Source organism: Anas platyrhynchos, chromosome 1 (genome assembly GCF_047663525.1).
Source record: "Anas platyrhynchos isolate ZD024472 breed Pekin duck chromosome 1, IASCAAS_PekinDuck_T2T, whole genome shotgun sequence".
In the NCBI taxonomy this organism is placed as follows: Eukaryota; Metazoa; Chordata; class Aves; order Anseriformes; family Anatidae; genus Anas; species Anas platyrhynchos.
The window spans coordinates 204,613,578-204,756,743 of record NC_092587.1 but is presented as its reverse complement, the minus strand read 5'-3'; the positions used below and the strand labels follow the sequence as shown (position 1 = coordinate 204,756,743).

General features: G+C 43.7%; 2 protein-coding genes and 2 long non-coding RNA genes across 23 annotated transcripts; 1 reads left to right on the top strand and 3 right to left on the bottom strand.

Annotated features, from left to right (window-relative positions):
• Nucleotides 1-30,932: 30,932 nt before the first annotated feature.
• Nucleotides 30,933-33,776, bottom strand: LOC119716750 (uncharacterized). Its single transcript, XR_005265308.2, has 2 exons — nucleotides 33,399-33,776; nucleotides 30,933-33,139 (listed from the first exon to the last, which is right to left on the bottom strand). It is a non-coding gene; the product is annotated as an uncharacterized lncRNA (long non-coding RNA).
• Nucleotides 33,777-64,659: 30,883 nt separating this feature from the next.
• LOC113844860 (uncharacterized) lies at nucleotides 64,660-74,636 on the bottom strand. 2 transcript variants are annotated; one of them, XR_011806589.1, is made up of 4 exons: nucleotides 72,878-74,636; nucleotides 69,687-72,626; nucleotides 65,921-68,902; nucleotides 64,660-65,749 (listed from the first exon to the last, which is right to left on the bottom strand). It is a non-coding gene; the product is annotated as an uncharacterized lncRNA (long non-coding RNA). The 2 variants fall into 2 exon arrangements; XR_011806588.1 differs by having other exon boundaries at nucleotides 65,921-72,626.
• A 3,814-nt stretch (nucleotides 74,637-78,450) lies between these two features.
• On the bottom strand, nucleotides 78,451-91,728 carry THAP12 (THAP domain containing 12). Of its 3 annotated transcripts, none has more exons than XM_027466335.3 (5): nucleotides 91,372-91,728; nucleotides 84,325-84,445; nucleotides 82,613-82,720; nucleotides 81,592-81,628; nucleotides 78,451-81,322 (listed from the first exon to the last, which is right to left on the bottom strand). In XM_027466335.3, exons 1-5 carry the CDS (start codon nucleotides 91,458-91,460, stop codon nucleotides 79,374-79,376), a joined length of 2,304 nt encoding a protein of 767 aa, XP_027322136.2. In that variant the 5' UTR covers nucleotides 91,461-91,728; the 3' UTR covers nucleotides 78,451-79,373. The 3 variants fall into 3 exon arrangements, with proteins under 3 accessions (XP_027322136.2, XP_038034058.1, XP_038034064.1); XM_038178130.2 differs by lacking the exon at nucleotides 91,372-91,728 and adding an exon at nucleotides 91,045-91,103; XM_038178136.2 differs by lacking the exon at nucleotides 91,372-91,728 and adding an exon at nucleotides 88,828-89,061.
• An 11,353-nt stretch (nucleotides 91,729-103,081) lies between these two features.
• EMSY (EMSY transcriptional repressor, BRCA2 interacting) lies at nucleotides 103,082-142,666 on the top strand. Of its 17 annotated transcripts, none has more exons than XM_072032912.1 (21): nucleotides 103,082-103,218; nucleotides 104,180-104,288; nucleotides 107,752-107,851; nucleotides 108,466-108,540; nucleotides 110,798-110,973; nucleotides 112,091-112,243; nucleotides 115,536-115,795; nucleotides 120,277-120,553; nucleotides 122,469-122,777; nucleotides 124,905-125,054; nucleotides 126,590-126,763; nucleotides 128,816-128,952; nucleotides 130,448-130,621; nucleotides 131,549-131,747; nucleotides 132,658-132,822; nucleotides 133,033-133,188; nucleotides 135,027-135,086; nucleotides 136,136-136,290; nucleotides 137,685-138,248; nucleotides 139,230-139,592; nucleotides 141,124-141,494. In XM_072032912.1, exons 2-21 carry the CDS (start codon nucleotides 104,219-104,221, stop codon nucleotides 141,316-141,318), a joined length of 3,912 nt encoding a protein of 1,303 aa, XP_071889013.1. In that variant the 5' UTR covers nucleotides 103,082-103,218; nucleotides 104,180-104,218; the 3' UTR covers nucleotides 141,319-141,494. The 17 variants fall into 17 exon arrangements, with proteins under 17 accessions (XP_071889013.1, XP_038033999.2, XP_038034021.2 ...); XM_038178071.2 differs by having other exon boundaries at nucleotides 139,086-139,592; nucleotides 141,124-141,462; XM_038178093.2 differs by having other exon boundaries at nucleotides 133,030-133,188; nucleotides 141,124-141,462.
• The last annotated feature ends 500 nt before the right edge of the window (nucleotides 142,667-143,166 follow it).

Sequence of the window (143,166 nt, the reverse complement as noted above, 5' to 3'; positions counted from 1 at the left end):
AGTGAGATTACAAAGTTGGAGAACTTTTCTCATGTTCAGAAGTGGGAGGATCCAGAACAACTTTCCAAAGAAATAATGACTGTGTGGGAAAAGAATACATTTTCAGATGGTAATGATCATTTTCTGAATGGATTTAAATAAATTGGTTGATTATAGCAGGGAATTGATAATTGATTGATAGCAGGGAACTGGGCTCTTTAATCCAAGAGGTCCTATCTCATCCTATGCCTCATAGACCATTCTCAGTGATTCATTTGTGATTGCCAATATTCCATAAACTCTTTTGGGCAGGAAATAAAAAATCTCATATCCTGCTGAAACCTGAAAAAAATATATATTTATATATATACTTATTTTCAAAGCAAGTCTGCATTCATGCTGTGTTTTCTGCTTTTTCCTCCTACTCTTCTTGAAACTGTGTCTGTTATGGCACAAGAAAATCAAATGGTTCCTTTGAGGGTTTTTCTACCATTATTAATTCTCCCTCTGATGTCATGATCCTCTGTGCCATTACAGGTGGTTGCTGTGGAAATAATGATGGTGTCGGAAAGAACAGCGTTAGGGATGTAGCATCAGGAGCACAGGAGTTTTGCAGAGTCTGAGATCTTGTTTTCAGTCATCTTTACTTAATAAAGATTGAAGAGAGAGACTAAACAACAGACATATCCTTTTACTCCAGAAACATTTATGCATGCAGTGAAGAATTTTCAGTGCGAGATTTTGGCTCCTCTGTAAGTTAAGTTCAAGCCAAAGGTGCTGTGAATCTGCCCAGTTCTCTCCTTTTTCGCACAGTAACAAGTTATTTTACATCTGATCCTGAGCACAACCCATGCATAATGAACCACATCATGAAAGAAACATCAGTGATGGAGTTGGCAGCACCACTGTCAGCCAGTGCAGATTTGTACCCATTATTTTCTGTCCAAAGAAGCCCAAAATCAGACAAACCCTCAACTGAACCCACACAAACTCTGTTCCCTCATGCAGCTCCAGAAAGAGTTGCACTGGCAGCAGGACCTACTAGAGTAGGGAGCTGCCCCAGCTGCTGGGAGGAACATCCATGAAACCATTGCCTAACTGTATGTTGAAGCCATGCAAAACTTATTGTCTGGCTTATTGTCTTAAACTACAACAAACTCGTTTGGCATGGTTTCCACCTCATCCATCAGCTTGGATTCCCTCAGATCCAGCCCTGAGTTTTTGCAGGTCTTCAGCTAAGACTCAGCTGAACTCAAAGCTTGGTTCATTGCTGCCTGTCACTGTTATTCCTCCACAATCATTTCTAAATCAGTGCTCCATTTCTAATTCTGTTTGCCTGAAATGTTTCTGCCCCTCTTAGGACTCACATCTGACTCGCAGAGCAAACTGAGTGCTTGGCTTATTTAATGTTTGCTTCCTATTTTCATCCTGATTACAAAGATTTAATCTCTTGCACCTCAATAATGGGTTCCAGATTCTTCAGAATGCTCCTCAGTTTGCTCCTCCAAGAGAACAGCCCCAGATAACATCCTATAGTGGAGTAAATGTCCTGGAGAGGAAGACACAAGAGACCCTTTTTTTTTTTTTCATTTTTAAAGTATTTTTTTTCCTTGTAGCAGTTCTAGTTTTTATGAGGGTCAAGAGAATGCCTCTTCTGGTGAACAAATGGTCTCTGTAACAGCCTGGTGATGAGCAGAGGAGACACTGGGGTGGAAATTTTGGTTTTCCAATGGGACTACTGAATTTCCATTTATCAGCATCAGTTTTATTGTTCATTGAGGGTGATGCAACGTTTCAGGGGTAAGCCTAAGCATGATTTTCTGATAGCTTTCCCTCTTGGTGGGCCAGGTGGGCTTCTGGCTTGTTCACACCTCCAGCCCCTCACAGCCCAGCCCAGAGGCAGCTGAGGAACCAGAAATGCTTCGAACCTGGCCTCCAGACCCCCTTGCTTTTGGGATTGCCCATCAGTTCCCAAAATGCCAGCTATGGGAAAGCCTTGAAGACAGGCTGGCACAAAGCTGCTGGCTCTGCAGTAGAGCTGGGCAGGTGTGGTTCCCAAACTGGTCTTTGGAGTCAAGTTCCAAAACTTCATTTTCCATTCAAAATGAGGAGTAATACCAAATTCTGGAATAATTAAATTACTTCTAGTGAAATAATCATCTTCTGCCCAGCTCTAACGACCTGCAGGTTCTGCACAGCTCAGGAAATCCCATGGAGAAAGGGGGATGACAGCATCTGAGGGAGAAAGGAAGCAAGCGAGCAAGCCAAACCATCAAAACTAACTTGATTTTCTCCAGTCTGTGCTGTTTTCTACCAAAACATTTCCTCAGAGATTTTTGGCCAGATCCTGATCATCCGACTCGACCTAACAGCACGAGGCAGGGCCCAGCTTGACAGGGAGCAGACACTGCTGTCTTCCACCAGAGCGTGGGGAGAAGCCAGGTGGCTTCGTGTCCCCTCGAAGAACCTATTGCTGTACCCCTAAAATTGCATTCCCACTGCACTGCAGGCACCAGCTGTGTTGAAAACAAGCAGTGAGACATAAACTCATCCTGATCCTGCAAAGCCTGTTTCCTCCGAATCGCTCCTGCCTTCCTCTTCTCCCATCCTGGGACTCTTTGTGTTCCCTTTGCACACCCCTCCTCCTCCTCTCTGCAGCGATTGCCAGCGTCCAGACCCCAGTGCCTATTGCAGGCTGCCAAGAGGTAATATTTCAGCTCGATCTTCAGACACGTCACAGCCTGACAAGAGCAGAGAAATCGCTTCTGAGTGCCTGCTCCGACATCGAGTAGCAAGAAGGGAGAGAAGCAGGGCTATCCTGAGAATTCCCCTTCTGTAGGATAATGTTTCCTGTTTCCATCCAAGCAGGATCCGGGCTGTGCTGTGTTATCTTCAGGCTTCTCCGTGCCAGCACAATTAGTTAATGAGCATGTAGAGTTTTCGAGTAAAGCACGCAGTTGATCCCAAAGCTTTAGCACGCATCACTTCAGGGGAAACAAAAACAAAGCAGTGAAAAATCTGTGCAAACAACTCCACTGGCAGATGTGAGAGGCAGAAAAAAAGGAAAAAAGGAAAAAAAAAAAATAAGCATTTTCCATGGACTGGACTGCACAGCTTCAGAGCAAAAAGAAAATACATAGGGGCATGTATTGGCACTCGATTGATTTCAGGTGAAAGCATCAGTCTGTATTCTGTGCAGACACAGTTTCCTTTCTCAACACCCAGACCAAGGATTGAGCTGGCAACAACAATTTCCCCTGAGGAAGAGATGAAGACCTGCCCTCGTTGAGATGCACAGTGGTGTAGATTTGGTCTTCGGTTGCTTAAAAGGCCAGAAAAAGGGCTGGGATAGAGGGACAGAGCTCTCTCATCTTCAGATTAGTTTACTATTAAAGGAGAAAAAAAAAGGGGGGGAAAAAAGGGAAAAACTGGTTTTAAAACCACTAAAAATGTCCTTCTACTGCTACACGTGCTGACAAATTTGGGGAACTGGAAGATGTGTTGGCCATGCGATGGTCACAGCTGGAACTCACTTGACCTCACTGGCATAGTCCCCCCAGGACACCCAGGCCCAGATAACCCAGCATCTGCCTGCAAAATATCTTTCATTTTCCTCAATCTGCCTGAAAAGATCCCAAACCGGTCTCCACGCATGGACCCATCTCGCAGATGGATTGCTGCAGATCGAATCACCGTCTTTGGAGGTCTTCAAGACTTCATTGGTCAAGTCCCTGAGAAACCTAATTAGCCCTTCTCCAAGGAGGATGCTGAGCTGGATGACCTCCAGAGGTCCTTTCCAACATAAACTCTTCTCTGATTCTAGGATTTTTTTTTTTTGTGGAAAGACGAGGCTGAAACTGGAAGCTACAGCAGCAGACCATTTCCCAGGGCTGTCTGCAGGCTGCTGACTCTGGAACAACGCACAGGGCAGATGCGTTTCTGCTGCAAGAAGGTCTGGATGAGAGCTGTTCCCCTTCGTGTCGGGGAGCCATCTCTGCTCTCCTGGTTCCTGACTCCCTGGAATCCAAATTGGAAGTTTACTGTGCTGCCACTTAAGAGGAGTACTGATGAAAAAAACATAGCCCTCTGTTTGTTTATGTGGTTAAGCCCTGCTGTTTACATGATTTCTGTAAGCAGGAACTGAAAAATTCTTTGAGGGGTCTTTAACAGGAACAGAATCTATTTCGGGAAGCCTCCCTGACACGGCCCAGGAGTTATGGCACACAGGAATGTCTGTTCCTGGAGCACTGCAGACTTGCACACTGGCCCCTAGCCCACCTGGTGCTCCAAGCAGCCAAGATGGCAATGTCTCCATCCCCCAAGGCTTGGGTGTCAACCAAATGCTTCCAGATTTGAGGACCAGCACCATCAGTGCCTTGCATCAGCTTTGTGCCATGCAGGGATGAACGTAGCCCTTTGTCAGAGCTGGTGTAAGACAGCATTGGTGTTACTCCTGGGATGTCCACTCCAGTGGAGGGGCTGGCATCTCTGGGCACAGGCAAACCCCTAAAGTGTGTAAGCAGAGATCTTTCTGACCAGGTAACCTCCGTAATTCATCAGCTCCTTCCCCACACAGTGCTGCGTGACAGTACCTTACACCCGACTTCACTTGAGGGATCCACTGGGACCTTTAATGTTGAAGGAGGGCTTAGAGGCCAACACGAGGCAAATGAACTCATTCTGATAGACCCTTTTTAGCACTGGTGGAGATGGTAAATATCTCACCTATTATCTCTTACATATAGACATTCGAGGCTAGCTCATGAGCTGTGCCTGCACTTTCCCAGGCAGTTGATCCCTTTTAGGAAAGAATATAATTTACAGGCATTTCCTGCAGCAGCAGGATTAATACTCAATAAGGAATAATTCTGCCCCATGTGAAAATCTTGGAAAGCATTTCTCGATGAAGATAGGGGTGTTCATCAAGGGGTCAGGGCAGGAAGGAGTTGGCCAGGTGTCTGGCAGAACGCGAGATGTTGCTTCATTGCTGGGGTGGTGATGGAGAGCGTATCTGGTTACAGAGGGAACCCTTTTGCCATGTTACCAGAGGGACGGAGGTGCCTCGGAGGATTGGATGATGTTCTGGATCTCCTCCATGCACGTAAAACCGTGATTTATTTTTCAGTTGCCTGCTGGATTCATTATTCTATTTTTCCTTTTAAGATTCGAGGATGCTCTCCGTTGAACCAAATGGCAGAAGGCCGAATGTGCTCAGGGGGCATGGATGTAAATCCTGCCACCTGATCATGTACTCTGTAATGCTTTAGCTGCTTGAGCTGCATCAGCTGAGAGCCATTACTGCCTGGAGTTGTTTTCCCTTTGTTTTCTGCTGTGCATAAATGGATAAGAATTGTAATTTTGATGCTGCTAAAATAAATCACATTCTTAGTGCTCTGTCTCAGTTCCCTTAGAGGCAGCCTTCATGATTACAGTCAGAAAAACACACTGTCAGGATTCACTGGCATTCTCCCTCCTATTTTCCCTTCACTTCTCTAAGCTGCAGTGCCATCTCATGAAAGATCAAGGAGGTTTTAAGTTATCAGGGTTTTCCACCCTTGTCATCATGAGGTTTTATTTCACAGCATCTCACCAGCCCCACGCTGCCAAAATTCTTGGAATGGATGAAAATGTGAAATATGCCAATTCCACAGATCCCAAACACCGGTTTTCTGGAGGTCCCTGGTAGGCACATCTCCAGATTTGATATGTCATTTTTATATTAGCCTCACAAAAGTAAGGGAAAGCTGCCGGAATGCAAACACCTTCAGCCAGACAAGATAAAATCCACTCGAGGACAGCGCTGAGCTAGCAAGAGGATGGATTGCTGGCCTGATCCAACTCCCACGCAGCGAATGGAAAGGTTCCCACTGATGTAATCAAAGCTGGATCAGGCCCAAGATGACCGGCGATTAATCATCATTATTTATTTGTTAGCACCAGCAATGGGTTTGAAAATTTATAAGACTTAAATACAAGGCAGAGCCTGCCCTAAAGAGTTCAGCCGCCAAGTTCTCTGGTTTTGCACGACGAGGCACTCTGGGAAGCCCACATGAGGTATTCATTTAGCCTGATTTTAATCTATCCTTCCACACTTACGTGTTGCTGGGACAGAGAGGGCATTTAGCTGATGAGGGGCTAGCGCGGAGGAAGCTCAGTATGCAGAAGGGAGTTGAATTAGGTGGGAGGACCTGGAACGTGGGGAGGGGGAGAGCATCGTGTGAACAGCAGAGGATGGGGGGAAAAATCACTGTCCCAGAGCTCTGAGCCAACAAGACTGAGGCAGGGAGGATGGTGGGGGCAGCCTTGGACTCAGGGCTGGTGGAGAGGTCTTGGGGAGCAAAATTATGACTTCAGTCCTGGCCCCGAGGAGAGGGAAAGGGAAGTACACAGGGCTTGGAGCAGTGATTGTATGAGGAAAGAGAGGGTTGGAGCTGGGAGAAGGAGGAGGTCATCTGAGGACGGTGGCTGTAGAGGAATGGTTGGAGCTGGTTCTCTGAGCATGATCAGGAAAGCACATCCATGTGCATCCCTTAGGCTTTTTCTGGAGTGCTTTGCTCCTGCTCTTCTCTCTGCCTGACATCCTCTCTGCCCAGGACACCAGCAATCCCCTCCAGCAATATCATAATAATGATGTCCTAACCATTATTATCCTAATGTCATATAATGATGTCCTAAATTGTTATTGAAAGTGCAGATGGAGATGACACCAGCCACATCCATTGGTGCTGGGAATCTCTGTGACTCCGCTGACCTACTGGTTGGGATGGGACCACCATCCACTGCCACCAGCTGGAGGTCCCTAGGGGTGTCCGTAATGGTTTTACTGCTGCAAAACATGGGCAGATGGATCGTGTGTCCCTCGGTGCCCAAAAGGCCGTCGTACCCCAAGGGTATCCTTCCCTAAAGCAGCAATAGGAAAACATCCTGCACGTCCCTTGTTAAGAGGAGCTGGTGATTTAAGGCCTGACTTTCACTGCAGTCTATTATAAAGCTCATGCTGACCACAGTGAGAGCTTAATTAGGGCTTTAAACCCACACCTGGCAAATATCATCCGAATCGCTGTATCTTTCCAAAAAAAAAAAAAAAAAGATCCCCTTTTGCTCGTTTCGCAGCTCTGCAGTCCCAGGCACTCCAGAGGAACAGCAGCTCTCGAGACTGACTCCTCTTTCATACACTCACTAAACTATGTAACATTTATACAATCCAGCAGGCTCCATCTCATAACTCCAGGCGATTCTGAAAGAAAAGGAGATAGCATCAGTATCATAAACCCAACCTCACATCGTCTGCTTTCATGCTTCAGCTACCCTAATGTTTATAGATCACATATCCCAACCACTTCAGTTCAGCTTGTGACTGGTTTTCAAGTCTGCGGGCTCCAGGAAAAGACATAATGGGCTGTTCAACTGGAATTAAGGAAAATAAAACCCTTTTATATTCACTCACATGTATTCGTTTTACTGCCCTGGTCATTCTATATTTGTCAAATGTCTTTTGAGGTTTATCTGAACTATTTTTAAATCCAGATTTTCTTTGGAGTTTAACTGTAATTCTTAAAAACTCTCCCGAAAGCCACAGCAAAAATGTCAAGGTGACATCTAATGTTGTCTGAGGACTTGTAGGGGATGTGTGTTAAGGCAGCTTTATGTGATGTACTGGTAAAAAAAAAAAAAAAAAAAAAAAAAAAAAAAAAAAAAAGTTTATGTGAAGAGCCCTGTAGTAATTAAAAACAAACCTAAAAACATTTTCCAGTGTGCCTGGCACTTTTTAAACCTCACGTTTCAGGAGGCAGCCACATATACACACACTGTGCATCTCTCCCAGGTCAAGGTTACATCTCCCTTGGGTCTGGCAGCAGTGGCTGGGGTTGCTGTGTTCCTCCAGGGAGCAGCAACTCAAAATCACCCAAAGGTGATTTTGACATCTGTGGGCTGCTCCTCAATTTCCTTCTCTTCTCTGGTACCCCCAAGCCAGGACATTTGCCACTGCTGCAGATTCACACACCGATTGCATTTAGGGATCAAAGCTAATGCTCTCTCCCCACATCTCCCTTGGGATGGGCAACTGTTGAGACCTCTTTCTTCCCTGCATACATGGGTGGCATGGATCTACCCAAAGAGAAAGCATGTTTCACACAGGAGACATCAATCCAGCAGTCCTACCTGGCTTTGTCCTTGCATTTCTTTACCCTGGCAGTGCCCAAGGCCAGGCTGGATGGAGTTTGGGGCAACCTGGGCTGGGTGGAAGTGTCCCTGTCCATGGCAGGGATTGGAATTAGGTGGGCTTTAAGGTCCCTTCCAACCCAAACCTTTCAGTGGTTCTGTAATTTTATAATTAGAACTGTGTTTAGACCCTTTGACCCCTTTCTGCCTCCAATCTGGGGCAAGCACAAAAAGGACATTTAAACCAGTGAGCAAAAAACTTATTTGCTCCCATTTTCACCTCTGCTTTGGAGCTGTAGCCCCTCCAATCTGGACCAGGCAGGACTCCATGCCCCTGGGCTGGTTCCTCTTCAGGAATCTTTGTTTGCCAGGACTTGGATCCAGTGCCAAGCACTGTACTCCAAAATTGATCAAAACTCAATTTATCTTGAGTTACTTGTTGGGACACAGGTTTTATTTTTTAGGAAAACCTTTTTCAGAAAGGTTGAAAAGGTCATTTTACACTAAATACAGTTCTCAGGCAGAGGGTTAAGTTTTCAGGAGCAGCCCTTTATTTTTAAAGGTCTCCAGCTTTGTCCTGTACCTTCTGTCTGGTGACGCTGGGCAGGATTTTGTGCAGCTACACGGAGAGCAATGTGGAGCTTGTAAACTCTTGCTATGATTTTAAATCCACAAAGAAAATAAGCACACAAATTTGAGGAATAATTAACTCTCTGGGGTCTCAGCGTCTGCTCACCTTATTTCCTGAAGGAAATCCTTACTCAGGGACATCTTGTGTTCTACTGTAAATTATCTAGTGTGGTCAGTCTGAGCAAAGGCTGTGCAGTTAGAATGTGTATTGTTTTTCTATTTCATAGAAATTTCAGCGTGAAGCTAGTTCTTCTCAGGGACCAGTTTTTCTCACACATTTTACTGCAATTTACTGATATTAATAGCTACCTGCTGGCTAAAATGCAGTCTCCAAAATACTGTAGTTCCTCCTCTTCTCTTCTCTTCTCTTCTCTTCTCTTCTCTTCTCTTCTCTTCTCTTCTCTTCTCTTCTCTTCTCTTCTCTTCTCTTCTCTTCTCTTCTCTTCTCTTCTCTTCTCTTCTCTTCTCTTCTCTTCTCTTCTCTTCTCTTCTCTTCTCTTCTCTTCTCTTCTCTTCTCTTCTCTTCTCTTCTCTTCTCTTCTCTTCTCTTCTCTTCTCTTCTCTTCTCTTCTCTTCTCTTCTCTTCTCTTCTCTTCTCTTCTCTTCTCCTCCTTCTCCTTCTCCTTCTCCTTCTCCTTCTCCTTCTCCTTCTCCTTCTCCTTCTCCTTCTCCTTCTCCTTCTCCTTCTCCTTCTCCTTCTCCTTCTCCTTCTCCTTCTCCTTCTCCTTCTCCTTCTCTTCTCTCTTTCTCTTTCTCTTTTGCTTCTCAAAAAACTGCAGAAACTCCCTAAATAGCCAAATTTGTATATGGGGAAACTGAGGCTTAGAAGTTGAGCAGCAAGATCCATCCAAGCATCCCAATTACTGGTGAACTCTTCTCCTCTCAGGGGGTTGGGAGAGGGGTTAGTTCTCAAACCTGCAGGAAGTTTCCCTGTGTGCTGTATTCTCACCTCGGGCAGGAGAATTTCCAGCATGCTGGTTGGGGTGCAATCCCCGGGCCTGCAGTGAACAGCCTCTCTGCTCACACATGGGCAGCCGCTGCCTCTTAGCACACAAGGGTCTGGAAAAGGTGCTGAAAAAAGAAACTACCTAGTCATTTCTGGCTCTGTTTACTGCATAATTTGGGAAGAAAAATATTTCATTCCCGCTATTCAGCTCTTTCATTCATCATCTTTATTTCCTCTGCATTTTCTTTTTCTTTGCTTTGTGGTCTTTTTTAGACAGGGAACTTCCAGAAACAAACATGAATCTTTCATGTTCAATGCAAAGATTTTCCTTTTTTTCATTTGTTTGTTTTTTGTTGTTGTTGTTATTGTTTTTGTTTGTTTGTTTGGGTGGGGGAGGGAGGGAAGAGGGGGAGACACCCACCAATCTATAGCAAGGCAAGCTCTTCAGTGCAGGAGCTCTTTTTAATTTCTTGTCTTATATCGGAACAGCAGCCCAGACAGTATTAAAGTAGTATTTTTTTTAAAAGCCAGCTGTGTTGCACTAGGAATCTAGGGATATATCTGACCAGTGGCTCCCGAGTAACCCCCACTTATGGTTGAATAAGAGCTGAAATGAAGCCACAGTCAATAGTCAGTGTTCAAATTCCTATCTATGTGTGTTGGAGAAGGAATGACGAAATGCCAGGAAAGGTGTTGTGCTGCTGATTCATCCAAAGCATGGATCTCCAAATCGGTACTGATATCTCACCTCCCTCATGAAGGTAAGTGTGGGTTTATGTGCTCTGACTGCTGCAGAAGAAGTGGAAAATAACAAGTACAGAATGTAAAAAGTAAGGTACTACAGGCATTGTAAATGTGGTAGTTAAAGTATATGAGATATGAAAGGGAGCCTCCAGCCTTGCCAAGGAATTTTGTCCTTTCATCACTGTGCAGATAAATGGCTTTTAAACCACTCACGTTGGTTTTGAATGTCTAGAATTCAGAGTTAATCTGAACAGAACCAAATTTTATAGTAGGCACCAGAGCAAGTTTGCTTTCCAATGGCTTTTCCAGGGACCTGCTGCTCCAGACTGCACAGGATAAATGGGGGGAGGAGGGAATTCTGGAAGCAGTCCTGTAGCTCTCTCGGTCAGACACCAGCGAGAGAAGCACCCTGAGATTGAATTACATCAAAGACACACAGAGACAAGGCAACCAAGTCACTAAAAACCAGAATTCTTCACAGCTCTCCCATGTATGATGTCTGGATAAACCACTGCTCTGCTCAAAAGCTCTGTGGGGACTCAGACCCATCCAGCCTGGGGACTGGGGTGGGTGAGGAGAGGGGTGTCCAGCTCGGATATCTCACCCATGTCCTGCATCCTGGTGGGGAAGGACCTAAGAAATGACCATCAAAGGAAGCGTGGCTTAAACGGGGACTGTGGAGATGGGACAGAGATACCTTGGGTTGACATCTGGTGTTGCAACAGCATCTCTGCTTCTTTCAAACTCCTCTTCCACCCCCTACACTCCGTGGGATGATTTATGACACTGATTTACCCCTTGCAGACAGCAACCAGGACCAATATTTACTGAGGAATTTGGATGAGTTGGCTGCAATGTGGAAGAGAAGATTCATCAACAGTCTTTGCAGGAAAATGAACGGCACTATCCTCGAGAGTTGTGGGGCTAGAGCCCATCAGCATGGGTTATACAAGCACCTGAACCACATAGTTTCTTCTCCAAAATTCATCTTGATATTACTAAAGAAAGGTGAATGGATCATTCTTGTGTTTATGCTGGTGCTAGACTATATTATAGTTTTTGCCCAGAGTGATATTTTTTCTGCTGATAGAAATGTGTCATTTGGGGTCTTTTTTTGTTTTGTGTTGTTTTGTTTTTTTCTTCTTGGAAAGGAGGAGGGGGGACCTGAACACAGCACATGTTTTCATGAAGTCTTAAGCTTCACCATGTTGGCTGAAGACCCCTGAGATGGAGAGGGCCAAGCTGGGCAGCAGAGCACTTCCCCTTCTCGTGTCCCAGCCCCTCTCTCCAGCTGCACATCATCCATGCACAGAGGCTCCCAGGTTGGCAACAGGCATCTTGGTGCCAAAGACACTTCTCAAGATGCATTTAAGGCTCCTGGTTCCATTTTCTTGGCTTCTGGGATTTTGTCCTGTGGGCAATCACATCCAACTGGTTTAAAGTGGGCAGAGAGGCATCTGCAGGAGATGGACTTGAAGCAAAATCTTGGATTTGCAAAGCCCTCAGCAAACTGTGGGGCAGCCCAAGTCCAAGTCCACAGCTTGTGTGCCTCTTATCTTGGTAATGCTGGATGGAGCAGATAATCCGATTATCACAGCTGCAATTTAACAGACCAGGCAGTGATTTTCCCAGTCTTCATCTCTTTCCCAGAAAAGTGTGTGATTGTATCTCACCTGGTTGGCAGCTCAGCAGGGAAGAAATGACAGAGAGTGCAGGTGGGTTACAACCATCCAAATCAGGCAAAAAAATCACTTTTTTAGAAATTTGGTAGAGCTTGCAAGCTTACAAGGAAGATGGACCAGGCAGCTCCCCATGGTGGGGTATTTCTTCACCTGTGCATTGACCACTGCTGCCTTGCAGCTCTGCCTTGTTGTTATCCCTTTTTATATCTTTATATCTCCCTAGAAACATGGGTGCACAGGGTTTGGGCCTGCAGCTCACCACGCTGAGCTCCTGTTTCTCAGAGCCGCCACACACAAACCTATTTGTCATCTGAGCAAGCCCTGTTTTCACAGTCCCTGGAAGTCTGTTCCAGGACTTTGCTGATCTGATGCTTAGGAAACTTCATCTAATTTCCAGACTAAATTTACTCCAGGCCAATTAAAACCTACTTGTTCTCGTGCCAACATTTTTTTTCTTTCGCTCCAGTGTTTCTTTTTGCTCCCAGCTATTTTTACCTTTGGTGTGCGGCGGCACTCGTTTCCCCTCTCACCGCTGTTGTGCTGAGCTAAAAAAGGCCCAGCTCTGCAGCCTGCCCTGGGATGACAAGTTCTCCATCCTCCTGCCCATGTCCTGGCACTTCCCAGCACCTGCCTGCTCTGAATGCCTCATTCATGGACACGACTGATCCGGCCTGCAGGAGATATTCCAGATGCGCCCTCGCCAATGCCTCACACTTTCCCATACAAAGACCCACAAAATATTGCTCCTGAAGGTAAATTAGGCACGTGTGTCACTCTCATCTTTCATCTTCCACTTCTCTTGACCCAGGGGGAGATTTCTTTTGTCCGTGCTGGGATCGTCCTTGTGCTAGCGAATACAATGCATCGCTTGAGCAGTGCTAGCTGCAGACTTGGTGATGTGTGCCTTGGGATCCAGGCGGTAAATAGTAGTTATCCATCCCCTGTCACAGCACCTTTGTGCCTTCCCTTTGTAAACATCTCTTGGGTTCAGGGCAGGAGGCAAAGGCACGCTGGAAAAAAAATGCTTTGAGGTTGAGTCTGCACTTTGAAGAGCCCAAAAGAGAAGAGACAAACCCCACAGGAAATCAGTTCTAGCATGAGGGGACAACAGTTAGACCCCAAGTTATTTCACATTAGAAAGGTTTCTTCTTTCACCCTTCCCTTCCCTTCCCTTCCCTTCCCTTCCCTTCCCTTCCCTTCCCTTCCCTTCCCTTCCCTTCCCTTCCCTTCCCTTCTTTTCCCCTCCCTTTTCCTTTTCCTTTTTTTCATTTTCTCTTCTCCCTACAAAGCTCATAAAACTTTCAGTATTTCATAAGCAACATGATGGATTTGGAAAGTAAAAGTTGTATCTGGAGTGGAGACACTAGAAGGGCAAGTGGATTACTGTAATTTTGCACATAATTAATAGCTTGACCATGACATAGCACAGAGATATTGCCTTCAGCATCACAACTACACCTTGTTAAACTCCTACTCAAACCCCATGTTTCTTGATGGGAAGCATAAAGCCCATCAGCCTCTGCACATATCTCATCCACGGGATGAATTTCACCCACTAATGAACTAAACCACATATTCTGCCTGGATGATGGTGCCACAGATGGTGAGTCAGTGGCCAAGGAAAATGTAAAAGCGGTGTCTTTAATTTGGCCTGAACGTAAGCTGCTTGGTTTTCACAGGTGATGAGCGTCAGCACCAGCTCCTAGAGACATCACTGCAAGCTTGGAAATCATCTTCCCTGTTCCTGTAAATGCTCAAATAACAGACACATGCTTTCTCCGGATTTCACATTTCAAAATTGTGGTGAAATCATTATTTTCATCTATTAAAAAAATTATGATAATGTGTTATTAGGTACCGGCCAGGGAATGCAGTCAGACAAATGCAATACTGAAGTGTTGCCAATTCTTGTGATTTTATCTGGACCTTTATTACATGTTTTAAAAACCCCAGACTTTGGAGTCATGGGATTAGATACAAATCTCAGGTTTCTCTTCTTTGTTTTTCCTTTTAATAAAAGGAAGGAAAGAAGTTTTGAAAACTTCTTGTAGGTACACTCTATTGATTCAAAAAACAGATGAAAAACTGGCTGGCACAGAGAATTTAAAAATGTAAATGAAAATTGGAAACTGTTAAAAATATTTTACTGTATATCCAAAAAAACATAAACCCACAGCTGAAAGAGAAGACTAAATTAGATTTTAAAAAGCTGCTTTACAAGGGAAGTGAATGTAGCTATGAAAAGAATAATAAAACTCCAGTATGTAAGAACTGGGGAAGCTTAAAAGTAAAAATTAGAAACTAGAAATTGTAGATTGCTAGGGAAGAGAAAGGCGCCAAGGGGAACAGGAAGATGGCAAGGCTGGGACAATAAATAGAATTTTTTAATGCATTAAAATCAGAAAAAAATATTATGTGTTATCGGTCTGTGGATGTTGTTGATGAATGTGACAGGACAAGACGAACCTGCAAATAATAATTCAGAAGCAATGAGTATCTTCAGGAAACGTTTGTATTCCAGCTTGGGGGGAAATATAGATAACAGATAGAGCACATGAAGATGGTTAAATACTTTCCATTACAGACAAAAATATATATATATAAAAGAAATAATAGTCAGTAAAATCAGATGTTTAGATGTCTGTTTAACTGGCATACCAGAGCTGCACAAGAGCTAACCAAGGATCAACGAGTGCTGTTGAGTTTGAGACACATAACTTGCAGCCTGGGAATCGAAACAATCCTTCTGGAACAAATAAAACAGTGTGGGTGATTTGGTGCTATCAGCCTGACAGCAGTCACAAACAAAATAATGCAGTCATCCACATGGGACTTTGCTGAAAAACACCAACACCTATCAGTACAGAAAATAGATCTCATCAGGACAATGTCATGTGAGTTTCAATAGGAAAAAAAAAAAAATGACACCAATAATGTAGGATATTTCCATGAGAATACTGTGAATTACGCTCTAAAATTTCTCATGGAATCATAACCACTGGGTAATCAACATGATAAATAGTGAAATTGATAAAAGTGCCAGATAGGACTAAAATGGGTAGACCAGATGATCTCGGAGGGCTTTTCTAAGTGTAATGATCCTATGATTCTATGTCTTTTTAACAGAAAAGGTTCAGACAGAACAATGGCCTTGAAGCAGGAATCAATTAAGAAAAACCTGACAGCCCATGACTTGCAGAAAGTAAAAAAAAGGTGATTGTACCAATCTCTTTTGGGCTTGAAATGCATTCTCCACATAAAGGGATGTTCACAACATTTTTATTCTGAACATAGACATGTGTTAGAGTCAATCTTGGGATTCTGGCCCAGGAGAAAGGCTGATCATCTTATTGATGGATGCTGGAAACCAGAAACGGAGGTACTTCAATCTCACCTGGGAGCCAGCTCCAAATATCAGAAATGTCTGAAAATACCAAACTGAAAACCTGGGGTGGTCCTGGGGGAGGATTAGGTCCCTCATCGCATGGTCCTGTCCCAGCATGCTGGTGAGATGGAGCAGTGGTGGCTTCCAGTTCTCTGTGTGGGTGGAAAAAGCATTTCTCACCCCCCCAGCACATGCTCACAGGCTCATGCCTACCTACTTATGGCAGTACATGGACCTCTTCTTTCCCTCAGCATTTTCCTGGAAGGAATACGATTTTCAGGTGCTGCAACAGCACATTTCAAAGGGAAGCTGTCTTGTAGAGAGGGCACATGCTTGTATTCCCCAGGTGACTCCAGAGGAAGGATCACAGTTGAAATGGACACCCTCATATCAGAGTGCCACCAGAAATATGGCAATAGGGGATGGAGCACTGAAAGAAGCCAGACACAAACTGGTGCCCTAGAAAACATCAGTAAGAGCTACAAAGGGAGAACAAAGCATGCAAGAGGCCAGCTCAGTGGCTTTTAAATCTCTCTTTCTCCTACCTGTCTGTGTAAGTCCTGCTGGGAAGGGTTTCTCTTTGGTCCAATGATTCTGCTCTTCACACTCATTTGTGCCCTAGCTGGGAGCGCAATAAGCCTCCTTAGTAAAAAATATTAGGTAGGGGGATTTGTGAAATACACGGCACCGGGGATTTGAAGCTGCAGAATACCTGCCTCTCGGCTTGGCAGCCCTTCTGCAGCTCTGTTCTCCATCTGCATGGAGGATAAAGGCTCCAGGGAAAATAAAAGCCCTGCGTGTGCACGAAAGCAGCAGGGCTTGCTGGAGCGAAAGAGGGAAATCACAGCTCCACAGGAAGCCGTGGCGAAATTCTTGTTGCCTTCGCTGGGGCTAGGACTCTGCCCAACACTTTTCATGAAGGTTTTGCATACATATCCCTCGGGACCCAGGTCTTTTGGGGGTGAAAGAGCTTGTCAGTGGTCCTGGAGCAAAAGGAAGGAGAGGAACGGAATTCAGTACAGGGAGTTTGGTGGAGTTTGCTTGAATTCCTCCGAGGGAAGGAAAGGGTTTTTCCTGTTCTCAGGCATATGGTAGCATAGCAGAGCCCTTTCTGCTTGCTATATCACACGGCTAATAAAACTCCTGTGCTCCATGCTCAGCAGATGGTTTTGTGGCTGATGCACGAACCAGAATGAGATCCTGTTCCCTTTCCCTGCAGCTTTCCTGTCTCTGCAGTGTTAGAAAGAGCAAAGGTCACCCGCGAGTTACTGCACATGTTGATAATGCAGCAGCACAGGGCAGTCAAGCCGTGACAGTTCAAGTGAGGGATCATCGAGGGAGAAAACAATAGAGAGAGATGAGTGAGATTTCAAACGCTGCGTTAAGAGGCACCGCAGAATCCTTCACCAGCAAGGGGGAGGTATTTTAAAAGCTGCCTCTGCTGAGTGAGGCTTTGCAGGGCTGCTGTGACATAGCAGAATCCTAGGTCGACCTTCCCAAACTTGCTTTCACCCTGCACCAAAAAATAATAATAATAATAAAAAAAATCCCAGCCTGTGCATGGACCCCCACGCAGAAAATTGCATCTAGATGATGGTGGAGTCGTGCAGGTCCTGGAACAGGTTGCCCATTGAATCTGTGGATGCCCCATCCCTGTTCAAGGTCAGGATGAGGTTTTGAGCAACCTGACCAAGTAGGAGATGTCTCAGCCCATGGCAGGGGGCTGGAACTGGGTGATCTTTAATGCCCCTTGCAATACAAACCATTCTTTGATTCTATAATACTATGAAATGACTGATTGTAGTTGGCACAAATCTGTCATAGATTTGTGCCAACTTTCCAACAGAGTAGACAGCCCAGATTTAGGCAGCATCACAGGGACAGAGACTGGCATGGGAAATCACCAAGGCCATCCCTTCCGAGGCCAGTGGATGAAGTTTGCCAGAGCATCCCATCAGGGGAGAGCCACCAGGCATATCTGACACTGTGATGTACCCAAAAATTAAAGAAATACAAGGAAGGTGTTGCTTTTTGCAGCTTTATTTACCTTCAGATCAGGTGGCAGTGAGTTCTTCTGTCCACCCAAACCTCAGCAGAAACTTTCATTGTGGGACACGAGAGAAGAGAGAAGAAGGGTGTCTGCAGAAGGCTCACGGGCTGAAAATAATGTTTCTGGCTTAAAAATTCAGGAGATTTAAAATAAAGTCTGCCTTTGGGGTTTTAAGAGTTTTAGGATATGGTCAATTTATATTTTCAGGAGAGCTAGAAACTTACTTTAAGGTAAGTAAATAAAAGAATGAAAGCTAGGATTTTCTCATAATTATTGCCTCTAGCAGCCTGGACACTAGAAATGAAACTCTGGCTCCGGGACTGGCTGGGATAAAAGGATTACAGCCTGCCAAGGCAGAGAACTCACATTTGTGAGTCTCTCACCCCACTTGAATGTTCCTTCAGAGCTTCTGGGGGATGCAGATCCCCAAAGAGAGACTGAGGGCTGCCTGGAAGAGCTGCTCCTGCAACAGGAGAAGGACCACATGAGATGCTCGAGGTCCTCCAAGGTATACCAGGCATCTGGAGCTTCCCAGGCATTTCCTTTTCCTCTCCTCTAGAAGGGTTGTCCATTTGACCAGGAGGACTCAAAATCTCCTAAATCTTCTAAAATGAAAGGACTCTAAATCTTTGTCCAGGGTTTTCAGACCCTTAGTACCCCCAGACCCATTGGTCAGACTTCCTACCTGGATGCACAGCACCACGCTGATTTCCTTCTGCTCAGAAATCTCCAGGAAAAAACAACACTTTCCTAAGGCACCTCCACTCCTCCAGCTGGAGCCAAGTGATGGCAGCGCTGTACCCCCCATCTGCACGCCTTACCCACTCGAAGCCTGAGGGCTGCAGGTCAGGAGCTGTTTCCTGCTGGGTATTCGAGCCTCTGAGCAGCAATGCCTTCCTCCTCGGCGCTGGCAGCAGCAACGCATTGGCCAGGCTGCAAGTATGTGCAGCAGATGTGAGAAATCAGAATTCACTCACTGGCTACCTCCGCTGGGTCGTTTTCCCCCGTAGCAAGGTGTGAGTCCTCATTTCTTCCCTTTATGAATGGGGAACTGAGGCGCAGATGATGAGTTTGACACTGGTGTTGGTTCAAGCTCCTTTCCCTCAAGATTTCCTTCCCCTCCTGGGGCAGGAGGAAAGCTCTGGTTTCTGGTCAGCAGAGGACAATGCCTGGGTTGTTATCTTCACCCTTAAATGCTCCCAGATAATCCAAGCAAGGGAGGTGGCGTCACCTCCATGACACAAAAACAAATCCGATGTTGTGGATGGAAATGCTGAAAACCTAAAAAGCAAAGAATTCAAGGTTTTCTTCATGAGGAAAGATGAGCATGAGATTATGATGACATCCCCCTAAATTCGCAGGTAGCCTGAGGAGATGGGTTTCAGATGTTTCAAGCTCACAAGTTGGTCTTGACACCATGGGTGCTCTTCAGGACTTTGTTCTTCACCTGTAATGCCTGTGTGGGCAGAAGTGATGGGGATTCAACAGGACCCTGCAGAATACCTGGGGAAAAGGAGAAGGCAGATTGCAGGGTGTCTGTTACTCCAACCTGCTGAACCCCTCCTGATGCCTCCTCCTCCTCATTACTCCACCATGGACTCCAGTAAATAACAATAAGCTGCTGGGGCTCATCCCTTGCTGGTAGAAAATGGTAAAAAGTACCCAAATGGAGCTTAAAAAAGCATCCTGTAATAATAGCATACCTTCTGTAAGCTGTTCCCCTCAACTGCTTCCAGCATAACCATACAAACCATCCTACAAACACTTCTGAAGCTGCCAGTAAGGCATGCACAGCCTCCACTGATGCCATGTGCTGGAGGGAAATTCATCCTTCCCTGGGCTTCAGCAGGCATCGCTGCACCAGGCAGGAGCAGTTGAGGGGGAAAGAGGAGACCCAACAGACTCAAAATCCTGCTGGGATGGGTGTTTGAACATCAAACCAAAATCCAAGTGTCTCCAAAAGGGAAGAGAAACCAAGCTCTCAAACCCCCAGCTGCCTTCATACCCATTGAGACGGCTGAGCCCAGAGGACATGGAGGTGGTTTGGGGTTCTCCCACTTCTAGATGAGGATGTGTTGGCTATGGGATGGGACATCCCGGATCTGGCCCAGATCTACCCCAAAGTAGCTGCAGATGGGCATGATGGAAATCTCATCCTCTGGAGCTGCTGCCCCGATGAAAGGAGCCATTCCACGAGCTGCAGAACACATGGAAGCTGGTGTTATTTCATGTCTCATAAACCCCAAGCTCTGCTGAAAGTTTTCCCATCACAGGCATCTCCAAAATAGCTTTTTTAATGTGGATTCTCCGCTGTCTTGAAATACAACTGTGCTCAAGTCTTTGGTCTGTTACAGAAACTCTCTTCTACCAGTCTTTTGCAGAATTTGCACAAACTTCACATCTCTGAGCCCTCTTTTGTTCTGCTGGACAAAATGACAAGGGTTTTCAAAGCTCTGCAGGGGGACACAAGTATACCCACACATTGTATGATCAGATAAACATTGTTTCTTTTGAAAAGCAGGCTGAAAATTAAATCCAGAGCTCAGGACCGCTGCATTTCACTTTCCTTCTTCTGCTGCAGATTTCTGAAAATGATAGTTTCTAATAAAGTCCATCCTTAATTAAGCTGTTTAAAATTGTCCATGTGGAAGCTGAGCCTCTGGCTGAAATATTGTTTTCTCATCTTAAGCTTCATCAAGAGAAATGAAATTACAAAATTATCTGGTTTTACATCAGCACTTCCTAGATCTTGACTTTACAACTGTGAAGCTCCCTGGATGTGGTGTTAGTCGTAATGAACACCAAAGAGAATATGAATTCAGGAATGACCTTACTGGGACAGATCAAAGGGGCCGTCTGTCCCTGCAACTCACTTCTGACACTGGCCCATGCTGAGGAAAAGGGTGTTGGAAATCAGGGGTCCTTCCCCTGGCCATGCTTACAGACTTTCTCAGCTTGAGGTTGCATCCAGAATATAGTCTTTAATATCTAACGATGGACCTGCTCTCCATGGGGTCTTATTCTCACAAAGGCACAGTGAAAACCCATGATTTTTTAATTTTTTTTTTCTGGAAACAAATACATCCCCAATCCCAAAAGCAGTTGGTGCAAGACATAATAAATCGGCGAGGTTAGACAGCTGGGGCTGGGATTACAAATTATCCGAGGCAAACTTACAAGGTTTTACTTCTCACTCGGCTTTCAGGTTGCAAATATGTTTTCCTTCAACCTACAACCTACAGGCACACTCAGAGTTTTATTGGGAAAGGCTTGAAGTAAATCTCTTTATTATTAAGGAGAGAGTGGGACTCGGGGCTTTGGATGGGGGAGATTTATTTCGGTTCCTGCTCTGCTCCCATCCATCTCTGGAATGCCCCCGCAGTTGCGATGCGAGGAAGAGCAGCTTCATCTCCTATTTCTTCCTGACAAATGGCAAATTGCTCCAAGGGCCGAGGAGGTGAAAGAGATGATAAAAGTCCCTGTTTAAAATAAGAGGGGAACCAGGTGATAAATTATTGTTGTTAATAACGCCAGCTCGCAGATCCAAGGCCTCTTCAATCCTACGAAGCTTTAGCAACTTAAATTGACATAGAGAAATCACCCCGTCCAGCAGTGAAGTGCACCTCTAGCGATGCTTATTAGATGAGAACTTATGGAGAGAGGTTGGTGATCCAGGCTGGGGAAGTTTCTCCCCTGGCTTCCTCCTGCCCCAGGGGCTGTATTTGGGTCCAGCTTCTCAAACATGTCCTGAAACTTCTCCTGTGTCCGCTGCAGTCCTGGCTCTTTCTGGAATTTCTCAGAAGTGGTTTTATCTCACCAGGAAGGGCCCGTGGGCAGCAGAGTAGAGACCACCAGGGAGAGGGCTGCTCTTCCACACTGTGTAGGACGTACAAGCCATGATCATGACCTGGAGCCTGCCTCCAGATAGGTCCAGGACAAGCATTTCCAGGGGAAAAAAAAAGGCAAGAAATATTGCAATAGTTTGCCCATAACATCTTTCTAAACCACAGTTTATTTCTAGTGTTCTTATATCTGAATATTAATAAGACTAAATTATTTCAGCCACACATCTGGGAATCGGCTATGACTCCTAACTGATTCCAGAAAAAAGATAGGCTAGGCTGCAAAGCCAGCCCTCAAAAATTAAAAAAAAAAAAAAACCAACGTCTCTGCCCCTTTTCTCTCTCCAGGAACATCAACAGCAGGAGGCTCCAGGCACCAAGGGAGCACTGGCCCACCACACCACCATGGATCCTTCTTGAAAACCTTTTGACAGCTCTCTGCTTATCCCTCACACATCACAGGCACCCACCACCCATCTGATCTGGTGTTGGTTTTCCTGGCCGGAGCAATTCTGCCTGCAGCTCCAGCTTTGCTGTAGACTTTGCACACGAGCTTCAGCAAGAGATTTAGCTGATGTGTTTTCAGGAAGGAATAACAACACCTACTTGGGCTATTCAGTCCAACACAAGCTATATTTGCTTGCACAGAAGTCAATATAAACGGAGTTTTGTCTGTTCTTCCTGGGGCTTTACAGAATACAAATAATATGATTAGTTTCCTCTTTTTTTTTTCTTCTTTTTTTTTTTTTTTTGCAATGTTTCAAAACATGAAGAGTAGTGCAGTAGTGCATTTCTGGAAAAAAAAAAAAAAAAAAAAAAAAAAAAAAAAACGGGCAAGGGTTTTTTCTTGTTTTGCTTTTTCAAAAGCCTAACAGGCCCTGTTAGACATGAAATCCCAGCACATAAATGAACACCCTTGTCTGAACTCTGCTGTTGGGTCTGCTTTACATTCATCATAAACAGACAGTCTGAGCAAATGCAGTAAGAAGATATGCTCTCAGTACATTAAACTCACTCACTTTTATCACCCACATATGACTGTTTCCCCTGGGAAAATCTCTTTGAATATCTGTAGATTCAGATCTACAAACCGAGCCCTCAGTCTGCATGAATCCACCCTCCATGGCTGTGAATTTTCACCACTCCGAGGTGAGACGTAGGGTCACTTGCGAACAACTCAATTTTCAAAAAGTCTAAATAAAAGTCAGAGACTTCATTTGCAGAGTTCTCAATCAGCCTGAAAGGTTTACACAAATAGAGTAAAAGTTTGGACAAAGTCTCAATCCCAGCCATAAATCAGCGCGATATTAAAGCACCACATGGGTCTTTAGATCTTGCCCCAGGTTGGATGACGTCTTGAAACTGCGTGGAGTCTTCGGTGCCATTAAGGTTGTGTAGCCCAGCTGATCGAGTAGGAGGTGGTGAACATTTCCAAAGGATGTCACCGCTGCCCTTTCAGCAGTCCTTTCAAGGTTGTGGCTGATGCACCAGAGGATAGGTCGAAGAAATAAGGTAGAGAGTTGGATTAGCAGGAATCTCATGAAGTTCAACATAGGGAAATTTAATTCTCTACGTTCAGTATCTGGGGTGGAATAACCCCATGTGGCAGCATAGGCTGGGACCATCTGGGTAGACCTGGGGGTCCTGGTGGACTACAAGGTCCCCACAAGCCAGCAGTGTGTCCTCGCAACACAGGGCGACCACATCCAGGGCTGGATTAGCAAGGCTGTAGGTTATGGTTCTTCTCTTCTGCTCAGGACCTGAAACCACCTCTGGGTTTAGTCTGAGTCAGGTGAATTGTGACAGGCAGGAATGAACCCATCAGGGCCACCAAGATGTTGGGAGTAGAACTCTGCATGAAGACCTAGGGAGATTTTACTGCTGGCTGCAGTAAAATCCTTTCTTAAGGAGGGTGCACAGGGACAGATGAGAGACAACTCTCACAGTTACAGCAAGAGAACTTCTAATTCAACAGAAGTGAACAAAAGCTTCCCCAAGAGGGTAGTCAAATCCCCTACACATGAGGTTGCAGAGGTCTCGGGACACACAGGCATCTCAGAAAGCTGTATCTTGAAAAAGCATGTCAAAGGAAGCTTGAATCTGATGAAAGATGGAGATATCAGACCAACCAGTATACAGCCAGTATCTTGCCTAAATAGCACTAAAATAAAGTGCCCATCAGCAGCAAGGGTGCATCAGAAGCATTAGCTGTCTACCAACCATGACTGGCCTTTTGGAGTAAAAAATATCCTTGTAGGTGCAAACAGACAAGCACAACATTGTCCAATTCTGCATGATGACTCAACGAGGTTTATAAATATCTGAAGCAGCTGCACTAGGGACACAGTGGGCAGTTACCTGTTTGGCTTTATCCTGTGCTTCTCTTAATGAGCATGAAAAAATGAAACATTATCTTGGGTGAGAACCATGTGATATATTCCTGCAGTAAGGAAAAGAACGGAAGCACGCAGAGATAATAACTCTTCCAACATGAAGGAAAGGAAAAACTCCAGCAATGATATACAGCCTTTAACCCCATCGTCCTCTCCCTTGCATAAATGTAGGTTTTGGAATGGTTTCTCCCGCTGAAAGTTGTTTTTCCTCCAGTCCTCTAATCCCCACTCTCTCCTCCACCTCTGCTATCACTTCCTTTGTCTTGGCTCATCCGTGGCTGCTGCTATTTAGATGAGCAACAGCGTCCCACCACGTGCAGCGGCAAGGCTCCAGGCAGCACGCAGCTCCGAGATGCTGCAATTAGCTCCCAATCTGCTCCAATTTACCCAAGCTCCGGCATGTCTGACAGGCACGCTTTTATTCACTGTTGTCCATTCTGTTGCCAATGTCAAGCCTGATCCAAAGCCCCAAGTCAACAGGAGTCTCTTGCTGTCAAAATCCGCTTTGATCGCCCAGCGCTGCTTACAGGATTTTCAGTCTCTCGAAAAACTTCCTGACATTTATTATTTTAATTTAATGCATTGTAAAAATGAATTATGAATTCCGATATATTTTGGAGAAACTCTGCAAAACATATGAAGTCACCAGCTGAGATGTAAATCACGGGTCCTTTGTTGTTGCTTTCAAAATAAGATTTTATCTATGCGCTTATTAGCTTCTTCCAGGCCAAACTGTGCTTTCACAGTGCTTACTCATGTGAGCGATTGGAGAGATGTCAGTCCAGCTCTTTCTGGGAGCAGCAGCTTGCCAGTGCACACCGATCATTTCCAGTTGGGCCTTAATTAGTAAAGCATTAGTCTTTTTGTTGGTGGTGGTGTTATTTTTAGTTTTATTTTTAAACACATATACAGATTGTGCAAACCTGAATTTCGAGGGTAAAATCCGCTCTTCCAAGACCTGCTTTTGTCTTCAAGACCTGCTCTGAAATGTGAGATGTAGAGCCATGAGGGTCATTTACATGTATAGCTTTGGACAATGTCATGATTGGAGGTTGGATGTTCTCTCCCTTTTTCCAGTTTTTCTTATTCTCCTCTCTCCCCCCTCCTTCATCAGTTTCCAATTCTTACCTATCTCAGTTTGGACATTTCTCCATCTCCAGACCACGACTTCCTCACCAGCACTGCTCCCCTACATCTCTTAGGGTTTCAGTCCCTTGATGCTTTCCACCTTGGGGAAGCTGTGACCTTTCTAAAACACAGCATTTACAGTGAGTTGGTGGAATAACGATCCAAATGGGGAGAAAACAGACTGTGGGAGCTTAGAAAACACCAAAGAGCTTTTGTTGGTATTTATTCTTATCCAATGATTGGGTGTCCATGCTCCTGAATATGGATTGCGTTTCCTCTTTAGATGCAAGATGGATCCAGGTGGGGTTGTCTTCAAAAACCAAAACCTTGCTGTGCTCACCACTTCTTCAGTCTGTCTCTGCCTCACTATCACCACCAGACTTCATTTTCCATTTTTTTTCCCCAAAAGTGTGTAAAAATTGCTCCCCTCTCTGTGCCCATTGGAGGGAAGGCTCTGCTGCATGAGTTCTCCAGACTGAAACATCTCTGGCTCTCCATCAGAGGACTTTAGTGTCCTGCTAATCCAAGTAATTCAAAGTGCCAGCAGTCAGGCACTGCTAGGCTGTGTCTCCCAAGCACTACTGACTTCATCTGTTTCTCCTTGTCCCCAGCCATAACTGATAGGAGAAGACTGTGAGCAGCATCTGGCCCACAAGCAATGGGTTAGGACCACTCAACAGAAAGGTTTGATGTTCATGGTGCTACTAGTAAAGAGGTCCCAACAATTGTTACAGGCAGAACGGCTCCAAGTCATTCTTGGTTGTTTTTGAGAGAATTGCACATGAAACTAATTTGACTCCGGGACTCCAAATCATATGCACTTAATTTTCTCAAGTCAGGTTCTCTTCTGTGTCTCCTCTGCAGTCATGGCTCTGACACTGCAGCCAAGTTTCTGAGGCAGGGGAAGGTCCATGTTTTCTCCTGAACTTAACAGACCTGCTTACAGAGTGAAATTTCAGGCATCCGTAGTGGGATGTGGGAAATAACAAGGTTTATCTCCAACTCCTTAACAACTGCATGTGTGCATGAACACGTACGTACATCTGGAGATTACCCATTTGTTGAAACCTCTGTTATTTCTTCATTTCAGACCCATAGCTGCACATCACAGTTCATTCACCCCATTAGTACCTTGCTTCCATTAAATATAGGAGCACGTGTCCACCTAAACATGCTGAGCCCAGGACTGTGTGGTGGTATCTCTTGGTATCAGCATCGAGCCCCTGAGTTCCAGCCCCTTTGCTAACAATAGTCAGTACCTCTGTGGAGATTATCAAAGCTATAAAGGTAATTCTCTTTATTTGCCATTCAATTAAGACTTCTTGGAGTGCTGGTTAATGCTTAGATGTGTCTTCTATAGGTGCTAAAACTCTGGTTTATAAATGCATGCCTACTTTATGTAGCTCTTAAATATTAAGCTTTAACAGAAACATTGGCTGTGGGTAACGTAAGATAATTGTTATTATTTCCTCTGGGGGTGATGTTTTACTGCCTTGGAGACAGTCAGCATTTGCATTAGATATAGATCATAAAGATACACGCACAGCAATTTCTATTGTTTACGGTTACAGCTCAGGCATTTCCTTCAGCGTCGTTTCGCAAAGGACCCCGCCACTTTCCCAGCGAGGTGCCTGACGAATTGCAGCCCCACGGAGCCGACGTTAATGGGAATGATGTCACTGCCTACCCGGCTCACCAGACCAGAAAGTGTTCCCTGGACCAACGCTGAGAGCATCCCACTCCTATCCATTCCTGGTGCATGCCGAGCCAGGCTGAGGGGAACAAGGAGCAATGAAAAAAAAAAAAAAAAAGGAAAAAAAAAAGGAAAACCTTCAACCAAAACACTCCTGCATTCCCACCCACTTGACAGCTCCCCGTTTTACACTGATAAGGTAGACAGCCGGCTGTACCCCTGTAGCCATAAAACAACATTTGACAACTGTTTCGAATTTAAGCGTTAGCAGCAGGCGGATGAGAAGGGTAGGGAAGCCTTGTAGGGGCTGCGGGGTAGGGTTCAGCCCACCTATAAATACTCCAAAATGATGCACTGCTCTGCTTGTTGCTCCAGCCCCATGGGACAGGACCCATGTTGCAAAACCAGCCCACCGTTTGGCACTGCCGAGCGGTGTTAATCTCCCCTCCTCTGCAGGGGTCCGGGACTGAGCTAGTGTCTGTCTCTTGGAAAGGAACAAGATACGTGCTCTGCTTCTGATCCAAACCTAGCTGGGGGTGAGAGAACGAGTGGGGCACGTGGAGGGGGTGCAAGAGAGAGGCACATCTTGTCTTTCCATTTAAGAGATCGTTTTTCCCCTTGTGTTGCTGTCCCCTCGTGCTCCCGTGGCTCAGTGCTGAGAGAGTGAGTTTATGATGTTGGGTGCATTCATAAGATTTTATGAGAAATGAGCTGTTGCAATTCCAGGCTAGCAAGCGGAGAGGAGCTGCTTTAGGGATGAATGCAGCCCACTTGTTAGAAAGAAGAAGGCTCATGCTACGACCAAAGCCTTTCAGCATAAGCAAAAGCAAGGCTTATAACCACCACTTGTACCTAGAGAGTAAGCCTGGGGCTTATAAAACCTGCTCATTACTGACCTGTGAGGGTAGAGATGGGCAGAGCAGGCCTTTAGTTGCTTTTCCAGGTGTTGCTAAACCAAGAGGTGTTGCTAACCCAGGGGAAAACAAAAAATAAAAGCAGGTCATTATTACTGAGGTTGGTAAAACAAGCAGGAAAACAGCAGAAGCTGCTGCAGCCTGGACAAAGACATCAGCAAAGAGCAGAAACCCTTCCTGCATGGGGAGATGAGGTTTTGGGGCACAAAGGGTGAGGGAACAGGATTCAGCCTGTGGTTTAGGATGTCCCATCCACCGCTGGAAGGTGAAGTCGGTCAGGTGTTGTCTTTGACAACAGCAGCCACTCTCAATGTAGATGTGCTTCCACCTGGTTGCCTTTACCCCAGAAGCATCCCATCAGTATGGTCATTACACCAGGTGATCCCAACCATGGGACAGCTTCTCCAGTTCACTGTGCTGCCAGGCGTAGATGTTCCTCCAACCCACCCATCGACGTCTGCCCATGGAGAAGCTCATCTAGGTGCTCACTAAGCCTTTACCAACTCAAGTTCTGAAGCTCTCTACATCTCCAAGCATGATAACTCTGACATCTAAAGGTCATAGCATAGACACAGCTTCTGAGAGTGCAGGTAAACCTCCAGCCTTGCATGTTTAGGTACGCAGGTCCAACACCAAAGGTCTGTGACATAGAAAAGCAATTAATGGTTCTTTCTGTAGTACATAAAAACCCTTACTATCCTCCTCACAAACAAGTCACATGCTGAAGACCACATCCAAAGCATTAAGAAGTTCAATAATATCTGGAGAAGTCCTACCTAGTGGGTGAGAAATGGAGTTGATTCTCCACCCCAAGACCACCAGGGGAAGAAGAGGCAACCAGCTCCCAATAACCACAAGCTGACCCCGTGTACTGGCAGCCCCAAAAGCCAAGCGTGCCCTGGGCTGCAGCAGCAGCAGCGTGGCAGCAGGGCGAGGGAGGGGATTGTCCCCTGGGTCCCCCCTGCAGCGCTGCGTTCAGCTCTGGGCCCAGCACAAGGACACGGAGCTGCTGGAGCAGGCCCGGAGGAGGCCGCGAGGATGCTCAGGGGCTGGAGCAGCTCTGCTGTGGGGCCAGGACGAGGGGCAGCAGCTGGAGCCTGGCAGGGGGAAGGCTTTGGGGAGGCCTTGGGAAGAAATTCTGCCCTCTGAGGGCGCTGAGGGCCTGGCCCAGGCTGCCCAGAGGAGCTGGGCGTGCCCCAGCCCTGGCAGTGTCCAAGGCCAGGATGGGTGGACATGTCCCTGCCCATTGGGAACTGGGTGGTCTTTAAGGTCCCTTCCAGCCCAAACCATTCAATAATTCTATGATTAGCCAATATGTGGTATATGCATTTTAAAGTGTTACAAGCTTTATACAGAGTCATGCCTTGGAGGGACAATTTACACCCTTGCAGGTGGCATATTTTTCAGCTGTGCAGGCAGCCTTTCCCCTCTAGGTAACTTTTTCAACAAATTTCCATTTACAGGCCCTGCAAATAACCAGTTATGAAATCTGCTGCTTCAGGACTTCTGTAAGACAAAAAAATTAAAAAAAAAAAAAAAAAAGTCATCAGCACAGACTTTAAAATGCAGATTTCATCTCTACCACATGAGGTTATTCCTTCCAGCAGAGAGTAAAGGGGAGCTAAACATGGTGCTATTAGGATCCCTGATTTATGTAATACCTTTCACACACTCTTTCCAGCTGAAAAGCTAATGAGACACTGAAAGCAAAGCACAAAGTCCAGCCCATCTCAGGCCCAGGTTTTAAATGGCTTGCCAGCACCAAGGTTAAAGAGGAGAAATGTGAGCCTCAGCTGTCCCTCTACCTGTAAATAGCATGGGACACGACTTCACAGAATCACAGAATTTCTAGGCCCCAGAGGTCTGTGGAGTAGGAGATATAGGAAATATATTTGACGGGAGGCAGAGAGACAGCTTTGGTCATGTCAAAGGGACACGTACAAGCAGAGCTAACCCTCACTGTCACACTTGTGACTTTAAAAACTCCAGTTAAAAAGCTCAAGAACTGCAAATACTTTGTTCTGTTCAGATTTCATGGAGCCTTTTGTGCAAACTAGCTGGCAACGTGTGAATGGGATAGCTTGGGAGAGCTGGAGTCATCAAATATTTGGGCTGAGGGGTGGTTGATGGTCTGCGGTGCTCCTTGCAAACTAATCTGAGGGATGCCTTAGATCTTCAGACTATCCAGTGCAGGGAAGGCCGTGACCCACTGCCGCTTTCATTTCTGTCCTAATGCACTTTGCATATTTGTCTTTGTCTCGCTTGGGTGTGATCCAGACACACATCCTTCAAATGAAACAAACCCACTCTGTCTGAGGGTCCCTCCGCTCTTGGACGGGAGCTGGAAGCCCACTCCACTAAGTGTGTCCTTCCAGAAAGATCGCCCAAGGATTTTTAACTTCTTTACAGCTCAAAGCGGGCATTAAAAAGGAGGCTGGAGCGAGTGGAATCCGTTTGAAGGAGATGCCAGCGTTGTCCCCCTCGGCAAACAGGCTGCCCACGAAGACAGCCCGTCCTCCAGCTCCCGCTGAGCGGGGTGGGCCAGGCTCCATCTGCGTGCTCAAGGGGATCTTTCATACAGGCTCCGGGAGAAAAGCAAAGTGTCACCTCCTCTGCGGGGAATTAGTATTCAAATTATACAGGGCTCCTCGCACTGAAGGGGCTGCAACGCCGGCTGGCAGCCGTTCCTCCCTCCGTGGTGACCTCTCCGCTGCAAGTATGTGCCCGCCGTGCCAAGTGTTGTCACTTGTGGCTTCCCACTGCTGGAGTCATTCAGACTGCAGGCATCCATCCCTGTTGCACAAACACTGCAGCTGGCATGAGTGCTAATACATGCATTGAGATATAACGGGTCATGGGTGCAGAGCACCCTCCTCAGCCCCTGGGGGGGTTAAGCAGGGCTCCTTCCCATTGCATTTGTGCACAGCAAAGTCTCTCTTCTCTCCCTGCTGCCAGCACACCTCAGTTCAGGTCCCATCCCTTCTGAATGCACATGGAAAAACTTGATATTTTGTCTTCCTACTGCAACATCTAAGTATTTGCTGAGGTTTCTCCCAGCAGAAGGCACCAAAAGCTCCTGCAAAGGAGCTAAACTCTTCTTCTTAGTTTGGATCTGCCAGCATTCCTGCCTGACCTCCAGAGGTGGCTCTCAGGAGCTGGCAGCAGCTCTCCCACCTTAACCAAATCTGTGCCAATAGAACATGGGAAGCCCCAAATCCCCAACTGGCTTGTGGTATCAGGCAGCTGCTGGTCCCTGTGGTGCCAGCCCTGCTCCAGCAGGGCCACCCCGAGCAGGGGGCCCAGCCCCACGTCCAGGCGGCTGCTGGAGATCCCCAAGGAGGAGCCCCCAGCCCCTCTCTGGGCAGCCAGTGCCAGTGCAAGGACCCTTTTCACATCCTAATTAAATCCATAGTGATTGGCTTCCCATCCCATACCCTACCCATAGGGTATTCCTCTGACTCCCTTCCCACTACTCTTGTTGGGACAGGCACAGGGGAGCAGGGGGTGAAGAGGAGTTTCGGTATGGATGAGCAGATGGCCAAGCAGAGTCCCCAAGGACTGATTTCCTTGGACCATGGACCACAAATGCAGCTTTGGGGCACATCTGGCAGAATATCCCAAAATGTTTTCTGCTAAAAAAAGCAGATTGCTGCTGTGAGGCCATGCTCTGTGCTGCTGGAGGAGCCTGATGACTGCAGAAGGAGCTTGAGGAGACAACATTAGGTCTTCACACACTGGATGAGACCACAGTACATCTTTGAATGATGGACGCTGAGGGAGCTGTTTACAGTAGCCAACACGGGCTAGTTCCCTCTCCTTTTTTCTCCCTCTTCTCCTTGGGGTTTTGATTAGGCAATTACCCACGAAGCCTGGAGGAGGCATTTCTCAGCCCTCCTGGTGAAAGCCGAGTTGCAAACAGTGGGGGAGAAGCAAAACAGTGTAACACCTTCTTCAAAAAAGAATAATATAAAATAAAAAGGAAACCAAGCCAACACCACCCATTACCCGAGGTGATTAAGAGAAATTGTGGACTAACTGCTTATCCTTGTATATTGCTGGTTTATCCATCAGGTCACAACACGGAGGGGAAGGCAGCAGGAGGGGAGAGAGATTACTCGTCTCGGCTCTTCTGGCAGCCACCGGCTGCCGTTTACAAAGCCCTAGAAATGTACAATGAGCTTTACAAGGCACACATGCTGAAGGCTCTGGGTTTCGGGGGGTCTATGGATGAGGATCCTACTGCTCTTACACTGCTTTATCTACGGGACACCTGGAAATCAGTCACAATAGCTGCAGATCACAGGCCCATCCCTGCAGCAGAGAGGGAGAGAGTAAAAATGTCAGGAGCTCATTAAAAATATAGAAGCCGAGGGAGTGTGAATGCAAAGAGTCTGTAGGAATCGCTTTAGTTTGAGTTACTGAATCCAAGAGCTGCTCTGTAAGCAAACAATTGCTTCATAACCCATGTTTCAGTGGAGAGAGGTGGAAATCTTCACATCATCAGCTCTGATGATGTGGACTGCTGACCCAGACTGAGCATCTGAAGCAGGAGCAAGCTTGTAGGAGATGGTTAATCACCAAAAACTCAGGCAAGTTCATGAGCAGGCCGATTTTCTCCTTCAGGCTGGAGAAAGCCTACAGGGTGCGCACAGCACCCCAGCTAGGACAAAACCTGGAGAGACACCAAGACCAAAAAAAAAAAATAAAAAATGAAAATAAAACATTCCCAGAGAAAATATTCCCAATCCCATTCCCATTCTTCCCAGAGGGGCTGGGGGCTCCTCCTTGGGGATCTCCAGCAGCCACCTGGACATGGGGCCAGGCCCCCTGCTCGGGGTGGCCCTACTGGAGCAGGGCTGGCTCCACAGGGACCTGCAGCTGCCTTTAAATCTAAACCATTCTTCGATTCTGAGTATGCCTCAGGGCCAAGCATAAGACTCAAATCCTTCTCTTTTGAGGCCATTTGGGCATGAAGCTTCCATTCAGGACCCTCGTCTTAGGGTAGGATTTGTCCTTTCCGGCCCTTCCCTCTGCAGAAAACATTTTGGGTTCTGGCTGGCACTACATCAAACGTTTCCAGTACCTGATCTGAAGTAAAACATTAAGAATCGGATACAACCGGACTTGAAACAACACCAGCATTATTACAAGAAAAAAAAAAATCCCCCTGGTGGCATTAATGAGCTCTTTGAAGGGGGCTACCAGCAAGATAATCCCTCCATTCCCTGCAGACAGCGAGCCGGCCAGAGAAGGGAGATGCAAAACGTTGCAGTTTCTCCAAAACTTGCAGCAATTTTCAGCTGAAGAAATGTGACCACAGGCAAGGATGGGGGCTGAACCCACCGCCGCGTTTTCCACCCGTCCCTCCTCGTGTGATAATTCACGTTTCCTCAGGCGACGATTTCGACACAGCATATTTTTGTTGTCGCTGGCGTTCAAGGGCCTCCAGAAGAGGGGATTATAGGATGGGATAAGGCCTGCCTGCCCGTCTGATAAAGCCTAGCTGGAGATAAGGGCTCCTTACAGGTCTAATTTTAAAACTGGCCCCCATGCCCTTTGCTTCTCTTAATTCAGAGCCGATCGGTGCAGCCTGCATAAAAGCAAAGAAATGGGTGAAGGGGCTGGGGAAGGCTGGGAGTCTGCATCCTCCTGTCCTCTCCCTTCCACCCCAGGCACACCCTGTGGCTCAAAACATTTAGGATATCATCCTTTTCCATTTGAAGAGCCACAGGAGCCAGAAAACCCTCCTCCCAGCACACTGCCCACTCACAGCACCAATTTCTGGCAAGCTGAAGGAGCTGTGGGCACACACACAAAGCACATGGATGGATGAATGGAGCTGGACTCACCTCCTCTCCTGCCCCAGCATCAGGCTACCAATCCTCCAGGTTTCCCCGTGACTTAATTTAGCTTGTGGTGGAGCTCCAGGCTCTGCTTTCCCATCCTAGCACAAGTGAGCAGAGCTTGGCCTTGACCTGGGGTGGGCTGGGGCTGCCTTCACCCAAGCTTCTCTGTGCAAGGCTCCAGGTTTGCCATTTATTTATCCACTCCTCATTTTAAGTGTCCTTAACAGAGGGCCAGCTTGTCATCCTCAGGCAAAGACACGTCCCCAGTGACCAGCTTCAGAGACAGAAAGGTTCATCCCACCATCTCTGTCCTCACATTTTCACTACCCAGAGGCATTGCATCACTCCTGAGAGTTATTGTACTGAAACGAGAGAGATCGTCACCTGGTACAAGCCCCACTGATGGCAATGGAAGTCCTGAATTACCCACAGGTGATGACAGTCATCTGATTTAAAGTTTTTGAGGTCCTCCTGCCTGCTCCATGGTTCTCTTTTGCTTTACAATTTTTGTGACAAGGGAAGGGAAGGGAAGGGAAGGGAAGGGAAGGGAAGGGAAGGGAAGGGAAGGGAAGGGAAGGGAAGGGAAGGGAAGGGAAGGGAAGGGAAGGGAAGGGAAGGGAAAAAAATAAAAAGAAAATTAAAAAGAAAAGTACATGCAAGCTTAGTTGAGGCATAATAAAGCCTGGAGTGCGTATATGGTGCAGTGTGGAGAACCCAGCAATGAACCCACTGTATATAAATCCCACCGTGCCTGGCTCCTCGTGCTTTGATCATTGAACAAGATCACTAAAACATGCAAGCCTCAGACACTGACCCCCGGCTACTTCACGCCCCACAATAAAACTGTGTTCTGAAACCAAGTTAATCTCTTGTCTGGAAACAAAGGGAACAGAGGAAAACGTTTACCCTCAGAAGGTGCCAGGGCTGCCCCAGGGACATGTCATGGGCTCTCCTGGGTCGTGATGCCTCCTTGGGCTCATGATGGGTGATTGATCTGGAGATGGAACATGGAGGAGATCAAGGCAACGGAGAGGAGCTGAGATGGAAACCATGAAGGGGCATGGAATAAATCCTGTTTCCAAAATTTTGCACAAATCAGGAACAGGGCAAGAGACTTTAACAGGCTGCTGTGCTGTTATAATCACATCCAGCCTTTGTGCCCTGCAGTGGGACACCGAGCCCGCACCCGGCAGCCTGGCACACGTGCATTCAATCACCAGCACAGCCACTTTCTGTCCCTGCCAGGAGGGTTTTTATCCCAAGATATTCCAGCCCCAAAAGATCTTTTCAGTCATATTCACACAATTTCAGCGTAAACTGTCTCCAGAGAAACAGAGAAAATATATCCACATTAGCAGAGGACACGCAAAGTAATGTATTCACATCAGCAGCAGAAACTCATTGATCTGAAATTATGCCTTCCACTATAACTTTCCCCTGCAAGCTTTTGAAAGGCAGCTGGGCTGCAGAGAACCATAACAAACCTTTCAAGAGCTGACAGGTATCCAAAAATGCGTCTGCCTCTCCAAACGATTCAACCAACTCGGTCTTGAAAAAAAAAATAAATTAAAAGAAAGGGTATTTCAGCAGCAGTTGTGCCACAATATCCCATCTCTGGGCACAAACACAAGACTCACCCTCCAACAATTTCGGATCCTTCTCTTGTACTGTTTGAAAAGCAAGCCCAAAAATGACTGTCATCTCACGTGGCCCTTTGCAAAGTCGGTCTCAGACTTGTCCTTCAGGGAATAGAGTTTTGCCTCCTCTGGTTCCTGCTGTCAAGTTTTCTTTGTTTCATATTTCAATCAGCCCTCCAAATGCGCTGTGCGGCATTCAACGGGGTCAATAGAAAGTTGCCTTTGACTGGTGAACAAAGTGGCGTTTGTGCACGAGAAAGAAACGCCGTGGGTTGCTGCAGGGTCGAGGAGATTAGAGGAGGCCAACATTAATTATCAATTAATATGATGGAGCCAAACCCAGGGTCCTTCCATATCCCTCTGGTTTTCCCGTGGCATACCCTTAGGATGGTCATTTTGTCCTCCATCATACTTGCAGAACCTCCTAGAACGACTTCATTTGGCTTTCTTTTTTTGGTTGTCATGCCCATACGTCTTCTACCCCAGTGCTCTTTCTACCAGCGTTCACCACCACAAATTCCCCCTCCTCTGCCCAAATAAGAGCTGGATCCAATTGTCTGGGGGCTAACAGCAAGGAGTGAGGGCTGACACCCCCATAACTTCAAACCCAACAGAGCTTGGTACAGCTTTTTATGAGAATGCCATAGATCTGTGACACAGATTTTTATGCAGAGAAGGCTTCTTTCCCCAAGCAAAGGCTTTTCATGGTCACCACTGCATCCAGGGTTAGCAGTGGTGGGTGGAACCACATCAATGGGCACACATTTGTCTTGTTAACACTAAAAAACAATAAAGTCTGTCTTTGCTTCAGCAGCCTTGACCCTGGGGCATTCAATGCCAAGCCATAACAGGCAGGGGACCTGGGACAGCTGGACCATGCCCAAAAAACTAGGGAAAATCACCCGTTTCAAACCCAGGAGTGGGCAGAGAATGGGATTTGCCCAACGCCTATCCTAACGTACCCAAAAGAAGCAGGCTCGGTATTTCAGATCGGGCATCTGACTTTGAGTTTCTTTCCACACCTAAGGGGCTCAATTGGTTTCCCAGCCATTGACACCACCGTGTTCGTCTGTTTCAAAAGCCACGCATGAAAAGGCAAGCTGAAAAGAATTCCCCCAAAAGCACCTCGGGGAACGTCCCTTTGTTTTTAAAAGAAGTCATGGCAGAGAAAGAGAAAATATACCGTAAGGAGCAATCCTGCCTCAGCAAGATAAATGAAACGAAATTCTCATAAGTTCTTTTCAGCTCTCACTGCAGAGAAACTCGAGCCTAGACCCCAGATGCTTTATAGCTCTTGGTGTATTCCATGCCATGGAGACACATAGATTTATTCTGGTTGAAGATTCGAGCCTCATGTTGGAGCCAGAGAGGAGCAAGTGCAGCTCCTTGTAGACAGCTGATTGCATTTATTTACACAGAGGCTGGTGTGAGCTCATCGATCCTGAGTTTCACTGATGTGAGCCAGGAGGAGGGGAGAAACACATGAGATATAGAGCTAAATGCCAGCAAAACTGTACTTTGACCTTTATGGGTCCTGTTCTGAATGACTTCCACTGCCCTTATCTCCAATTCAGCTTGGCATCAAGGAGCATTTTAAGGATTTTAAGGATATAAGGAAGAAATTATTCATTATGAGGGTGGTGAGGCACTGGAACAGGTTGCCCAGAGAAGCTGTGGATGCCCCATCCCTAGAAGTGTTCAAGGCCAGGTTGGTTGAGATTTGAGCAACCTGACTTCGTGGGTTGACTTGGAAATAGGTGATATTTAAGGTCCCTTCCAACCCAAACCATCCTGTGATTCTGTGATTTTGATGCAAACATGGAACTTCAGACCTGTGTCTCCCTTCATCTGGTTGCCTTCTGTACCAACGTGAGTCTGTGAGGCTGAACTAATCCTGACGTGCCCCACCAGAGGGAAGAATTGCTTCAGGCTCATTGAGGTTATGTGTTCCCCTCTAAAGCAACACACAACTCACTGGTGTCATGGGTTTGGGACAGCTCTTGTCTTTGGGATGCTGAGCTCCATACCTACCAGACACTTACTGTCCTCAGTAAAATCTTTCCTAATCTCATTTCCTTCCTGCAATTTGTTGATTATGCATTTCCAGCTCCACCACACTGGAAGGAGGAGGAAGGATATTGAACCTTGTGTAGTCACCTGAAGTGCGGATTTCATTGGCAATCCCCAAAGTTGAAGAGATGGGCAAGCTGAATGTGGTCTGATTCAAATGGCACAAAGCTATCCTGAAAGCAGCCAGAGGAGGAAGAGCTCGTTGTGTTTTATTTGAGATACCACAATGCAATATGAGGCCCTGTCTCAAGGAGCTGACTTCTGCACTACATTTACCTGACCCTACCCATGCCAGATTGAGCAGTCATTTCTTATCAAGGTCCTCAAATCCAACGTCTTCTCTGGGTCACCAGGTTAAACTGTGTATTTCTTTACCACCGAGCACAGGGATGCTAAAAGTTACAGGTGTTCAACTGTAGGACCCTAATTAATACCCCACAACTCAATGTGGTGGACGCATTGCCTTGCATATATGGGCTCAAACCTTGGCCTACATTCATCTCCCCATACCAAGGCTGTATTCCACCTCCCACAGCTGCTATTTACCAATTTTCTTCATGGTTTGGGGAGCAGGGGCTTTTTTTCATGTCCAGTCCAGGGACACAAAGAGCTCCGTGGATATGTTTCAGTATGGGTCCATCTATATTTGCTGTGTGCAAGCACAGGAACAAGCTGCAGCCCACAGCTAAGCTCCAACCAGCACTCAAACAAGGGAAACAAATCACTCATATGTGTGGGACATGCAATTTCCTCACAGAGAAATTAGCGTTGACCTTCTGCAAAACCGTCAGAGGGTCTTTTGTTTAGCTTTCTCCAGATGAAGAGCATTAAGTAAGGGGCATAGGCAGCGGATATTTTTCTCAGAAGAATTTCAAGGTGGGTGTCTCATGCTCATCCTCTGCAGTGAGCTTTCAGGATGTCCAGTCCACTTCTTTTTCCAACTCAACTTTGTGATTGCACATGTGTTTCTGCTCTGGAGCACCAACAGGATGGAAGAGGATGGTGCTGAAAGATGTGGCAGAAATAGCCCATGAAGCTGGGTGTTAGAAATGATGGATTCCTTTCTGGCAACTGTTTATAAATGCTTGCCTCGAGCTTCTGCTCTGTAGACTTGAGAGCATGCAGATGGGATGAGGTGGTGCCCAGTCCAGCCACTGGGACCAGCCAGGTGGTCTGGCATGAAGCAAATGGGGACAAGATCTCACAATCCACCCACAAGTTCTGTGGATTGAGCACAGCCTGAGCTCTCCTTCACATTTCTACCCACTTTACCCTAGCAGAACCCTGTTTTGGCCTCCTCTCCATGCCGTGCAAAGTGTGTTTAAGCAGGGGGGGCTGCCAGCTTGGACCAGACCCCTGAGCAATCCCGTGTCCTGTCTCAGACTCTGGCAAGGAATAAATATGTCAGAAGAAGTGCAAGAAAATCCAGAATAAGCAAACGTGGATCAATAGCAGGAATCTCTTTCTAACTTCCAGCAAATATTGATTTAAACCCCCAGAGCAGACATGGACAAATATTGTCTCATCCAACCTTTTCGGGAGGTTAAAAGTGTCTTTTCAATGGAAAAAGAAAATTTGCACTGTTTTTGTTTGGTTTTATTTCAATGTTCTGCTTTTTTTTTTTTTTTTTTCTTCTGAAAAGAAAGCTCAAGTATTTTAATTTTTTGGACTCTGTGTTCAGAAATACTCCCACCATTCTCTAAGAAAAACCACCCTGAAACATTAAAAGGAAATCAACATTCCCTGTAGAAAGCAATTGGAGTATTACATCAGAGTTGTACTGGAGAAAGAAGATTAACCTCCCTTAAGAAATTCTAATTTTCTTTGTAACACAAAAACTAATTATTTTATTTTTTTGATGCTTTAGCCACTATCATGGGAAGAATGTGCCAAAGTCATGGACATTATTAAAGCGTTTTTAATTTCTTCCTGAGGCTGATAATCTCCCAAATAGCCAGTCTTGACGTTTAAGCAGGGAGGTATTCGTGGCAAGAAGCTGAAACACATCCAACACCAAAGCTAGCTGAATAAACAGAGGAAAGCAAAAGCTTCTTGAAGTGCAAGAAGGAAAAGGCTGAAACAGAGAGAGGGGCTGGGAGGAGGTTTCAACCAATAACTTTTACATCTGTGACAACTACCTGTAATACCAGATTGTCCAACTGCAAAAGTGCTATAACAATGCAAAGCCGAGGCTGGCAAAGCCATCATCTCACGGCTATTCGGTTCTCCTATCCCTGGGCTACTGCTAGGAAATGAGTATAGCCTGGTCTTTAACTTGCCTGCATCCACTGTGGGCTCTCAGCACCATGTGGGTATGCCGTTTTCTTCCCCATTCGCTGCTCCATAATGTGCATTTTCACTCTTTTAAGCAGATTTCCCTCTGCAGGATGTTGTGATGTGAGTGTCAGTCTGGTGGCATAAACCAAAGATTATTCCTATGTATGTCGTGTTGAATTTGATAGCCAAAATCCTGAAGACTTTGATGAGAGAAGTCAGGCCCTGTACACAGGAATGCAAGTGCAGAACCATAGGATCATTTAGGTTGTAAAAGGCCTCTATGATCATCTAGTCCAACCCTTAACTCCCTTCCCCTGCAGCTCCATCAGGCAGGAGGTCTCTGGGTCACAGGGTACATGAAGTTAATGTCTTACTGGGTGCTGCTGGTCCTGGCTGGAGAAGGGCTCCAGGGTTACTGGTGAGAACTGGTACCATGGTTGCCTAGGTCCACCCCTATCTTTCTAGAGAACACCAGGGACAGATCCCAGATAATCCCTGTGGGAAAGCAGCTCCTGACCCCAGCCTCCACAGAGTTCACGCTCTCCTAATAAGTATCCACTGGTCACAACTAATGACGTGGTCCTGGGGTTTCTCAGGTGCCTCCCTATCAGGACTTGGGACCATTTAACTGACTTGCATTGGCACTTTGTGAAACCCCAGGATGTCAACCTGTTCCAGTTCAGAACATCTACTCCTTCTCCTTTCCTACTCTCCTCTTACCAGTCCTCCTCGCCCCTTGCTCATGGTCTGCTGCCTCATTCTCTTCTTCATCAGTACACGCCACTTCTGTGGGACCCTCTGCCCCAGTCCTTCTCTAAGCACTAAAAGCCTCAGAGGATTTAACCTACGGAATCAAACTTCAGTCACAATATCCTAAATAATCCAAGTAAGAATCTAATCAACAAGTAGCCACAGAGACATCTCTCTGAGCACCAGCCTGGGGGAAGGAATTTCCAAAGATATTTCAAACATTTAAATTCTGCCTCTTTTTTTTCCCTTCCCCTCTAATTCCAAGATCTCAACAAAGTTCAGAGGTGAGTGGCTGTCTCCTCGAAGAGATCATCAAGGTTTTGAAACAGATAGAGCTCTTCATGCCTGGGAGCTACAAACCATCTCAGACTTGCTGGGTCTTCATGGAGTGGGTTAGTCCCATACCTATAGGGTTTCTTACATGTTCCTTGGGATTATTTAGTGGTGACCACTGTCAAAGACAATATGTTGAGTGTGGGTCAGCGTAGCACAACAATTTCTCCAGTCCTAGATAAGTTTGGCACTGGTTTTGGTCATCTTTTCTAGATCCTCACTTTCTCAAAGATGTAAGTTCTCCTCTCCACTCTGTGATGATCAAAGATCCCAGTCCCAGAAAACCTAATTCAAGATCTTTTGGGATGATATCACCCAAGCCTCAACTCCCTTCACATAACAGACACCATAAAGGTTTGCTGCCAGTTCCCAAATAAATCCTGCTTCCAGCTGTGCTCATGGGCTGCTGAATTGCACCTGCAGAGCTGGCGGGGTGACAGGACAGACAGGGTGATGTGCCAGAGAGCATAAGTGTGACACCCACACATGGGCAGTCATACAACCCTGCAGATGACATTTTTGTATAAAGATGTCATCTTTATAGATATTTTTATATGTATAAAGAGATCATCTTTACAGATATTTTATACATATAAAGATGTCATCTTTATATATATATTTATATTTTATTTTATACATATTTTGTACTTTTTTTGTACATATACACATTTTATATACATTTTTTGTACAAAGCAAGATAAAAGCCTTCATACCCAGCTTTGCTGTAAGGTTGTCTCCTGCTGGGGGCTGAGATTTGAGTTTATCTCCCATCACAACAATCTGGTACTGTTTAGTAGACAAGGTTTCCATCACACCAGGCTTTCTGCAGGTCTGAAATAGAAGCAACAAAATGAAGTGGTGGTTACACTCTGCAAGCAAGTTGAAGTAGGGGAAAAATAAAATAGTGTTTGCTGTTTAGTAAGGAAAGGAAGAGGTGGTAATGTCTTCAAAGGAGGGCAACAAAGCTGGTGAAGGCCCTGGAGAGCAAGTCTTGTGAGGAGAAGCTGAGGGAGGAGGTTGTAATGAGGTGGGGATTGGGCTCTTCTCCCAAGCACCAAGTGATGAGACAAAGGGAAATGGCCTCAAGTTGCACCAGGGGAGGTTTAGTTTGGATTTTAGGAGAAATTTCTTTACTGGAAGTGTTATGCAGAATTGGAATAGGCTGCCCAGGGAAATGGTTGAGTCACCATCCCTGGACGACTTCAAGAAATGTGTAGATATAGAACTTAGTGACATGGTTTTGTGGCGGACTTTAGGGCTAGATACAGGTTGGACCAGATGATATTAGAGGTCTTTTCCAACCTGAATGATTCCATGATTCTCAACTGTGTGCTTTCTGATACTCTTCCAGATAATTACCCTGTTAAAATTAACGTAGTCAGAAGGGATTTCTTTTAACAGCATCTGTAGGACTTATCACATGAATCCCAGGTAGCTGCCAAGGGTCTGGGGGAGGGATACCATCCACCTGCTGCTTCCCCACCCCACTCTGTCTTTATTTATGGTAAACTTCCAGGAGCTGGGCTGAAACCGAGCACCAGGCAGATACCTGACACCAGGACTGAGCCAGACTGTGGCCTGATTTACGTGGGGGAACAAGGCCAAAGTGAAATACAACTGCACGAAGGGAAGGAGTTGGCACTGCGGAGTATGGATGTGTGCGCTCAGCCAACACCTGAGGTAGTCAGAGCAATAATTTTGCTCCTCCTGTACTTTTTTTTGTTTTCCTTATTTTCACATAAAAACCTCCTATGGACACTTAGCCATTGCTTCGCATTTCTTAAGGTCATTTACACCCAAAATGTGAAAGATTAGATCACTGTTTTCAGGCTTGGATCTTGGTTATGCAACTGTAAACCTTTAGCCACGCCAGCCATCTCTACGGGGTTGTCCCCACAGCAGATTCTGGTCCGTGCAGGCATTAAATAGGCCTGTGTGTGGCCAAACAAGATGTAGAGCCCAAATATGTGTAATGGTTTTCAGATTTCATCGCACTCCCACGGAACTCTGTGCCCTGCATCTGTGCCATTAACCCCTGAACTCTCCATGAACGTAACACCCACGGCTGGTACAAATACAGCCACGGCCAACCTGGATACCTTGGCATCACCACCACAGTACTGAGGTCTAGGAAAATCTTCAACTATGATTTAAATGGCATAAACTATGATTTAAATGGCATGATTTGTATAGTTAGCTGCCTGATATTTGGCTTTCGCAATAGCTATAGGCTGTGAAAGGTTTTGCCTTTTGCATGTGGGGAAGTGTTTAAAAAGCTTGCAGCTCCCATCACTGCTTTTAAAGGATGATAACACAGCTCTGTATAGTTCTGAGTGCTATTTTAATACACTTTTTTATCAGGAACTTCCATTGTTTTGCGTTGCTGGTCGTTGGGGGTGGGAGGTTGGTTGAGGGGAGCTAACACTGCTGGCACAGAAGGCTGCAGCTGTTTGGTCTGGGACTGGAAAGGCTGAATCACTCTTTGGGGTGAAGTCCAAAACTTCCCACGAATTGGTCCCACCCCAGCAGGGGACGGAGCTTCATGTATGAAAAATCCCAAAGACGAGCGGGAGGAGAAACAAATTTGGTTTATCAAAGCTTTTTTCCTTCCACAAGAAGAAATAATAAGACAGTGATTATCATGGTCACCAGATGGGTCAGCCTCATCAGCCCATCCACTCCTCAGAAGGACCAAGCAAAAAGAAAGGAAGGATTTGATCTGTTGGTATTAACCTGAGGTAATACGGATGCACAGTGGGAATAGGAAATATCTTCTACAATACAGGGACAGGCTGCTGGATGCTCTGCCCAAGCTGCAGGTAAGGCCAACCAGGCAGCAGCAGATATGAAGCCTGGCAGGAAATGCAGATCTCAGCTATGAAGGTATTTTGAGGTTCCTTGAAGCCTTGACAGTCATGACAGACTTCACCAGAATCTATATAATCTACATTTTCAGAACCATCAGGAGTGCAGGATTTCATTAATGTCAAACTGCATTGGACCTGCTCATCAGTTGGGAAATCAGTGTGGCTCTGTGCTTTGCTTGTGCTGTTCTACAGCCTAAATATGTTCTACAGCCTAAAATACTTTTCCCATGACCCAGGTGTTTTATATGAAGAAGTCACCTGAGGTATCAAACTGTTGCACTTGCGAAGCACAAGCACTTGCTGGAAAGCCTGAAATGATGCAGGGAGCTAAAGCATCATGGAGTTTATTCTGGCAAGTTAATGTTCAGATGGCCAGAGCACGGTACTGCAGCACCGTCAGGATGGCAAGGTGTATTGATTGGACCTCCAGATTAATCAATGCGCTGTGAAATGCACGGTGGCAGTGCTGAACACTGATCCTCAGCAGACACAGCGTGATATTCTGTTGGTGAAGCCACTCTAATTTCAGCCTGGCTGAGATGGATGGTCCCTAGTGTCTGCTTCATAGAGTGAAAGCAAAAAGCCATGGGAAAAGAAAAAAAAGGAAAGAAAAAAAAAAAAAAAAGAAGAAAAAATGATCAGACCTCTTGCCCACCACTCCTGCAGCCCACCCCACAATCATCTTTTCTATCTCCAGGGGTGACTTTCAAATTCTGCTGAACCTCTTCCTTTCATTTTAAAAATGATTTATCTCCATTCTTTCCCAACAAAAGGACCTACAGCCAGCCTCGCATTCAGCGAGGAGAACCAAGGAAAAGAGTGAGCAACCTTTCATTTTAGGCACCATCAGTCATGGGCTACTGGGTTTCAGTAGAGGAGCTGACAGGCAATTGTGCCAGGCTCAGAAGGGAACTAGATGTAGGCACAGCTTGTTAGAAATGACCCGGGAGCTGTGAAAACTTGCCTCCTTTGAAACACGCCACGGGTACGAAACAGTTTGATTTTGTGCTCCATTTAATGCAGGCTCAGCATGAGCTGGAGATGGGTGCCAAAGCGAAGCCAAGCAAAAATCACTCAGCCGAGCCTTCCCAATGCCTCTGCTGCCTGCCAGGGCATTTGGTTACAGAAGCGTGAGTTTCTCGTGCTCGTGCCAAATATATTGCTACTGGATGAGTAATTTTACCTTTATAAATTGAGCCGTCACTGGGGGCAGACAGATGGTAACGCAGAATTGAGCACACTTCTCACAGTCCTTCCCACCCCGCTATCTCTGGAGCGATCTGAGTTTAGTATTGCTCCAAGCACTTTCATTTTAAAGATGGATCTGGATTCAACAATAGTCCCTAAATTGTGTTTTTCAAGAGCTGGAAATTATTTTGTTTTTAAGCCCAGCTCTTTGCTCTGGGGTGGAGAAATGTGATTTTACGGATTCCAAAACTGGTACTTGACAAAGTCAATTGAGTTGCTCAAGTTTCCCACGGAGATGAATTGGTTGAATAATGGCACTTATGGTTAACTTTTTCTATTCACATTTTAGAACGTGAAAAATGAGTATAAAAAGTGGGAGTCTTTTTTTTTTTTTTTTTTCCCATAGCATTAAAGACGTTTGCAAAGTAACCAGCATGACTGAAGACTGGTTCCAAAAGCATTTCTATTGTATCATATCAGATCTTTTTTACATCTACTTTGTCAGTTCTATCTTCCATCAAATCTGAGGCAGAAGAAAACAGACAGCTCCTAATTTCTCCTCTGTTCTGCTTAAAACTCAAGTTAGGCGTGTTTATTACAACTCAGTAATTCACTTCGATTTTCTGTATGGGAAAACGTAAATCTCTCCCTGATTGCTGTTCTAAAAACAGTGCAAATTATTTCCTGAGCAAAATCAGTTCAGGAATACACAGCTGGGATGGAGAAAATCTTTTTTTTTCCTCTTCATCTTAAGAGGTATGAAGAAAAGAAATATTAATACTTTAAATCATTTCAGTGGTCAAAGCAGGTAGGAAAGGAGAAAATACGCTAAAGATTTGGGTCATAACTTCAGGGGAATATCAACTGCTGATCTTTCGCTGTGCTGGGATTTTAGTTGGATGATTATCTGTAACTGGACTTTTTCCTCCATCTCCCATTATGCTGTTATGATTATCATTTCAGATTATGATTATCATTTCAGAGGCCAACAATATTTTAGCAAACATCAGTTTGGCAGTGGGGAGAGGCTAAATACTAACTGTTGTCTTTTTAATGAAGAGTGAATTCGTATGCAATAGGAAGCCAAGACTTAGTGATGGAAGGGAGCATCCTTGTATTGTACTTCAAGGAAGTTCAAGACACTTTCTTCCTCAGAAATGTATCAGATTTTCAGACAAAGCATTTGAACTCTTCCATGAAAACTGTGTGCCTCTGTGACTTTTTCATTGCTAATACTAGATATATAAGGAGGATGACGGTGTGCCATTGGGAGGGAAAACCTTTGAGGCTGAGATGGCTCTTCAGGCTGTTCCTGAAGACAAACTGTGCCTCACACAGCTAATATTCCCACTGAAACCCAATAAGATGAGTAAAATGGGATTCAAAAATCCACAGCTTGAATAATACTCCCCTCCTATCAAGCTCTCTGTTTTTACAGCGCTGTTACTGTTATATTTGGACGCAGCAACCCACATTTCCTGCTAAAACTCGTTGCCATGATAATTTATAGCCCTGTTTCTGCGACGGGTTGAAGGTTCCTTGGACTGCAATAGCAAACATGCTTATCTTGCTGGTGGAGGTCCAGTGGTCATCTGCCTGAGGTGCTGGAGGCTCATCTATCGGGGAGAGCGCGTTTTTTGGCAGAGGACCTGCAATGCTCCTTGCTGATGGATGATTATTTTCATGCAGGAGGCATCCCAGCCTTCTCCCCTCTGGAGGCTGCTCCACAAGTCAGGGAAGAGGTGCTAAAAGCAGCTTTCACGGGGATGAGCTGGGAGATGTCTGCAGTCTTCGCGTGCCCTGTTCTGTCTGTTACAAGGTTTGATTTATTTTCTAGCCCGGACCTGTGAAAACTCCAGGAAACAACTGAATTAGTTATGAGGCTGACTGCGATACACGTTTGAACTTGCATGGAAAAGTCTAAACTGTAATTTGATTTATGCCTGTAACAACACTCGTGTTTATAGTAATAAAGGGAAAACATATATGATAACTGCCCATAAAGAGTGGTTATCTGGCTCTGCTCTGAAAATGGACCGGAGAACCCCAGATAAGACCACGTTCAAAGTGACAGCACCATCTCCCCTTATTTGTCTGTGTCTAAAACACTAACAAATGTGTCCAAGGAATGGAAAATGGACCTCTCATGCAAGTCCTTTCAGAGAGCATTGGATGGGGCAACAAATGGAGTTCAGAGCTGGGATCCCCTTCCAATGAACCCTGAGATCTGCGTGTGCACCACTGCTCACACATCTCGGCTACCTTGGATTAGCAAAACTCCTGTCTTACTCTTATAACAAATGTGCTATGGTTTTGTTTTGTTTTCTGTGCAATTTATCTTATTAGCCCAGGAAATAGTCTCCTATTAATGTAATCTTGTTAACAGATGAAATAGAGACCTGAATGCCAACAGAACCCACTTCTAATCCAAGTGCCCTGTCCCCAGTGCTGGTCTCACTGGTGCTCCAGCACCTCCAGGACACTGGGACTGGGGAAAATCTGGGTGGAAGTGAGCTGCTGGAAAGCACAGGGAGGCAAAGAGGGGCTCCAGAAATCGAGATCTATTCTGTTGGTCCCTTTTCCATTTTATCAACAGCTCATAGCTAGCAGGCAGGAAACTTTTTTCCATTCCCAATTCTGTCAAAAGCTCCCAGTACGGCTGTGAGCAAACCTCTGTGACCCAGCAATGCCTGGCCCATTAGGTGTCTACTGGGCTGGACACGGGGCTGGATGCTGCATGAATGACCTGGTTCTTCTAGGCAGAGTCTGCAAATATTTTTTATTTCAATGTGGCTCATATTTTGCAAAACGTTTTGGCACATCGAGCCCACAGGATGGCTTTACCACATTATGCAGGTTCCTCAAAACACAGAGAGGCCTCACAGGATTTTCAAAAGTGTCTAGGCTTTGGCTCAACAGGTTGAAGCATTCTCTGGGAGATTTAGAAAATCCCAGCAGCATCACTCTGTATCTTTAGGCTTGTTTTACTTTCTCCAGGACAAAGCCTGGTTTCTGCTACATTTTCTGATGGCTCAAACCTATTTGTCATTACCGGAAGGTTACCCTGGTAGTTAGAATTTCTTTTTCTAGGCTACGGAGGAGATTGCTTTACACGATGCCTTTCATCTTCCCTAATATGCTCCATACTATCCCCTTGATTTCTTCCATCTGGGCAAATCTTTTGTTGACCTCACCTGAAATCTAAAACCTTTCAAAATAAGCCCTTGCACTTCTCTCCTCTGATCCAGTAATGGTGGATGTGACTGGGAGGTCAGGAGGCTGAGATTAGCCGTGACCTCACTCTTGGGCTCCACGCTGGCAGCAGGTTAGAGGCTTTGAACTTGGCATCCTGACAAATTGTTATTACTCCATAGCAAAAATCAGCTAACCCTCGTGCCGGTGGGAGGGTGGGGGGTGAGAAGACAAGGAGATGGATTCCTTCAGAGAGCAAAGCTGTTCCACCCAGCATGACACCGAGACAGGAAGGTTTAACCCAAGAACCCCAAGGTAAAATCTTGACAGACACTAACGCCTAAAATACAGCCTAGAAATGCTCTTAATTGAATCCTAACCAGTTCAGATGATGTGGGCAGTGAACACGTCTTGAGCTTTTATTTTTAGAAGGTGAGCTGCCAACCCGTCATGAAAACTGAGCAGGGACCAGATTTCTGCACTGAATGACTCTCACATTCTAGAAATGCAAGAATAAATAGAGTCAGACTGACACGAATATTTAGTCTGTAACTCCAAAAGACACGACAAGATCTTTGGAGCCATCTAACTCAATGCCCCACTATCAGAGGCAACCGCTTTGACTAAGGACGTTCTTCAGCGTATCCACCTCCATCTTAAGAAACACATTTTAATTTCATTTAATGCTAACCTTTACTACCCTCTATTTTTAGCCTGAAGAAAATGAAGCTATTGCAACATCCTCTCTGCCAGAATGTGGGTGTGTGCGCACTCATCTGTCCATTCCCTCCATTGGAGCATCTGACTTTGTTGGCCAAACTCAACCACACTTTTTGGAAAGTAGAGGCCAATGAGACTTTGCTTGGCATCCCCACGAGAGCAAGACTTTCTAGCCAGTCAAGAAAAGAGAGGCAGACCCATAACCACACCAAAGCCAGACAAATTCGGCTTGGAAATAAAGTCTGTGTTTTTAACAGCACGCCTGTTAAATGAGAAAAACTTCAATCATATTTCGTGTCTTCTTAGGCAGCAAAGTCAGTTAGCCTCAAGACACAAATCCAGAGGAAACCTGGCTCCTTTCGATCCAGAACTACCTGTTACATAGATTTTAAAGTCACAGTGGGCCATAAGATCATCTATTCTGAGCTCCATATAATATGGACCGTAAAATTGCATACTCCAATAAGGAACCCAATAACTTGTGCTTGGCTAAAACCTCTGTTCCAGCAGGCATCTGCTCACAATTTGAAAATATCTGAAGAGGAAGAATCTACTGCTTTCATTGGTATTTTGTCTCAACACTTAATCATTCCCACTGTTAAAGCACTGGGCCTCATTTTGAAATGAAATATGTCTGCTTTTAGGTTCCAGCCTTGGACCTCTAGTAGACTACAAGGCTCTGTTGCCTCTGGGTATTTTCTCCTGAGAAAGAACTTCTAACCCTCTTGAGCTTTCTTCTGTCCTTCTCCTGGTGAGGGAAGCAGGTGGAGATCTACAACGAGCCATGTTTTTCCTTGACTTTTGAACTTTTTTGTAACTTTTCACATTTCTTGGGGGGAGTTTTTCAAAAAATGATGACATAACAATAGTTTGGACAACGTACAAACCATGTTTTTATTGGTACAGTCAATGCACAGGAGGGGACCTAAGCAGGGAGAAGGGTGAAGAGGCAAGAATTCAAAGAACCCAAGAGTCTCGTTTCTCAGTCTGATGTGGGCCCTTGACAGTGTTAAAATGTTCATGTTGTTTGATAACATCATCTCATCTCCTGAAACTGTTAAGGCAGAAACTAGCTTTCCAGAGGAAGTCAGAGAAAGAAGCAGGGACATATTCAGGACTCATAAGAGGTTTCCACTGATGATGGGGAAGGGCTGGTGAAAACACAGAAATGAGAATGTGATATCCTCACGGCTTGCTGCACGTGTCTCAGAGACAGCTCTTGGGTGATGCCACACAGACCAAGCGGGCAACAAGACTTCAGGTCAAGGCATGATCAGGCATGGACCTGCTTTGCAGTTTCAGATGATTGTTTGGGGAGTGTGAACATTTCTCTTACAAGGTCCTGGGTGGGGTCAGGGAGAGGGGGATCATCATAATGAACAAGAACACATCCTGTTTCCCTTTTCTTCAGCTGGACAAGAGAACACAATGCATAATTCACTCTTCTCCAAGCTTCAAGAGCAACTTGTCCATTGCCATTGCTGCAATATCCAATATCTATAAGGAAAGGATGTGTGGATGTGTGTTTCCACATGTGCACGGGCACCTATGTAAATGGTGGCTCATGCAGTTTCCCTTCTGGGGTTCTTCTGGCACAGCCAGGTCTCATCTCCTGTTCTAAATAATGTCCAAATATAACTGCAGTAGACGGGCGAGTATGGAGGATGTTCAGTCAACCTGTGAGTTCACAGAGGGTGAAAAGCAGAACTTGCATATCTGTGCAGACTTATTTCAGCTCTGAAGCCTCTCAGTGCTGAGCCCAATGGTAACTCAGCCCATAAATCTCTGCTTGCATAGTTCTCATTCTTAAGTTTTCCTTTAAAACAGAAAACTTGCATCTGGTGGAAGAATAAGCCAAATACAACAATGGCTCATGGGGCGTGGTGGTAAAGCAAAGTGTCTCAGTGTGGGTGAAGAACCGCACCTTCCCCTGGATTCAGGACACTGACCACCCACAGCTGCCTCCTTGTCGTGGGTCATCAGTGGATGGGTCCTGGACTGCACAAGCCAGTACTGGTGCCTTCAGCTCAGGACCAGCCTGTGGTATCCAGTGATCTTCAGCCCAGCCCTGTGGGAATGCAGCAGCTGATGCACATGCAGTTACCCATTGTAGTCATCAGCAGAAAGCAAGCTGAACCTTAAAATGGAAAAATGTGAGTCAGAAAAGGGAAATTAGCTAAAATTGCTTTTAGTTGCAGTCTACAAGGATGCAGCATGCCCTTCACTTAACACAATGGTTTTATTTTCCTGTTTTGATTTTTTTTTTCCAGAAGAGTTGAAGTGTTGCTGACCTGCCAAGTGTCTATCTTCACAAGTTTGTTGTTGAGAGAGCAATGTACCTTTTCGTGTGCAGAGAAAAGAGGGATCTGGCCAGCACTTTGTGGCAGCCAGATATTATTGCCTCACTAGCATATGCCAAAGGAGGTAGGAGTACTTGTGCTGTAGATACTTTTTTTTTTTTGGATCCTTCTCCACTTCATCGAACCAGAGATTTTGTGGTCATGGGTCTGCTGAGATGAGATACCCACACATCTCCCAGATTTAAAGCATGGGAGATCCAAAACGAAGAGAAAATTGGATTTTATGGGACTTTGGCCAAGGAACACTTCTGCGTGCAATGGCCCTGAGCTGTGTGAAGTGTGTGAAACAGCACTAACAAGGAGAGGAAGAGGGTTTAACCTTTGTTCCAGAAGCCATAAATCACCATCCAGAGGGTGAAAAATGAGTAGCAACTCTATGGCCGTAAAATCCACGTGCTATGCTGGGCTGAGGAAACAGCAACATTGGAAGTAGCAAATTTCCAGAGCCCGAGAGGAGCTCAACTGCTTTCCAAAGGCATTAAAGTGTCCCCAAAGCCTCTTTGGCAACTTTGGTGAGCTGCCTGAATTTTGTCCCATAGGTTTTCCCCATCGTGTCCCTATTGCTGCGAGCACAGGGGAAGGCAGAGGCTTCAGCCCAGATCCTCTCCATGTGGACAAACTGAGGGACTGGGAGGGCCATGGATTTGCTCCTACCCTGAGGATATGATGCCCATTGTGACCAGCACAATGACACTTTATTCAGAGCTCAGCTAGAGGTCTCTCTCTTGATTCTTGGTCACGAGACCATGCTGTCATCTTGGGTGTCTCTGCTAAATTTATTAAAGAATAATATAACGGTTTGGGTTGGAAGGGACCTTAGAAGTCATCTAATTCCAGCCCCATGCCAGGTGCCCTGCTGCTGCAGCCCAGGGCACGCTTGGCTTTTGGGGCTGCCAGCATCCAGCCAGTCCTTTACCCACTGAGTGATCCATCTGTCAAATCCACGTCTCTCCGATTTATAGACAAGGGTATGTGGCACTGTGTAAAATGCTTTGCATAAGTCCAGGTAGACGGCATCAGTTGCTTTTTCTCTACCCACCAATGCTGTAACCCTCTCATAGAAGGCCACCAGATTTGCCAGGCATGATCTACCCTTAGTGATGCCATGCTGCCTGTCACCAATTACTTCCTTAATTTAATAGCAGTCCATGATTTAATACCGTTACTGGAAACCACAGTACTTTACCAACCTTGATGCAGTTTTTTTAACAAGGGCCAATGTGGTTCACATTGCAATTCCCCGTCTGTTGTGTGAAGCTTGTGTGAAAACAGAAGACCAACCTCTCCTACAGCAGCAGAGTGCTCTGATAGATCCCCAGGTTTTGCTTTACAAGGGTGCTTTTGTTAGAGCTGCACTTCGGACTGGAGCTCAGGAAAGAAGAGAAGAATGGTTAAAAGGTGCAGAAACACTTCAGGAGTGGTTTCACTGGGGTGACAAGAACTTCTTCTCTTCAAGAACACTTGGATGCTGGCCCAAAGTATGAAGGAGAAGAAGAAACCCTGCTTTACTGCATTTGTTCCCTGAGGTATGAATGAGATATTGCAAAGGTTTGTAAATTGTTCACTTCTGGGACATCCTAGATGGAGTTCACTAAAGAAACAAAGGCCTTAAACTATTCTCAAAGAGCGTGCTGTAGAGACATCCAAACTGGGTGCAAGACGTTTCTTCAGCACCTTCTTCATATGCTACTGTGACACAAAGGCATTGAAACTCTTCAGGCTTCTGCCAAATGTCTCTGGGACTATCCCATACAGTGTCTCTGAGTCTATCCCAGTTTAACCAGTTGCAGTTAGCAAGCCAGTTCCCAGACAGTGGGACACAGATCTCTCCCGTGCCAGCTGTTTTGTGAGCATCACCACTGTGAGATGGAAGTTTTATCCACTCCAAGTGATGGCACAGCCATCTCACCAAAAAAAACACCACCCAACCCAGCTTTTGCTCCACCAAAGGAGGCCAGAAGTTGCCACTCCTGGAAGCAGGAGTATCTCAGCACAACCCTTCCCATCTGCCTGGGGACAGCATTTTCCCCAGTTCTGGAGACTTTCATAGGATAAGGAAAGCCTCCAAGCAGTGATAGCACAAGAACCAAGATCTCCAGCAGCTGCCTGGATGTGGGGCTGGGACCCCTGATCGGGGTGGTCCTGCTGGAGCAGGGCTGGCACCACAGGGACCCGCAGCTGCCTGACACCACCAGCCACTACATGATCCTGGGATCCTATGAACCAGTCCCCAGGTGCTTGTCAAGGACTCAGGAAAAGGATCTCAGCATCAGCCAGGCTCCTCATCTCTCATCTGCACTGATTTAATGACGATTTTGTTCTCCTAGGAAGACACTTGTGCCAGCACCTCCCCGCACATTTCATGCTATGTTTTTATTAGTCAAGGCACGTGCATACATTCTTCTTTTTTTTTTTTAAAAAAAAAAAAAAAAGATCCCTGTCCTACATGTTTTTGAACCTGAAAGGGAAAGACTTCTTGGCTTTACAGGTTTGGATTTGTTCCTCTGGATTTAGGACCGTATCTCGTAACAAAAACAAAATGCTGGAGTCCAATCTGTCAAATTAAAGCAAAGATTTACCAAAGGAAAATATGCTTACAAAGTAAATATAAATTAATTTAATTGGTTCCTATTATCACTTCTATTGGAGCCTGCAAGTATAATCTGGTGCTGAAGTAATTAATTGGGTGTGAAGTAGCTACTGTGCCAAAACTCACTTGTAGGGAATGAAACTCGCAGACTTCTTGGCCTGGCTGTTACCTGCAGTGTCTTGGCTTTGTTATTTTGCAGAGCGGAGCGAATTGCAGCGCAGAGCTTTGCAATCAAACGCTCAGATAAATGCCTGGCTTTGTGTTTTCGGAGGGGGATGGTCACGACCACAGGCGTTTTCCCACCTGGGTCAGGTTGAGATGGGTTTCGGGGAGGAAGTCAGCGGACAGGTTGAGCGCGGCTGGGATTGCAGGCACTTATTTTTGTGGTTTTCCATGGCTGAATATAGTCTCGTCTTTAATGGTCCTGTGTTTCCTCTCCCTGCTCTGGCCTTGCAATAAAGGAGCTTTGTCTGGTGCCTTGTGGAGGGGCTGGGACGAGGCTGTGATGGCACAAACCCACTCCCAGCAGCAGCAGTGATCAGTCACCGCCCCAGGCCTTTCATCCTCCCCTCTCCATTTTCCCAGGCCAGTTGCTTGTGAAACCGAGGGATTAGCTCAGACAGCCCAACTGGATCAAAAATAACCCAGGCTCGGGGAACACAGAGATTTCAACATCCTGAGATGCCCTGAGATGATGCTCTGCTTCCCTCACACTTACATTTCAATGGGATTTTGTCTGATGGGAGCAAGCAGGATTGATGCTTCATCTCACCTCCTTCTTTTCTTTCCTGCCCTTGCTTCTCTGCAGCATCCCAGGGCACTTTCTGGACCCTGCTGCTTTGGGGCAGTCCCTTTTCCTCGTGGCAGCATCAGTGTGTAGGGCTGGGCAGTGCTCTCCCCTTTATCACTCACCCCAGCCTGCAGCATCTCTAAGAGGAGGAAACCACATCTCACAATTATTCTTCATTCCCAAAACCCGCTCCTCCCTGCACTGGGGGCTGCTCGCACACACACAAAGGCTTCGGAGGGGTGAGACAACACCAAAATTACCAGGACTTTGGGGTCCTCCCTGGGACTGGAAATTGGCTGTGGTGAGTACAAGCCTTTCCATGCTGGGACACCAGTTCTGCTTCCCGGAGTCTGCGGTGAAAACAGCCAAGACAAAAGAAGTGCTGCTATTATTAGAGTGAATAAAAATGTTGATAAAATGCTTCAGACACACACACACACAAAGAAAAAAAGGGCTTTCTGAGCAAGAGCCCAACCTTTGTAGGAACAGCCTCATCACTATTTTCCAACCTTTTCCCTCCAGGAAAAGCACAGAGCAGCCCTTATCTTATGTCTTTTTAAAGTAGCATCAGTGTTCTGGTTTTTATTAAAAGATTTGATTTGTTTAAAATTGTGCAGTTTTTGCTTTGTGAAGCTTCTTGCTTTCCACCTCTTTCACTCTCTCGCGCTGTATAAATATTTACATGTGCATTTAACCAAAAACTTATTCTTAAATACGGATTTCAACAAGAGCCAACATTCTCTTAAGGTGTCTGAAGATTTTTGCTCAGTTCCCAGCCCTGCCAAGGCCTCATTTGTGCATCCTTGCGTTTCTCATTCTCGGTTTTACAGATTTGGCTATCACAACCCCGCTCCGTTGGCAGGACAGAGTTGCAGCAATTGCTGCCCACCAGCCACGGTGACTCTCTGGATGTCGGTGGCCCAGGACGAGACAGTCCTGTAGGAACCATGATCCTGGTCCTGTCTTATTTTGGGGAAACCCCTTGGGCATGGAGGAGTAACCAAGCCCACCCAGGATGGTGCAGATGGAGGTTGTTTGGCTCTGCACGCCCAGGGTTGCATTAATATTTTTGCAGACTCCATCCCGTGTCTCCCCACAGGTTTGGGGTGCAGCCTGGGTGGTAGAAGGACATCACAGTGATGGGGTGGGGGGCGCGAAGCTACCCTGGAGAAATGGTTCTGGACCTGCTAAGCCCCGATGGACCACGGGGTTGGAAAACCCTGGACAGCCTCACCGTGAACTGCTAGGGCTGGGAATGATCGCAGCCTGGGAACCTCATAAATCATGTGGAAGTGTGGAGTTAGGAGTTTCCTCGGACAAACAGGGCTAATTGCAGAGCTCTGATTGCTGCTGCAAGGCCACGTAACGTGCTTAGATGCTGTCAAACCCAAAGCATGGAGGGGGGACATTGGCCTTGGGGGCAGATGGACTAAACCCCAGTAAGGAGCTGGACAGCTCGGATGAACCTAACTCTGCCCCGGGATCCTACCTCATTGTGCAAACCCAGAGCCCTACAAGTCATCTGGAAGTGCCCAGGTTTGCTCCTTTCCACGTCAGGATTTAGAGAAAAGCAGCTCAAATTGCAAGGGAAGGTGGGCTCGGGGCAGGCATCAGCGGGAGCTCGGTGCTGCGAATGCTCCGGGCTTTGTGGTAGAGCGATCTTTGGGATCACTCCCCGCCCGAGCCGAGTGACTCAGAGTAAAAATAATTAAATATGTTAATAATTATCAGGGGCCCCTTTGATTAAAACAAATAAAGCTTGTGGTGTGTAAGCAAGGAGGAATGTGGGGGTTTGCAGGGCTCGGCTCGCAACCAGGAGCCAGCAGCAGGCGCGGCTGCGCTGCCTGCATCGGGTAACGGGGAAGGAGGATGGGAAGAAGCTCAAGAGCAACCCAACTGGAGATCCCAAAGGTGCCCAGGGTCCTGCTGTAGCATTCAACCCATCCTTGATCCCAATGGGTGATCCCTTTGTGTCTCCAGGCCTCAGCACCCAGCAGGTTTGGGTCCAGGAATCGGCATCACACAAGCCACTGGGGGAAGCTGGAGGCAAAGATATTAAATATCGTTAATTGCAGTATGAAGGATGTTCAGTCAGGAGTCCTGGGCACTCAAAGGATGGAGAAGGGCACCCCTGAAGGGCGATTTGGGTCTCATGGGCCTTTAGGTATGTTCCTACCTCGCACAGAGCCTGTAGGGTGAAGCTGTGCTGCTGAAGGGATTTCCCTTGCCCAAAGTGCTTTTCATTGCCCAAACGCTGGTCCTGCTTGAGGTGGGATGTGGTGGGAGCTGTGCTGAGCTTGGAGAGCGATTGCAAAAGGAATTTGGAAGAGGTAGGCATGTCCCTTCTCTCCAAAGGCAGCGTCTGCATCCTCTAGGTTTTCAAGGTAGTGGCGGTCTGCACTTTTGGCTAAGGGAGTAGCGGGTGCCGGCACAGAGCAGCACAGAGCTGCACTGGAAGAAACCTTTCCTATGGCTCTTTTGATCCCTCAAGCTTACAGGTGATAAGAATCAGGCCCTGACCCCATGGGGAGGGCATTTACAGGCAGAGCGAAACGCCCCTGTGGGGCAGGAGGGGGAGTTGGCACCGTATCGCGCCGGGGATCGGCGATGCTCTAGGGAATTAATACCAAAAACCTCCTGTTTTTTGGTATTAATTCCCTAGGAGTGTGCCCAGAGGGGTGCTTACACACCGTGGCCGTGCTCCCCAGCCTTAGCTTCACTAGAGCATCAAAGCCAAGCTGAATGTGATGCCACCACCACCCTCCTCTGCCATGTGGTCTGGGTCTGGTATTTTGGATCCTGCCACCCCTCCAGTAAAATAACTGATGTCCTTGTGGTGCTTTCCAGGGGGAAACAGAAAACGCTTTTGATGTTGTTTTTTTCTTTTTTTTTAAGCCCTGTATGAAAAACGGAGAGGGAAGGGATCTCTGCAAGCAACACTCTTGCTAATAGCAGAGCACAGTGTCCTTGGTTGCTCATTTTTGTCCCACGTAGCCTCATTTATTCCCTGGGAAGGGAAAAAAAAAAAGGAGGTTAGGTGATGCAGCTATAGAGTATAAAGCAGCAGCTCCTGAACACACGGTAGTTGTCGTGCAGCTGGGGAGAGGACATGTATTTGGGGAGGATACCTGGCCGGGGTGCAGCCAGCTGTGGGCTGATATTCGGGGTAACTGCGCCACCTCATGGTCCCCAGAGCCAAACGGTGCAGAAATGGGGCTGGGACTTCAAAAGTGGTGTGGGCTTCGGCGGAAAGCATCCTTCAGGAGCTGCAGCAGCTTTATTCACCTCTTCTAGTAGAGCCAGGTGGGGATTTTCTCTGCTGGTTACTGCCTTATTTTGACAGTAGCCCCTGGAGTCTCCAAATGAACCCTTATTCCTTCAAAAACAATGACCAAAATTAGGGATGTCTTTCCATCCAGACTCTGGGATTGTTCCCTGGGGGGTACTCACTGCTTCTTCCTCTGGTCGTGCTTTTAAAGTCCTGCTCCCTGGGGTTCCTGCTGCCCCCCTGCAGACGTGAGCTTCCATCCCATCACATCGTGTCCTGGAGAAGGGCTGTCCCACCTTATCACGCCCTGCTTCCCTTTCCTTTGATCCACTCCACGTAATCTCTCTGGCTTGGCACCCCAGGCAGCCCTTCTTTCAGCCTCCTGTTCTCACCCTGCTCACACTCGCAGCTGATTGTGGCCCTTACGAGCTGTCACTCGGGCAGTCACGCCTGGATTTTCCTCTGTTGGCTTTTTTTTCCTCCATTGGAGAGTTTTTGTGTTTGTTTTTTTTTTTTTTTTCACTGGCTTGAGACCAGCACAAGATAGTCACCTAGAGCTCTCCCACAGTGAAAAGGGAGTGAGGGGCATCACAGGGGCTAAGCAAGCCCACCCCAGAGGTGGACATCTCCCCTCTGGATGGATAACTGCCCTCTGGAAATACCTCTCTTGCCATTAGCACAGAGAGGGGCCGTTCCCTATACCTATATGAAGCCCTTAGATAGACAAAACTAACCTGAATCCCAAATTAATGCATCCTATCTGCCTCCTGGTGTCCTCAGAGATGAGCGCCCGCACCTTTTCCACTCCCCTTCATCTTTCTGGTGCTTCTTTCATGCTGCAGAGACAGCTTCTACTTGCCAAGCTGATGCAGGAGCAGTCCTTGTCTGTAGGGAGATAACCATAAAGGTCACTGGTTATTTATGACAAAGTTACACACGCTGTGTGCCCATCGCTGGCTCTTCCTGGCATGAGTAGTGCCTGGCACTGTAAAACACATTTAATTTAAAGTGCAGGCAGAATAAAAAACACCTTAGATATTTACTGCATCCTAAATTCAGATACAGCTATTATTTTGTAAACCTTCCCCTCCAGCATCTGTTCTTAAAAGAAGGGCTTTGGGGAGAAGCTGGGATTTGTACCAGAAGCAATTTTGCAATGGGCTCGGAGCCGTTTATCATCTTTCTGCCTCATTTTCCCCATCCCCTTTCCCCATCTCCCCTTTTTCTGCTGGTGCTTGCCTGCTTTCAGGGAGCACCGTGGCTCGGGGGGAGCTGGATGCTGGGCTCAGATGCGATGCTGCAGATCTCCAGGGGTGGAAGGAAAGGGATTTCCCTTAGGGAAAGGGATTTTTTCCTGTTTTGTCTGGAAATGCTGTCCCAGCAATCAGCAGAAGCTCTTCCTAACAGGGCAGATTATTAAAAGATGGGGTGTACTTGTGGTCTGGAAATCTGATCTCTGGCTTGCCCCAAAACATGGTACAGAACCAGAACAAAATCCTAACAAAGTAGCTTTCCTTCTGTACAAACAGTGTACGAGGAAAAGGATGGATGAGTTGGGGAAACAACTGAAATGCAGCCAAGGGGAATTATTTTGTGCTATTTAAGAAAAATCTCTTTTGCATCCTCGCCTTCGGCACGCACCCTGGGTAGGATCTCCCGCTTTGAGTTCAGCGGTTCTGCCTGGAGCAAAGAATTAGGGAAAATTGTAAAGCAGAGAGGAGTGACTGATGGCTTGGCTGCTGCCAAGCTGCTTGACTTCATGCTTCGGCAAAGCCGTGAGATGCGGGGCGTCCTTGGAAAGCTGCAGACATCAGCCTGGGTGAAAGTGATCTGCTAAAAGCTGCTCCACTCCCTCCCCGTCTCTTGCCCTGCCAGCCCGAGGATCAAGCTTTGTGTGTGACAAGGGACAGAGCTGAATGAACCCATGGAAAGCTAAAATGTTGTGATCTGTGCGGCTCATTGTACCAGAGCACCTGGAGCAGACACTTCACTATCTCAGCTTTTTCCATGCCAGCAGAACGATCACTGCCAATGCCTCTTCCCTGGCTCCATGGCCAGGCGAGAAGGAAGGGTCTGTACCAAACATCACTGAAAACAAGCAAACAAAAAACAACCAAACCCACAAAACCAGCTTGGTTGCACCCCCTTTTCCCTTTACACTATTATTATTGGCCTTTTTAGAGCAATTATGACTGTCAATGAACATCAGAGCATCCACATGGAGTCCACATCTGTCTGCTGTCCGTGGGGGGATGGCAGCTGCTGGATGGGTGACCAACAGGGACAAGTAAAAAGCTGTGACACATCCCCATTTGGGTCCCAGTGTTCCCCCCTGCCTTAATTTAATGAAGTAATGAGTTAATTTGGTTTCTTTATACCTGTGGCTTTAACACCCTGGCTCCATCCATGATGCAAGTGGTCCAGGCACTGCAGGTTTGGGAGCATCTTCTAAGAACCACTGAATAAAAGCCAGCAATCTGCATGATGAATTAATCAGGCTAGATAATTAAGCTAGACACATCTAGCCTTCAAAAGGAAAAAGTCCCCACATAACACCTTTTAAATTCTAGGGTAATTATCAGCTCACTATGGCAAATCCCAGATAATGCCATTAATGTCAGTAGTTACAACCATAAGCTGTCTTTTTTTCTTTTTTTTCTTTTTTCTTTTTTCTCTTTTCTTTTTTTTTCTTTTTTCTTTCTTCTTTCTTCTTTCTCATTTCTTACTTTTTTCATTTTTTTCCTTTTTTCTTTTTTCTTTTTTCTTTATCATTTTTTTTCTTCTTTCTTTTTTCTTCTTTTTTCTTTTTTCTTTTTTCTGTTTTCTTTTCTCTTTTCTCTTTTTTCTCTCTCTCTCTCTCTCTCTCTTTTTTTTTTGTTATGAGATTGACCATGTAATTTCTGGGAATAGTCTCCATGCTGGCACATGATCTGCACCCACAACCTTACTAGTTCTCTTCTTCAGTGTGCCACAGGACCTCGTGAAGCTCAGCATCCCATCCCCCAGGACTTACCACACATTTAAATACCCCAGTCCCTTTCAGTCAATATTGATATTCTGTTTTAAGACGGTCGAACAGAAGAACAGGGATGCTAAGTGTGTTCCCTGCATCACACGGCAGCTTGATGGCAGAGTGGAAGTGAACCCTTTTGCAACTCAGAACGGCACTCAGTATTATAACTTTTTTCTTTTTTCCTGACTTTAATCATAAAAGGCAAAAGGAGAAAGTGAATTTGGACTCAAAACCACACCAGTTTTAGGTACAGCCTGTCTTTTAGTGGGAGTAGATTAAGAGAAGGAAGAGGCACGCCAGCTCCCTTTCTCAGGTCTGTTATTCAGAGCTATGATATCAGCCTCGGGGGCCAGCCCAAGCTCTGGATCCCACCTTCTTTTCCTGCAGTCACGGGTTTTAAACTCAGATTTAACGTGTTGTGTCAGCTCAGGAGATACACCGACCACATCTGCCAGCCCCAGCGCTGATATCCCACGGTTGTTTGGCAAAGCCCCACCTATCCCGTGCAGCACTTCCCTTCTGATAACAGTAGCAGATACACGGAGCGAAATAATGGAAAGGGGGCAAAGCTCCCTAATTCTCACCATTATCTCAAGGGCAGCCTGTCAAAACAGGAGTTTGCTGATATTTTCTCCCAAGCTCCTCCCCTGAGATACGCCGCGGAGCATCCTTGGAATTTCCTTGCACTTGGCCACTGCCCTGAGCTGTCGTGGGAACGGGGTGAAGTTGGGAAGGTGTCATTTGGGTGGAAAGCTCCCCAGCTTGGTCAGAAAGGAAAAAAAAAAAAAAAAAAAAAAAAAAAAAAAGAAAAATGATGAGGATTTGTTGAAGCCCTTTGCTGAGCTTATTGTAATGGTGGAGATTGTAGCCCTGAGACTTCAAGTTCCCCCACAAAGCTTATGTGGGGCATGCTCCTTCCTGTCCTGGGGGGGAGAAGGACTCTTAGGGCAGGGACTAGTCCCTATAGTGATATAAATGGAGGAAAAAAAGCCATTTTGGACCAGTTTTCAAATCTTGAGCACAGGAGCTTGGAGCCAACACCTTCCCCAGTCATACAAGCAATTCCTATGACTTTCCTTATCTGTTTGCACCTATCAAAAGGGTGCCTTGCTCAGACACCCTGAGCTCTATATGATATCCTACAGCCCTTTGTGCTGGCCACAAGGTGCTTTGAAAGAAATCCTGCCCTTAGTCCACAGCACATGTTAAGCGTGCATGAGATCCAAGGAGAACAACCCCCTGGAAAAAAAAGCCAAGAGACCAACAGGGAAATGGGAAGGGGATGAGAGTCAAAACATCAGATTAAGCAACAAATGCTCCGAAATAGGAGCAAGGATGGATGACAGCACGTGTTTTATTCCCACTCTAACAGCTGAAAAAAGGGAGATAGCTGAGAAAGTTCGCCTGGACTTACAACACGAGGACTACCTCTGTCTTCCAACAAGACATATTATTAATGAGAACCAAAACCCTACAAACTATAGCGACAAGCAGGTTTGGTCCCAGCTTGATTTCCACCTCGGTCTCTCTCCAACTCATGCAGTGCACTGTGAAGCCAGCAGAGACATCTAGTGGCAAAAATAACACAAAGATGTGCAGGGGAAAATACGGGAGTGCTTGCTTCATCTCACCGACAGCTCGATTATCGCCAGCTTTCCAGGACACATAAAAAAGACCGGTTGAGGGCTGAAGGTTGTATTTGTAACTGATCTGTTGAAAAATGTATTGGAACGATGCTTTCCTAATTCTCCCAAACCCCAACTTTATGGAGATAAAACACCTCTACAACTACTGTGCTTCCTGTCTGTCCTCAGTCTCCCAGAACATTGTTTGCCCCCATCCTCTCTTGTTTTTGGAGGAGCTTGGAGCTATGGTGTCTGGTTCTGGTTATGTTCTTTGCTCATGTGTGAAGGTTTCTGTATGCCATTGCTGCTGGGCTGATTGATGTGATCTTGTTATCCCTTCGCAGAACAATTTTTTTTCCATCTGTTCTTCGCAAATATGTTTTTTGTTAAGAGCTTTTCAGATTTTGGCTTTGATGGCACTGGGTTTTGTTTAAAGACTCACATTACCTATTATGTTGAACATCTTTGTGCAGCTGTTCCATTTAGTCCCAGTCTGTTCTGCGCTGGACACAAACCAGCCACTCTTCAGCTATGGCAACTTAAAAAAAAAAAGGGAAAAAAAAAGAACAAAAAGGAACATTATGAGTATAATAAGCAATGGCAAAATTCAACTTCTTAGTGGAACAGGTATTACAGCCAATTTACCTGCACTGAAAATGTGGCCAATCTTCATGAAAGCCTGTGGTCCTTAGTCTAGATTTATTTTACAGTCACAGAAAATGGATTAAAACATAAGGCTGCAAACTAAAGATGAAAGTCGTGAACGTAACCTGCCAGTCCAGGTATAAATTTCAAGTTTTATGATGAATTTGCATATTTCAGGTACATCTCATGAAAGACATTTGGCCAATGACAGGAGATCGTTGCTGTGACAGTAAAACAAGACGAGAAAATCGGGACCCTGATGTTTATGGATATGTAGCCGTGTTCCTACAGTGCTTGGAGGATTTAGGAACATCAGAGAGTGAGGATGTGATTGTAAGCATCCAAGAGCTAAAGGAATCAACCTAGCAGCTTGCTTAGCAAACCCCTGCTCATCACCTGGGCTCCAGCACCCAACCATGCGTGTGGTCCTTCCCCGACCCACGTAGAGTTTCAGGTCTTAGCTCATCGAATGCCAATCACCTGCAGGCTCTCCCACGAGTAAATCAGTTTTGAAAAGCAAATTCAGGCTCTGAAGTCAATTAGGCATCACAAAGTCAGACTCTGCAACACCTAATCTCCTGCTGGTTGGGCCAAAGGGGGAGTTAGGGATCTCCAAAGCAGTTGAGACCAGATATTTGATTTGATTCCATACCAGCTGTGAAACATTAGAAGGTTTGGAGGATTCAGTGGAAAATGAAGGCAAAATTAGATTATTTTTTTTTTGAGTTACCCTTTCAACTTTGGTAGCAATTTTTTTTTGGAGGCTGGGGTGGATATTTTTGGTAGTGGTTGCTGACACATTAAGTTTCAACGAAAAGCATCACTTTTACAAGTAGCATCCACATCAAATCCACAAAGCAAATGATGGAGACCATTTTAAAATCACTTGAAACCTTTCAGCCAAGCTCGCAGGTATTCTATCGAATATTCTGGTCTAGTAAACCACTGCATGGACACTGCTACCTTCCCCATCAAGTCCTTGTCCCCAAGCCTGCTAATTCCAGCAGCATTTCTCTGTAGGTTGTAATCCAAGAACAGGGTCTCTGCAGCTCAGAGCCATACACTAGTGATGCCTACGTCTCTTCTAGTAGCTGAGATGATTCAGCAACTGTTTTCTGGCCTGGAAAAGCATTTACACAGCACAGCCCATCTCCAAGCACCCAAATACTCACCAAAACATGGTGGTTTCAACCATGCCAGCCTGGGAAGTGTCAGAAAGCAGGGACAAAATCACGCTGCCCTCCATCCCAGGAGCAGAGACCCTGCTTGTACAAGTTTTTTCCCACTCTGAGGCTGCTTGCATCTCGTCATGCCAGCCTGCCTCCAGCTGCTTGCTGTACTTCTTTGCATTTAGCGACTGTTTGCACAGCAAAAACAAGGGCTGGTTTGTTATTGTGGGTCTTTTGTTTGTTTGGTTTGGTTTGTTAAGCTACCTTTGGGTTAGGCACGTGCCAAAAATATAAATAAAGAACCAGTGTCACAACACTTTCTAATGCTAAGCTGTAAAATTGCCATTCAGGGACAAATTTAGAGAAATTCAGCGCTATTCCTAATGCATTAATCTGGAACCAGCTTTAGCAATCAATCCCTAAAGACAGGCAAAGAGAGAACCGACAGACAATCTCTGAACCTTCAGAATCAGGCCATTTCTCTAAGGATTGAGATTTGGGTACCAAAGCATACAATCACTCATTGAACAGCGAGAAAGCGAGAATTTTATTCTCATTTCTAACCCAGTAAACCCCACTACTACTATCCTTAAAGCCCCTTTGGGGGTGTCCCAGTGCTGTGATTTCTCAGAATGGCTGGAATCCTCAGAAATCTGAAAACACATGAAAACAAAACAAAACAAAACAAAACAAAATAAAATAAAATAAAATAAAATAAAATAAAATAACATTTTGATGGCAACCAATTTCAAAGGCAGTAGCCACGAACATCTAGAGAGAAAAACCTTTCCACAAGGGCTGCAGAACAACCAGCTGAAATCCGAGGCATCCACAATCAGCAGGCTCATTAGAAAATCTGGATGCATTTGCCCGTGGCAGATGCTGTCCTTCCTGGCTTGCCGAGAGCATCCCTGCTGCTGCTGAGCACATTTCGATTAATGCAAAGAAGGTGAATGCGTGTAACTGCAGGTGGCTCTCTGTGGTAGGCAGACAGCTCCGCGGAGCCACGCTGAAGGCTGCCAAGGAGGAATTCGGAGTTGTCTCTGTTTGCACAGAAGGCCCTCAGTGACTTGGAAAGCGTAGCAGAAGGAAATGTTTTCCCTGTGACACACTAGGGGCTGCCTACGAGCAGCATCCTTCCAGCAGCTGGGCTTGAGACACGCTGTCAGCAGCCTGGGAGTCCTGTTGGGCTCCCAGCATCCAGAGTGAATATGGAGCAAGAAGGCAGGGACAAAGAGCCCTGTACCTCTGGTCATGCCTCAGCGGGTCCTCGTGTAACTGGGTTGGAAGACTGAATCTTTTAGAATATATTTAATTTGAGCTGCTTATTGCGAATATTGGCTACTTTCGGAGAACTATAATGAGAGAAGACAGAGCTGGGTTCCCAGGTTGACATTTCCACCGTGCTGGGACACTGGGAATGAATTTGCTTTTCAATATTGCCGCGTTCAGGCAACATGAAGGGGTGGCTTGGAGGTGCTGCAGGACACACGAGGCTCTTTCCAGTGTTCCCATCGTTCACAAAACCCACCTAAGGGGGGATCTGAGCCTTCCTTTTGAACCGAAGCATTAAAAGCAGTTTGTTTTGGCCTCCTCAAGAGCCGCAGGCCAAGCGAGCTACAGGCATTTGTTCCGAATCCATAAATCTCACAAGCCATAAAGTGGTTTCCTAATCCTTTTATTTTACAGGGCACACATTTTCCCCGCGAGCTGTGCCCCTTCTTAGCTGCGATTTGGGGGAAATCTGCAGAAGGAAACCGTTCCAGCTGTTGGAGCTGGCTTTCTCCAGCTGCTGCATTTTCCTCGTTTTCTGGGCAGCCTGCTTGCACAAATGAGGTGCTCCAACCTGTCACAGCTACCCTGCAGGAGGAAAAGAAAAAAAGCATCAGCAGCACCACAATTGAGTCAATATTGGAGCCAAATAAAACCCACTGTGGAAATTCATTTGATGAATCTTTCTCCTTAAAAAAAAAAAAAGTCTGAGAAATTAAGCGTTTTGTGGAGAAAAAAAAAGGGGGAGGGGGGACACACCTGAGCAAACAGCTTTTAAGATCCGTGGGTCATCTTCCCAGTAGGCAGGATCAAAGTGACTCTGTTGGAGTGCCTGATGGAAAAGCCACACATAAAATGGGATCCTGGAGGTTTAGGAAACAAAAAAAGAGAAAAACAGGGAAGGGCTCTGCTGAAGTTCCCTGTGACCATCACTACTGCAGCAAAATCCTGCCCTTACCCAACTAACTAAAGCCCTATCTCCCTTCCCATTTCTTCCCCTGACCCCATGTGATGACACTTTGCAAAGAACAAAGGGACTCACCAGTAATTCTTATCCACAAGGGGATATGGGCACACTTACTCCATGAAGTAAAAGCAAACAGATCCAAGAAAGAGCTGGAAAGGAGCCTGCAGAACACAGCACTGCCTGCTTTGCCCTCGATTGCCACAGTTGTGTAGTGCCCGGAGTACTTTAAAGCACTGCAAAACTTTAAAAGTTGCTGCAAAATAGGTGTCCTTTCGAAACATTTGTAGAAGCAAACGGTCTTGATCACTAAAACGTCTTTTGTAAAGCAGTGAGGGCTTTATTTTAATAATTCCCTACCCTGCAGCGTGAGTTTGCATGTTCAGGAACAGCCAAATCTTTGAGCTGAATCATGTATTAGGAAGTGGCAATGAAATAACACCACACAATGAAGATACACACATCGTTTTTATGCAGCAGACACGAGCATAGCAAAGTGCTGAGAGCACAGAAAAAAAGCTGCCGTTTCCCACCCGGCTCTGCTGATTTGCATCCCCTTGTACAGAACCCGAAACGTGGTGTAACTTTACAGAAAGACTTTCAGGGTTTAATTGCAGCATCTGGAAAGTCTGTGCAGAAACACGTTCGTTTCAAGGACTCCAGGAAATCTGCACACACAACCGCTTGGTGTTTACCTTGGACCTCACCTGCGTGGGAAGCAAAGCTCATTCGCCCATTGCACTCCTACTGAGAAATTGTTGTTGCCATCTATTTTCCTAATGCACAATTTTCCTTCTTTGCTTTTTTAATATAGGAACGAAACCTAAGAATGTCAGGTCTAAGGTGACTGCTCTGTAATAAAACACGTGCTTTTATTCCACGTGGAAAAGGAAGGCCAAGTTGTCCAAGTACCAACAAATGGTCTTCTCCGCACCCTGACGCAGTAACACTCAGAACTGTAGGATCACAGAAAGGTTTGGGTTGGAAGGGACCTTAAAGAAGGGACTTTCAACCTAATTCCAACCCCCAGCCATGGGCAGGGACATGTCCCCCCAGTGCAGGCCCTTGGGCACTGCCAGGGCTGGGGCACCCCCAGCTCCTCTGGGCAGCCTGGACCAGGCCCTCAGCGGGCAAAATTTCTTCCCAATTTCTTCCCGAAGCCTCCCCCCTGCCAGGCTCCAGCCGCTGCCCCTCATCCTGTCCCCCCAGCCCTGACCAAGAGTCCCTCAATCCCACTGCCTGTGTCTCTGATAAAGATATTAAACGGCACCAGTTCCAACACCAACCCCTGAGGAACAGCACTTGTCACTGGTCTCCACTTGGACATCAAGCCATCGACTCTTTGAGTGCACCTGCCCAGCCAATTCCTTATCCAACATGTGCCCCATCCATCACTTGTAACATATTTATGAATAAACTACGCCAAAAGAAAAGAAAAACCCAACCTCAGACAAAAGATTTGCTCACTGCTCTGCCATGCACTGCCTCTAATAAGATGAGCAGTCTAATAAATTGAAAAGAAAAACAACATGAAAGTAAGCTTGTATTCATCTTTACAAACACCTTTAATCTTTTTTCGGCCCCTCACTCCCAGAAGGACATCGAGGCCCTGAAGCGTGGCCAGAGAAGGGCTCCGAAGCTGGGGAAGGGCCTGGGACACAAGTCCTGTGAGGAGTGGCTGAGGGACCTGGGGGCATTTGGGCTGGAGAAGAGGAGGCTCAGGGCAGAGCTTATTGCTCTCTGCAACTGCCTGAAAGGAAGGGGTGGGGAGCTGGGGGGCGGCCTCTGCTCACAGGGAACCAGGGCCAGGAGCAGAGGGAACGGCCTCGAGTTGTGCCAGGGGAGGCTCAGGTTGGCAATGAGGAGACATTTCTGCTCAGCAAGAGCGGTCAGGCCTTGGGATGGGTTGCCCAGGGAGGTGGGGGAGTCCCCGTCCCTGGGGGTGTTCAAGGAGAGGTTGGACATGGTGCTTGGGGACAGGGCTTGGTGGTGACATTGGTGGTAGGGGGGTGGTTGGAGCAGGTGATCCTGGAGGGCTCTTCCAACCTTCATGATTCTGTGGTTTCATCATCATGTGATTTCATTTCTTTCTCATTATGAAAATGAGGTGGATTTGGGCAGTACAGACATGATTTTACACCGTATTCATCCAAGGTTTTCAGCTGAAACTTTCAGTGAACTTGGAAAATGATCTGTGAATTGCTCTGTTTTCCTGAACGGTTCACGTATAAATGAAACTCAATGCTTTTAAGCTGAATTATTTTATTTTGATTATATCCAACCACACAAGTTTGTTCTAATATGCCTTCAATTTAATCTTGATAGAGCTAAAAATTATAAAATGATATTTCACACCAGATTATGACTGTTTATTTAAAAGACAGCATTTTTAATTATTTAGGGTTATTCTAGAATCAGAAGTATGTATTATGTTATAGCTTTGTTCTTAAACTTTCTGTCAGCCCAGAAGACATCACTCTGTGATGGCTATGATAAAGTCAGATACCCCTGAATAAAAATAAATAAATAAATGAGTAAATAAATAAAAGTAAGACAGAAAAACTGCAGACTTCTAACCCTTTGTGTCTTTAGCACATTCAAACATCTACCATGCAGCAGCTCTGGGACGAGCAAGGAATGCAAGACACATTTTTATCTAACCTAGCACAACTCTTACATGTAATAAGATATTACCAGCATGTCTGTAAATGAAAATCCTCGTGGAGTTACGCTTAGCTCAGGGAAAGTATCACAATACTTCAGGAAATGCTGATTTGCTGAAAATGAAGAAATGACCATATTAATTTTTTTTGTAATTAGATAAACACAGGAGGTAGGTTTCTGAGGCAGCTGTGGATATTGAGTGTTTTGAATGGATTTTACCAACCCGTGCTCCTTTCCTACACTGACGTTCCTGTCTCTAACCTGTTCCCACCTCCATTTTGGCAGAGATGCTCAGTTTTAGGATGAGAGTGTCAGTGCAGTGAGGAAGATGTGAAGTGGAAACATTCATAAACCACTGTCACTGTAAGAGGAGACAGTCACGGGAGGCAAAGATGCCTATGTAACCAAAACCACATGGAGAAAGTTTCGAAGATTCATCCTCTGCTGGTGATCCTTCCTTGTCCTGTACTGAGCGTGAATCCAAAACGATACTCATGTTAGAAGGGATTGTCATCTTTTATGAATAATATGGATTGTATGTTCATTTACCCCACACTAATTCCCCTGCTGCGCCTTCTGCTTTATACTTCATGTCTTGTTTTCACTGTCTCTCGTCATGTCATATCTGTAAGCCTCCTGGACTAGAGACATTTATTATGGCACTAGTCAGGACTTAAGGAAATCTTAATTTAGTGTCCTGATTCACTGATATTTTTTCACGTGACAAAGATGTAGACAATAATAACTTCAGGTATCTAATAACTGGGCTTTATATCCTAGGGATTTTATGCAAATAAATAGCTCAATGAAATTAAAAATATTTCAGGAATGGAAGTTGCATGAATATCCATGATTATGTTCATATGGCTTTTTGTATACAAAAGAAAATGAGTTCACCTGTGTCTCCAGCCAACCAGCAGTCCTGGAGCTTCCTGATTTCCAGTTTGCTTGGAGCGTGGGCAGAGCAGAGGGTGAATGAAACCTGCCCGCAAAGACCAGAGACCTGCACAAGACTTCAGGCCAAGCATGGTGAGATTCACAATTTATGCAGATGGGTAGGAGGAGGAATGTGATGACACAAATAAACATTTTAGAAGTTGAGAGTCAGCATGGACATGACGACATGCAAAAAGCAAAGTGTATGGATCCATAGGATCTGATATGTAACCCAGATCCTCATTGCTGGAATACCATGTTGACTGTGTGACCAGAGTGGTCAATGCTCTGCAACACCTCATAACATTGTTGATCTTTGAGCAAAGAAGCAGAGAAATGGAGCAACTAAAAAGTTGCTAAATGGCTAAAAAGACATTTGTGAGGGTTTGCTATGTCTTTAATTTAAACAACAGGTAATTACAAACAACATGGTGGTAAACCCAAGAAGCAGAAAACAAAATAAGTGCTCCATGTAAATCCAGGCTGAACAGGTTGCCTCAGTCAGTGGGCAAAGCATTCCTTGGGTTTATACTATTTAGGATTGTAGTTTACTAATTAATATATAGTACTTTCCTGTACTCACAGCAGAGGATTCACACAGGACACATTCCAGTGTAAAGCCTAGAAGCTTTATTCATCAGTCCTGGTTGTTTGAAGGCCACCTTCTCCCATAGGACTGTAGGAGTTATTCTCTTGGCTGGCTTCCCTGCATAGCCAAGGTACAGAAGGAAAGCACAAATCTTTACAGCTGGTATTGGAAGAAGAATGAAGAGGAACTTGTTGCTTTTCTAAAAGCATGATCTGTAAAAGCAGCGGTTTAGGATGGGGAAAAAACAGAAGGCTAAGTGAGAAAATGGGTGATTTTGTTTGTTTAAAAAGCGACTCTAACCAGAATTTTCAGAACTGGAAAGAAATGAGAGCACATTCAAGCACTAAAGATGAGGAGTACTAAATGCCTGCCTCTTCCGGGAAGTCTATAACATCTCATAAAGCCAAGCTGAAAGGAGTTCATAGCACTTAGTAAAAGCTAGCACTAGAAATATGTAGTGTTTTCAACAGGCAGTGCAATTCCCAGTTACACAACTTAAGAGTTGACCACAAGGCTTGTTCTGACAGGGCTGAACATGGTTGCTGTGGAGAGAGACACAACAGGACCTGGAGCAAGGGAGTTTTCTTGTAGATTTTGGTCATATCACTTCCTCTTGAAGTTGCACATACATTTTTAAGGATACTATTTGTTGGAGATTCAGCTACTTTTTCATCTCCCTTCCTAGTTACCAGCCATATCCAAGAGATCCAAGAAATGTGTTTATATCTCTTTAGTTGTTAGCAGCTCATCTAGCAACCATCATGAAATAAATACACCCTCTATAAAAGAAACTACCTTTGCACCAAAAACTTATGGACTGCTCATCAACTTGCAATTTTATCATGGTTAGAATAAAAGAGTTCAGTAAAGATCAGAAGCAACTTGAATTAGAATTGAGAAGAGAATGCAATTTTGTGGACAAAAAGCATGAAGGACTGTTGGGCTGCGTTTGGGAACGAGAAAGTAATTGAAGTAAAAGAAGTAACTGAAGAAAAGTAAAGTAAAATATAGTAAATGAAGAAAAGAATCACACGTTCAATATTTAATAGCAAAAATGGAATTCAGTGGAGTTCTTCTATTCTCCAAACCATAATTAAAATGGGAAGATATATTAAAAAATATCAAATTTGGGGGGAAAGATATTGTCTACTTTATTATCTACTGAAAACCACATGGGAAATCCAACATAATACCAAGGTAGCAAAACAAATACAGACCCAGCGCTCTCCTTGGGTGTTGAATTTTCTTCCTATACCAAGATTCTCAAAATCTGTGTGTTTCGGTGCCTTGAACTGCATCTGGCCAGCTTGAAGCTTTAAAGCTTCTTTTCACAGAGCAGGGTAATGCTAACCACTTTCTAAAAATCACAGCCTCCAGTTGAGAAATCTAAAGCACAGGCATGCAGGAACTCACTTTTGAAAAGCATGGTTTTAAAGGATAGCAGTGGAGGCCTAAAACCACAGGCCACATGGGCAGAAAAATTGCAGCTGGCTCTGGAGAGACCTGTCCTCCTCGCAGCTCTTTGCATATCAGTGTTGGGAGGAAAGAAGCGTGGTACCTTAAGCATTCCTTGCAGAAGCAAATAGTGCAGGAAATGGCTGTGTCAGCATTCTTCTTGCCCTTGAAGAGCTTCGCAGGAGCAATGGTGTGCTCCCAGCTGGGCCATTATGGCCAGGTTCTTTTTTGTCCTGCCTGAAAGGTGCAAAGACTCAGGATCAGAGCTATGAATCTGCTCCATTATTCCCTTTGTTACAAGGAGAACGTGAAATAGTCTGGAAAGTGCAGGAATACCTGAAGTCAAATTATACATGTTACAAGTACTTTCCAAATCCAACTTTTATAGTAATGCAGAAGGGCACTTTTACATACACTAAAAACCACACTGAAACCACGGGTTTCTCAATAAACACATCTACAGCGATGATACACTTGTGGGATTAAAGTTTATACCAACAGCTAAATGGGAAGAGCTCTGCTCACCTGCCAAGGAGCAATTCCTTCAAGCTTACGGCCGTCTCTGCTGACATTGAACAGAGCACCCTGCCTTAGGCATGACATTTGGAAGGTGTAGCTCTGCGTGGCGTACCTGAAAACGTAGTCATTGCTCACTTCTCCTCTTCCATCAGAGCGGAAGCTATGTGATAATTAACATTTAGGCTCATGCGTTTTGCTAATTGTTGTCTGCGTGGCTCTTAGGGTGCAGGGTTCAGGAGGAGCTGTGCAGTGTGGACAAAGCCTTGCAGGAATGAGCTGTGAGCACTTCACTGTGGGCTTGCTTCTTCTTAATCATAGCTGCTCAACAATGTTGACATCTGCAAGACAAATGAGTAACTTCTTTACATCTGGCTTTGTATATTTTAGATACATATATATATATAGAGAGAGAGACAAAAATGAACCCAAAAATGACTTAGAAGTGCTTATTCATTAGGCAAAGTTCTCCAGGGTGCAAAGACTCTTTTCTCAGCGAGGTTCCTGGCACTCATGGCTTTCTGTTACTTTTTTATTATTTAAAAAAAAAAAAAAGGAATTAAAACCATATTTTTCTCATTTCAATAAGTACCTTTATGATGTCCAAGCAACTCCAACAATGATATCATCTGTCTCTTTCCTCAGGAGAGGAATTCAGGCCAGACCGTGATATTCCTGCTTATTTCTGGAGCACAGAGCCTTACACCGAAGCGAAGGCAGCAAGCCTCAATCCTTAGAGGGGAAATGCATGTCACAGCGCCGTCCGCTTAATACCGTGCCTCCTAGAGATCCCTCCCTCTTCTGGAGAGCTGCTCAACGCTATAAATTAAGAGCTAAAGCCTGAATCCTGTTAAGCTGATCTGTGCGGGCAGATACCCAAGGCTGTTCTTCAGCGGGACGTGCTTACCAGTAAGGATCAGCCCATATGGATCCCATTTCTCCGCGAATATTCCTTTCAGGATATGTACAACATGTGGCATAATTGGGCTGCGGTCCTTGAAGTGGCCTCCGAGTTAATAAAACAGATGATTCACCTTCAACTTGTTAAGTCCCCCAGCTTAGGTCAAGTGTGCCTTCAGCTGGCTGCCTGCACGATGGTGGATCCACGGGGATGGAGTAAGGGTTTAAGTTCTCCAGGTTTAACTGCTCCAGCACCGTCAGCCTCCTCACAGCCGCTTGCCTCCAACGTGCTTTGTGTGAGGGAGCTTTCCAAAACTCTCCAGCCCAGTTTTGGGCTGCCTGATGCCACTGTGGGCTGGTGGATGGGGATGGAGAAGGCCAGGACTTGTGTGGTGCTCCAAAACCAATTCTCCCTCCTCCCCAATAGCTCATAAACATCTTTCCTCATCACCACCATGAGTCCACCTCCCTTTACACTAGAAGGTAAGGGACTGCAAAGCCAGTTTCCCAAGCAGCTTCTCTTACCTGAAGGCACTGCCTGTTTAGCTGTGGTCCCTTCCTCCTGCCCTTTCCCCTCTAGACGTGTTCTCTTGAGGATGCCCTTGCACGCTGGATCCTGGATTAGGCTGAATTTTGCCCATGCCTGTTGTTGCTCCTGGTGTATGGCTTCTGGATAGGGGAGAGAAAGCAGAAAAAGCCACCAAGAACCTTCAAGATACAAATCAGAGCTTCCAGCATCAACACTTCAAGTAGTTTTGCCACCCCCATCTCCCAAACTTGGTAAATGTAAAGAGGGTATAAAAAGAAGGTAACAAGGATGCCTGCAAGAACATTTGCCTGATGGGATACAAGAAAGACGTGGTTTCCCCATTTCCCTCCTCATTACGTGCTCCCACCCATCGTTACGCTAATCACAGCCTCGGCTGCTGTCTGAGAGGCTCCAGACTGGGAATTTGACCAAATAACCACCAAATGAGGGCTTGAGCCAACTCATCCCTGATCCCTCCCACCCCTGGATGTCCCTAAGGACTTCTCTCCTGCCCACCCACTTTGGCCAAGAGCTCTTCCTTAATCCCCCTTGGGTGTTGTTACAGACCTTAGGCAGGCAGCCTGATGCTTTGGAGTCTGGTGAGCGCTGCCATCAGCCTCCGAGCAGCCAGAGCTGGGCTTTTTCCACCAGGTTTTAACTGTGGGAGAAAAGACAGGGGTCGGTTCTGCCTGGAGCCTCGAGACACAGTGTCCTATTCCCCAAACCAGCCCTTCCCAAGGAGAGACAGAAGAAACGTACCTTCAGACCACTGACTCTAAGAGGTTTTTGATAGGAACCAGCTCCTGGATGCATCCTACAAGCATCTGATGCTGGATTTGAGGGATACAGAATAAAAATTGAGGTGAGTCAATTACACAAGGAGCATTTTCTATCAGGTGTGCATCCATCAGGAGAAGAGGGGAAGAGACCGCTGGGGGGTGACCTTGTACTGGTGCCTCCCATCTTTATTTCTCAGAAATAAATGCCTCCTTGGAGGTGTTGGAAAGCCTCCTGGACAACCTGCTCTGGGCAGGATGGATCAGATGGACCCAGAGGTGCCTTCCCATCCCAACCATTCTGTGATTGTGATTATCTGGGAAATCTTTTCTACATACAAATAAAGATGTTTCCTTGTTCCTCCAGCCTCCTTCCAACATCCTTATCAGTCTGAGCACAGTACTAAGGGAGATGGGCCAGTGCAGCCCGTTGTATGCCAAGAAGGAGGCAGTCTCCATCTCACAGATTTTGGGAAAGAATTTAGGAAAAGGTACGCAGGGCTCTGAGACGTGTCCTTAAAGGGCAACGTGTGCCTGACAAGGATGAAATTCATCTGAAGGCGAAGTGCAGTCCACAGTCATGACAGAAAGCACCCCAAGTAGCTGTTAGAGAGGAAGACAATGATAGAAATTCTCACTAGATGGAAGAATCTTGTTGCTCCACTAGGATCCAGCCATGAAGCTTGAAATTCCTCGGTGCTGGAAATCAGAGGGGACAAAAAAGCAAGCTGCTGGTGTTACATTCTTCACCCTCAAATGTCACGTCCCATCGATGGCAGATGCTGAGGTCTCCTAGCAGCCAGAACCTACCTACCAGAAAAACTCAGAGGTTCTGGGGCCGTGGCAGGGGTCTCATCTCACCGAGCTGCCCTTCTGGGTGTTCTGCCAGGAGTAAGGCAATAAAGTCCTTTCCCAGATCTGGAGATATTTGCTGGCTGAAGCAGCAGTGATAGAAGCTGGGTTTTTAGTAAAAAACAACCTTCGCCATCCCTGCAAATTTTTGTTATAGGGTGGCTCATGGAGCTATATGGCCGTGAAGGCAGCTCTGAGACCATCCTGCAGTCCATACCCCAAGCACCACAAAGTGGTTGGGAATCTTTTGCAACACAAGAGCATCGACATTTACTGTCAGATCACTCGGGCATTCACACTGCCAGCTTACTCGATGACTCGTTTAACTTTGGGACACTACAAAAAGAGAGGAATAGGGCGCTATCACCCAATAAATCCTACTAGCACCTTCCTGCAGGGGCACTTCCAGAGGTCACCATGTTATCAGCTAAAACAGAAGACACACAAGCTTGCTACATGAAAATAAATAATAGAAGAAACGGACAATTAGGGCAATAAAGCAGCAATTACTGTGCTGTGGAACAAGCCCATAGACTTCCCTTTGATTAACACAACCTTATTGTGCACAACAAGGGCAGCTTACAATGAACGCACACGTATTTTATAACTGCTGTAGGTGTCTCCAGTAATTTCCAGCTATATTATTTGTGCTGATGCCTCACTGCATATGTACACACACAACAGCAGGGAGAATGCTATTCTGTAAGTTGTTTTTTTTTTTCTTAGGGAGCTAGGGAGCATTAGAGGTCTGGCTATTATTGAATGCTAAGCCTACTTTGGGATAACACCTATTGTTATGCTAGGTTAGGAACCGTTTCCTGAAAGTGATCCAGCAAGGAGATTTATTTTCATCTTTTCAGGGTAATTTGGATGTTTCTGGCAACGCTGAGATTTGCAGGGTTTCACAGAAACAGGGTGCAGGGGGAACAGGATAGCTGCATCCAGAATCATTAAGCGGTTCTGGTCCTCTGCTTCCTCCCAGCAAAACCTTGGCAGCCAGACAAGAAGTTACAGGGTTTCTACAGCCAGCGATAGAAAAAGCACTGCAGGAGACAAAGCTACATGCGACTTTTCAAAGCTATAGTACAGGAATTTTGTGCATGGGAAAAGGAAAGAATGTGTAGTCTTAAGACAAGCGTTGCTTTCACAAAACACCATCAGCTGAGGAAAAATCCACTTTCACTAAAACCTGTCAGTCTCTGAGGAAGGATACTTAAAATAATTTAAAGCAGACATACTGCCTCATCACATGGAATATTCCAAAAAGCAAGGTCAAAGCAAAGTAAGTACCTCAGGTGCATCTTGGAAATACACACTGCCCTGTATTGGTACGATATTTAAGAGGACAATTCCATCTGTCTCAAGAATCTGTTACAAAATGGAACCAAAAATTACTTTCAGTGATTATTTGTCCCATTTGCAGATACTTCTCTATTAATCTCTGGCCTCTTCTAGCATTAATGCTGTCTTTCGAATCATTACTGGATTCTCCTTGGGTCATAACCTTTATTTGCACCCTCAGCAATAAGGTGGGAGCCACTGTATTTTTGGTAGATGGCTTTCTTCCACGCAATTCTCCTAAATTAGGGGGGTACCTACCACTGCAATCTGCTAGTCCTGTGCACCATGCAAAGCCATCACTATTCAGACTTCCTGCTACAGGTTAACTGATGCACTGAAATGCCTAAAAAAAGTGAAAAAGAGAAAAAAAAGAGGCATTCTACAGCAAAGGGACAATTCAAACAGCCTAAGTAAGGAGCTTTTGATTGATTACAGCAGCCTAAGGATCTCTGTGAAAGGTAATGCAATGATCAAGCACAGCAAGCAATCGAGACGCTTGGAGCCAGCTAATTAGCAAAGCTAGCCACAATTTGGCTCCAGAAGATTCTGATAGCTAAAGGAGCATTTTACAGCATTTCTCTTCAATTTGTCTCAGTGCATCAGTCAAAAGATCTCATTTACATAGAGTCTCCAGCTCCTTTGGCCAGGTAGATGGCACTGGGTATCAATTTTCCTTCTCTGACTACACCTAAATCTGGACTCATCCAACCTGACCGTGCCAGCTGCACTGCAGTATTTGTTCTCTCTGCATCACCAGTGATGAAAAGTAGACAAACTGGAACAAATACGATCAGAACAAACCAGAGAGCACCCTTAGAGAGGGCTGATGAGGCTCACCATCTCGTATCTCAGAGGCCACCACCATCTCACATCGCTGTGTTCATTCAGCAGAGGAACTCAAACACTCCCAGGGTGGAAAAGCTTTTTTTTTTTCTTCCATTATTTTAATTAAAATTGCAATTGAGATGTTCTTTAAAATAAAATAAAAAAACACAAATTTGTCTGAATTCTAATATTAAATTTTCTTTTTAATAGAAGTCAAAGATTTTGTCTATTTTCATATAGCCAAAGGAAAAGAACAAGCTATTAGTTAGGACACTTTTTACTGGTTGAGGCAACAATTGCATTAGCAGGAAAGCATGGTAGTTAGAAAGCAAATACAAATAGCAGGGGAAGAAAAGATAAACGCTTTAAAAGAGTAATTTTTAACTACTCCCATGTAAATAAAAGCTCCTGAAAGCATTAAGATGCACACAGCCACTTGAATATCTAAGTTTGTTGTAACTCAGTGTTTTGTTTTCTTTTCTTCAAATTTATTCTTATTGTTTGACTGTGCTAATACCCTGAGAGTTGTATTTTATCCAAGTCTCTACAAGCAGTTTTGTGTTGCTGGAGTTTTTCTCCACTGTAACAGGAAAGCAAGTACATAAAGGACAACTAAGTGATAAAATTGGCATGCATCAGGATAGCTGCAAAACTGCTAACTTCTCAGCCATTTCAAACGTAAGCTATTTCCACCTGTCAGTGTTTCAGTTGGACAAAGTTTCCACAATTAAAAGCTCTGTATTTAGAACCATCTCAAAATAGTTTAAAAAAACCTTCAGCAGAACCAACAGACCATAAGCACTATTACACATTTTTTTCTCGTGTCTTGAGACAATGCCACTCACTAGGATTGTGAAAACAACAATAAAAACTAAAAGGTACCTTACAAAAGCGTAGGCATTCTTAAAGAGGCACTACTTTACTAATAAATTCAATACTACGTAAAAAGCAATTCACATTTTATTTAAATTGCATTAAACTGTACAAAAATGTTTTATTCTTGCCAAAAATATCAGCAATATTTTCAATCTTACTTCTAGACAAACAGCAAACTTTTATTTTATTCTTTCCAGGGTGAGTTTACAAGTAAACAAATAAGATGCACATTTTTTGCGTTGAACAAACGGATTTCAATGTGTTTTTTTTTTTTTGGAATAATCTTGATTTTTAGTGTCTTTAAGGAACTTCATTACTCCTGCCATGCCTGTTAAAAGCCTAAAGAAAAAGGTTGTGTGTCTCACACAAAGGAATGTAAATAGTCACGAGATTAAAGAGGTTGACTCTTCCAGTGAAACCTTAAACGTACCTCTGTACCACCAACATTCGCTTTACGCAAAGACCAGTCCACAGCACGAGGCTTGTGTGGTTGCTGGATTCACTCTCCAAAATGCCAATTGAATGCACATCAGTTAAAGACAAGTTTACGAAAAAAAAAAAAATTCTAAGTAACAGAAGTGAAATGGATTATACCCTTAACATTTTCAGTTTTTTTTTTCTTACCCTAATTCATGAGCAAATATGTAACAGCCCCATCAGATCTACAATCACCACAACGTTCTTTTGCCAAGATGCAACAAAGTAAGTACCTAGTTAAGTCGATCAGATGCAGAAAGCACTTCTGCTAAGAGCATGGGCTTATTTTCAGGCTTGTTTGTTCACATCACATATTTAATGCAGACTAACAAAACGTGATTTGGGTCACGGACCACACCTTCTTAAATCTGAGACCTAAAATGGAAATACAGTTGCAGTAATTTATTTATTTGTGTGTTTATTTATTGGGATTTCAAAGTCATTTTTTTCCTTCAGCCTTGAAACTCAGCGAGCAAAAAGCTGTTTCACCAGGCTGGCTAGAGCTTAAAAAATTAAGCATCTTTTGTTACTTCGGAGTTGTTTGAGGGAATAAAGTCTTCTTGAAATTCAACTTTATCTGGATAGAGTTTAATGTAGGTGTCCACCATTAAATCTAGGTCGTGTTTTATATCAAAGTTTATGTTTAACAAAGCTAGGTTGCTGGACCTTTGCTCTGTCAAGGTGTTTTTCAGGTACGCCTTTAAGCGCTTCCGTCCTACTTCGTATTTCTCGTTCTCCACCTTCATCACTGGAAGTATGGACAAGACTTTAAGCAACGCGTAAACGTTAGGGAAAAACTTTATGTCAGGCAGGTGAAGTGCTTCATAAATAGTAGATGGAAGTTCAATATCTTTCCCTCGGTGCTTCCACTTGATTCTCCAACAATGAAGCTCAGCAGAGAGAGTGTCCGGATTAGGCAAGTCATTTTTGTACATGTCAGCGTGATGCTCCTCAGACGTATTGAATTTGAGCTGACCCATGACTGAGGGCACTAATGATAAACATTTAAGAGCTTTTAAATGTTGTTCTGAGAATATATCTTTTAATTCTTGAATTATATGTTCCAATGTGGGGATACTAAGGACCTCCTTGTAGTAATTCTCTGATGTTAGCTCAGAGTCCAAGTTACCCTGTTGTGCTCTGCGAAATTTTCCAGGGAGTTTAATTTGTACATCCAGTTTTGTAGCCAAATTTGTTGCTTCCTCAAACCAAAACTCATGGTAAACGTCGACATTCTCCACCACTTCGTTCAGAGAATGCAACACCGCCGTTAGGCTGCTAGCTGCAAAGAACACATCTGACGTTTGCCCCTGGAGATTTCTCCCAAATGCTCTCGTAAAAGACAGAGCATGTTTCAGAATTACAATAGTCACAATGAAATCAAAATCCGTTATTGCGCTTGAAAGTACAAATGCTCGACCAGCAATGGAGTTGTTCCACCTGACAGACGTGTCACTGTTTACCGCATCCAAACACAGCACCAAGGCTTGTATGAGGTCCACTAACACCTCAAAAGTATCGTGCCTGCCTGTCCAGTGAGAACGGCAGATCTCCTTCAGCTCATTGCTCTTCTCCTTATTGTTCTGAAAAAGAACAGAAATTGTATTGTCCAGTTCTTCCAGCAACTGCGGGGACTGCCGAAAAAGACAGCAAATTTCCTCGATTGTTCCCAGTGCCGTGGAAACTCCAACAACAGGAACGGATTTTGCCAACCAGACGTTTAAGGCACAAGAGGAACACAGCGTATAAACGGCTTGCGGATACTTCTCCAAGAGTCTTGTAGCCACAACTTTCATTTTAGAAGCAAACCCGCTGGAGACAATGTAGGCTTGACCTCGACAGTACTCCATGTTTAGTCCCCACTTTTCAGTAATAGTCGTATGGAACTTAACAGCCAAAATGTCAGGATCAGCCTCATAAGGTAAAAACCCAATGAATTCTTCTCGTAGATTGTGAGAATCATCAACAAATCTCACCAAGACTGGCAAGTGTTCCTCTCCTGCTATGTCTACCACTTCGTCAGTAACAATAGAAAAGAAGTGCGAGTCTCTTACTTCCCTCAGTGTCTCTTCTCTGATACAGCTCTCACAGATCTCAAGCATTTGTTTCTGCTGAGTTTTTGAACAATACTCCAGATTGACCGCAGTCATCTCAAACCGTTTCCTCAGAACTTCATCTCCAGAATTTATTCTACATTCCAGCAGAGCCTGAAAGTTATCTGAGGCAAAAATACCTTCTGGAAGCTCATCAACATTATGGCCATCCAGGGGAATATTTTGTTTCCCCATTAGGATCAAAATTTCAAACAAAGATTTAAGGTAGTCTTTGTTTTCTCTTTCTTCCAGTGTTAAAGGAGTGGCTTCTTCTTCTTGCTCTTCCCCACCTTCCTCTGAGACAGTGTTTTGTGCATTGCTTTCATTCAGTTCTTGGGTTGCCTGTTCCCGTTCAAAAGCTTCATCAACTACGAAACGTAAAATACCATGTTAAAATAACACAACTAAAACATAATATTTGCTTTTCCCTACTATCCCCATTACCATTAAGTTACTGGAGTTGAGAGTATGTTTCCAGTTGAAAAGTGAATAATTTGGAATGAGTTTAGACTGGCTACTTGAATCAAGCAGCAACTCAATTATCCTCCTGCTGTACATAAAGCTACATATTCTATGTTACTTCATCAGCCTTAAGATTTTCAACAAAGTTTTTCAAACAATTATTTTGCCCACTTACTCTTTTGCTGCTTCAGTGTTCTTATTTCATCTTCACTCTTAAAAAAAATAAAATAAAATTGATGTCAATGTCTACCACATGACCTTAAGATACTAAAACACATCAAAGATACAAATATTGTAGATGAGACCACATTGAGATTTTTAATACTTAAAAAGTGCTATAAGGTCTGATAGAAGGAGGTTCTTTAGGTAGTTTATTGCTGTCACAGCATAACTAGTAACAACACAGCAATACTTTGTTGCTACTCCTAAGGTTCCCATACTTGTATTAGGAGTTTGTTGAATCTGCATTATGAGCAAGTTCTTTTCATTAAAAAATTCTGTTTCAGGAGGAACATGCACTATGCCAACAGAAAGAACTGTCTTAATCGTTTCCTAAGATTCAGTTAAACAACAGACTTATTAAACTCATGAAGAAATATTTAAAAATCGTATTTCTCTGACATACAAGCTGAGTTTAGGAGTTGAATTCCTCATAATTTTCAATATACTTAAATCCAGAGATCTATAGACATTTAGTGTAAATGACACAGAAGAGCCATTGACAAGTCACAATTCCACAAGAAACTGCTTGATCTTGGTTTTACACATGATCATCTTTTGAAAACAATAAGCTAAAACATGCATGTCTGAATTACTGCAGACTTCAGAGCAGTATCAGGCAAACTGAAGATCAGAGTCATCATATAGCAAGAATTTCAGGGTAGCACGCCTAAGTTGTATTCAGTTAGTGCTGCATTAACAAGTAAAAGGAAGTTATACGCCTGCTTTTGAAGACAGGATCAGTTCTCATCTTCCAAATTATTTCATTAAACTTTTCTGAGTAGATAAGAGTTCTACCAGCGTAATACTTGGGTATTTACATGTAACTTACTATCAGCAAAATTGTACTAGAATAGCAGCACAGAAACTGCAAACACCCAAGTGCTACGTATTATTAGACATTATATGGTCTCATATGAACTTCCTTGTCTTCAGTGTTTTAACATAAAACAAAAAATCTTACATTAAAAACTTACCAGCTCTTTTATCCTTTTTCTATGTCTGCTGTGGGGATTGTTCAGGTGACTTGTAAGATCAAATATAGTTGGCACGGCATTATCCCGTAAAACTGTTCTGTAAGGACTCTGTGAAGAGACATCTAGATTAGCAATGCCTTTAGGAAATTGGCATGGCCTCTGAAATTTCATGTTTTCAAACAGAATGTACATTTAAAAAAATAGCCTCTGTGTAATTTCATGTTTTTTGTGCAGTGTGTACAAAGAGCATGGCCTATGAAATTCAGTGGGTGCACAGAATTTTTTTCCTGTTTATTATTTTCACTTTCTGATGCATCAGAACGAATAGGAAGTTGTGCTATGCAATTCACATTTCAGAGATTTAACGAGAACACTGAAAACTAGAAGATGTTTTCTAAAAAAAAGAAAACAAAGCACTACTACTTTTTCTTCCCCTTTGTATTCACATTACAGATCCCCAATGCCATAATTTGAATTTACTTGAATATTAAAATTTCTAACAAAATAAATATTCTGGATATAGAGACACCTATGCCTCAGAAAGGAAAGTGCTTATTACTAGTGCTGTGTTTATCATCACTTGTTTCACAGTTCTAGAAACAATCACACAAACATTTTCGCAATGAAAACGTTCATCTGCTTCTTTACATCAAATTATGTATACCCACAAAAAACTCCAGTGAATGACCATACTGAAGGAAAACACAACTGTCAAATGAGTAGGAGGAAGGCTTCCATGTGGTCATGTAAATGTTTCTAGCAGTTAAAAGTGTTTTAAATAACATGTATTTGAATATGCTGTGAACTTGTGTCATCTAAACTGGACCATTTCCATCAAGCACAGACCTTTGACTGATCGTGTTTCTACATGTCATTACACTGAAGTGGATTTCAAGCAGTTTCACAAAGCTTCATTTCATATTCAGAATTTCTTCCAATAGTCATCTGTTGGTTTGTTTCTGGGAAGCAGCCTAATCAGAGACCCTGTCATGTGTAATACCAACGAGGGCTCCAAGTTTGACCTACGTATTTTAATTACCCCACAGAACCAACTTTGTGTCTTTCAGCCTAGAAATCAAGACTTGGTACAAAGCCACAAATCCATCGGTTCCTACTGCTAAGCAAGCTATTAAAATCAGCATCAGTTTAACAAGAAGAATTGAAAGCTATTATTTCATTAACAGGAAACAGTAACATGATTTAACTGGATAGAATACAGCAGGAACCAGAAGCCTGACAAACATACAGTGTGTGTAAACCTCTTGGCCACAGGCGAGTGCAATTTAACTGAATTACACCACATACTCTCTTCAGTAACAGCACATTAGTGATTTTAAGTAATTAGGGGTATGCAAACTTACATTCTTACACGGAATACATTATATAATGTTGTAACATTTAGTGACAGTAAACAAAATAAGCATGGTTTTGCAAGAGGAAAGAACTGCCATGAAGGCCACGAACATATTAAATCAGCTGAAGCAGTTTCTCTACCCAAACTGCTCATTTCCACCTCATCCTTTGTGCCAGTACAAACATCTGTGAGTCTGTGCGGTGCCCTGGACCATGACAAGGATGTCAATTAAGACAAGGAGATTCATTTTCCCAGGGACCACTTACCCAAGGGACCAAAAATTAAAATGCAGCATACTGATTAAAAACCTTAATTACATTTTGCAATGTGCAATAAACAAATGCTTGGTTTTACTCACACTTCTGCATATCATAGAAGTCTCAAAATGTTTAGCGCACAGTCTGTAGTGCTTGTTGAGTTGATCTGGAGTTTTATCTTCCAAATCTGCCCTTCGACAGTTCTCCACCCATCTTTGACATCTGCAAGTAAGCAAAAAGAAAAAATTAGTCTTCAGTTTAAATAAAATCCCTTTCAATTTCAAAACTTACTCACAACTGGAGTGCAGCAATCCCTGCCCTCCACGCAGGGCTAAGGAAAGCTCTGTGCACCTTCCCCTGGAAAGTACCATGACATCTTTTTTAAAATCTGCTTTTCTCCTTTTGTTCACCATTTAACAGCAAAGTCATGAATCTTTTCCCTCTCACCTTTGTCACATATGTACAACATGGCAATGCAATTGCTCACGAAGCCCAACCGTCTAATTCTGAACAAGAATTATATTCAAAAAAAAGCTTGTAGACTAGATACAGCCATGGCTTTTCAAACCACTGTGAAAATAGTCATATTCTCTGCCCACCTTTAAAAAAATTATTTTTTCCTTATCTATTCTCATCACCTGGGAATTTAGAGTTGAATTTCAAAAGGTGAAATAATAAAAATTCAAAAGCAACCATTCCACAGACAGCGAAGCCTGAAGTAAGTTTTCATTAGATTTTTATGACATTTATTTCTGCTTTAGATTAGTTCTCCGAGATACAACACAAAGCTAAAGAAACATTTTACCATGTAATAGGGCTCCTTTTAGATATACAAGATAATATTTCCTCTGGTGAGTAAACGACTTTCAGTAATTGATGCAAGCGTATCAGCCAGCTTGTATTGCCCCCAAGGGGGTCTGCACAGTTACCTCTGAGCAACGCCATGCACAGACTGACTCTGTACAGCTACTCCAGTACAATTCATCTATTTTATCTGTGCAGTAAATATATAAATTAACGAGATTCCAGCAGCCATTAATATCTCAGTATTTAAAAGATACATCCAATCATTTCTGTCCTGCAAAAATCATTCCCTGAAGCATTATCGTCATGTACACGCACTTTGTGGCATCACAGATCGACCACAACTGCACATGAGGAAATACAGCTGAAAACACAGATGATTAAAACCTTCACATGAATGTAGCTGATGATTTGATCATTGTTCTAACTGCGTAATGAGGTTGCAGAAGCTCCCGTTCCTTATAGGCTAAATCTCCCCCCAGTCAAAGTCAAGAAGGCCAGGGACAGCTACATTGTAAAGAATCATGATGCTATCACTATAACACTACAGTAAAAGCAAGGAATTTTCATTATATTCTTACTGTACTTTACAACACATCTTTTGGCTACATACTTTTCAGCTTTTCAACTCAAAATTTCTCGTATTTTATATTTTTTATGTGGTACATGTTGGCAATGTCCACAAAGTTCCAGGAACCCCTGCAGAGAAGTCACACAAACAGTGCTACTTCAGTGGGGCAAAGTGGGGGAGATCCTCCTATAACCCAGTCATCACTAACCTTTTTTGAAACTGCACAAGGTATTTAAGATATTTAATCCACTTAAAAACAAAAATTACTCTTAAAAAGAAGGGTTCTTAACTAAGAAGTTTCCAGAAGCTATGAGAAAGTAAATCTATTTTTCTTTTTCACTACAAACATGAAATTATTGCTCACGGGAGCAAGGAAGGAGAACAATAATGAGCGATTTTTCAATAAATTAGGGATGACAGTTGTTTCTCCAGGTGTTTTGATGGGCAATCCAAATGAAGGAACTCACAGCTCTGTGTGGATTCCCCACCACATCTACTTTAACTGAGTAACCAAAGGACAACTGTGCAAGCGAAAAAGGAATCTTGGATCCTGCTCCCTGCGCTGTTTGTGCATTGTAACTTTAGCTCATGCAAAACATAAAAATAACACTGGCAGCAAGTACCAGAAAACAGGGATAACTTCTAATAGATTGTTATTATAGATCTACACATAATATCCTGAATTAAGGCTTAAAAGAAAAATATCTTCTCTTGCTCAGCCTTTTGGCAGCACAGACCTTGCACTCTTGCATTGTTCATTTCACCAAGCAGCATAAACACGGACCTCTCACATGGGACACCTTTAATGTGCAGGTTATACTGAATCTGGCTTTAGTACTTTGAGCAGTTGCTCCAGTTACGAGCCAGTTAATTAAAAGTAATCACATCAGGCTGCCACACAGGCTGATGAACCTTCCCATTGTGGTGAGGGCTTCAGTCCAGAGCAAGAGCTTGACCTTGGCAGATTTTTTACCTGCCTCTCTCCAAGGACACAAGGAAGTTGTGGAAGACCACCATGGAGCAAAGTCAAAGCTCCTCACGTTACTGCTCCTCTGAATCACCTCCTGGCAAACCCACAGCAACAAACTGGTGGCAGCAATAATGTGTCTGCAGCACACATCCCAGAACTGCCCCACAGTTGTCATGGACAAAGTCAGCCCGAATCCCTTTACCTCTGATGTTGCCATCCAGAAAACAAGTTAAGAAGATGGTAGCAGCAGGTAGGCACCAGATCAAGAAAGATACCAAAAGCTTCTCAGAATGGTCTCAGGAAATGAGTTTAACAAAGATAAAATCAACCTCCAAATACACCTCTCCCTTCCTGACTTCTCTCCCAGTTATATTAGAGCAGCTGCTGCCTTCTGGGCTGGTCAACTCTGAGCACAGAGTCCCAAAGAAGCCTTGGCACGGACAGCCTGAGTTTGTGGATCCTGATCAGGCACAGGCACCAGACTCCTCACCCTGCTGGAGCAGAAGATCAGCAAATGGAGCTCCAGATGCGTAGGAAACTTTACTGGCAAAGGCTGGAGTGCTGATGTTTCCTCAGGTAGCCACAGGATAAAAGAGAAATGGTGGAGGTTAAATGACTGGACCCAAGCTCTTGGATACAAACTCCATCTGAGGATGCATTTCGCACCTCAGTCCATCTATGAGTTTGGCTCCTCAGCAAATTCACTCCAAAGAACGAGCGGAAGAACAAAGAAAAAAGAGGTCAGATGCCTGAAAACACACAGCATAGCTGTGCTGCTTGGATAACACCATGCAATTAGAAAGATTTTAGAATAAAACTAGGTACAAAACTTTCTTTGCTGTTTAAGCGTTCAACTAACTCACACTGTACACTGTGGTGTGAGTGCTTCAGTTGCAAAATATTTGGCAGAAATTAAAATACATTCCAGTACAGTATTTTGCACCTCCGCTTAGAAGCCATTCATCAAGTTTTAAGGAGGTTTCCTTCGATGACAAACACGGATCTTACTGTCTGCCTGGGCTGCATGAAATGATAAATACTCTTCCTTACTGGCATAACAGAGGCTACTTATTTACTTACATTCATGTTTAATGTGAAAATGCTAAACAAAATCCATTACATTCAATTGGTTCATTTCCAAAGCCTAACCTGTGCACCTGCTCTTGCTTTTCTCAGATAGCAACAAGCAGTGAAGCCAGTCTTAAAGTTGTGCCAGGGGAGGCTCAGGTTGGAAATGAGGAGACATTTCTGCTCAGCAAGAGCGGTCAGGCCTTGGGACGGGTTGCCCAGGGAGGTGGGGGAGTCCCCGTCCCTGGGGGTGTTCAAGGAGAGGTTGGATGTGGTGCTTGGGGACAGGGCTTGGGGGGGACATTGGTGGTAGGGGGTGGTTGGAGCAGGTGATCTTGGAGGGCTTCTCCAACCCTAATGACTCTAGGATTAGAGCTCTTAGCACTGAATTGGAAAAAAGTAAAGGCAATTAACTCAGTTATTGTAGAAAACCTGAAAGCAGTAAGGTTGTACAGACAATTCACCTAGAAATATGTATTTCTCAATGATTTTTTTTAATTAAAAGTTTCCAAGACTTACTCTAATTCTGTTAGCTGCCAAGAACAAACCACATTTTTGGCACAAACTACCTTGCTCCCCATTCCCGTTTGACCTACGAGGGTAAGAGGTCTCTACGACAGCAAGCAGCACTGCAAGGCCACAGCAGTAACATCGCCTGACATCTACAGTTACTTGCAGAGCAGTGCTGCAGTTCATGTTAATAGTTATTAAATTGAATATATGATCATTTTGGACATTTTGCTACAGGTTTGAATAAGAAAAGTATAAGGTATTAGGGAAAAAAAGATGTAGCTAGCATTGAAACTGCATATTTTTAAGAGCACAGCAGACTAAAAATGCTAGAAAGAGCTCAGGTATAGGTTCTCCTTCCTCTGCAAAGAAACTGTCTAGATCATCCTTCAGGGTTGATTTTACCTATTTTCTACTACTCCCTTAGAGGAATGTTAATCATTTTAGCCTGAACTACTTCACGGGGATTATAAAGTAGTCATGAAAACAGAAAGAACTCCTACCCGTACCACTGCCTTTGTAGACATATAAGCCAGTACACCCTGCCTAAAACCACGTCTGTGATCTACTTCTATGGACGTTTCAGTAATTTATGTTGTTTAACTTAACATAGATGATGCACATTTTTGGATATATTTCTGTCATATATTTCTGTGTATTTCTTTCCTATGTGTCAAGCACCTGGAGGAAACCAGCAGGTGTCACGTATCCATCGCTGGAAGTTCAGCCTTAACTGCCTGCTGTTAGAACTGCCACGGCTCTAGGGATGACACCTTCCGAAAGTGCGAGGAGCAAGTGAAGTCAAGAGGTGGCAGCTAGACACGGTGAGCTTCTACATAGGAATTTCTTCACCTAAACGCAGGATTTATTTCTTGCACATGTCCTGCTCCTCTCACCCATTGTCCCAGCCCACCTCATGTGGGCTCTGTCCTCACCACGTGCCACCACCTCAGAGCACCGAGGGGCTTCCACCACCTGACGCAGTGCTGGCCCTCTTCCTGCACCCCTTCACACCCCCCCCATACGTGCATCCCCCCAGACCCCATGTCCAGGCACCCCCTGACACCCAAGCGCCTCCACAAATCCCAGCTTCCCCCTACACCTCCCCACAGAGCCTCAGCTCCCCCCAGAACCCCCCACACACACTCTCAGGTCCCACCACCCAGCCTCAGCTCCCCCCAGACCTCCACACACCCACTCTCAGCTCTCCCCCCAGAAAAGAATCTCAGCTCCCCCTACATCCCCCCTCACACAGCCTCAATTCCCCCCCAGACCCCCCCTTCACACCCTCAGCTCCCCCCCCCAACAGCCTCAGCTCCCTCCATGTCCCCCTCCTCACACCCTCAACTCCCTCACCCTGCCTCAGTGCCCCCCAGAACCTCCTTAACACCCTCAGCTCCCCCACACCCCCCCAACACAGAGCCTCAGCTCCCCCCAGACCCCCCCCTCACACCTTCAGCTTCCCCCAGACCCCCCCCCCTCAACCCCTCAGCTCCCCCCAGACCCCCTCCTCATACCCTCAGCTGCCCCTCTACACACACAGGGCCTCAGCTCTCCCCCAGAACCCCCCTCACACCCTCAGCACCCCCCCAGGCCCCCTCCTCATACTCTCAGCTCCCCCCCAACACCCTAATCTCCCCCCAGACCCCCCCCCACACACACCCTCAACTCCCTCCCCCAGCCTCAGCTCCCCCTACACCCCCCCTCACAGCCTCAGCTTCCTCCCAGCCCCCCCCCAGCCTCAGCTCCCCCTAAACCCTCCCCTTTACACCCTCAGCTCCCCCCCCAGACCCCCACCTCATCCTCTCAGCTCTCCCCCAACACCCTCATATCCCCCAGGCCCCCCCTCATAACCTCAGCACACCCCAGACCCCCTCCTCATACCCTCAGCGCCCCCCCTACACACACAGAGCCTCAACTCTCCCCCAGACCCCCCCTCATACCCTCAGCTCCCCCCCAGGCCCCCTCCTCATAATCTCAGCTCCCCCCCAACACCCTCACCTCCCCCCAGACCCCACACGCACACCCTCAGCTCCCCCCAAACCCCCTCCTCATACTCTCAGCTCCCCCCAACACCCTCATCTCCCCCCAGACCCCTCACACACCCTCAGCTCCACCAGGCCCCCTCATACCCTCAGCTCCCCCCCCTACACACACAGGGCCTCAACTCACCCCCAGAACTCCCCCCCCCTTCGCACCCTCAGCTCCCCCCCAGGCCCTCACCTAGTACTCTCAGCTCCCTTCCTCCAGCCTCAGCTCCCTCCAGACCCCCCCCTCACCCCTTCAGCTCCCCCCCAGGCCCCCTCCTCATACCCTCAGCTGCCCCCCTACACACACAGGGCCTTAACTCTCCCCCAGACCCCCCCCTCATACCCTCAGCTCCCCCCCAGGCCCCCTCCTCATCCTCTCAGCTGCCCCCCAACACCCTCATCTCCCCCCAGACCTCCCCCCCACACCCTCAGCTCCCCCCCCAGACCCTCAGCTCCCCCACCCAGCCTTAGCTCCCTCCATGTCCCCCCCACACCCTCAACTCCCTCCCCCAGCCTCAGCTCCCTACACACACATAGAGCCTCAACTCTCCCCCAGCCCCCTCCCTCACCCCCTCAGCTCCCCCACCTCATACTCTCAGCTCCCCCCAACACCCTCATCTCCCCCAGGCCCCCCCCCACACCTTCAGCTTCCCCCAACCCCCCCTCCTCACACTCTTAGCTCCCCCCCAGACCCCTCCTCACACCCTCAGCTCCCTCCCCCTGCCTCAGTGCCCCCCAGACCCCCCTTCACACCCTCAGCTCCCCCCAGGCCCCCTCCTCATACTCTCAGCTCCCCCCCAACACCCTCATCACCCTCATCTCCCCCAGACCCCCCCTTACACCCCCCAAATCCCCTCTCCCCCCTCACCCCTTCATCACCCCTCATCCCCTCACAGGGGGGGGACACCCAACGGCCGTCCCAGCGCATGCGCAGCCGCCCTCCCCCTTCCCCCCCTCAGGCCGGGGGGTCCCGCAGCGCCCCGCCCCGGGCACCACACGGCGGGCGGCCTCCACCGGGAGCCCACAGCTCCTCACAACCCCCTTTTTTATTCCCTTAACGCTCCCCCTTCCCCATTTTATCCCCTTTTAGGATGAGGCCGAGCTGCTAGCGAGGTGTGGGGGTAAAAAAATAAAAAAATAAAAAAATAAAGGAGGTGAAGCCGCCCCCCCCCCCTTCAAATCCCCATCCCCTCACCTGACGGGGTCGCGGGGGAAGCGGAAGAAGGCGAGGTCGGACTGCGTGCTCTTGCGGGTGCAGTTGGGGGCCGCGCAGAAGTTCGGCATGGCCACAAGGAAAAAATAATAAAATAAATAAAAATAAATAAAGCCCTCCCCCTCCCCCCACGCCGATAGAGGAGGAGGAGGAGGAGGGAAGCGGCCCCTTTAAATCCGAAAGGGGGAGGGGGGGGGGAAGGGGGGTGGAGGAGGAAGAGGAGGAGGAGGAAGATGAAGAGGGGGGCGGTTGGGGGGGGGGGGGGAGCGGCTCCACAGTGCTGTGAGCGGCCGGGAGGATTCACCGCCGGGACGGGGTGCGCGCCGGGGCCGCCTCCTTCCCACAAGGCGCCGCGCGCCAGCGGGGGTGCTTCCCGCCGAGCCGCGCGCATGCGCGGTAATGGGAAAGGAGGGGGGGGTGTTGCGCGGGAAGGTGCGCGGCGCATGCGCGGAGAGGGAGGGTGAAGGCAAAGTGGGGGGGGTGAGGGCAAGGCCTAGGGGCGTTAATAAGGGGTTAAATCCTTAATTAATGCTTCGTTAATCAATAATTAAGGCTCGAGGCTGCTTGTAGACGCTCTGTAGGCTGAGGAAGAGCTAAGAGTAACATGGCAACCCTCTCCAATGGGTTAATTCCTCGTTGCCAATAAATTCAGGCTCTTGAGGTTTTATCACAGAATCACAGAATTTCTAGGTTGGAAGAGACCTCAAGATCATCGAGTCCAACCTTTACCTAACGCTAACAGTCCCCACTAAACCATACCCCTAAGCTCTACATCTAAACGTCTTTTGAAGACTTCCAGGGATGGTGGCTCCACCACCTCCCTGGGCAGCCTGTTCCAGTGCCTCACAACCCTTTCAGTAAAGAAGTTCTTCCTAACATCTAACCTAAAACTCCCCTGGCGCAACTTTAGCCCATTCCCCCTCGTCCTGTCACCAGGCACGTGGGAGAACAGGCCAACCCCCACCTCACTATAGCCTCCTTTAAGGTACCTGTAGAGAGCAATAAGGTCGCCCCTGAGCCTCCTCTTCTCCAGGCTCATCACGCCCTGAAGTTTATCTCACTAATGAAACCCATTCATTAAAGCCATAAAAATTACTCTTAACACCTTCTTTTTTTTTTTTTTTTTTTTTTTTATAAAAATTAAGTATTGCTGGTGGTCAGTTAGCTAATCCTGGTCACTCTCAGTTCACAGCTCCTTCCACTGGCTGGCACAGCTTGCTTTCCCTAGGAGGCAATTTAATTAATTAATTCCTTTATTCACTAAATTGTGGTGCCTTCAAGAATCACAGTGCTTAAAATCAAGAAATCTGCACTTGATACTACATAAACAAGCTGATTTATTATAGTTTTAGCTAGTTTATAGTTTACAAACACAAACTGTACAGACAATATAAGTAATAAACACTATGAATTATGTTCGTTCAAGTATGTGTTATATTGAGTAAGTATACCCTAAAAAATGAACTTTTTTGCAGAATGAGGTCATGACCTTTTTATCTGGTGTATCCTGTTTTCTCTTTTAGGGAGGTGTTAATCCACAGCCTGGACGGATATCGAGACGAGCCAAGAGCTGAAAAAGAGTATTATAAGTAATAAAGTAAATGAAACAGGGAGTATACCTACTGTGAAGACTTCATCAGCTCTATCATAGGCAAAAGTAAAACAGAGCTTAGAGGAAAAAAATAATAATAATTAAAAAAAAAATAGGAAACAGAAAAGTAGATAGTTAGAAGAAGAGACTCATTCACCAAGAATGGCCTGCTGGTAATTTGAGGAATTAGACCCAGCAGCTTTGAAATGTATAAATGGTGATGTCAAACAAGAATTGTTTCAGATACAGTAGCACTGTTGTGCAAGAGTTTAGCTTTGATGTAGACATCTCTTACATACCTTTAAAGTCATGGGAGAAGAATCCTGACAAGGAGACTTAGCGGGATTATGGAAACATAATCTATATATACGAAACAGACAAAGAATGTGTCTTTCAAAACAGTGAATAAAGTTGTTTGTTTAAAGAAAAAAAATGTGGAAAAAAAAATACATATCTTTGATAGGTCAGTTCTAATTCAGGTAAATTTGTTCTTTGATTTCCTATGCAGATTGCATGAATGTTCATGCTCATGCAGGAGAGAGCAGGATCATTTTTGGTTGAAGAAATAGTTGAGGAGCATGAATGTATAATGTTAAGCTCTGTAATTTAAAAACACTTTTAAAACCTGTTTCAGTATGAAAAAATAATTATTCACCCTTAATTAATAACAAAATTGTTAGTTTATTTTACCCAAGAGCAAAGGGCCTTTTTTCCTTCAAATTGATTCTCCAAACAGAGGGATTGTGTGTAGAACCTACTTTGAGGATTCTGAAAAGCCAAACGAGAAGATTATAATGGCAGCATTAAAAAGAAATTAATCCTGGCACGTATTTCTAAATGGCTACTTCTCATCAAAACTTCAGTTCATATTCTATCGTGTCAATCACCATAGAAGCATGTTGTAGCTGTTATGTTCTGGATGTGTATATATATGTATATAGGATTTCCTAATTAAGTGGATGGAATGACTTATGCTTAAAGTTAACTTACTAAAGTTTGCTGGATGGTACTTTTATAAGGAGAGCAATTTTTTAAGTGATTTCCATTGAACGGAAACAAAAATCAATTGCTTTCAAAAAAAAATATTACTCAAAGTATGTTCTCTTAAAATCAAATTAGTTTATATTACTTAGTTGGAAGTTCCAAAAATTAGCTTCTGTTGTGGAGTACAGACATCATTGACACCTTTTCTGTGTAGCCTCTGAAAACTGAATGCATAATTTGTATGTTGATTTTTTTAAAAAACTTTAGATTATTCAAGTATTGTTCACAATTACATTTCCAAATTTATCTCTATATTCTCTTCACATTTAATAGAGATTACGTACTGTAGTAGTAGTGTTGTGCAAGTCATCTGTATCATCTGGATAAATTATTAAAGGAATTGTGTGTGTTCATACAGATTTTTAATTGCTTCATTTCTCCCCTCTTAAAGTTATCTGTCTATTAAATCCTGGACTCTGTGTAACATTACAGTGGTTGCAAAAGAATCTCTTTAATTTATTTCTGGAAATGAGCTGGGTGTCTCTTTGACAAGGCGAAGCTTAGTATGCCTTTATTTTCTAATAATACCGTTCAAGTGTGATTGTGGTGTTCTGGAGGCTTCCTGTTAATAAAACTTTAAAAATGCTTTGCAACAGAATATTTGTAGTCTAATTTGCTGTAATGATGCTTTGTTACATAATCTGTCACAAGCCCTACAGCCACATTGTTGGTGGGATGACCTGCCTGTAGGAACTGAAGAGACATCAGGTTAATCCCACAGATGTATCTGTGCTCCCTTTGAGACATGATTTTATGTTTATGTTTTTTTTTTTGTTTAAGATTTTGGAGAACTGGAAGGCAAAGGTAGGGAATAACCAATTCTTACATACAAGAGGACCTCTGAGACCATGCTGGTGATGTACATGCAACATAACTGCAACTGTAACTTGGAGTAATGCAGAATGCTGGCGCCATCATCACAGTTTAGCTTTTTGCAAATTATTTTAGGTCATCAGACCCATGACATTTTAGGTCATCAGACCCATCTCCCATTGCATTTTCCCTGTTTTACTGGAATCCGTTTCATGGAAGTCGTGGCTGATTCAAAGAACACTGGGTTTTGAAGGTTTAGTATCAAGTCTTCGATACAGGAAAACACAGAGGGTGATTGGCTTTGTGCCACTCAACTTTTAAGCGAGGGTGCAGGCTGTGTCAGTAAGGGTCTGCCAAAATAATGTGATTTTGTGTGCTGCCATAGCTTTCCAGATGACCTGTACTGAGCTATTTACTCCAAGCTGCCTGTATTCTGGACTACAGCTATTCTTCCCCATGTAGGAAGCAGCCTTCTCAGTTATGCTCTGTGCTCAGTCTTCACTTCCACCTCAGCTGCTGCAATTTCTGAAGCGTTCCTCCAGCCAAAGCAGACGATTGCAATGTTCTGTGCTGCTCTGTGGGCAGCGCACGCTGGCGGAGCCGTATCTAGCTTCCTGGCAGAGCTGCACAAAGCAGCAACCAAGCGAATTCCTGCCCATCTGCCCCTGTGTGCAGGCGTTCATTTTTAATTGTTGATGCTAACCTTAATTTACAGCCCTTGTGTTTCCTCAATACCTTGTCTTGATTGCACAATATATTGATATGAGTACATAGAGACAGAAAAACTTCCAAAACAAATAGTAGCTAATCAGGCACTGTCGGATGTGTGTTTAATATGGGTGCCACAAGGTATGTTGCCACTTGGCCAAATTCTTTTCTACATCTTCATCAATCCATTTTTTTCCATGGGTGTTTTCATCTTGCCTCAATACCGTGTGTTTAAGTAAATTTTCATTTGGAAGGTGTTCTGGCATGGAATACTCCAAAATTGGCTGGATAAGTGATCATATTGCTAGGAAAAATAAGGACAGTGGCTGTCCAGATAAGGAAATGCTGGGTGTCATCAGCAATTAGGTACTGCACTCTTTAACCATTTCTCCTACGGTCAATCGAGCTGCTTTAGTTGTCCAGTCTCTGTAATGTGATCGAATATATCCTTTACAGTGGATACAATCCCTTGCTTCTCTAGCATTCATTTTTAGTGCATCCAGCCTTGTAAAAATATTTATGTCTAAACTGGGAACAAGTCATTCAATCACGAGTTGACTTCAGCTTAGAAGCAATGCCAAGTGTGCTGGGTGAAAAGTGCAACTGCAGAGAAGGTGCAAGCTTACCTAAAATACAACACGGATCAGTTGCTATAGTGGCTAAATTCTGCTGCATGCTAATCTGGGTTAAATGCCCTAAATTGCAGCCGTGTTACCCACAGTTTGCAGTACATGTATGTGGCCACAGGAAAGGACACGAGTTACAGTGTACCAATATCTTTAATAATTTTATTTTTTCCATGCTTTCCCTCTTGAGAAGTGCCTTTGCTCCCTTATACATTCTTAACACATATTGAATGCTACAATGAGAATGGAGATAAGCATCCATCTCTCTAGATTGCAGACGGCGCTGACTTTAATCTGCTCTTTGACGTGCTGCAGAGTGACACGATGAAGTTTTTTTTTAATATTATTTTAGGTTATATAATCAAGTTTTTTGCCTCAGTGTAGCAAAGTGTTTAAATGGGTGCTTAACTTGACGCAAGGTGGCGTTTGGATGGGTTTAAATCTTGCTGAATTTGGCTGCTTTCAGCACTGAAGTTCTTAAGATTTGCAAAATAAACATATGCATTGAATACAGCGTGTCTTACTTAAAAAAGGCAAAAATCTGTATTAACTGGTAATGCACAACTACCTTCAGGGAAAGAAGGTGAAATATTGTTACGGATTTAAGTACATCTAGTCCTGGGCCCACAGTGACAATCCCTGCATCTGACAAGGCTGTGTATAAAAGGACTCCTCTGGCAAGCTGCCAGAGCCTGAATGTTGCTGAGGCTTCTGTTCTTATCTTAGCCGGGAGAAAAATGTGACGGGAAAGGGTTTAGGGAAGAAGAAAGAGTTTAGGAGTCTAAGGGTGACAGAATAAAACTAAAATGGAGATGCTTATGTCAGGAAAATGTATCGAGCCACTGAATAATCTCCTAAGAGAAGTGTGAACTGTTGGCTAGGCCCAGAAAATTGACCAAGAAAGGATTTCACTTTTGTTAGAACCTGGGCTGACTGTTCCTCTCCTATACAAAATATAGAAGATATTTTAAAACACCTTTAAATTCCCTAAAATTTTAATTTCTCTACAATGTTGCATTTATCTTAATATAAGAGTGTAGCGGGAATTTGATTGCTAGCAGACTGATAAAACCATTTTCTTGATTTTCCAATTTTACTTTTGAACTTACGAGCGTGAAACTAGAAAGTTGAAAATTTACAATTTACAGCAGAAAAGCAGCAGCTGCAATAGCTGCGCGTGTTCGCCCTATAGTAGCGAGCTGATTTTACTTCTGCTCTACCCTCAGAAGACTGCTCTGAAGAAAAGGGGTATTTCGGGGTTTGTAGAAGTCCGGATCTAGCTTGGATCAATGCGAGTCTGTCAGCTGGGTGCCACAACGAGAATGGAGTTTGTAGTGGCGTGAGTCGAGGTGTAGTTAATAATCCGGCAAGAGCTGCAGTGAGGCTGCTGTGCTCGTTTCGTACGAGCCCCCAAAGAGCTGAGAGGAACAGCTTTGCTGCTGGTGACCTGGGCTGCATACAAATTGCATTCTCCAAGTGAAAATCATCGCTTCTCCCCTGAGCTGTGCCATCTCACTGCCAGCACCCCAAAACTACAGCGCGTTGTCTTCTCCCTTCCATCGCCTTGCATGCTAGAGGGAAACATAGTGAAACACGGATTATTATTTAAGCTCCCAGAAAGTCTGTAATTAATTAGAGCAGTGCCTGTAATTGATGAGAATCAAATTAGTTAAACTAATAGGGGATCTGAGGTTGTTAGGTCCTGGAGAATATGAAACAAAGTAGTTGGTGGTGGTGGTCACTATATTTCTTACTGGAAGTGTTTCTTAGGGGGAACAAATTATGCTTAAATACATATAATTGAGCAATTTCTTTAAAAGACGAGCAGTTGGCTGTTATCAATGATAATGCATGGCTCTTGTATATCAGTCTGCCATTAGGTTTTTAAATTCTTTATAAAAGTAGGAAACAGAGGCACAAGAAAGGTGAAACAACTTTTTGGTGGGTCCCCATCAGATGAGGAATCCTCCAGGTCCCAATGAGCTCCAGTTTTATCTGTGTCAGTTGGCTGTAATAGGAAAGCTAACAGCAAGCTGTTGTTGACACGTTTATACCTAAGGAACCAGTTCTGTATGATCAGCTCCTGAGTCACTTGTTGAATTTGGTTGGACTGTCAGTAGATTTACCGCTTATCCTGGGGCAGAACTGGCAGGCAGCACAGTTGCACGAGCCTTGCTCATGGAAATAAGGTGAAATGGAGCTGCTGTCAACAAGTTTCTCTCTTGTTTTCCTTTTGGAAAAGTTAGAAAGCGCGCTGTAATTTTGGGTCTCCTTAACTGGTGACTCAGTCAGTAACGTAGGATGTAGGTAAGGAGAGCTAAGAAAGTGATTCATGGAACAGATCATCTTTATGGAACAGGTCATCTTGAGTGCAATCACACAACGTGTGCAAGATAACCAAGGGATCCAGCCCAGCCAGCAGGTGTTCACGAAAGGCAAGTCCTTCCTGACCAACATCATCTCCTTCTGTGAACGGGTGACTCTTCTATGAACGATGAGGGAAAGGCTGTTGATGTAGTCTACCTAGACTTCAGCAAGGCCTTTGACACGGTCTCCTACAGTATTCTCCTGGAGAAGCCGGCAGCCCATGGCTTGGACAGGTACACGCTTGGCTGGGTTAAAAATTGGCTGGATGGCCGGGCCCAGGGAGTGGTGGTGAACAGAGTGAAATCCAGCTGGTGACAGGTCACCAGTGGTGTTCCGCAGGGGTTGGTATTGGGGCCCAGCCTTTTTAATATCTTTATTGATGACTTGCATGAGGGAATTGAGTGCACTCTCAGTAAATTTGCAGATGAGACCAAGTTGGGGGGACATGTTGATCTGCCAGAGGGTAGCAAGGCCCTGCAGAGACCTGGACAGGACGGGTTGATGGGCAGAGGCCAGTGGGATGAGGTCCAACATGGCCAAGTGCTGGATCCTGCATTGCTGATTGATGATCTCCTGAACATGAGATCAGGATGCCCTGCCCATCCTGGTGGCCCAGGTTGGGTGCCCAGGTGGCCAAGAAGGCCAACAGCATCCTGGCTTGTATCAGGAGTAGTGCAGACAGCAGGGCCAGGGAGGTGCTCGTCCCCCTGGGCTCTGCTCTGCTGAGGCCGCCCCTTGAGTGCTGGGTTCAGCTTTGGGCCCCTCACTACCAGAAGGACATCGAGGCCCTGGAGCAGGGCCAGAGAAGGGCTCCGAAGCTGGGGAAGGGCCTGGGACACAAGTCCTGTGAGGAGCGGCTGAGGGACCTGGGGGGGGTTTGGGCTGGAGAAGAGGAGGCTCAGGGCAGAGCTTATTGCTCTCTGCAACTGCCTGAAAGGAAGGGGTGGGGAGCTGGGGGGCGGCCTCTGCTCACAGGGAACCAGGGCCAGGAGCAGAGGGAACGGCCTCGAGTTGTGCCAGGGGAGGCTCAGGTTGGCAATGAGGAGACATTTCTGCTCAGCAAGAGCGGTCAGGCCTTGGGACGGGTTGCCCAGGGAGGTGGGGGAGTCCCCGTCCCTGGGGGTGTTCAAGGAGAGGTTGGACGTGGTGCTTGGGGACAGGGCTTGGGGGTGACATTGGTGGTAGGGGGTCGTTGGGGCAGGTGATCTTGGAGGGCTTTTCCAACCTTAATAATTCTATGATTAACCTTTGGAAGGCAACTAAGAATATATATATATATAAAAAGCTAGCATTTTCACATTCTGCATTTTCTTCTTTTACCCACAATGAATCAGTCTATTTCATATGAATTTGCTGAGAAAATTTCACCCATGAGACATTTAGCCATGTTTCTGTGCTAATGAAGTCTAAACCACCCTGTCTTTATTTTCATTTTTTCGTATATAATTGGAAGACTCTTGACATTTTGTTCATTGGACGTAAAGAAATTCTGTCAAGTATTGGCCTCATTTGGGCAGCCTCCCTGGATTGCTAAAATACCCTATGCAGTCATTCTGAGTCAGGGTAGCTTCTTATGCTTTACAGGATTCATTATTTATGTTTTCTTTTCTTCCTTGTCCACAGTATCTCAGCCTCCCCATTGTTACAGGTAATGGACAATTGATTGTAGCTGAGCAGGTGGGTCTGAAATAAATGAAGTAAATGGCAACTGTGCTGCTGTTAAGTACAGGCAGAATTTGGCCTTCAGACTTTTTGGACCTGTCCTGCATAGTTCTATGTCTGGGTCTTTATTCTTAATGAAAATAAGAAGTATTCTTGGAAATCGTGTTATGACATCTGTGGAAACACGGCAGTCACAGCTTCAAGCAGTTCATACATAACTGGCTCAGCTTTTACCTCTCTTTTGTTCTGTGCACAGAAGGAAATGAAGCGTGTATGATTTTCCTGAGCACATACATATATACTCATGTGAGTGTTGCTGTGCATCTGTCTACCTCTCCTGGAATAACCTGATCCCATTGGCCAGTTTAGTCCTCATCTGGAAGAAAATTAAAGATCTAAAAAAAAAAAAAAAAAGAAATTACCTAAGCAATCTCATTAAGTTTAACGAAACTGCTGATCCAGGCTGAGAAAACACATTATTAATGCTTTCTCTGAGAAAAGGTGAGCTGTGTTGTTCGCAGAGATTTCACTGGAGAGCGTGTATGAGGACAGAGTGCATTCATCAACACACAAACTTCAAGAAAACATTCATCTTACAACTTAGATATATTTTGTTAAAAAAAAAAAAAAAAGTTTAAGTAGTTTCTTGCTCAGGGAACAATTTACTCTACAAACTTAAGGGACAGCTGTTAAACACCTCATGCAATAAAAATGATTCTCTGCTAGAGCATCACAGTTATGACTGACGAGTAAACCTCAAAAGGGCTATATTATTCTGTTAAGCACTTCTCATACTGAACAGGATAATTGTACTAAAAGTCACATTTCCAGGCAGGTTTGCAGTGGAGCCTCTGACCTGCAAAGGAAAGGTGCAAGTTCTGGCACCATCCTTGTCTGCCTCTTCCTCAGCTCTGTGCAAAGCTTATGGCATTTGGTTTTGTTAGGTAATATTATGCAGGGATGATACTATTTGCCCTCAGCCACTTCTTATTTAAGAAGGCATTGAAAAAAAAAAAAAAAGGAAAATTGTTCTAGCTCTTCTGTACCATTCAGCATAATTATTTTCAGGTACTTGAGATTTATACCGCTGGGGAGAACAATAGGAAATTGCAAGTGAGAAAACATTCATCAATGATCACAGGGAAGAAACATTTATTTTTTTTTCTGTAGTTGGGTGGAAATAATAGCACTTGCAGATCTGAAAATAGGTGTTGCTGATCAAAGCGCACCATTCGCCTTGTCTTCACCTCAAAAAGCTTCCAGCTGTTTCTGGCCTTCTGAAAGCAAACTATAAAATAAGATTTTATTTCCTCGCCGCAAATTGTGGGCAAAATTTAGATTTGGGCTGCGCCTTAGAGATTGCTCATTTCTAAGATTTTTTTTTATTATTATTTTTTATTTTTTCCTGGAGAACTATGGAAGACACCGTAGCCAGCATTTACCTTGTGGCCACTGACATCGAGAATCCTTCCTTGCAGTGCTGTGAAGCATATCAATGAGCCCTCTCTCGAGCAAGCCACCAGCTTCCCGAGCACTGCATTATACACTTCCCCAGTAAAACGTCTAGACGGGAACAAAGGGAGTTTCTCCTGCTGGCATTTCCAGCAGAAGCCTCTGCACGCTGGAGCTTTCAAATTATATAGGTGGAAAAAAAAAAAAAAGGCTCGATTCCTTTCGTTTTACGCGATTTCCTGTTAAAAGACACGCCGCGGGTGAGGCAGCTGGTAATGAATTTCCGTAAGGCAATCAGGGCATGGGTGTGTTTAGTGCAGGTGTGGACCCAAAAGCAGGAGATTTATGCAAGCTGGAACACCCACGGGATGGGTGCCACGAGGCGGGACACCTTCCCTCCTCTTCATCCAGCCCCAGGGTGCACATTTCCTTCGTAAAATCAGAAAAGCCACGAGACCAAGGGCGGAAAAAACAAGTGCACATGGCAAAAATGAAGCCCCGGGGGCCAAAGCTTGACCCGGTTGTGTGTTTTTTCAGTGATTGCCTCACAGAAAGTTTTGTGAAAAGGCTTTTTTTTGTTTGTTTTCTTGTTGTTTTACCAATAGGCTTTTTTTTTTTCTTTCTTGCCGTGACACAAGAGCCACAAACTGACACCACATCGCCTTCAAGCCTCAGCTGTGCACCCGAGATGGTTTCTTTTCCTATTTCTAATCTGATCTAAGGACTGTTTAGAAGATATAATTTATTGTGTTTTGTTTTGTTTTGTTCTGTTTTGTTTTTCTGTGAAAACCACGGATGAAGCACCCGTGGGTGCTGCCAGGCCCAGATCTCTGGATCCATCCCTCACAGCTTTGGGGTGCAACGAAGCCGTGTTTTGGGTGCTTTTGGGGCACACACTTTATTACCACTTTATTACCACTTTATTTGCACAGAATCGGGCTGACTGATCGCCACACCGAACCGGTGACGATTTTAAGCCAGAAAACGGCCGGACAGTCTCCACCTCGCCACATTTCCTCTCACAAACAGCGGTCGGCGGTTAAAACCCGAGCTCTGCGGGGCGTGACGAGCCCGCCGCCCGCCGCCTCAGCCTCCCTCAGCGCCTCAGCAACGCGCGCGGCCTTTTTGTCCCCTCTCGCCACCCGTCCCCAGCCGCTGGGCAATGGCGGGACGGCCAGCAGCGCGTCCACAACAGCGTGTGTGCGGCGAAAGACTACAACTCCCATGAACGCACCGCGGCAGAGCGCATGCGCACAAACACCCTGTGTCCACCTTACCCCCCTCCGCTCTTCTCCCATCTCAACCGGGGAAGGGAGGGGAGCGAGGGGACTACAACTCCCAGCGTGCCCCGCGGCGGCGGCGCATGAGCAGTGCGGCGCGCCGCCATCTTGGTCCTGTGAAGCGCTGCTGCCGCCGCCGCCGCCAAACAAACCGGAGCGCGGCACCGGGAGGGGGGGGAGGGGAAGGGGAAGGGAGGAAGAGGAGGAGGAGGAGGAGGAGGAGGCAGCCGAGGCCGGGCCCTGCCTCTGAGGAGCCCCCTTCGATGTACCGGGCACGGCCGGGCAGGTGGGTCCTGCTCGCCGAGGCTCCGCGCTCCCCGGGGCTCCCGGTGCCTTCCTCCGCCGCCTCACCTCAGGGCCCGGCCCGGCGGCAGCGCCACGGTCCCAGGCCGCCGGTTGCTCGCTGAGGGGGGGTCCCCTCAGGGCTCTTTTGCCCTTTTTCCCTTCCCAACCCTCTTTTTTCCAGCCCCTCCGGTTCTCCTCCGCCAGCCCCCGTACCGGGGAAAGGCGGGCGGGGGGCTCCCGGTGGCGGCTGCCCCCTGAGGGGAGCCAGCAAGGCGCTGGGAGCTGCGGTGGAGCCGGGGCTTTTGTTCCCGGTGCCCGCCTCCCGCCGTGCTGGCAGCTCCCCCCCCCCCCACCTCCTCCCGCTCTCCTCCGGTCCTTTTTTCCCGTTTATTTTCCCCGTTATAACGAGGAGATGCCCCCCTTTTCCTTCTCCTTTCCTTCCCCGAAACCTCGCCGCCATGCAGTGGGGAAAGGGGGTGTTCCCGTTTTGGGGGGGAAGGCGAATTTCACCGTGTTTTTGCTTTTCTGGCATAGGAGAGGCTCGTGCTAAATGTGTTCCCCGAGGGGAAAGGTGGTGGTGGTGTGGGGGGGGCGTGTGGTTAGCTGGAAGAGTTCCTATAATAGGTGCTCTGTGCATAAAGGGAGGGAGGAGACTGGAGAGCATCGATTCGGGGAGCGTTTGGGCGTGAAAAAAAAAAAAAAAAAAAAAGGGCTTGAGGAGGAGATGGGAAACTCAGGAGAAAGGCTCGGCTGGTGGATCAGAGGAAGGGAGGATAAGAAGCCCGTGCCCTTGCAGAGCCGCTGGATTCCTGCACAGTAACACATGCCAGCACAAAAGCTGGAGCTGGAATGGCAGCGAACGTGTTGGTGGAGTTGTGAGCAGGCAGCGGAGTTTGCATTCATCAGCCTGGGAGATCGATAAATGGTGGCCTCGCGCTGACTGCATTTCTGTTCCTTTTCAGCCAGGCCGAGCTCTGGGGGAGCACAGAGGCGAGGGAAAGATGCCTGTGGTGTGGCCAACTCTCCTGGATCTCAGCAGAGATGAATGCAAGAGGATCCTTCGCAAACTGGGTACAGTAAGATAACAGTCTGTGGGTCTGTATGTTTGCCCTTCCCAGATCTGCCTGCCCGCTGCTTTCGTGAAACACTTTAATGCGTCTACAGGCAACTTACAAGTCATTTCCTGCCTTTTGCATGTGTCATTGGTTTGACAGCCCGGGCTTAAAATGATGGTTGGCAGATGCTCTGCCTGAGCAAAAGGAGTAGAACGGAATTGGTTTGGTTTGGGTGAATCTCTCACGGACGTCCTGGTCTATCTCAGCCTTGATGTTGCAGTGCTGTATTTTTCATGGCTATTAAGGTGTGAGAGGTCTTCATTTGCTTTTCAATTCTTTATTTGTACCCGAAAATCATGGAATCCTGGCTTGTTTGATGCAGCGAGATTGAGCACAAGTAGCAAAGGCTCTGGTGTAAAGATTTGAAACAAGAACCCAACAAACTGTGTGATAAGTTGCGATTTTTCAGTCTTCAGGTACATGGATTGTCAGGGAAATGTGAAAACAGTGTTATCACCTTACTGTCGTAAGCAGCAGGAGCTTTTGGCATTGTTTCAAATCTAGCTCAACATCTGGGTACCTTGCCCAACAGGAAAATAAATATATTGTGAGATTTTTCACTTTCCATCCTCATAAATATATGAGTACAAGGAGATATAGCACTGTCTATAGAATAAAAATATTTGCTGTTTCCAACACACACACACACACCTTTGGGTGTCACAGGGGAGGAGATCTTTTGTTAGATCGATGATCTGATGAAGCAATGTGCTTCTTGCATTCTTCAGGAACTGAATTTTTGTATTTAGTTAGTGTGTTTTACCCCAGTTAAATGATGCATAGGATTAGAAGGAAAGGCTGTCCTCTGAGGAGCGTAATGTAGGAGATGATGTCAGGAAGAAAGCTGAGACTGCCACAAACTTCCTGTGACAGTTGAGTCACTTAGCTCCTTGTTTGTATTTTACTTGGAACTTAAAAGCTTTTGTGCTGTGCTCCTTGGCTGTGCAAAGGTTCTCAGACGTTACGAAGCCACTGACTTTATTTTCTGAGAACTGAGAAGTTATTTTTTCTTGATTTCCTCTTTGTTTCTCTTCTCGGGAATCTGGGATTTGCGTTCTGTTGAAACAGACAGTGGCACAGACGTTGTGCACAGCACCAAAACGAAGCTGTACGTCCGTTGAGGTGACAGCTATATGTCTTAAGCAAAGCTCAAGGAGTACAAAAACTAGGAGAAAGTGCGGGATGCCAAAAAATTCAGACCGGATCTGTGCTACTGAATTATGTTCACGTAGATCTGCTGGCTAGAAGTGTGGAAAAAAAGAAAAAAAAAAAAAACAACTTCCACCCCAGCTGATGGCGGTGTGCTGGCAGAACCCTGCTGGTGCAGCTGAGCCAAACAGAACTGCAGCTACACCTCCTTCAATGACATAACCTAGGCTGACAGGAAAAAAAAAAAATAAAAAAAAAAAAGCTTTTTTTTTTTTTTTGCCTTTGCTGGCATGAGCTGTGTCCCCACAAGGGGGCCCTGCCAGCGTAACAGGATCGCAGCTTGTGGCAGCCGTGGCTCTTGGAGGGCAGGAAAGCTCTGGGTTTATCCAGACATGGCAGGAGGCTGCAGGGGGAAGGAGCAGGGGCAGGGGGAGCGAAGAGCTGTCTGACAGCCGTGCAGCAGATCGATATTGCTGGATGCAGAGTCCTGCCTCGCCAGCTCCACACAGCTCCACGAGTGAAATGCCACGGTGTAGGTGAGGCTGAAACGCATCCCCCAGGCGTGCAATACCTAGCGGTGTCCTGGGTTTGTAACCTTGCACCTGAAATAATGTTGTGTATTTGTAAAAGCCAATTTTTGAAGCTTTTTTTTGCCTATTTGACGTGTTTCATCTTGAAAAGAGAGTGCACTGGTTCGTGACCCCTATATAAGACAGAAGGGTGAGGAAGCTGGTCATAGCTGCTCTGTAATTTACTTAGCTTACCAACTTCCCAAAAGCTGCAATGTGCATTTAAAAACCTTCGTGTGAAGCATCTCCATTGAAATTGCAAAAAGGAGAAGAAAAAAAAAATCTGTCCTTGCTAAGTAATTATATGGTTGTATGCGGGGATTACTTTACGTTGTTAACAGAGGAAAATAATTAGTTTCTTAAATATTGTAACACGGTTGTCTAAATAAATGTTGATATTAGTAATAACCGTTGCGTTAATTAGCAAATGTTTTATAACCGAAGCTGTAAATGCTTCTCTAGGTCACTCAGCATCCCTGTGCAGGCTGCTTAGCCAAAGCGACTCTGTTTTGGGTTTTGTCTGCTTAATCAGGACAGGAGAGCAGGGCTTCTTTTCAACACAATTCCTCAATTTGATTTGTAAATGAGCCCTTTGGAATCCTAATCTGGAAGCTTTTCAGAGCAGCATCCTCTTCTTTATTGTGCAGGAAAGCTCCGGTGTGGTTTTGGGCCCTTGTTAGCTTGTGGCCTGCCCCTTTGATTTGTGTTTTTGGTTAACCTGGGATCTGTTGTGGGGTTGGGTGGGTTGGCTGCAGAAAAGGGGTGCTGAATGAAAGTCATCTTCAGAAGCAGTGAAAGAATTTGTCCTGCTGGCTCACAGCATGGTTCCCAGGAACATTTTCTTAAAACATTAATGCTAAGCCTAGAACAGCAAGTCATTCTTTGGGAATCTGGCAGGCTCCAACGTCACTTGCACTAGGTGTGTTTTCACCCTTCCCAATATGACAAAACTCAGAAATTCCAGTAGGCTTTAAGACTATTATTTTTTGAAAACACTGATGGAATATTTCCACGAATTGCCTGGCGTAATCGATTTGTTCCATCAGTTACGTTTTTGCGTGCTGATCCTCATGGTGTTTCTACGTTTAAGAGTAGCTGGGTTGTTTCTTTCATGCTCTGGACAGGTTTGATTCACTCGCAGTGCATTGTTTTCAGATTCGAGCTGTTGTACATATCAAATAAATGGGTATAAAAGATAATGGTGAGCATATTTAACAAATCAGAGCTCATGTTCTCCATGCTAATGAAGGAACGGTGTTAGGAAAAAATCATTTGCTCTCTCTGTAGTGTATTTCCTCTGCAAGCCAGGCACTTCCATGGAACTTTTAATAATCAGTCAATTCATTAAGTTTCTTCTATTGTTTCTAGAGAATTCTAAGGTACTGTCTGGGTTCGGGGACTGTTTTTTCAAGGTCCATGACTTGAACTGCCAGCTCAGAGCTCGAGATGTTCGGTTGGGTGTATAAACTAGATAATCCTCTGTGATGATAGAATTGTTTCATAGAAGAGCTGTCTGCTGCGGCGTAATTGACTGAGAGAGTTCTAAACCATCAATCTCTTTTGAAAAGCACTAAATAATTGAAAGACGTGTTCCTTTTAATGACTTTGAAAATTAATGGAAAACTGTCAGTAATACTGAAAATAATGTTTTTCCTTTGCTGCGAGCGTTAAATAGAAATACCATTTGCTCTAATTCCTCAGAACTGGAGGCATATGCAGGTGTCATCAGTGCCTTACGTGCACAAGGAGACCTTACGAAAGAGAAGAAGGATCTTCTTGGAGAGCTCTCGAAAGTGCTTAGGTAATCCTGACCTTTTTAAAATAAGAACAAGCGGCCCATTCTCTTTGAAGGTAGTACGTGCTTTTTCTATCACTCACATCCTAAAGCAAATCTTCATTTAGAGAAGTAATTCTCCATCTTGTGGAGCTTTGATTCCAGTTTGGCTTTGAATAAAGAAAACAACTGTTCCTCTCTAGTTGAAGATTTACTGTTTGTTGATGGTTTTGGAGATATCTAGCATTAGAAGCATCACAGCTAGCTCTTGAGTGCGTGCTGGCTCGGGTTTTATTCCAGGTAGGATTTGAAGATCTTCAGGCCCAGAATGCAGCAAGGAAGAACGCTGCATGTTTGGTGCAATTTTTTCTATCGTGTACTTTAAATTTATTGCACTGTTTTGCAGCGGTACCCAGTGAACAGTAATGTTCTCTTCATTCTTCAGTAATACTTTGTGAACAATAACGCATTCATTCTTTCTCTCTATGATAGCAAAAATTAAGTGACAATCTCTTAAATGTAACTGCCTGTTCCCTTTCGTCTCCCTGACTGGATTATTCATAAGTTTCATTTTAGCTGGAAGTTTTAGATAAATGTTCATGTCTCCCTCTGACTAAAATATATTGGCTTTTTTTTAACAGTATCTCAACGGAGAGACATCGTGCTGAAGTTCGGAGAGCAGTAAATGATGAACGACTCACGACTATTGCACACAAGTAAGTTCTGGGTTATTTTCTACACAATTTCCAAAGGTGCCTATTATGCTATTAGCTGAATGATAGAACTTTCAAAATTGATGGTAGTTTAAAGAACAGTAGTTAAAACAGTATATGGCCAAAGGAGTTACTGTATCTGATTGAGATCAGGGTGCTGGAAAGGATTATTTTAGTACTCATTACTCTCATTTGCTGCACAAGCACAACTTAGGAGACAGTTCTTTGTCATGAGGAGCTTTCTGTAAAATAAACAGAAGAAACAGAATAGAGGGAAAACAATCAGCATGAACAGCTTCTTGCGTACAAATTCCATCTTTGTTTTATGGTTGTTTTTTAAATTTAATTTTATTTATATCCATTCAAAAATGTTATGTTAAAGGAGAGTTAACTGTGGAAAGACAAAGGGAGGGGAAGAGGTGGGAGAGAGCAGTGGAAAACAGTCATATATCAGCATAGAGGGGGGAAAAATGGTCAGAGTGGAGAGAAAAAAAAAAAAAAAAACAACACCCTGCAGCAAGCTGTCTGATGACATCAGTGTCCACTGTTCCCGGCTTGATGCAGCTGCTCTGCTAGCATCAGCTGGGCTGGTTCCTCCTTGCGTTTGCTAGCTTCATGTGATTTTGAGAGGTGGAGAGGAGCAAGGGGGCAAGAGCTTACATATCTCTGGAGGTAGTTAATAACCTGACCTTTAAGAAACGTGCTTGAAAAGCGATAGATTTCAAGAGTGTTTGTTTTTCCATATTTTTTTTCTGTGTTATAACCATTGATTTTTTAATTTGACTCATGTAGCTTAGGTGTTATGGGGAGGGAAAAAAGGAAATTGGGCAGGTAGCAGGCTGCTTGGAGTTAACGGTTGTCAGAACTGAGACTTGCCAAAATCAGCATGCCTCGGTAGTGCTACAGAAGGACACTTTAGTGTTTTAATGCTTATGTTTAAAGAGTTACAACTTACTGTTTACCAAACAAAATCCCACCAACTTCTTTAGCGAAAGAGAAAAAATAATAACTAAGTATTTAATTGTCAAATCTGGATTATTTTCTTGAACCAAGTATCCTTTTTAAGTAGTAGTTCTGTTTTTAGCGTTTTACAGAACAAGCGTACAGTTTGTCCTGATGTATCGAACTTCAAACGGATGAGATATTATAATCCAGACAAGGTGCAACTATAAAGTGCTGCATCTCTTTATTTTTCCTCTGGTAAATTCTTTGTAAGTGATGGTTGGTAATACAGTATTTGATTTAAATAATTCTCTAACTCACTAGGAGAGCAGTCTTTGCTAGCTTTGCTATGTGCAACATTTGTAGTCTTGTTTTTGATTTAAAAAAATGTATTTTTACCTCAGCTGATGCAGCTCTGCTTATACGATGTGAATATGTATGAAGAATGCTGAAGCATATCAGAATTTAACAATGGAGCAGATCCTCTGCATTTTACGAACTAATTTGTGGTAGATTTTGCTGCAACTTGCTTGCAATAGTTCATGTGGGAAGTTGGTTTTCAGAATATATTAATACATTAAACGGGTTGGTTTGTTTAAGAACGACATAACAGCATTGAAAAATAATCTGTAATTCGAGTTTTGCTGATTTAACAAATGACTGGTGTAAAACAGTCGGAAACAAACACCTCTCGATCTAGATGAGAACAGCATTTTTGGGAAGCATTCTAGTTTGTGTGTAAGTACTAAGGTTAAGAGAAAATCAGAGCAGCAGGTTGGTTTCTCTTGAAGAAGTCGCACAGGTACCTAACTCATTTCATGTCCTTTTACTTTGGGACTATATGAATAAGTCTGAGAAACTTCTGCTGAGGTAAAACAAGATTTGCATTAGAAGCTGAGGGTTTTCTCCTGTAATGTGATCAGTTTGCATAAAATTTTATGAAATCTATTGGATGTCTATGTATTGTCATCTAGAAATAGAGAGTATATTAATTCTACCTGAATAGTAGATAATCTGTTGGGGGAGGGGTTGAACATGACATCCACAGATCTCTGGCCCGTTAAGGGCCGTTTGTTAAACATAACATTAAAAATAAAAGAAGCAGCAACCCTTAAGTTTGCTATGGGAGGATTTTGACATAAGTGGGGAAAAATGTATAAGGGCTTTCAAGAAATAAGGAAGGTTTTAGATGATTTCTCTAGTATGACTTTAGTAACAGCCTTTTAAATTTTCATTGTTGCAAAAAGGAAGTTAAATAAGAGTACTGAGCGTTTTGGAAAGTCAGCAGAATACTTAAAGAATGTGCATTTCTGTTTAGTATGTCTGGACCAAATAGCTCTTCGGAATGGTCTATAGAAGGTCGTCGACTGGTGCCGCTGATGCCACGACTCGTTCCGCAAACAGCTTTTACTGTTACTGCCAATGCTGTTGCCAACGCAGCTGTTCAGCACAACGCATCTCTTCCAGTTCCTGCAGAAACTGGAAACAAAGAAGGTGAGAGAACGCCGAGATTCTAGCACAAACTATGGGAATATAAAAATAATGTCACAGTATAAATTGTTTTCTTAGTGTTAGGTGTTGAAGAAAAAAATGAATCTTTTTTACTGCACAATATTTGTAGAAATATATATATTTTTTCTTTTAAATATACCTTTGTAATGTCTGTAGTGTAAATCTGAGAGCTTTGTGTTAGTAGTGAGTATACAAGGAACTAGAAGTGGGGAAAAAAAAAAGGAAAAAAGCCACAAAGTGAGGAAATTCACCAGTTAACTTGTTAAGTTCTGTAAAGTATAAAACCTTAGATTGATGGTTGAAGGCTCTGTAAAGTTGTGTAAGTTCAGAATATTTTGTTTTAGGAAGGTAGGTATAGATCTCTGTAGGTCTTGATGCAAGTCAAGGGAATTTTGTTGGCTTTCTTTTTATTTTTTAAAAATGGATCAAGTTAAAAGATTGATTTCCACTTTTCCTGTGGCTTGAAATAATGCTAGTACACATTCCATCTGATTTGGCTGGATGGGCTTGAAAGCAACTAGAGAGTGTGTAACACTTCTTGAAATAGGCTGCTTTTTTTTCTGTTTTTCTGAGAACTGTTGGACCACCGTGCTATTACTTGTAAGCAACATTTTAAAAAAAAAAAAAAAAGCCTATTGTTCATTATTCAAGGAATGTTTTAGTTCCTCAGTGGTACATCAGTTGAAGAAGAGGCACAAACTATTTTCTATCAGTTAACAGTCTAGATAAGCATTGTAGGTCATTTATAGAAAAGCAAGGATCAAATATTGAGTTAATAATAATTTTTAAAATACATCAAGCTGGAAAGTAAAACATCTGATTATGATAAAGAAAAAGAAGAAAGCATACCATAGAATTGGCAGCACAAATTTCTGGGTATGGGAGAAGAGAAGGTTAGATTTCTACCTTTGAAGGCAGTTAATTCCATGGCCATGCTTAGGTCAAACCCGTGAGTTTTCAGCAGTAACAGGATTGCAGAGGCAGAGATGTGGATAATGACCCAATAAGTCTTTGGCTTCAGTTTCAGTTGCTAAGCTAGTGATAGAATTACAGGATCCTGCACTTCAGTTATATGGAAGGTGTCTTTTCTCCTCTTCAGTGGTGGTTTGCTATTCCTACACAAGTACCACTTCAACCCCAACATCTACCCCTGTTCCAAGTGGCAGTGTAGCAACAGTGAAGTCCCCCAGACCCGCCAGTCCAGCCTCCAATGTAGTCGCCTTGCCAAGTGGAAGTACTCTTTACGTCAAAAGTAAGTGATGCTAGTAACTGATTAACAAAAGGGAAAGAAAAGGACAACCTTGTGGCTGAAGCATGGAGCAAGTTAGACGCTCTGGCCTTGGGCGAGTCATTTAATGCCTTTATGCCTTAGTTCAGTCTTAAGACTGAGTAAATTGGTTCTCTTTTTCAGAGAGATCGTGTTCAGGATAAATCCACGGACTGTAAAATGCTGCAGGGAGCAGTAATGGCAAGGATAGCAAGACTGGAAAGTATTTTGAAAGTAAAATATAGTCGTTGCTATATTTCAGTGGATTTCTAATCCAGCTTGGTCAGGAGTTGTCTCCGAGGTGGCACTGCATGCTGTTCTTCAGAGGACTCCCTTCTTCCCTCTCCTGCTTAAGTATTGCATGGTGGTCACTTAGTTGAGTTAGAAAAGATCCTTCCTTCCCCCTTTCACTGTTGACCTAGACCTTTTCAGAACACAGTAGTTTGGAAACTATGCGTGCCCTTATTTTAATTAGAGATTCAGGTATTGGGCTGTTCCCCCGTGATCAAATCTAGCCTTGTGCTGGGTAAGGATTTGGCTCTTTGCATACTATATGCAGCTAGAAGCTTGAGAGAATACAGAGATTTCTGAGTTGTGTTTGAACAAATTACAATATTTATAAGTCAAGTCATTCTGTGATTTATTTGGAAGCGGATTTTAGTGAAGTTTGCATACCTAGGCAATTATGAAAATCCCATCAGATATGAAATCCTATCAGATACCCATCTTCACATATTTTTTATTTACTAGGTTTGGAAACCCAGGGTGTAATGTTTAGAATCAGTCTTTCTTCACGTTGTTTTGTTTGATATTTTTTTTTAATTTCTTGTCTAATAAATCAGCTAGTTCCAAAAGCAGAGTATGTCCTCATAAATATGTTCAGCTCATCCAAGATAGTTTTATCTAATAATTAAAAATGCATTAATCTGTCCTTATTTGAATTTTGATGCCTATTAAAATGCAAATGATTTAAAAAAAGATGAATAGTGAAGTTGATCAGAAGTGCTGTTTACTGTTTTTGTGGATGTTGGAGACAGTTAATATTTAAAATTATAAATATTAATCTTAGTGCTATATGTGCATGTTTGTATAAACTTCTGGCTAGCCAGAAGTGTCAAATTGAACATAAACCCAATGTTAACTGCAAGCCATCATCTGTATCGGCTGTATCAACCCACAGAAGCCATTACGTTCAGATTTTTCATTTTTCTGATTTATTGCACTAATCACTTTGGCTTTAGTTTGAAGATTCGGGGGAAAATGTTCTTAACCTCTTAAAAATTTAATTTAGACTTCTGTTGAATGATTACATGGTAATGAGTATAAAACCAGTCTAGACGCACAATAGAGGGATGAAAGGTTCTCATTTTTATTCCATCCATTCCTAGACTTTTCCCCCTCCCCAAACACACTTGAAGTACTTTATTCTATTTTTTTTTTTTAAAAGTAATTGTGCATCTTCCAGAGCATGTTGTTACCAATCACATTTTAACTGATTTGGTTAAGAGCAAACCCAAGAGGCCTGAGTTAGGGTTAGGTTTGTTGTTTGACCTCATTCATGTCACAGTCTGAGCTATTAACCCCTCTGTGCCTCTGCTTCCTTGCACCATGAGTTACAGCCTAGCTCTGTTACCTTTTAGCTAAGGGCTTGTGGAATATTTGGCTCAAGCAGAATTTCTGCCATGAAATTACAGGAATAGCATCCTTACAAAACCCCAGCAGTGAAAACAAGGAATGAAACAAGCTGTACCTAAGAACAAAAGATAAATATTCAGCTAGCTTAATTTGCTGCTCCTTTTGTTTTGTGGAAGGGGCCGTCTACAAATACTTCTTACCTTCAGTATTTCTTTGTAACCCACCGAAGTACCAGCCAAGCTGCACATGGATTTGTGATTCAGGTGGATGGATACTTGGATGCTTTTTGAAGCTGAAAGCAAGCTCAAAGTAGAGCCTTGGCTTTTCTGTAGTTCAGTTTCATGATACAACCTCCAGCCTCTGAAGTATACCTGCAGATGAGCTGTTCCTAGACTAACACAGAATACCAAGTTATGAAACTTTCATTTTTCACATGCTGTGCCACTAGGCCTTTTCTTGTCCATATTAATTCCTGCACTTTTACTTTCTGAATACCAGAATATTTAGTTATTTTAATTAGAGATTGACCATAATTAGATCCTGACCCTAATTAGAAGCTGACTGCCAACCAAGTTTGCTTGGTTTACCAGCAAGACTGCTTTTTACCATGACAGCATTTTCTGTCTGTAAGCCACAGGCATACAAAAGAAGGTCTTCAGTCTTGTTCTGTATAGGGGAACTGAGTCTTTCCTGCATATCTTTGTATTTTTTTTTAATTGTTTATCCTTAGGTGATGGTAAACATAAATGCTTCCTAATAATTGTAAGAGATTTTCAAGGTAGTTAAACCATGTCTTTTTCTAATGCATAACAATTTATGATCCCCTTGTTTACTCTAGTAAAGTTTCATAGGAATTTAAGATCCCTAGATCGTGCTTTCTAAAGAGGAGTCTGTTGCTCAGCTGAATGTTACGACAGATTTGTTTCTACACGTGCAGAAGTTGATTGTGGGGATGAATGAACTACTTAAAGGCCAGACTCGCCTTGTTTTCCACAGTTTGATGTTAGGCGATGTTTTACTGCTCCACACAATGCACCAAACAAAGCAAAAGCTTATAAAGTGAGGCTTGACCTTCACAGATGTATGTTATGAAAAAAAAAAATCAGATCTCAAGATGCTGCATTGAGGTGAAAAGGAGGTTACTGTAACAATAAGCACGGCATGGAAGTAGGTGTAAAGGTTGAAATCAGAGAAAACTGTAGGAGGATAAACTTTAGTTGTCCAGTAAAACATAATCAATAACTGAAGGGTAGGGTAAAGTTTTAAACTGAAACATGCATGACATTATGCCAAATATAGTGTTTAGGTTCATTAGACAAACTTCTGGGAACAGAATGAAACTCGTGTGCTGGCTCTTGCGTTCTTTTAATCCCTTAAAAAGAACGAAGTAACCCGGTGGCTGACTAGCTTGGGTTCTGAGGGGTTGTTTCTTTGCTTTCTGGCACTGTAAGTGTGGTCTATATTAAGGACTAAGACCATCTGTGGTGTGTTATGGGTTAGTTGTGACCATAAGATGTAATTTATATATTTTTTTTCTCTTACTTGAAAGTGTGTGCAGGACTCAGCAAGTCTGAAGTGTTTTAGAAAGCACTGGGAACTGCAGAGGGGGAAAATATAATTTAGCAAAGCACTTCTCTTCCAGGTGTCAGCTGCTCGGACGATGATGAAAAGCCCCACAAAAGACGGCGAACTAATTCTTCTAGTTCTTCCCCTGTTCTCCTGAAAGAAGTCCCGAAGGCAGTGACTCCTGTCACTAAAACTATCACAGTGCCTGTAAGTGGCAGCCCCAAGATGAGTAATATAATGCAGAGCATTGCCAACTCCTTACCACCACACATGTCGCCTGTGAAAATAACCTTCACTAAGCCCTCAACACAGACAACAAACACGACAACACAGAAGGTATGTGGGGGAAGCTGCCAAATGTTCCTTTATTCTGGTTTTATCAATGAATAAGATGTGATGTTTGACTCTTCCTTTCTGTGAACTGTCTAGCTGTTTTTTTAAGGATTGCGCTGGGGATAAGGTAATCCCTCTGTAAAAAGAACAAAGAGAAAACCGAAGTCTTGTATGAATTTAGTTCACCTGTGTGTGAAGGGACCTGGATTGACAGCCGTGGAGACTGAAGCCCTCTTTTTATCCACAGAACAGGTACAGCACAGGCAGCGGGAGTGCAAGCTTCCCCCAGACTGCCCCACCAATGTGCCTCAACCCTGACCTGAAGGGACCACTTCTAGGGATGAGAGGGGATTCAGTCTCCATGCTCATTCAATTCTTGGCCTCTCTGGTGAGACTGCCAACAAGGTTGCCAGTTAGTACCATTTGTGGTGTTGGGTTTTGTGATATGGACACTAGTCCACTGAGAACTGGATCACATAGGCCACTGAACAGCCTTCAGATGGTAACAACTATTGGTCAAAGGTAATCTTTCTTATTTCTATTTTCCTTATTTATAATTATTCTTTGCAGTAGTAGAATTCCAGGAGAGGTGGCATGGACCTTCCCTTGTCATTCCTTTTGTCTAGAGACTACTTCCTGGGGGTCTGTAAGGCTTATTCTTGGAGCTGATCAAAGACAGGGGGGTGGGTTTTATTTTCCTTTCAGTTCTAGTGTGCCATTTCTCATTCTACATTAACAGTATTATCGTGGTCAGAATTAACTTCATGAGCTCAGTGTGCCCAGGCTTTGTGAGAATGCAGAGTACAGTCTGTGGAAGAGGTTTTCCATAGTGAAATTTTGTAATGGACTCGGATTTTATGTGCCTGATCTATGGCATGGCTGTTTTCCCATGCTTTACAATGCACTTCACATGTCTCTGCTTTTTTGTCCTTGAGGTTTAAAAAAGATTAATGCGTCAGACCAAGTTAGTTCTTGGGGCAGTTATTAATTAAGGCAGACTTGGGAGAGGAAAAAAAATGAATTTGGCATTGATACTGACAGACTGATTGTAGGCTGGCTGCTAACAAGCATTTTTTCCCAACTGTGAGAGACTCTTGAGCTCAAACCTTCACACACTATTTGTTCTATTAGTCTTGTTAATTGTTTTATGGCTCTGTTTGGATCAGCAGAGTTCCCATGTCCTGATTTGGGAAAGTTTAAAAGACAAGGAGAGGATTTACCTGAAGTAACGTGGAACAAAGAGGTTACTTTCTGGCCTCTTCCCACTTCAGAGCTCTTTGTTTTCATTTGATTCACTGTGCTTTAACAGCGTCCTTAATCAAAACTCAGAACACACGCATAGAGATTTGTCAGGAAGCACATATCATCAACTAAAATGTCCTGCAAACACACAGCTGGGTTAGAGTTTCACCTCCCTAGCCTGTTGCTCATCTTCTGTGCAAGAAGACTTTTTTTTGCCTTAAATGTCTGTAGTGTATTAAATATGCATGTTGTATATTGTGGTAGTTAAAGGTGGAGGGTGCTAAAGCTGTAAAAGGAAGAGAATGGAGTGTTGGTAGGGCCTTCTGCAGTTGTGCCTCTGCTTGCTCTGACGTGAAGATTTCAGGTTTTGGTTTGTATAGTATTATTTGACTCTCTTGCTAATCTCCTGATAGGAAAATCATTTTTTTTCATTAGGGAGCCATAATAGCGTTTGTCTGAACTTGTCACACTGCCCTCTTTCGTTGTATTTAGGTATGGTAAAATACGTCACCGGATAATTTTGGTGAGAGAGATCCCTCTTAGGAGTTTCAAATTAAATGACAGACTTGTTAGACTCAAATTGGAAACGTACTATTTTAAAGAAGTGCAGTTGGGTATGAGTGAAGATCTTGGATATGAATGTAATTCTTAGTTTCTGCATGCCAGCTTTCAGAATTGTTTTGACATCTCAGTAGGCTGGAGGAAGATTTGTCGTAACAGCTAATAATGTCACAGCTCCAATTTCTGGATCCTCCTAAAATAAAGCCCTCTGTCTGGGACTCAGAAGGAAACTAGTAATTGAAGCTTCTGGCCATGTAGTGTGTTTATTTCTCCAGAAATTAGGTTTTGATATTTCTCAAAATAGAGCTGGTGGGACGTACCTCAGTGTATGTAAGGGATTGATTTTTATTTTTATTTTTATTTTTTATTTTTAACTTTACAGTTAAAATCAACAACAAAAAAGGCAACTTGCTATTAAGGCAGTAGTCAGTCTTTTTGCTGTGGAAAGGTGTGATGCAGTTTTGGTACCTCTGACAAGTTCACTTTTAATTTTTTGACTTGAAAATAGTATTTCAAAAATGTAATTGTGTCTTGAGCTTAAATGTTTGTAAATTTTTCATCAGAAAATTCTGCTTTCTGGATATGCTTCACATGTGAAGATCACTAATTTTTATTCCATTTCTTCTCTAAAAATGAATGTAACAGATCATATCAATCCCAAGCTGCTTAGTCACAGGACAGCAGTCGGTGTTGAACTATAATCCTTTACCAGCTTTTCTCCTTAAGTGGTTAAACAAAATGTTATTAAGTGATAATTTCAGACTGGATGGTTTATCTCTGGCTTTGAATGAAGAACAAAGCTGGTCAGGAGCTGTGATGATGCCCAGAGGCATCCTGCATGTCTGTACTTAAGGGAGATGCTGACGTTGTCCTGTTGCACTGAGTTTTGTAGGAAGGTTGGTGTGAGTAATCTGCCTTTTTTGCAGTAAACTGCAATTCATCCTTTGTATTCCTCAATCACTTATCGTAGGTGGAATGGAGCTGGCTCTAAAATTCAAAAACTTGGAAGTATTTCTAGTGTTAAGTGACCATGTAAGACACAGAATGAAACTCCAGAGGCACATCCCAGGATCTTTTCACCTGCAGGATTAGTACCAGATTGGAGCTGTGCACTGCTCAGCTTGTGTGCTTGGCCATAGCCTAAGAGCAATTTCGGAAGTGTTTTGAATAAATCAAGCTTAGGCAGGAGGCAAAAAGAAGAGTGACACAGCAGAAACATTCTCCCAGGAGAAAGCAATAAAGTGGTAGAGCAGCAGCTACAGAAACCTTGTCCTTCAGGCAGTGGTGAGGTGTGGTCAGCCTCCTGTTATTCGTGGAGGTAATAAAGTTTTGGTTTTCCTCAGATCAAGATGTGAAAGGCTCAGCTAAGTGGCACGTCCATAAAACTGGGCACAGCAGGGAGAAAGGGGAGCCGGAGGCAACCATGGTGGTGAAATTTGCTGCTTTTATTACATCCATGTGGTTATCTTTTTTTTTTAAATTTTATTTTTTAAACAAAATTTAAACTCTTAATCTCTTCCTGTTTGGTTTATCACTTAAGTCTATTTCTGGTCCCATTATCACATTATTTCTTTTCTGTGTCAGGCAGCATTTCTGTAGTCCCGGGTAGTAGTGTAAGATTTTCAATTGGAGCTGACCAAGCTTTTCTTTCTTCCTTATGTAATCTTTTTTTTTCTATTTGATTTTGTTATGTGGAATCGTGAATAGGTTTTGAAGTTCTAGGGTTTTACTAAATGACACTTTTATTGGGATAATTGCATTACTGAAACCATTTCTTCAAGTTTTTGCGTGGTAAACTGAATGCATTGTATTTCTCTCCAGTGTCCTTTTCATTTTAACTGTGTTTGTAAGTACGAGGAGGTACGTGTAAACAGAATAAAGCAAACCTCCTTACATAAGCAGTCCTTGTATTAAAAATGTAGGAAATGGTTAGCTTTCTAGGTCAGTTGTGTAAGAGCAGACTTGTTCCAATGTTATAATGGATTCTATGTATTTCAATGTCAAATCAGATTCATGGGGTTGGAATTGTAACTCGCACTAGGAGTAACGTTCATTGTCTTCAGACAAATGTTTCTCAGACAGATAGGAAAGAATTTCTGTTACTGAGAGCACTAATTGAAGCAGAAATTGTTTCTGAGCCTAAACCAGGCTTTTCGCTGATGAAATATTGTTGTTTACAGCATTATGGATCAAAAATATTGCCCATTACTGACTCAGCAACTGTTTGTTAAAGAGAAAAAGACATCTCTATTCTCTTCATTGCTGTTTCTTGATATAAGTGCAGGGTTTGGGAGAATGGTGTTTAAAACTTGCTTTAAACCCCTGCTGTGTTGTTGTTGGTTTTGTTTTCAAAATGGGCTTCAGGCTACCTGGCCCAGTTAAATTAATCCAAGAAGTTCATTCCTGTCTGTTTGTCTCCGAACATGAGATAATTCTACTTTAATTAATAGCAATTGTGTTTTTAAAAAGACTTGTAATTTTATGGAAATGTTTATTAGCGTTTTTTCAAACCAAGGGATTTTTTTTATTGCCAGCAAATGTTTGCCAGTCTCAAATGGTCTTGAAAAGCATATATCCATAAAACTAAACACTCATACACTGATATGTTGCTGCAATTTTATGCTTTGAAACAAGTGCAAAGAACAAATGAATTTCTTGTTGTTTTTCTTTTCTCCTTTCAGGTGATCATAGTAACCACCTCTCCAAGCTCAACTTTTGTACCCAACATCCTTTCCAAGTCCCACAACTATGCAGCGGTTACGAAACTTGTCCCGACGTCAGTCATTGCCTCAACTACTCAGAAGCAACCGGTGGTTATAACTGCTTCTCAGTCCTCTTTGGTCAGTAGCAGCAGCAGTAGCAGCAGCTGTTCCACTCCCTCCTGTACTGCAAGTACTATTGCAGTGACTGCTGTGGTATCATCAACGCCATCTGTCGTTATGTCAACAGTAGCACAAGGTATGGCAGTAATTCTGTGTGTGTAAAAGCTCTTTCACTGCTGAGTTAGACTTGGAGAATAGCGTAGAGACGTGCTTTGTGTTTACATGTGCTGAGTAAAGAACAGGACACGTGAAAAAAGTCTGAGGAAACTAATCCAAAGTACTCCAGAAAAGGTCTTGCTGGATACGGCTCTTTCCCTTTTCAACAAGTGGTGTGCAGATCCAGTTCTTAAAGAGAATCTGAGATAGTGTGGCATAGCTTTTGTTTAGTTTGAAAAAAAAAAACTTCTTGTGGCATTAAAACAAAAAAAAAAAAAGGCTTTTGAGAACTCTGATGCACAAAGAATGATCATTTCCAATATTGTTTCCCTCAATGCCCAACTTATAGAAATACACAAAATTAACAAATTAACACCAGCTCACTGAAACTAATGCTTGACATGCCTAATCTTAGGATACTTCTTGTGGTAACTAATCTTGAAGACAATTCTGAAATGTAAAGAAGTACTTACACCTTTTTATCTGTGTATTTTCTCAGCATCTTAACTTTCAGGTCCTTAAAATTAATACTTGAGTGGGCCTGAATTTAAAATTCCTGGTTTTCTAATTTCTAACTTCATCTATGTGCTAGCTTGACTGATTCAGCTGTACAACCTCCAGCTGTTTGGCTGGGAAACTGTGGAAAAATGAAAGGACCTCAGTGACCAGCACTTACTGTGCCTAAAAATGACAAGTGTTACACACCAATTTTTCCTGGTCCGTTATTTTCTATTCTTGTTCCATTCCACAAAAAATTGGGCAACTCAGGAGGTATTCCGCATTCCCTATTACTTTTACTTATTAGGTCCCAAAGGTAGACCATCAGTTTATGGAGCATAAAAGCATACAATAGAACATCAAATAACATGAACTGTGGATTTTTAGTTGGATTTAATCTTGGAAGAGACAGCTACAGTTCTAAAGTAACCCATGCAGTTAAAGATTCAATGTCATTACAGAAAATACTGATGAACCATTGTGACAAACGAATAATCATTTCCCCTGAGAAGAAAGTGAAATTTATGAATGTAAACAGCTGAGCAAGAAAATTGAGAATCTGTCTTAAGTGATGTAGTGAGAAGAAGGCTGCTTATTTAGATTGCCAGAATTGTAACTTATTATGGCTGTTAGCACTGTCACTGCCATCTATAAATATAGAGAAGTAAAAGAGGAGATTTTCTTTCAATGTTCCCCTTAGGCAGTTTTTAACCAAGCCCTTGCCAGTGTAAGACATACTTTGTCTTTTTTGGTGCTTATGGATGAGAAGCTTAGAGAAAGCCAAAATTTGTTGGAAATGTTGTGACAACAGTGCAAGACCTAAGTATTTATGTATGTGGGAGCTTTGTTTTTGTATCCTATTGCTTTTCTTTATTACTTGTAAGATTGTTTAACCTACCAGCATAAAAAAATGTTCCACAATTTTCTACATAACATGATTACTTGATTCAATCCTGTATGGTGACATTGCATTCACTAAGGGATACTCCCTTATATTGATGGATTTGACATTTGTCATCCCTAAGCTTGTTGCAGTCTTCGTTGTTTTTTTTTCTTACTATAAATATTTTGCTTTATTGAAGATTAAAGTCTGGCTTTGCGAAGATTAGTGGAGTTATTTGTACTACAAAAAGTGCAGGAAGGAGACTAAGACTGTTGAGTCTTTGTATTAGCTGCCGTAATATGTTTTACTGTCACGCTGAAAATCTGCATAAAGCTCCCTTGACTCTGTACAGAGCATTTCTGATACAAGTAGGAGCTTTTTTAAGTAGGAGGGTTTTTTTAATGTATATTTATTTGCATCTTTCAATGGTAGAGGCAGTTTAAATGCAAAAGTATACAAGAAATTGTAATTTTATATCACATTATTCAATCTTAAACCATTTACTCTTTTACAGGTGTGTCTACGTCGGCCATTAAAGTTGCCTCTACCAGACTACCTTCCCCCAAAGGTTTGGTTGGGAATCCAACACAGATCTTAGCACAGTTCCCCAAACAGCATCAGCAGTCCCCCAAACAGCAGCTGCACCAAATACAGCAGGCTCAGCAGCAGCAACAGCAGCAGCAGCAACAACAACAGCAACAACAGCAGCAGCAGCAACAGCAGCAGCAGCAGCTGGCACAGTCTTCTGTAGCTCAACAGCAGCCACAGCAATCTCAGTTGCCACCTGGCATCAAGCCCACCATTCAGATCAAGCAGGAATCAGGTAGTTGGAGTTAATCTTCGGTTGTATTGCTGATTGATGAGGTCTAACCCCACACCTCAAGAAAGCAGGGCTGAATTCTGTCGCAAATGTACGTGGGGAGCTGTCATTAAGGCACAAGTACCTGAGTACTGGATTGTGCATTAAACACAAAAATAGATAGGTAGTAAAGGATGTCTTAATGTTTTCAGCTAAAAATAACTGAAGAATTTGGTTCTGTCATTCTTCTTGTTTGACTCAGGTATTGTAGACTATGTTTTAGGAATGAATGTTTTATCTTTAGACACTTAAAGGTATGTAAATATCTTGAAAAGCAACTTGGTTGGCAACTTGAAGACACCAGTTTCCTGAAGATCCAAGAGCTGTTCAACAGTATCGACTGGAAAAAAAAAAGTTAATCTGCACTTTAATTATTTTCTTGGGTCCAGAAATTGAAATCTATTTCTGAGATATTTGTCAAAGCAAAAATACAATTAGATCTGAGACTGGGAGTTGGACTTGATTCTTTTTATAATATTGATCCATTCAGTTGACTTTGGGCAAGTCGCATGATCTTTCTGCCTTGGCTTTACTCTGCTGTAAAGTGCAGTTCTTAGTGAGATGTGGTAAGAACTGATGCTTGCAAAGTTACCAAATTCTAAAGCAAGAAATGCTATAAAAGTGCAAAGTATTTTTATGTCCATATTTTTAGATTAGTCATGTGGTCAGTATTTGATTATTTTGTTTGTATTATCAGGCCATAGAATGGGGGAAAAAAACAACAAAGCAAAACAAAACAAACAAAAAAACCAACCTTACCCCTGTCCTTTAATAAACTTCCTCTTGGATTATAGCACCATTGCCTGGGAAAAAAATATCCACTAATGAGGAAACATTGGAGGCCTCCATCCTCCTGTTACTGGACAATACTTGAGCAATAAGAGCTTCACTCTGTGCATTCTACTATAGTTTTAGGCTCAGAGTGTTTTTTAGTTAAAGTATCTTTGGAAATGCCATTTGATACCTACTCTCTGAAAGATGTGAGCTGATTTTCATGGAGACTTGGCTTTTTATCCAGTTTGTCTGGAGAATGCAAAGGCCTTGGTCTTCCCAACTTCATTATGGCACTTAAGTTTGGAGCTTACTTGCTTTGTACTGCTTTTATGGTCAACGTAGAAAGAAGCAAATATCTCTGGAAGATGTTTCATGTCCTGAACGGACAAAATTGTTTGCCTAGAAATATTTGTACAAGTATAAATGTCTGCATTTAGATGGGCTTATTTCAGCCTGGGTGTTTCATGACATTTGCCCAACACAATTCAGTTCATTTATCTCAACATGAAACACCACTTGAGATGCAAGTGACCTGGGGATACTTCTGAAAAGCAAACGTGAATTGTGGTTTGCAACTGAGAAGTGAATCTCACACGTATACTACTACTCTACACAAACTGAGAGAAAGCGAGCAGAATCCTTGCCATAATAAGGTGCCCTCATCCTTTTGTTCTTGCTGCTTCTACTCAGTTTGTTTCATCCCAATTCCTTTGCAACTTCAAGATAACCAATAAATCAAGAGGAGAGATGATAGTTTACTGAAAGCAACCTTGTGTAGCCAGTGTTACAGTTGCTTCCTTATGCACATCAGTACTCAGTGTGCAGGAAGCTTTTTGTTTCACAGGGATGAAATTCAACTATGCTCTTAAAGGCATATTAAAGTTTACAGGCTAAATATGTGAAGAACTTCTTCATTTTTAGATCCTTCACTGTATACAATCCAATTTGGTATTGGTTGTAACCTGTTGGTTCCTGGGAAATGTGTTCTACTTTTTGAATCATGAAAAAAATCAATACCCAGAAAAGATCAATAAAACAAATCAATGATGGAATGGAATCCCATGCCTCAGTGGGAGTAGCTAGGAATTGAAACAGGCACGTGAAAGGCAAAGATGATGATTGTCTTGTTATTTGCAAAGAAATCTGAAAAGAAAAAAAAAAACACAACAAAAACCATTTTTTTCAGGATCAAGAATACTTGGTCTCAGAATAAAAGCCTCGTGAGGCTACTTGCCCACCAGGGCTTGGTCTGAGAAAACATTTCAGAAAGTAACTTTTCGTGCCTGTATTTTAACAGTGACCTTTCTCCTTTCCTAGGTGTTAAAATAATCACTCAGCAGGTGCAGCCCAGTAAAATCCTTCCCAAACCAGTTACAGCGACCTTGCCCAGCAGTAGCAATTCACCTATTATGGTGGTTAGCAGTAATGGGACTATCATGACAACTAAACTGGTCACTACTCCCACTGGTAAGTTATGGTTCTGAGAAGGGAAGGGAGGGTAAACCCAGACATGCAAATAATAAAACAAGGTTTACTAGGGTTAAAAAAAAAAAAAAAAAGCACTTCTCTCTTGTAAACAGTGAGCACAACAGTGCATTCACAAACGTTGATAATTGTTCTAGATTAGGATTTGTAGCATTGAGTGCTCTTTTATTCCCTTATGATCCCTTTAAATTGATTCACAAAAGCATGAAAATTCCATTGCCATTGAGTTTGTTTTAAAGGAAATTTTCTTGCAATTTACACCAATACTTTGCACTTCTGTAGTACCTTGTATTACATAATTTACATTAATTAATTTTTAGGTGCCTTAAGTAGATAGCTCATCGTCATTCCTAGTTTACATATATGGAGTTTAGAAGACAGATGACTTGCTAATAGTCTCGCAGTAAACTTAAAAAAAAAAAAAAAAAGCCTATAAATTGAATTTTAAACTCAGTGTTTTTCTGGGGATCTAATTGTATTTGTGTCTTACTGATTGAGGATCAGAAATAATGCAGAAATAAGTGAAACTTGTGTGAGGAAAATTTGCAAGGCAGCTTTATCCCAGTTTTCTGAAAACTCAAATTAATTTGCATGCTGAATTTTTAGCATGAGTTGGGGATAGTAGCATAAACTAACAGTTAATGTTCTTTTTTTAAACTTACCTCTTGAAATACTTCACACAGGCATTTCAAAGCATATAAAAGTTGTAGCAGTTCTGTAGTTTATTTAATTGGTAAAACCTGTATTCTGCTCCATTGGATCTGAACACGTGGTTTTCCTGTTAAAGCAAGTTGTTTTGCTGTGTGATCGGTAGCAATTAATGTCTGTAGAGAGTATCTGCAGCCGTACAAGCAGAATGGAATTGCAGTGTTAGTGTAAGTGTTGACTCCTGTTATTATTTTGAGCAAGTTTTTTTTGTGGACTCAAATCTCTTTCCATTCTGAGGAACAGGGATTAAAAAAAAATAGTAGGTAGGACTTATCCAACTACTAAACCTGTAAATTACGTTGTCATTGTAAAATTGCACTTTTCACTTAAAGATATACTTAGATCAGTCATTGTCAGCATTCTTAAATGATTTGTCTCATGGGTAAAGTGAGAGTATAGGTATCCCTCGAGAGAGAGGAATCCATTCTGGTAGTTTCATCAGAGAATTCTTGGGCATCTGACAGAACAAGAGGCAAACATACAGGTAGAATCTACATAGCTATTGAACAGTTTAAAAAAAAGCACAAAGCCTTCGGGACAAGGATATGAATTAAAAAGTAGCAGTTGTAAAATACAATATAATATTTTACAAAACTCTTAGACTATTTTAAAGCTGGCATATACTTGAATGTTTCTCTGCAGGTTTAAAAACTGCCTGTGGGATCGTAAGGGGTAGTGATAAATTTCAGCATAGGAGCTCTCTGAATAAATTCTAGTGCTTTTTGTCTAGACTAACTTATTTTTCCCAATAAATACTAGTGGGGAATTATATTCTAACAACAAACTTTATTGTTTTCTCTTCCAAACAGGAACTCAAGCAACATATACGCGGCCAACAGTTAGCCCCTCTATAGGGGCCCGGATGGCTGGAACCCCAGGGGCTGCAACATATGTGAAAACCACAAGTGGCAGCATCATTACGGTAGTGCCAAAATCACTGGCTACGCTGGGAGGCAAGATTATCAGCAGTAATATTGTTTCTGGTAGGCATATGTGTTGTTTGATATTTAAAGTTTTGTCACAAGCAAGTTTTTACTTGCTTTAATTGGGCTTTTCTATGGGTTATGTGCTTAAATAAATTTTAGGGCTTTATTGGAGAAGTTAACTCAGAAGAAAAATAGCTGAGGATAAAAATGAAAATAGCAGGTGGAAGGTATGGAAGAAAAGTACTCCTGTGAATTGCAGTGATTCTCATATTTAACATGGAAGCATCTAATGTGAGGAAAGATTGAAAGAAAAGAGAAATGTGGAGAAAAACTGCTATATTGCCTCTTGTTAGAGGGCTGGAAGGTCATAAAATTGTCTAGTTCAAAACATTTGGTAACGTGGATGGTGCTATTTTTCTTCCACTGCACAGCCAAAAAAAAAAAAAAAAGAATAAAATTAATTTCGTAGCTTGTAGAGTTAGCTACGCAGTCTCCTACTTCCTTCTCTTTTTTAATAGTGTCAGCCTGTCTTTCCCTTACCATCCTTACATCTTCCCTCCCAGCTTTGTGCAGATCCAGCTGCTTGTCTTTGTCAGTCTGCTGACCACCCTCTATGTTCTCTGTCCATGTAACCACAGTACATAGGGTCTCCTTAGGGTCAGGACCAAGCACGCGTGCACCAGTTGCAGTTCTCAGTGTCTGTTTTGGACTTTGGCAGTACTTATGAAGAGAAGGTCTGCCTCATTTCCTAGCTGGGTGCAGGTGCGAAGCAGGATTTGCTGGGTCTGTGCTTCCTGTCTCCGAATTACTCAGAGCTCCCACTGTTGCTGATTAACAGAGACCCAGCCTGCCACCAGCCAGCTCCTGGCACAGGCAGTTTGGTAAACCCACCCTGGAGCGTAGTCTGGTAGAGAGACTTCAATTTTTCACATCCTAATTTCTACAAAATAGTACCTGGGACTAATAGAGTAGCTTTGTTGGGAACAAGGGGCTTCTTCAGCTTGTTGCAGGTATGGTGACTGGTGTGGGGTGAGGTTTGGAAAGGATGTCTGTTTTTATTTTAAGTGCTGTTGATTCATATTCTTTTTTTTTTCTTTTCCCAGCTGTGGGTGCAGTTTCCTAGCCATCTAGAATATTCCTAGGTCACTAAAACTTGATGATGGTCTTGTCCAAACAAGTCTTCCCTTTCTCAGAATTAATACAACTATTAATCAGAAATACCTAATGAAGTATCAGCAGATACGACTAGTGGGTAGAAGGTAGTGAGAGGAATCCTTGGGATTGCAGCTATATTGATAGAGGAGTACATTCTTCAGGGAGAAAGTGGAAGGGATGGTAAAAAGCTGCCTGGGTACATCTTTGGAATGGCAGTCTGATAACATTAATTACTTAAATATGAGCATGTGTACTCTTGTAGATTGTGGGAGGTTGTCTAAATTTATCTCTTGCTGTAGGTAGATAACCTGATGCGGGGAGTGGAACTTAATAAAAATAGGGAAAGGAAGAGAAATATTCAGCACAGCACTTAAAAACAAATAAAAATAAAAACACTTACATACTCAACTTTCAAGAACTGCTTTTTAAAACAATAGCTTTTTTTTCCAGTACACTATTGGTCATTTATATTGCAACAGCTCAGTTCTGGAAAGTGAAGGCTTTTCTCTATCTCAGTACATACGTTCTTCTGGAGAGGTTATCTGTGTGCTCTGAAGTCATCTCAGTCAACTTATCTGTGCAAATAGGACCTTGACTTGAGTATTAGTGTTGCCCTTATCTCTCCTAACACGAGCCTTTGAAAAGTTAGACGAATTAGATTGAGAAACTTGCATTAGTGTGCTCTGTAATTCATGAGAAGGGGCAGACTGCACTAACACAGAATGAATTATTCCTGTCCTGCACACACGTCTTGACTGTAGAAGAAAGGTTCTTAGAGTGGTTAACTGATTTTTATATGTTGAGTTGGCAGCACGTACAACAGGAATGTATGCTACCCTTTGTTTTGTTGTGCTGTCACATTTAAATACCCTTGTGCAGCTCATCAGCTTCTGAAGTGAAAGGAAATGTACATGTGAGAAACTTCACACTGCTTCTTTTCCCTTTAAAATTAAGGAACTACAACCAAAATCACTACGATTCCAATGACATCCAAACCCAATGTGATTGTTGTGCAAAAGACTACTGGAAAAGGAACTACAATTCAAGGGCTTCCAGGCAAAAATGTTGTCACAACGTTGTTGAATGCTGGGGTAAGTAAAGTTTAAAGTCTATGGCCAAGTGACAGGATGTGTTAGCTGCTGTGTTCTTTATGCTAACATGCCAATTAAAAGCAAATTGTGCATGAGCTCAGTAACAGATACAGCATGCTTTAATATTTGGGGTGTTTGGAGAGTATGTTTTATAGGATACAAAAGATCTTTAAAACAAGCTGGAATTGTTCCCAGAGTTAAATGAAAATAAAAACTTTTGTGCTTACCCTTGTTTTGTAATCTTGAAGGCGCTAAGCACAGGAAAATAAGTAAAATTTTACCCTGTTAGTGGTCTAATGAAAACCCCAGTCCTGTTATAAGCTTGCATATCCACCTGTGTATCTTTTGGGCAGAAATAAGCTGTCCCTTCACACCTTTGATTGCCTGTTCAAGAGTCCTGTATAATGCTAAATTAGTTTTTGAATAACCTGATGTGTAGAAAGAACAAAGTCATGTTTCCAGCTTCAGCTGGGTTTTCCTTCAAATGCTAGCAAAAATGATGAACCTGCTTTACATTCCTAGCTAAAACTGTGAGATGTAGTGCTTTAATCATGGAATCTTTTAAAGTCTACTTGGCTAGCAGAGCTCAGTAGGATTTTTTTTTTTGAAACCTGATAGGAAACATTTTTTTTTTTTTTGAAAACTTCTGCTTTTGTAGTTTAAATAAGAAAAAAACCTAAAGCCATGCTTTCACAAAAATGGGCATCTTGTGATGTTACACAGTAGGAAACATGAGAATGTGATGATATTTCTGAAACAGCTATGGCTCTTGGGATTTCCAGCTACTTGACGGGAATTAGTAGGAGTGCTGTGAGAACTGCCAACTAACGTAGTTCCTCGTATGGTTTGTTACTGTGCAGAACTAAAAAAGCATGCTCAATTTCTTTGCTCTCCTTAAGCTATCAAGAGTCTAGTCATGTGTCAGAACTATTCCAAAATCAAATGTTTCCCATGAAACAGCTGTGAATCTGCATTTTCTTTTTAATAAATGAAATTTTACTTAGGAAAAAGAAGTCCAGACATAATTAATGTCTTGGTCATGAGGATAATACAAAGATCTCTAATTAATTTATTTTTAGGATCTCAATTCAGGTTTCATAGATGTTGTGCCAAAATTAGTGTTAATAGAAACAAGAAGTTTTAAAAAAAAAAACATTCGTGAAGGATTTGAAGAAAGTTCCAACTTAGGTGAATTCTTTGAAGCAACTTCAAAAACTTCTCAGTGTCATTTAGTTACTCTTTTTACTCAGCCTTTCAGAGCAGCTCAAAAGGTAAAGCAATGGAAAAGGGGATTTTGGTAGCTTTTCCATTCAAAGCCATAGGGTTTTTTGTTCTTGGTCTTTAAATGTTCTTTGTGTTAAATACATCTAGTTCTAACAGCAGCAGGTTGATTTTGTGGTACACACACTCACCAATAACTGTGTATTTTTGTAGAGAAGTGGGTCTCGCTGAACAATTTCACTCAGTTAACCTGTAAACTTTGGCTTCTCTACAGGGGGAGAAAACTATTCAGGCAGTGCCAGCAGGAGCAAAACCTGCTATCATCACTGCCACAAGACCCATCACAAAAATGATTGTTACACAGCCAAAAGGAATAGGGTCCACGGTCCAGCCAGCCACCAAAATCATCCCAACTAAAATTGTTTATGGTCAGCAAGGGAAAACGCAGGTACAGTGAGGACCCATTTCTGTTTTGAAATGTACCCCTAAATTTTAACGGGAAATAGATCATTTTTTCACTGTGTTGCCACATCTGTTGCAAGATGAATATATGCAGAATGTGTCTCTGGGGAACGAGACTTAGGGAAGTATTGAGGTGGCCTTGATTCTGGCTTCTTGAGCGCCGTGTTGGTGTTCGTTAGCTGTTCTTGGAGGCCTCGACCGAGCCGAAAGAAATTGGTAAATCTTTACATAGCTGAAATAATGACATAGCTGAAACTTAAGCTATCTGGCGATGGCTCTGGATGCCTCTTAAATGTTGAAGCTAATGATCAGATTGTTAAAGGTAAAGATGTGGAGACTGGACATAGGCCATGTGTCAAATGTGGGAGCTTTATTGGAGCTGCTCTATCACTGATGTATGTTCAGGTTGTCCCTGTAGCCTTGTATTGTTGGTGGGGCTGTAGATAGAGAATCTGGCTTGTTTCTGGACACTGTCAGTTAAGACTTTTTTTTCTGGTTGCACTTTGTATGTAAAAAACCTAAAGTTATATCAGGTAAAATATTTAATGTCTTGATCATTCGAGACTATTGTGGGCTAAGGAAGAGAGGTGCTTGTCTTTATCAATCCAGTGCATGTTCCAGCTCACCCGTGTAGCTTTTCCCTTGTCCACGCCATTGTGTCAAGCCATGAGGAATGACTGTTCAGTGCTTCACTGCGTTAAGTGCTCCAAATTACTGAGATGTGCATTCTTGTGCACTGCCGTTTACTGGTTTCATAATCAGAGCTGCTGAATTTACAGGTAGATTTCTTATAGTGAGTTACCAATATTATACGAGTCTTGTACTTTGATCTTTTCGTGGCACGCTGTTCTCTGATTGCTCGGATCTGTTTTCTTGAGTCCTCTTACTGTACACCATCTGTCTTTCTGACTAGGTCCTCATAAAACCAAAGCCAGTGACATTTCAAGCGACAGTTGTGAGTGAACAAACTAGGCAGTTGGTAACTGAAACGTTGCAGCAGGCATCAAGGGTAGCAGACACAGGAAATTCGTCTCTCCCAGAAGTGAAAGAAGAACCACAAAGCTACACTGATAGCAGTTCTTCTTCCACAGAGTCCTCCCAGAGCTCTCAAGGTATGTATTCGTGTTTCATAGCATATGAATGGTCTTTCTCTCAAACATGCCAGCAAGATTCATATATTTCAGTGCATCTCTTTAGCACATTTCTTCACCCAGTCTCTTAGCAGTGAGTGTCAGCGTTTGCTGCCATTAGGAGCTTATTTAACTTCTATGAGTTGTTTACTACGCGCAGCATTTTCCTGGGCAAAAAGTGGGAATGATGTTTTCTTCCCAGCCTCCAACTTGCTCTTCTGTGCAACTTCTCATGTGATAGAGGAGAATAAATAGATTTATCTATAAATTAACACCCAGCCTTTGGTCAGGAGTGGCCATAAGATATATCACTGTGTTTAAAAACAAAACAAACAAAAAAGCAAACAAGCAAATGACTCTCAGTAAAACACGTGCACTTATTTATGTGCTATCAGTCACTTTCTATAATAATTCCTATCTGTTGGTCTGTACTACCATTTTAAGTAGCTTTTAAAAAATGTTAAAGATTCAGCAAACTTAACAAAATATATGATGTGTAAATTGAGAATGCTGAATACATGTTGATGATCTGAACCACTAAAACTTGTTGAAAAGCTTGTGGAAAACTTGTTGAAAAACTTGTTGAAAAGCAGTGAATTCAGCATACAAAGAAACCTACTGAACTTTGACTGTTCAAACCAAAGCTTTTATAAACAACTAAAAAACAGGATCTTTTTGTTGGAAACTTGATAACATAAGCTGTGTTTTACTTTGAGTCGCTTGTAATTAAAAACTAAACGAGAACTGAAGAATGAGATGATGCATCCTTGTTAAAGTTCAACCTGATTTAATTTTCAACCCTACCTATGCTTTGAGCATGAGGTTGGATGAGAGACCTCCAACCCAATTGCTTCTATGTCAACCTGATGTGCTTTTGTTCTCTTGTGAACAGATTCTCAGCCTGTAGTCCATGTGATTGCTTCAAGAAGTCAAGATTGGTCAGAACATGAAATAGCTGTGGACACAAGCCCTACAATAATTTACCAGGATGTATCCAATGAGTCTCAGTCAGCTACTTCCACGATAAAAGCTTTGCTAGAACTTCAGCAGACAACAGGTGTGAAAACGCATGTGGTTGTTTAAGATGACTTCAAAGCACTCAGCTGCCACCTGTTTTAGCAGCAATTTATGATATCTTCTATAATCACCGTAATTCCTGTAAAAGTCCATCTGAAACAATTACATAATATTCACAGTATATTTAATTAAACCATTGCATTTGTGTTGGAGATATGTTTTAATGAATTCTGCTTTTCTTCTAAAGCAGTGAAGGAGAAGTTAGAATCGAAGCCAAGGCAGCCCACCATCGACTTGAGCCAAATGGCTGTCCCAATCCAGATGACCCAAGAGAAGAGGCATTCTCCAGAAAGCCCTTCAATTGCTGTAGTGGAGTCGGAATTAGTTGCCGAATATATCACAACTGGTAAGTGACTTAAGGTAGCATGATTGTGGGTTTGCAGTTGAAGTCTGGGGACTTCAAATGAAGTTTTCTTACTCTGTCTTTCACTTGTTTCACTCTAATGCTTAATAGAGGAAATGAATTCTCTTCCATTCCTGAATGGAAATGAATTTTCTTCCATTCCTGAAGTCCTGTGCAGAAAGGGGCAGAAACTGCATCTGCTTTTCTAGGACATGCTGGAGAATGTTTCAAACTGAAACAATTGGTTGTTGCTTTAGGACATCCTAGTGGAACAGATATTCTGTCCTCTGATCTGATGAGAAAAGGCAGTTCCGCTTGTCCTTAGGGAAAATGTCTAGTAAGGAAAAAGCAAAAATGAAGTTCATAGAATCATAGAATATTCCGAGCTGGAAGGGACCTGTAAGGATCATTGAGTCCAAGTTACAGGAACTGCACCAATTGTTTTGAGAGAAGGCAGATTTTGATTTATTTTCATCCATAATTGCAAAATGTTACTTGATTACAAGCATTATCTAGGTTGTTTAGACAGGTGGGCATTTAGTGTGGTAGCGTAGATCTCAGCTTCATTGTTTGCTGAGAGGATCTGCTAAATTTGTACTTTTAAAACTAATTATTTAAGCTGGAATTATGGTTGGGAATCAACCTTTTTTTTTTTTTTTTAACTCTTGAATTCTCTTATCTGGTTGTCCTTTCTTGTCTCACCCAATGAATCCCTTCCACTGGACAGCTCTCTAATTGTATCATGAATCTCTGATGCTCTCTGCTACCCCCAGAACTCCAGTTATGAGCTACCTTTCATATATACATGAAAGGATCAAATTATGTGTTTCCTGTTTTAATTTCTTAACTCCACATTATCGGTCTCCCGACTTTATTAGGAAAAAAGAAGTGTGTTGAAAATATGCATTGAAAAAGAGGAATAAATACCTGTCCATAACTTCAGTGTTCTCAGTGTTAAATGTCCAATCTGATCTTTTCCTTTTTTTCATTTTCCTGTTCTCACCTCCTCCCCTTGCTTTCATCCCTTGTACGATCTAATTTTGAGCACTGTGGAACTGGGGGTGGAGGACTAGTGTTATTCTTTTAAATAGCACTTAACTGTATCTGGCTTCAGCTTTGAATGTTTGAGTCATGCTCCCTTGGATCCCTGTTTAAAGAGACTCCAAAGTACCATAAATAATGTTAAACTGATCTCCAATTAACAAGTCAGTCATGTTTACTGACATTCAAGGTTCTAGTTTTTGCTGGATCTTCTTGTAAAAGCTCATGCAAACTAGGGGGAGAAGAAGGAATTCCAGGCAGTATCTCTGTAGGCTGGAGTCTTTTCCTGCAGCCCAGAAGCCATATGGAGTATAAAAGTTGAAAACTTCCCCAAACTGTGATTACTGCTTGAAATGGTGTTTTGTTTTTTTATTTTTTTTTTAAACTTTGAGATGATTTAGAGGAATCCACCAGAGAAGTGCAGGCTACTGTGGGTTGACTAACAACAGTCTCTGTTAGAGCACAAAACTGCTTATTTTGCTCTCAAGTTTTTGCCCCTTCCCTTTCACTCAGGTTAAGTGCACCCTGGCAGGGCATGCAGGTAATGCAGTGTTTCCTTTTGTTTTAATTTGTGCTTCCCAGGATTCATCAGTAATCCACAGAGGTGTATTTTCTGCTAAAATTCAGTCATAAGATAGTCTGCAAGCTAGAATCTGTTGTGAAATCTCCTGCATGTGCTTAGACCGAAGGATTTAGATACCTTTGAATCTTTTTGGGAGCTGGGATTCAACGTGTGCTTCCGAGTGAGATGAGGGGAGCAGTTCACACGTCTTAGTGTCACTATTTTTGTCTGTCTGCAGACTCAGGAAGACAACACTGTATTGGTTCACATTCGGAAGAATATCTACACAACCATATAGGTTAGAAACTTTACTTCTAAATGAAGCTTTAAATTGTGCAGGAACTGTTGCGGGATATCCACGACGGACCTGGCACAGCATGCAGGCTGGTACTGATATAATCCAACTCCTCTCCTGGAGTGGGAAAGTAAAATTGTCATATTAATTCAAAAATAGACCTTTCTTAAGACTCTCAGCAAGGTCTTTAGTATCTTCTAACTTTCAGTTATTTTGTATCTGGGTATAAACTACTACTTATCCTTTGTTTTTTCAGTATTGTATGACTAAAAAGTTAATTAAAGCAAATATTTACATATCGGTATGGCCAGACATATAATTTGGTTTCTTATCAGTGACTGCAATATAGAATGGTTGGGTTTTTTTCTCACCAGAATATCATTACTCTGTCAATCCACTGTTTAATTACAGAGCCGTAACTGTAGCGCCAGAACTTAGCTGTAACTGCTCTAACAAGAGTCACAGAACCAAGACAAGGTCTCCACTTTTGGGCTGTGATTTCTTATCAACCTTGCTTGTTTTCTTTAATACCAGAGCATTTTCCAATTGCTAATCTTGCAAGTTTAGCCTATGCTCTAGAGCATTTCTTGTGATTTATCAGTGATAGAAATTCAGTGAGCAAGGCTTGCTGTTCTTAATTGCAGTCAATTGTACAGGTGCTTTTAGCACCTGTAAAGATTACAGAATAATTTGTAGTAATTGTACACTGTAATTTGCTGTGTGCTGTTGTGCTGGTTATATAAAATGAACCTAGCTGAAATTATAGATCCTGTATGCAAGGTTGTTGTGTTGGGAGAGGGAAACCAGAGAGATCTGGACCAAGCATGATTACTTAGGAATTAAAGACAAAAGCAAAACCCCTGAGATGCTATTTTAAGAGGCTTCTCAGAATAGCTGTGCACTTAAAGGTTGAAGCTAGCATGCAGTAAAAGATGCATTTCAAACGCACGTTTTTATTTCACTCATGCTTTCAGCTGAAGGTTAAATAGGAAGCAAGTAATTAAGTTCTTCAGTCAGTTCTGGAGAAGTGCCACTCACCTCTTTACTTTCAGTTAGCCATCGGTCCCAGCCCCACCAGCAGTCATCCCAGCCCCAGAGGACTCTGCTGCAGCACGTGGCGCAGTCACAGACAGCAACGCAGACTTCTGTTGTGGTGAAATCTATCCCCGCATCCTCCACAGGCGCAATTACCCATATCATGCAGCAGGTTGTACCCTTTCTTTTCCAAGCAGTCTATAAACAGTTAATTTTGTATGGGACCAGGGCTTGTTCAGCATGAGCATGTTGGTGCCACTGAAAATGCCAAGTCTGAGGGCAAATTCATAACTTCAGTTTAACGTTGCCTGTTTTGGTGGGGAAGGTGGTGGTTATTTTCCCTATTAAAAGGGAAGCAGTTAATGAGATGACTTGAGAGTGTTAAGCAAGAGGTATCCACAGCCACCATGGAAAAGACTTTCCTAGCTCAGTTCTTGCTGTCTGTGTGCCACCTCTTTGACAACAGCAAGCTATTTCTTTCTATATGTTGTGTTGTAGGGGTTTGTGTTCTTTAGATTACATTGGTGTTAGTGTAGGGAAAGAGGAAGCAGAATCTGAGCAGTCCACAGAGCACAAGTGGCTTTTGGATTCAGGGTCTTTAGTTTATGAATTATATGAAAATTTCTCTTCTTGCTGAACCAAAAAACAAGATTATATTTAGACACTCATGGTAAGGATCCCAAGCAATTGTGTAGCTTATCCCAAGCTGGGGAGCTTCTGGAGAAATATTACTGAAGCCATGCTGCTGCCTTCCTTCAAGAACTGATTGTTTTTGTCAGTCAAGTACAATCGATTCCCTCCCAGTGAATGCACGCTGCTCAACTCTGTGATGCTTTAACCTCTGGCAGCCTCAGCTGTGGCCCAGGGCAGTGCCACGTTAGGGTTATAAACCCCTCTGCAAAGAGGACGTTGTCACTGATGTTTGTGTAGGCTGCTTCTTCCTGCTGGAGTCACTAATTAGTATGTCTGCACCATGGTTTACAAAGCACAGTAACTCTTGCTCCATCAGAAAAATTAAACAATGTTTGTGTGATGCCCAAGAAAAATTGTAATAAAATTTTGAGAAGGGAAAGAAAAAGCAGGACTTGTACTGAAATAGAAAGAATAGATAGATAGGTACATGGGGAGCTGCAGCAGAAATCGTGGAGTAGGTGGCAAGGCTTTCAAGAGGCACAATAAGAATTTGTGTAGATGTTCTGGTTTTGTGTAGATGTTCTGGTTGCGAGTAGCTACTGATTCAACCACCTGCTAATCCCTGCGCCTTCCTACTCAACTGCCATGCAGTTCTAGTGGTTTTGAACCTCTGTCTGATGCAAGCAAGGGCTACCCAATCTCCATTGAGGATTAGTTATGTAGTTAATGTTGTCACTTGGGGACTTGCCACGTTTTAAGGTGTTAAAAATAGCTGTTGATTGCATAGAAACCATGAATTCTGCATAAGGGTATACGTGAGTTGTTAAATAAGTTGAAGTAGTACAGCTGAAGAATTAAAATTGTTTTTAGATTGTGTGGCCTTATAATTTGGATTTCTCTTTACTAACTCACTCTTCACTTCTTCTTCCTAAGGCCTTAAGCAGTCACACTGCGTTCACCAAACACAGTGAACAACTTGGAACGGAGGAGGGAGAAGTGGAAGAGATGGACACCTTAGATCCTCAGACCGGCCTGTTCTACAGATCTGCCCTGACACAATCGCAGGCACAAAAACAGCAAAAACTGAGTCAGCCGCAGCTGGAACAGACTCAACTGCAAGTGAAAACTCTGCAGTGTTTCCAGACTAAACAGAAGCAGACAATCCACCTGCAGGCCGATCAAATCCAGCACAAACTCCCACAAATGCCCCAGCTTTCCATAAGGCATCAAAAGCTAACCCCCCTGCAGCAAGAGCAAGCACAGACCAAACCAGATGCACAGCACCCCCCCCACCACATGATGGCCAAAGAAAGGCAACTCCCTACCTTAGTGGCACAGCCACAGCAAACTGTAGTACAGGTGCTTGCAGTAAAAACCACGCAGCAGCTGCCCAAACTGCAACAGGCACCAACGGCACAAAAAATCTACGTGCAACCCCAACCCCCCCAGAGTCAAATGCAGCTACCTGCCTCTTCAGAGAAACAGCCAGCGAGCCAGGTAACGGAATATTGATAGCATGCAAAATACACGTCGCTATTCAAGGAAAAAATCAAAACACCAACCCTGTCGCTGTAGCAGTGTTTTGTCCTGGCAAGAGAGAACTCCTCATTCCGCTGGTGTTAATTACCCCCATCAGAAGGTTGACACTAGGAAAGAGAAGCACATGTTATAGGGGAAAAAAAAATCCATAGAGCTCACAAACGTGTTTTGTTGGACAGTTTTTATGAATTTCTGCCACCATTGGTGCATGGAATTTGTCCCTAATTATTTTCTTTTATTTTTTTAGATATGACACGTTATTAATTTCCGTTCCCGTAGCACTTTTTATTTCTGTGGAAATAAAGATGAATACACTGCAGTCTCCTAAGGCTCCATTGTACGTCTTCCTTTGTAGTTTACATCTTCCTGAAGTTAAATGTCTTTCATGTACAGGAGTAATTTGATTTTCCTTGGGAGGGGAAAACAAAAAGACTAAGAAACATGGAGAAAAAAATTAACTCCAGAATTTTTTTTAGCCCTTTCAGGAGTACATGTGAATACAACAGGGTTAACAAACATCACAAGGGGATGTAAATCCCAAAGGAAAACGAGGCTGCTGTGGTATTATACTGCTACAATCCTTACGTAGCAGCCCAAAGAGCTGCTTTTCCCCAGGCTTCAATTAACTGTTACCATATCATTGCTAATTCCTTTGTTAAAACACTGAGTTTCAACTGTCTTCCTAAAAGCAAGTATGTTGTTTGTGCCATACTGTCCTTGGAAATGATTATTAGATTTTTCAATAAAAAAAAAAAAGTCTAGCTGTAACATGCACAACAAAAATTTGATTTTCAGGTGCAGCATCCAATTATAACGCAAGGATCCACAGTTACAAAGATAACTTTTGAGGGGCATCAGCCTCCTTCTGTTTCAAAGGTAGCAGGTGGCAGTTCCGTGCCCCAGCTGGCACTGCCGGTCACGAGCCTATTTCCCACGCAGGCATCCACGAAGACAGCAGTAGCAGACGTTTTGAGAATGTCTGTGGTGGAAGGTGATACAAACGTAGAAACTGTGATAGTGGAGCCCCCCAGCAAGGCCACGTCCACTAGCACACCTGCTAGCGAAGCAGAGGCGTCACCTTGTACCCAGGTGCCGAGGGTGGCTGCAGTAGGGATGACGGCAACTTCCACCCCCCAGCAACAGCCGTGTAAAGAATCCAGTTCAAGTCCTCCTGCTGCTGCTCCTTCTGTAACAGAGAGGAAACTCGATGCACAAGGAATGCCTACAACAAAGCAGTTTATACACATTCAGAATATATCACAAAAGAAAGCTGAAGAGAGCTCATCAGAAATTGTTATCCAGGTAAGAGAAGACCAGAGCAAATGAGACAAAGGTTGAGCAGAGCAAACTCGCTTTGTCTAATGTGATGATAGCAACTGAACGATGTTCGAGTATTTTTTTCTTCAGTTTTTGTGTTTTTCCACTCCTATGCTTGCAATGGATTGCTACTTCAAAGCAGGTAGCTCTCGTTAAAATGAGTTTCTCCGGCACTATGTCATTCACAGTGTTCCTAGTGTCTTCCTTTGTTTTTCTGTTGAGAAAACAAAACAAGCTCATCTCTTACAAACCTCCCTTTGAAACAGTTAAAAGTGTGACCATCACCACTTTCTATGGAACTGTCATCTAGAATTTTTTGATACCTTTTAGAATTACCTCTGAGTATAATAATTAGGGCAAAAAAATGAAGTAAAGGGGTTTTGCTATGTGGGTGGGGAGAGTTCAGCAAATATGGTCTGGATTCACAAGAAAAGTTTGTTAACTTTGCATATGAAGTCTTGCCACTTTGGAGATACAATGACTATAAATGCTTTGAATTGTTGCCTACCTGATGAATATTTTGAATTGATTCTGTTGTCTTTGATATGATGTTTTATGATGTAATACGTGGTCAAAATGTCAACTGGTGAAGTATTTAAGTCATCTGAGGACTTGGTGTTATAGGATGAATCTTTGTAGACAAGTTGGCACTGTATATGTTTACAGAAATGGTGTGGATTGAAATGGTTTTGTTGTGTATCGTGTTACAGTGAAATGCTTTTGATGGGGAAAGAATACTTGTGTACAGAACTTTCAAATTTTTCATGTTAATTTGTTAAAATCTTTATTGCAGCTAACTTTTTGCTTTTGTAGAAATCGTTTTTGTACTAATTCTTAGTCCTCATTTCCCTAAATAGACGAAGGTAGATTTCTATTTTACTTCGAAACTGTGTATTTTGAGAATCTGTATCGTTTATCGTTGTGGCATGCTACAAGCTTTTCCAAACCAAAATACTGCCCAGAACCTTGAATTGTATAAAGATGTAGAGTTAATTCCTAGAACCAACAACAGCATAAGCAGAAATAAATAGCTTAGATCCATTTTGTTTCCTCAGCCTCTGTGCTACTGCAGCTCTGAAGCAGGGTCAGAGCTGGTATCGTATCATGTGCAGGAAATATAGCTAGTCCTTAAAACTGAATGCCTAGTCTGAAACAAAACTAGAAAAAGTTAAGACTGATGAGAGTATTCTCTCTGCTTTGCATGTGGGGAGCAATGGGTGGTGGATATCAGTAGTTTAGCAGCTGGAAATCTGTCACAGACCTGTAGTGAAGATCCAAGCTCAAGAGCAGTGCCTTACCAGCAAGAGCATTCAGGTTTTTATCTTTCACAACCTAGTCCTGTGAAAGGGTGCTCTGAAGCTTTGCCTGATGTAGTGTGAGATGCAACGGGTCTTAGCTAGGGAAGAGTGCTCTTGGAAACCAAATTGCCCCTTTCCATGAGTACCTGCACTTGCGCAGACTCCTTTACCTGCAAAAGCTGTGCAAGTTAAAACTTAAATCTCTTTTTTTCTTTCAGACCATCCCACAATATTCCATCCCTTGTCACTCCAGCTCCAACGTGGTAGTGGAACCCAGCGGGCTCCTGGAACTCAACAACTTCACCAGTCAGCGCCTCGACGACGAGGAGACGGCGATGGAGCAAGACGTGGACAGTAGCACCGAGGACGGCACCGAGCCCAGCCCCTCACAAAGTTCTGCTGAACAATCCTAAGGAATTGGGACACGGGAGTGCACTTTAAAATATCTTGGGATTCGAGTCTCCAAGATGCCCTCGTATTGTGATGTCTTAGAGCACTTTGCCTATTAGAATCGTTCATTGGACCCTTGAAGCATCAGTGTGTTTTAACAAGACAGTATTGCAGAAGCTGCATCTTAAAAATCGTTTCCAAAAAAAAAAAAAAAGAAAAAAAAGATGTAGTTACTGAGATATAGTAAACCTGTGACAGTGGAATGTACTCCTGTTAACAAGCAAATCTGCAGCGAAATCTACAGCTCGTGCTATCGAAGCCTTTGCCCAGGTACTGAAAGAGCTTTCAGTGAAAAGGGATCCTTATTTTGCTGTGTCTTTTTGTTAGCTGTTGAGCAAAACACCATCAAAAAAAAAAAAAAGATGTTTAATAAATATTTGTATTTTTAAATAGCATGTGAGAGAAAAAGTGTCTCTGACAGTGCTGGAAAAGCCCCAGGAATTTTGGAATTGGTTAGCTTTCTTGCACTTGTGCTCACTTAGAGTTAAGATTTTTTCATAAGCCGAAAAATATAGTTTATTTTTTTAAAATTCTTGTTGGTGAATGTTTGGAAATAAGCAAAATCACTAACTGATAGCAATGTGGCTTTGCTAGTGGATTTTTGTTTTCATGCTTTACAAGAATTAGGGTAACAGTGTATGAGGTGTTTCTCTGTGCCATAAGCACGTGAAATGCTCATCTACTCTAGTTAATCTGTGATTATTTATTTAAATATGAAACTTAAAGTGAGGCCAAGTTGTTTAAAAAGTTCCTGTTAAACAGGCAGGTGTGTAAATTCTAGTACAAAAGAGGTGCGGGGGATGTATTTTGTTATAAATCCGTTTTTCAAAATTGGGGGATAAGCGGTTCAGCATCTTTCAAAGCTGAACCCCCGAATTTAGAAGTGAGCTAAGGCTTTTACAAATCTGTATTTTACTCTTACATGCTGTTTTTAAAGTGACCATTTTGGGGAGTTTAAAAGCTGAAATCGGTAATGCAGCGGTAGGTTTCGGAAATTAGCCTTATGACTTGGCTTGTCAAAGCAATACATTGGGTTTTTTGTGATAGTTACAAGCCGCAGAGAGAGGTTTGGGTTCGGATGGGATAACAGAACCGGTTTTAATACATTCTGCTAATGAAGACAATACTTTTTTTTTTTTTCTCAAATGTATATAAAAACACGTTTTTAACTGTTTTGTATAGATTTCATTATAAATAACTAAGCATTTTAAGACTTTGACATATCATTTAATTGTATATACATCTATCAGCCTAACTGCCCACTTTTTGGTGCTGAAGTACTACTGTAAGTAGATTTCATCCAAAGTCTAATACAGTTTTTTGCGTCAGTCTTTTTTTTAAGCTGTGATTTTACTGTTGATATTGTAGTTAGACTAAATTCCACCTCAAGAAACTCTCCAACTAAAAATACAAAACCTAAAAAAAAAAAACATTCATCTTACTTGTGCTGAGTATCCAGCTGCCTAAGAGCATGCAGTATCCCCTAGATGGTGCTGTTCCTTTATAAAATAACCAAAGTTAGATGAAAAAGCAAGCTCCTGTGACTTCCATGCAGATTTTTTCCTTCTGTTTTCTCTTCCATTAATATCACAGAGTCATTTAGGTTGGAAGAGACCTCCAAGATCACCTAGTCCAACCTCTGATCTAACACTAACAAGTCCTCCACTAAACCATATCACTGAGCTCTACATATAAACATCTTTTAAAGACCTTTTAAAGAGTAGTTCTAAAATCATGCAGTTTATTATGGTGGAGAGGTATCCTGATAAATACAACGTGCTGAAAAGGTGGAGTAGGAAACTTTACTTTTT

Bases quoted from the DNA above. Each gene is read 5' to 3' on its own strand.
- EMSY (XM_038178064.2), top strand. From the start codon at position 104,219: ATGCCTGTGGTGTGGCCAACTCTCCTGGATCTCAGCAGAGATGAATGC. The intron at 130,622-131,548 runs GTACAGTGAGGA...CTTTCTGACTAG, and splicing joins GTCAGCAAGGGAAAACGCAG to GTCCTCATAAAACCAAAGCC. The intron at 136,291-137,684 runs GTTGTACCCTTT...CTTCTTCCTAAG, and splicing joins TTACCCATATCATGCAGCAG to GCCTTAAGCAGTCACACTGC.
- THAP12 (XM_027466335.3), bottom strand. From the start codon at position 91,460: ATGCCGAACTTCTGCGCGGCCCCCAACTGCACCCGCAAGAGCACGCAG. The intron at 81,629-82,612 runs GTAAGTTTTTAA...ATTTTTTTTAAG, and splicing joins GAAAAAGGATAAAAGAGCTG to AGTGAAGATGAAATAAGAAC. The intron at 81,323-81,591 runs GTAAGTGGGCAA...TACGTTTCGTAG, and splicing joins AACACTGAAGCAGCAAAAGA to TTGATGAAGCTTTTGAACGG.